At 34.2% G+C, this 144179-nt stretch overlaps 4 protein-coding genes, 1 long non-coding RNA gene and 2 pseudogenes across 5 annotated transcripts; 3 read left to right on the forward strand and 4 right to left on the reverse strand.

The window, feature by feature from the left end:
• Positions 1–33786: 33786 nt before the first annotated feature.
• Positions 33787–34471, forward strand: LOC114391705. Its single transcript, XM_028352676.1, has 2 exons — positions 33787–34080; positions 34157–34471. The coding sequence occupies exons 1-2, from the start codon at positions 33787–33789 to the stop codon at positions 34469–34471; spliced, it is 609 nt and encodes a 202-aa protein (XP_028208477.1).
• Positions 34472–63144: 28673 nt separating this feature from the next.
• Positions 63145–68079, reverse strand: LOC114391706 (annotated as a pseudogene).
• Positions 68080–73204: 5125 nt separating this feature from the next.
• On the reverse strand, positions 73205–77459 carry LOC114391707 (annotated as a pseudogene).
• A 2464-nt stretch (positions 77460–79923) lies between these two features.
• On the reverse strand, positions 79924–85848 carry LOC114393681 (calcium uptake protein, mitochondrial-like). Its single transcript, XM_028355075.1, has 7 exons — positions 85358–85848; positions 85182–85249; positions 83841–84064; positions 83241–83324; positions 82688–82901; positions 81127–81423; positions 79924–80861 (listed from the first exon to the last, which is right to left on the reverse strand). Exons 1-7 carry the CDS (start codon positions 85728–85730, stop codon positions 80658–80660), a joined length of 1464 nt encoding a protein of 487 aa, XP_028210876.1. The 5' UTR covers positions 85731–85848; the 3' UTR covers positions 79924–80657.
• A 234-nt stretch (positions 85849–86082) lies between these two features.
• LOC114391708 lies at positions 86083–90700 on the forward strand. The gene is made up of 12 exons (XM_028352677.1): positions 86083–86158; positions 88346–88488; positions 88565–88832; positions 88960–89020; positions 89137–89267; positions 89360–89411; positions 89528–89666; positions 89758–89849; positions 89955–90075; positions 90156–90218; positions 90351–90425; positions 90560–90700. Exons 1-12 carry the CDS (start codon positions 86083–86085, stop codon positions 90698–90700), a joined length of 1362 nt encoding a protein of 453 aa, XP_028208478.1.
• A 15452-nt stretch (positions 90701–106152) lies between these two features.
• Positions 106153–107635, reverse strand: LOC114393682 (putative protein TPRXL). Its single transcript, XM_028355076.1, has 2 exons — positions 106435–107635; positions 106153–106357 (listed from the first exon to the last, which is right to left on the reverse strand). Exon 1 carries the CDS (start codon positions 107510–107512, stop codon positions 106895–106897), a length of 618 nt encoding a protein of 205 aa, XP_028210877.1. The 5' UTR covers positions 107513–107635; the 3' UTR covers positions 106153–106357; positions 106435–106894.
• A 32797-nt stretch (positions 107636–140432) lies between these two features.
• Positions 140433–143415, forward strand: LOC114393683. The gene is made up of 2 exons (XR_003662575.1): positions 140433–142578; positions 143104–143415. It is a non-coding gene; the product is annotated as an uncharacterized LOC114393683 (long non-coding RNA).
• The last annotated feature ends 764 nt before the right edge of the window (positions 143416–144179 follow it).

Consider the following 144179-nt stretch of genomic DNA (forward strand, 5'->3'; position numbering starts at 1 on the left):
AGAGACATGCAGACCAGTATAACCAACTCCTGAAATATTCAAAAATTAAAAAGTCGATCACATTGACAAGCTTTGCATTCCTAGCTAATAAATACTTGTGAAATTCCAGCATGTTCCTAGCTACTGCATTGAGAGAAAGAATGGGATGTCGTCCCTGACGCCATAGGAATGTGAACAACATTACTCTTCATTGGTTTGTTGGGCCATTTTTTTTAACAAGTAGGTACCTGTGCTTTGGTCTGACAAGGACAACTACTACAAGGAATATGATAATGATTATAGGTTGATAATCAAGTGTGTTTGATGCTATACCTCACTAGTCTATTGTTAATGTTCATAGATTTGTAATGGTAAATCATTAATTTGCATAAAAGACTATGTTTTGGGTTGTATTAGCTGGAATTTGCATAATTAGGCACTTGTCCAATAAACTCTTGTCAAATGAGAGGTAATTCATAAATCTGATTATAAAGGTTACTATAAGGTAGGAAGACCTTATTTTTATTAGTTTGTCCATCAAACTTATTGAAATATGCTAAGAAGAGGTCATATGCAATATCCACAAGCCCAAATAAGCCGTTTGAAATCCATTGTGGGATAATTTTAATTTAGATTTGCTCTTATTTCTATCAAATGAAGGACAAATAACAACAAAGAGAAATAAGAAATTGCAAAAGTGATGCATTTAATTTTGTATTATTCAGATGAACAATTCATATGCAGAAGGTCAAATAACAACTTTGAAATTAACATTTTTCTTCAACTCAAACCACAATCACCATTTTCGATCTCTACACAAGTCACAAACAAAAAATACCTCCAATAGTGATGTTTGTATAGACACTTATATCTCACAGTAGAAGTGTCAAAACTCGTAACATTACAGAAATTATATGCAAGAGGACACAAACTACGAAGGTTCAGAAACAAGGAACAAAATGTACCTGGCGAAGTGCACCACCGACCATGCTGTTGTGAATTCGAAGATGTCTTTCAACTTCTGCTCCTGAAAAGAGTTGAAAGATTCCACATGAGCACACATACAACAACATAATGACCTATACAAGCACAAGGTACATAACTAACCACTTGCTATGTGAACTAACAACAGTTTTGTAGGGTCCACCCCTATGAAATCATAGCGGCCAGGTTTGATGATTTTGTCGTTCCCACTAAAGAAATTAATCCAAAGGTCCCCTTACAGGAGCACAGCAAAGCATAGCATGTCGTCTATGATTAGCTGCAACAGCATGAAGTGGAACTTAAGTTACAAGATCAACACTCACAACCTGTAGAAAATCAACACTTGAATAAAGAACAACATTTTTTAAATCACAGGATACAAGGGCAGGGGAGGGGGTGATATTCCACCAAAATGTGTTTAGCAGTTAGGTTATGCGAAATGGGCAGGTTTTGAGTGTAAACTTGGCACCAATTGTGCAGCAAACCTCTTCGGGTTCTGCATGCTCATAATCTGAAATGCTGCTAACTTGTGACAACTGGAATTGTGTCAACTTGGAACTGGAATTGGGCACCAAACTGGTTTGGTTCACCAACGTCCAACCCTCTTGCTAGTTGAATTTTTTGGTTTGCAACAAAGCTTTGGTGTATTCCTTTTAATGTGTCACAATGAGGAACACCAACAGTGAGGGAAACTCCATTCCTACCTGAAAAGCTTGGTGTTAATTGCTCAGCATCAAATCTTGGAGGGAAACTCCATTCTTACCCGAAAACATTGTAGCAAGATCTTCACCACTGTTGCTTGATTTCTCCTCAGAACCATTTAGTTCTTGCTCTTTCATCTCCTCCAAGTACATTTACTCCAGCATTGGCAGCCAAAGCCGCTAGCATTAATGAACCAATTTGAAAGCTGTTCCATTACCATGTACTAAAAATAACAATAACATATTAAAAATTTAAGTCAACTATGGCTCTAAATGGTTAGGACAGCGGAACTAACCTCAATGTTATGACGGTGATATTTGAGAGTCAATTCAAAATTTGATAAACAGATATGTATAATGTTGAACACCTCAATATCAAACAAGAGTCTTATCTATCAAACCTTGGTTCCTCAACACAAAAACCAAAGCTCGTTGGATCCTCAACTCCTGGAATATTAAAAAAATAAGGGTTTAGATTGGTTTAGCTAGACTCCAGTTGGGGAAATGCAGGTTGGTCAAATGAGGATATATATGACTATGTTGATCTGGTTGTGGTACTGCCTGTACCTTTGCTTCACCTTCAAACCCATATACAAAATTAACAAAATTATAAATGAAGAAACAAAATAATGCTACTACAAAGTAGGAACATATTATGACAAAACGGTTAATTTGTCATGAGATAGCATATAGTCAATCATGGAAGTCATAGATAGCACTTTTACTGAATTCAGAATCAGTTCACATTAGTCGGGTAAATTAGTGCATAGAAAACAAAAATCTATCTTACTAATTTGCAGAAACTTGTGGCAGGCAACATTAACAAGTTCTTAAAGGTAAATGTCATTTTTGTAGTAAGTTCAAGAGGGGGGAAAAAGTTAAAAGGAAAAAGAGAGTCATGCCTCAAGATTGGAAATAATATCTTATATAGTATAAAATAAAGAGTGGGGTTAGGAGACAGATTTCAAATGATGCCTACTGTCTTCGTCTCATGAACCTCTTGTATCATTTTCATTTGCTGGTGCTGTCAGAAAATAATCTATCTTTCTTCTAAGATGCATAAGCCTGCTGAGTTTGTGAGTTTGTAGCAGTCATAAATTTGCATAGATGGCAAAATTAGACAGTCATGTAAAGTTGAGCAGTATCTAGGTTGAGTATCCTGTTTGGTTGAGTGGTCCTGTATTTAACCTTTTTTCTTCAGATGCATCAATGAAAATAGACGAACTATTCTCCCATTTTTCTATAATTTTGAACCAGCTATTTCCTTGGTTAAGTGTTATAGTGTACTCCCTGAATTTATTAAAATCCTGGGAATTCCACCTGCCACCCATTTTTACAGTTACAATACTTAGTCCCACAACAAAGTTTTAGATAAAAATCGAGCAGGAGTCCCACCAAAACACGGTAACTAGGATATCCAATATCACAGGGTTAAACTACTAAACACGCTGGCCAAGTTAAAATGTATCTTGGCCACAGTTGATAATACAGATACATTTTAGTTCTAGCTCAAATCATCCACTTCAAATTTAAATGCCTAAAAGGTTTGTTTCATGGCTTCAATTATCAAATTTAAAATTCAAATACATTATATGCTAATGTGGCGACAGAGCTATATTGGGTCTTAAACGTGCTAATGTGTAGTTATCAAATTAAAATGCAGCACAGAAAATACATTACATGCCCAGTAGTGGTCTCCTGAGTCAACAGGTCAGCTGCGTTCAGATCTCCCATGTCAAATGAGAGCTGCCATTAGAACACCAAGGAACTTTTGAAAAATAGAAATTGGAAATTTCTAATCAACTATATGAATGATTAGGAGTTTGATGACAATTTACTCGCGCCAAACAAGATTATGATGAGCTACTTGGACTTTGGTGAGGTCGAGGCTGCAGTTCAAAAATGATATCAAAGCTCACGATTATTCATATGACAAGAAAAACTTAATGCATTTGTGCTCCACTCCTCCCCTTAATAATGTGAAGCAATTCAACTCAGATAGCACTTACTGATGAATTTGGAGATCGGGATCTTGACTTGGATCTACAAAATTTATTAATGAACAAAACTCAATTCAATATCCACAATGATCCACGAGTTATGCCGATAAGTCTATGGTACAACATTAGGCTTTATGAGAAGAACAAAGTGGAAGGCATACAATAAAAAGTTCAAAAAGTCCCCTCCAACTTGTACAAAAAGAAAAAAGAGAAATTGGTTTTAGACCATAAGGTGGGTAGTAAATCAACATACATGCTATTCTACAGTAAACTAGTTACTTAATACCTTATGGACTCTGCTATTGGTTTTAGACCATAATAAATAAAATATTTTTGCATGTGTAGTTAACAAACTAAGTTTTCATTTCTCTTTGTTTGAGAATAGGGAGAAGGAATACTTAGTGGCTGAAAGATAGTTTTAAAATACACTAAAAGATAGAGAAATGGCTGAATTTGGCAGAGATATACATGAGAAGCAAAGCAAGCAAACATTCCTGACATGGCAGGGACAAAAGTTGACTCAAGTCAATTTGTTTACATGAGCAAAGATGTACCCAACCATGAGTCAACAATAACAAATAGAATAACAAAACAACAAATCAAGCTCTTATTTTGCAACCAAAACTCAGACAAAAGAGTATAAATTGAGTAAAAGTAGTAAGAAAGATCACAGTACTCACCCAAATAAATCTTATTATTACGCAAAATGATCAAGCATTTAATTTTGATCCACCATAGATGTAAAACATTTCTACATTAAATGAGCCACATGATACTACCTATTGGGAAAGATAATAGAAACATATACTCCAAGAGAAAACACCCTAGTTACAATAACGCACGGATACTCATTCACTAATGACATTAACCAAACTTTAAAATTTCAACATTCAAAGCACAACACAAAACTGCATATGTATCAGACTTGGTAGAAACTGACCTTGAAAGAGATATTGAACGTCAAGAGTGTTTTGGTTTTGGAGACAAACTGCATAAATTAAGACTTAGTCAATTCTTTGAAGCTACCAAAAATATAAACTGAATCATAGTTCACCAAGGCAACCAAAGTGAACCTTCTGCTACTGTCACTATAGCTATGACTTCTGTGAGATATATGGACTGCGGCTGAGGCTTCTAGAATAGCTCCTCCTTGAATAACGACTAGGACTTCTAGAATAACCTTGATCATATTCCCTCACCTGGACCAATCAGAGATGTACATTAACAAAAGCAACTAAAAAAATATTGAAAGCAGAATGTAGCCAAATATAATATCCACCCACCCATATGAAAGCACGAGAAAAGGCATTGCGGAATTCTGAGTCATCAAGTTTCCTGATCTGTAACAGAATACAAAGTTATAGAAGTAGAGCAAAAGTACTAGTTAAAAAGACACCAAGGCAAGTAAAACACAGATCCTGATAACCATTACAAGAGGTTTAGTCGTTTAGAACACTCACAACATATTTCATATCATCATAATTGGTATAATCAACTATCCCAGTCATACCTGCATACAAATTATACTAAAGTTTAGAATTATGCTGTGAAATTAAAGGGAGCTGCAACAAAATATATTCGTCGTAATTTCCTAGACTTGTTGCTTCCAAGTTCCAAAATAAGTCATGCATCTACATAAATATCACCATTTGAAATTACCAGAAAAGTTAATTGATAACTACTAACATAAACATAAACATTTTAGTACATGTTTGGAATAGCTTATTTTGTGATAAAAAAAAAAGAGCTTATAATTAAAATACTGCATAGAGAACATTTGGAAAAGTAGTATTTTTGCACACAACCTCGAACCTACAGTTCCCATTATTAATAATACAAAGCAGAGTTGGGATTATATATTTATCTGATATGGTGCTTTGGAAGTAGTTCTGTTAACACAACATAAAAAGTATTGGCTTTGGTCATCACTTCCTACCAATTGGCAGTTCTATACAGAAATGAAATTTATGAGCAGAAAAAAACATGAAACATAATACAAAAGTATTGGCTTTGGTCATCTCAAAATAGTAGAGACCAAAAGAAAATACCACAAACAATTGGTCTGGACGGTGCTTGAGGGGAGACATTAGGAACAAAGGAAAGCTTGTGCTTGAGGGGAAACAATTGTTAGTCAACCTAAGCAACACCCAAGACATAAATGGATCAAGTATCCAAAGTGAAAGGTTGTGCTCCGTACCTATGGTTGTGCCCATGTGCCAATGTCTGGGTAACCACTTCAGGACCAGATGAGAACAATCCCTGCAAGTGTATACCAAATTTCAGATGACACTCACTGATAAAAAAAAAGCTTCAAACTTTTGGATGTAACAAATATACACATCAATCTCATTGTCCTCTATTGTTGCCTCCTGCTTCACACCGCATGTTTCCAAACACCTGCAAAGATGGGCCCCCATTCCACAAAAAACACATATCCTAATGAAGAAAATACAGAATGCAAATACAACGTGTATTCTCAACTGCTTTGGTGCATACCAAAATGAAATGAACACATTTATATTTTTATTGCCAGATAATAATCATTACAGCAGCAAAACTGTTTATAACACTTAAAAGAAATACATGAAAAACACAAAGTGGATGTCCGCCTCTCATCTAATTAAAGCTTTCTACATTGGATGCTTCTAAGTTTTAAAAAATAAGCTGCCCATTTTTGACGTAATGTTGTCATCGTCTCCGTGTCTAGTGGCGTGCCATCACCGAATCACTACACATTGTGAAAAAGAAACAATTAATGATTTCCACTTAAAAAGAAATAACATATGACCATTTGCCGTCAAAGTTTTGGGAATAGATAATTTACTAGACTCCAATCAGTCTTCAACTCCCCACCGATTATGTTCCACATCCAATGCATCACATAATACCTACACTCATAGCCTCCTCATTGAACGTGACTCTACATTAAATGGGAAAAATAATTTAATGTTTGTATTAACATGTTTAATAACATTTTAATTTGCAAACATTTTTTCAAGCTGGACTAACCTTTACTTCAATCTACTGGGGTGTAGTTTGAGGAACTTTGCCGTCAGCAATCGTCTTTAATGTCTTAAATGCACTGCATTGGAAGATTAATATCTTTTAAATATAATGCTCACAATTTATGTATCCATCTTTAAAATATGTTGAATGACTTAAAATATATTACTTAACTTGTTAATTGCAGTTTTTATATGAACATCAGGCTTTTTACGCAACGAACAAAACCAGACCACCACATTGTTTGTAGGACACAAAACAATCATTTGCCAATGGGCCCTGGAATTGACACAACAGTTATGAATGACTAACACAAAATTCGTTACAGCATAGCCTAAATATATTTTACTTACTGATTCAAATAAGCTCCTAAGTACACTTGTCGTGCGATTCCTTAAGCCATTTTTCAATATATTCTTCACACTGCCCATGTCTGTCCTTTGCATTGTGTATTGATTGAGGCTTAAGGAATTCATACACCGATCCATGACCCAAGCTATTATTCCACTCATCCATATACCTAATTTTCACATTTGGTAAAATAACTCAACATGAGGTATATGGCAAAGCAATATGGATTTAATAGTCACAAATGAATTTTACTTACATGGTCCACAATTGGAGTAAGGCTATGTTCAAGCATTTGTCGCCTGATGTTATTTCGTTGACATCAGCATATGTTAAGAACAAGGATGAATCTACTACTACCATCCCACACAAATTGAACAGGCTTGTCATAAATGTCAACCAGACTCTTAATCAACTCACGCAACGGGTCATGCACAACAACATCATTGACCCCTTCAACAGCTTCATTGACTTTATTTGGAGTAATGGTTGAATCCTATATGATGCAAACAAATATTAATTACACTAATGTTAAAAAGTTTTGTATATACATGTAAAAAGATATTAATTTCGAAAACATAAAGGATACTACCTCATTTGATACCAATTTTACAAGAGTTGTTGGCCATGCAATGCATGTGTTAAGGGCCCACCTGACATACTTAATTTTGGATGTTGGAAACGGGACTTCAGCTTCACAGTCAATAAGATTTTCAACGCTAACCCTTACGACATCATCTATATACGCCACACAATGTATGGTAGAGGCTCCATGATATATTTTTCCCAACACCACCAACAGCGTAGAATCTTGACGTTGGACATGTAACCCCATAGTCGGTGTGACATGACCAACTTGTTCTTCCCCAGATGGGTTCACACCAATTTCAGCAATGCTCTCCTTAGTGCTCACGCGTGCACCTAACACATTTACATCCGCGTGAGTAGGTGCTGAGACTTGTGATCCCTTTTGCGACATCTCAATAATGATGGCGTCCTTCAAATCCTTTTTCCATGTCTCTAGACTTTGCTTCTTTTCTTTTTCAATCTCATTCCTGACTTTTTCCCTAAGACTTCCTATTATTTTAGTCAACTGTTCTTGGGTGATGGAGATGGATGAGGTACTAGAGGCACGTGATGTCCTCCCATAGTATTAAGTAATCGGGACCCCAGACCCCGTTGCACGAACACGACCTCCATGATCTGGTCTCCCTATGGTCGTGTTAAGTATGTCGTCACGACCCTGGGGGACAAACGAACCCTGTGTCATTTGTTCTTCCAACGAGTTCTACATGAAGCACAAAATTGACATCCTTCAACTTAGGTATAATTGTTGACAACATAACAAGTAATAGTAATTATATGTAAAACACAAATAACAAATTAATTTAAATTATTGTAATTAAAATTGAACTAGCAACTGACAATTTTATTAAATATTTCTTGTGCCGCCTAAGATGTCATCTTCCCATATCGCTTAGTGCGTGCCATCTTCCACTTAACATGTCTTTCAATAGGAGATGGGGGGTCCTCAATTAGTGGTGGATTTTCAGTCATCATTGCGTCATTTTGCCTTTTCTTTATTTTCTCGTCTAACAGTTTCTTTTCAAGCAAATCATATCCGCCATGGGAAAGTAAATGGGACAGTCATTGTATTTTTGGATTTCCTGCATCTTCTTCCTGATTCCCTGTTGTGTAACATATAGTATTCGCATGAAAAAAATTAAATTGCCTTTATAATGAGAAATAGACATTAAAATTCAAAAACATAAACATCTAACCTGCCAGTTAGGGGTTTTGAGGGTTGCTGCAAATTCCTCCCATGTTTGTGGATCTAGGCCATATTTGATTGAAGGATCTTCTTTATGTTGCCCCTCAGAATTACTATACACAAATTTAGTGGTGAGGGATGATTTAAACTACCTCCATCTAGTGGCGACACTGGACATCACCTTTTTCTTTGCATTCAGGGATATCAAATTTCGCCTACAGAACAAATTGTTTAGGATTATATGCATAATTTAAAACATTTAAACCTTTTTTACCAGATACTTCAACATCACGACACTTACCAAAATGTCATCCCATACTAGGTCCTTTAGCGAGTCCGGTACATCCTTCCAACTGTTATGTATAATTGGAATTTTTTTCTCTAGCTACGACCCCTAGATAGCTGTGGAATTTCTCTTTATGTGGGCCCGATCCTCGCCCAGTTGCAGCGTCAATGTTGACAATTGGTCTAGGCAGATCCAAGGTTCTTAAAGTTAACCTCCTTAGCCGTGTCGATTATCTAGTATTCCTAGACATCACCTTTGACAAAATAAAACAAATATGTTAACAACAATCACGAACAAATACCATATTCTAAGGTAAATGGAAATATGAACATTAATAAATTACGCAACATAAAAGGAAAGAGCTTTTTACATTAGTTTCATAGGGTTCAATTAAGTGACATTGTTTTCCTATAGTCCTTCATCATGATCATTACGATTTGCGTGCACGTCATCAACGTAGTGTGAGTCATTAATAGAAGGCATTTTTGTGGAAAAAGGTGGTGTGTCACAAATGTCAAGTGTGCAATCATCGTGAGTCATTTAAACCACTTGGCCTGCCTTGTAGAACCACTGAATATCTTGAATCACAAGGATCTTGGATGTAAAACACTTGTCTTGCTTGTTGTGCCATAATGAAAGGTTCGTCCATATAAGCCACCTTATTTAGGTCTAGTAAGGTAAATCCAAATTCGTCTTCATGGACACCAGTATTGGCATTGACCCCTTACACATAAACACAACAGCTCTAAATTCACTATAGTCAAGCTCCCAAATTTCTTGAATAACTCCAAAGTAAGGCATGGATGCTCAAATCGGATTGTTGTCTGATGCACTACAAAAGTGTTTGGAGTCGGCATCAATAGTCACACCACTGTTCTGCATTGAGCTTTTGTCATCTTCGAACTTGGTGTAGAAGGAATAATTGTTGATATCATACCCTTTCCAAGTCGGTACATTTAGATTTGGCCCAACTAACAATCTTAATGTTTTCGAAGCACCGTCATTAGCAAATATTGTTTCCATGAACCAATTAATGAAAGCTTTATTATGCTCTTGCAAAATCCTCATCATGTTCATTTTTTGGGTTCATTTCGGTGAGTTTTTTTTTTTTTTTTGTGAGCATCTATGTATGGAATGACCTTTGCTGTATTGTTTAATACATATAGATGCACTTGTGAGACCTCGTGCCAAGTCATTGTGACAATATTGAATCCTCGTGTACCCTTACCCCCCGGTGTCTAACCATGACGACTTTCAGGAAGGCCCACGGCTTTACCACCTTCAATGTACTGGGAGCAAAACTCGATACACTCTTCAGCAACATATATACCTTTTGACAATCGAAGCTTCCGGTCGGTGTTGATTCTTGGTATACCCTTTTAACACTTTCATGTAACGCTCAATTGGATATATCCACCGTAAGAAAACAGGACCACACATTCGGATCTCCCGCACTAGATGAACAATTAAATGAACCATTATGTTGAAAAATGATGGAGGAAAATACATCTCCATTTGACAAAGGACAATAGCAGCCTCGTTCTCCAATTCATCTAATCTTGCTAGGTCAATGACTTTGCTACATATAGCATTAAAAACAAAGCACATACGTGTTATGGCAACCCAAACTTTCTCAGACAAGATTCCCCGAATCGCTACAGGTAATAGTTATTGCATTAATACATGACAATCATGAGATTTCAAGCCAACCTGTAACATCCTAATTTTTGTAAACTAAATTAAAAATGATTGTTATTTATAAATAAATAGAATTTTAAAAAATGATGAGATTTTATAAATAAATAAATAAGGAGATATAATTATTAATTAAAATAATGATTTGAGAGAAAATAAAAAAGGTATTTTATTTATTTGTTTGATAGAAAATAAAATAAAGTTTGTTTTCATAAAATAATAAATAATAAATAGACTAAATAATAGGTCGTAAATGCCCCTAACTATAAACAGCAACATGTTAGGTCAGTTTTCAGACGGTTTGGTCTCAGTAGAGTCTTTCAGTGGCATGTTTCGGTCCTCTTTCCCATTACTTAGAAAAAGTGAGCCACCGGTTCAGGTACAAGATACTATCATTACCGCCTGGACAATTAGACATCCAACCCGTAATCGCAACGACCCAATTGCAAGAGCGGAGCTCTACCAACTGAGCTATATCCCCCCAAGCCGAGTGGAGCATGCATGAAGGAGTCAAGTCAGTTTTCTATTCTTTTCCTTGACGCAGCTGGGCCATCCTGAACTTGAACCAGAGACCTCGCCCGTGAAGTAAATCATCGCACCTACAGTCCAACCAATTGGGAGAGAATCAATAGATTCCTTTTCGGGAGCGATTCATCCTTCCCGAACGCAGCATACAACTAGGACTCCTTAGCCTCCTCTACCTCACAATTTTGTTTTTTCTCTCTTCTCTCAAAACCCTTTCTTTTTCCCGCAGCCCACCAAACCTGTCTCAGAAAAACGACGATCTCGGACTCGTTCACCGTTGGATTATCGTGAAATTTAAGTACCACGTTCGCAACCCAATTTCGAACATTCTCACCGTTAGCAATTTCAAAATCATATCTGAGCTTAGAGGAAAACCCTTCGCATTGTAGCATTTTAATTTCCCGCAGAAACCCAAAACTGTCTTGGTAAAACTACGATCCTGGTTTCGTTAACCGTTGGATTTTCATGAAATTTGTATATGTTGTTAGAAATTTAATTTCTCACACTTTCACCGTTGGGATTTTGGAGATAATATTTGTGGAGGGAGAAAAAGGAATCGCATGAAGACAGTACAAGTGGAGGTTTCAATCTCTTCTCTGTCTCTCTGACGTTTCTGAATTCTATCGGAGCAGTCGGAGGAATAATTGAAGGAATCTCAGGAAACCGCTAGAGATATTACTATTGCTGGCTGAAGACACGTGAGTCCGCTCAGAGGTAAGGGATGAATTATTCGCAATTGGGGGTTAGAATGAACATCTGTAGGGATCCTTATAGAACTAAATTTGGGTTTATTTTGAGATGTTTATTGAATTATAATTTTTCCTTTATGATTATAAATACAATATTATTGTGTTCTATGTACCAATTGATGTCCTGATGAGAATTGATTGATAAACTTGAGTGCTCTTGATGTCTTTGTGTTTAACCCATGAATTCGATTAATTGATTTTGATATAATTGTGAGAAACTATTTCAGGGATTTTACATCCCATGTTGTGATCAAATCTTTTGTATAAATTGTTATGTTGAGGTTATGAAATGATGATTCAAACTGTGATTATGTGATAAATTGAACATGTGACGGATGATGAAATACATGTGTAATGAGATGAGATGTGTGTATTGAGTTGTGAACTATGAATTATGCAATTACACAATTGTAAGACCCTTTAAGGGCGACGAGTATTGTGATGGAATCCATTGTGGGAACCCGACGAGTTAAAATGATTTTGAAAACAATTGAGTAGTTGTGTATATTGCATAGTTCATAGATAAAGTGAATATGATTAATGAGATGTGATAACATGCTATTTTGAGATTATACCATTGTGATTGAGATCGAGTGTATGTGATAAATTGTGTATGTATATGATTGAGATATATATGTGCATTGAGTGTATGTGATAAATTGTGTATGTATATGAAGTGTTGTGTGCATTGAGTTATGAACTATGAATTGTACAATCACACGATCACAAGTCCCTTCAAGGGCGACGAGTTAATGCTAAGTCCCTTTTAGGGCGACGAGTTGATGTTAAGTTCCTTTAAGGGCGACTAGTTAATGATAAGACCCTTAAAGGGCAACGAGTTAAAATTATTTTGAGAACAATTGAGGAGTCATGTGTTTTGTACAATTCATAGATAGAGTCTGTGTGCTAAAATGTTTTCTGGGTTGGACCTGAATCAGGAGGGAGAGGCCCTGACGGACTCTTCGGAGTGTAGGCCTTGGGGATCACACGGTTTGAGTGCTCCTTTAAGCCTATGTTGATCCCATATGGTTGGAGCATTCTCGCAAAACACTGTGACCCTGACTGGTCTCCCTATGATATTACCTAGTGAGAGTGACTTGACTTGCTAGTGTATGGTTTGTCTTGTCATGTACTCCTAGGTGCCCGACGAGGTTTTTCACTGACATGGTACCACATTGCATATAGACTTGAATCTTAGCATAATTGTTGCATACGCTTGCTAATTGTTTATTATGAAATTGATGTGTTATTATGTCTTGATCGGAGTGTGTGATTCTTGTGTATTGTGATTGATGATTGAAAAGTGAATTTTGAATGACAAAGTGATGAAATAATGTGAGATATGCTAAGTAAATTGTATTTGGATACTATATGTTGTCTTGTTTCTCTCTAGTAGTTAGGCATATGATAACTCACTCCCGGTTTGCTGTTTGTGTTTGGATCCTGTGATGATCTTGAACTTTGTGTTCGGGGGAGCAGATGAATAGGTGGATGACTATAAAGAACCTCATACTAGAGGACACAGGAACACAACGCTCTGATAGGATGTGATATTAGGATATAGGTTCTATATTAATTACATGAAGCTTAGACGACCTTGCTTGAGCTGAGATGACTTTATTATTTATTTGGACAAGTTTGAATATGATGTAGAAGAAAGTGAATGTGAGCCTTTTATCCCTTTGAAAGGCTTGTATTTAAAAATGTTTTAAAAATACTTTTAATTAATATTTGAATTTTTATTCCTTTATTAGTATATATGTGAGGGGTAGAGGGTGTCACACAACCAATTTCAAATCGTTGACGGACACAAGGCTCTTGATATTTGAAGAGTATCCTTGTGGAACTTTGAGCATACGCAAACAATGACAAAAACTCCTCTTCTCATTTTTTGACATTGTGTGACATGCTGGGGGTAGATATGTTCTTGAACCTTGTGCGATGGGATGCAACTGCTCTCGTATATCCATTTCAACCAAGTCCTGACGACACTTCAAACCATCCTTTGTTTTGTCTTTAATGTTAAGAAGGGTGTCAATTAAATTATCACAAACATTTTTCTCCACGTGCATGACATTTATACAATGTCTAACATAAAGATCAGACCAGTATGGAAGATAAAAGAATATGGACCTTTTCTTCCACATGTTTATCTCAGTTGCAAATTTCTTTTGTGTCTTTCCAAATATAGTTATGATGTCCTTCACACGATCATAAACTTCTTTGCCATCTAATGGTTTCGGTACACTTTCATTTTCCCGAGATCCAATCGTTGATATGGATGATATTGTTTCAGAAATCTTCGATGCCTTGTGTATATGGTCTTCTTTCCATGTTTTAGTTGGAAGAAGCTAGTATTTTTCTCACATATAGGACATGCGTAATGGCCTTTCACACTATAACCACTTAAATTGTCATATGTTGGATAGTCATTTATGGTACAAAAACCCATTGCATGCAACCTAAACGTCTGCTGCAAATTACCATCCCAGACATCCCCGTCTTCCCGTAATTTTCTCAAGTCTTCGATCAACGGAGCCAGATAGACGTCAATATCATTCCCTGGCTATCTTGGACCCACTATCATCATGCAAAGCATTATGCATTTTTGCTTCATGCACATCCAAGGAGGGAGGTTGTAAATCATGAGCAAAACAGGCCATGAACTGTGATTGGTGCTTAAGTTACCAAATGGATTCATTCCATCCGAAGCAAGACCAACCCTTAGATTTCTTGGCTCATTCCCAAAATCATGTTACAGACAATTGAATTCTTTCCATTGCAGACTATCAGCTGGATGTCGGAGCAATCCATCACTTTTTCTCCCGTCTGCATGCCACGTCAAGTGTTTTGCATCATGTCCATTAGCAAACAATCACTTAAACCTTGGTATTATTGGAAGATACCAATAGACCTTTGTTGGCCGACTGTTGTTTGCAGTTGCATTATGACTGAATTCGTCATTGTTGGCCTTGTAGCGTGATACACCACATGTAGCATTTCTATACAAAATGCAATCATTTGGACATGCAATCATTTCTATACAATTGCACTCTTCTGCAAACTCACGATCTGGTACTTCATTCCCACTGGACATAAAATCTTCTTCGCCTCATATTGACTCTTTGGCAACATGCTATCTTCAGGAAGCAATCTTTTCAATAGAACAAGCAATTCAATGAAGCTTTTGTCACTCCAGCCAAACCGTGCCTTGAAGTTCACCAAAGCTAATACAACTAACAACCTTGTGAAACCTATGCACCCAGGATACAAAGGCATCTTTGAATCATTTTCTATTTTGTCATACAAAGGGGCATGTGCTTGTTGAAATCCGTCTTGTCCCAGATCGTGAATCATCTCTTCTATACGGTATCCCATGTCTACACCGACTGACTTAGTGTGAGAGACTGATGGCTTGTCTGGCAATTCCCCATGCCATATCCATTTTGTGTAACTTGGAATGATCTCGTGACATATAAGATGTGATCTTATCTCAGTTATTGACTGGTGTCTCCCATTCGCACATTTCATACATGGACAGAAATATTTACCCCGCAAAGATGGTACATTGAGTTCAGTAAATTGGAGGAATTATTCAACTCCATTCTCATACTCGTCATTGATGCATGATGCTTGCATCCAACTTCGATCCATGATTTCCCTTTGTTGTAATACTTTATCAAGTTATCTAACATACATGTAAACCTCACTTTTTTCATTAAAGGTGTGGCCCTATCCCATTCAAGAAGACTTTTTTTATAGTAGATTCAATACTACATGTTAATTGTCTTTTCTAAATTTATTGAAATTTTGGCAGCATTTCGCCTATGTCTCCAAGTACACGAGATGAAAGCGGTGGCATGTCTTCATCCACCACATTCAACTATGCACTCGGAGAACAAAGTGAAATGAACTATACCAAAATTTTAACAAATTTAAGAAAAGACAATTAACATATATGTATTGTCACAACATGCCCTTTTGCGGGCGAGCGAGGTGAGGTTTACGGGTGCGCTTTCCAAAGGAGGAAAGATGCGTGGAGTCGCCACCAACGTTTATTTGTGGGAAACGTCGGAAAAAACCGATGGAAAACCGATCAAAACGAAAATTCTAAGTTCGGGAGTTGTATTTACATTTGAGGAAGGTATTAGCGCCTCTCACATTTGTCTCAAAGGACAACAACCTATTTTTTAGAATTGTGAAATTGTGTTATCTTACCTTTTATTTCTTTTTATTTTTGAGGTCGACAAAAGCGGGGCTTTTGCTCCTACGTACCCTCCATCGAAGAGGAAATCAGACCTACGTAGTTCTTTCTTAAGAGTGAATCAAGCGATTCTTTTTACTTGAAAGGTGATCATTTTAAGGCGCTGGACCTTAAAAATGATCCATTTACTTGGTAAGGAAAACTGAGATAATAAACTTTCAAATCCCTTTTTTTTTAGTGACTTTTTGTGGACGAGCTTGACTAGGCGGGTTGATTTTAGCCTTAGTTTCTCTTTAGTTATTAGTCAATTCAATTAAGAATGAGAAGTCCCAAAGAGAAAACGTCCGATTGATTTTTTTTCGCTTCATTTTATTAAAAAGTATATTTTGATTATTATATTATTATTTTACCTCTTTTTTTATTTCCAACGTGGTTGCGGCACGACCGAACGGTCGGAATTCATTTTAACAGAAATTAACGAATATTACAAATCAAATTATCAGTGGAAATTTATTTTATTTTTTTGATTAGGCGAGAGATGACTTAAATAAATGACTGAAGCACGTCAAAAGGGGGTACGGAAAGTAAATGAAAACGAGAATAAAGTACATGAAACAAATGGGGACCACCACGGGTACATAGAATGAATTGAAAAGCTCGGTTTGGGGTACTTACCAGTTGAAGACCGAAGAAAACGAAGAACGAACGATGAATGTCAAAGAACGGTTGAAAATCTTTGCGTAATTACCCACAGAAACGTTACGGAAGCGCCTCGGCTTGAATTTTCATCACGGAAAATATTTTCCTCAGCAATTTCAAGAGTATACGAAGTGCCAAGAAGGCTGAACCCCTTTCCTCCTCACTCCTCCCCCTATTTATAGCAAAATAGGGGAGAAGCTTGCCACCCAGCTCGCCCAGGCGAGCAAGGTTGCTTCCTCCAGAAGCAACCGCCTTCTGGAGGAAGAATCTGGAAGGCCCAAGTGGGCCTGATTGCTATTTGTACCCCCATTTTTACTAAATGCACCCCCTTTTACTTTTTTTGGTGATTCTTTTTCCGTAACGTTACAAAACTTTACGAATTTCGTAATGATACTTATTTTCTTTCGGTAAGGTTACGAATCCTTACGGATCATGTATTTACTCTTTTTTAGCTTTCGAAGAAGTTATGGAAACTCACGGATTGCGCAACAACACCTCCTTTTGGTTTCCGCCACATTACGGAATTTCACGGATCGCGTAACCCTGCTTCCTTTTGATTTCCGGCGCGTCTCGGGACTTACATATTGTGCAACAAAGGGTGCCAAGTATCTTGAAGCGGCCAATCAAAGGTTGCATGTCATCAAGTAATAATCCCTGGACGAAATTAGGGTATGACACGTATTAATCTACTATAAAATATGAGTCTTCTCAAACTGTCCAAATGGACAATTCAAGATTCCATACAGCAATTAATGCAAACTATCCGTATTAATCATTGTATAGAATCTCAAACGAAAAACTAAGGTTCACTCACAAAGCACATAATTACTTATATAACACAAAATTGATATATAAATAACCATGTAATTATCATTGGTGTGAGTCAAACAAATATATACCAGACAAATATGGTCAATAACAAGACGTACGAGTGGGATCAGAGCAGTGGCAAACCAAACACAACAAAGTCAACTCCGACGCTTGTGAAACAAGAATTTACTTCGTAACTTTTTGCCTCAACATACTACCTACAACAAAAGAAAATTTTCTAAGAAATATAAATCATATACTTTTCTATACTTACAAACTGAAAGGAATATAATTCCATCATATAGAATTAAGGTGGTTAGCGGGTATAGTAAGTTGATGGTTGCTAAATTATGTAGAGTCCTGCACCTCCAAAGTTATGGGGTTGAAGTAATCTTTCCTATCAATTTTTAGAAGATCTGACTTCAGTCTTACTAAGCTTGCTGGTGGGAACTTTAACTTATATGGAGCAAGCTGATTTTTTTTTGTTGAGGTCACTGATTTTGTGATAGCAAACAAGTTTTCCCAGTTACATCACTGTCACCATCTTGGAACCATAGCTGTAAAATGTCTAGTTACCCATAAACTACTGCACCTATTGTTCCTGGTGGAGGCCAAGGGAGCAGAATGTTAGGAACATAAGCTGCAAGTGAAAGGTTACTACTTACTGGTAGAGGTAGTCGTATTTCTCAGGAGCACCTCGCTGACAAATCTAGCCTCCGAGGCTGGATGTTTTATTTGCTATTTATTTCACCTCTAGGATGCAGATTAGTACCTTTCATCTTTCCAACTTTTGTAAGCAAAGTATATCCAACCAAGGATTTAAAGATTCAAAAGTCTGTATTCGTTGTAGTGGATAATCATAATGATATTTTCCATCAAAGGAAAACCAACAGAATCAACATGCCTGCCTATGACTAATTCAACTAAAGAACGCCATGAAAGGGCATGTTTTTATTTTCAATATACAGTCAATGATATTTTCCATCAGATTGTTAGTCAACAAGGTTTGGCAAATCATGGCCCAACCTCTTGAGCAGCATTGGATTCTAGTGAAATGGGAGACTTCATGTTCTTGTTGCTCCCTCTCATTCTCTTTTTATTCTTCAAGCCTATTGTGATGTACATTCGGCCTCGGATCCTAATGACAGGAGGTCTACATTCAATGCTTTTATCTTTCTAGGACCAAGCATGGTCTCTTGGTGGTCCAAAAACCAAACTGTCATTGCTGGTTCAAGCAGTACTCAAGCTAAGTAGTGGAACCTTGCTCCAGGTACTTTAGAGGTCCAACGATTTCAGACCTTGTTGTTTAAGCTGAAAATTCCTCACACTATTCCTGAACTTTGTGGTGATAATTTGACCACTATTTCTCATGCTCATAATCATGTACTCCATGCTTGAACCAAGCATTTGGAACTCGATAAGCAACTACAATTCCTTCATCTACCTTGCAAGTGATCAATATGCAGATATGCTTATGAAGGCATTTCCCGTACTTGATTGGACAAGCTTAGAGTGGTGGACTCTGTTGTTTCTCAGCCTACCTGAACTGCTTGCACGAGTTATTAGAGTATAGACTTCTAGTCTCTGTATTTTGTCTTTGTTTTACATAAAATTTTCAGTTTAGGCTGACAGCTGTACATCTAAGTAACTGACAGTAAGTTAGACAGTTAGTTAGAGGTTAGTTAACTCATGTATATAAAGCTGACATGAACTACTCAATGTGTGTAATCATTTTTCTTTCACTTGTAATGAAATCAAGTTCTCTCAACTCTCAGAAATTCTATGAACCTTCATTCTATGAGCTTGCACGTGGGTATTAGACTATATAGACTTTTACACTGAAGTTTTACTTAGGAATTTAAATTTTAGGCTGATAGCTCTACTACATCTAACTAACTGACAGTAACTTACACAGTTAGTTAGAGGTTAGTTAACTCATCTAAAGCTGACATCAAGTACTCAATGTGTGTAATCACTTTTCTTTTAATTCCTAATTTCCCCCCTTAAGTAATTATCACAGCTTCTTTAAAAAATTTGTATAACTCTACTATGTCTCTATCAATGGTCGTTGCTATCTATCATCAGAGTAAGTGCAGTCATGCACTGTTATTTCTCTTAGTATCGTCAACAGAAATTTTGTCTTGCCCCATTTGCACTGATTTAGGTATTGGAATCCCAACCATGTTGGCAATTGGGTTGATGTTTCTCTTTGTACTCTACAAACTAAAATATTCTACCTCAGGGACAATTGCTATAACAAGACCAATGCAATGATATAACAATGCTGCTTAAATCATATACCTGCTTGTCCTAGAATAAATGGTCAACTTCTGTTTCGTTGCCTCCAGACCTTCATGCTAAAGCTGTTGAGGAATAGTAAACCACCCTCAAAGAGCACACCACTACTTAGTGTTGCAGGACTCCGTGAAAAAAGCAATCCAATAATCCCTTCAGTTAAAACAAATCCACCTACAGCAAAACATAAAGATGAGATATAACATCTTCAATAGGGAGGGGGATAGTTTCTTGATAGAATACTATATAAATTTTGTTTCTGTACTGAAATAATACGATATTTCGATATTGATGTCACAACTCTCAAACAACAGGTCAACCACAAATAATATACCCTGTTCAGCTACCAGGTAAATGTAAAAAGTTTAATAAGCCGTAATGTATATAACACTAAACTTCATAAAGCATTTTCTGCCGTCAATTGTTTGGACACTAACTTCAGGTACAGATCAGTTAGTGGAGAATAACACAGAAGGACCCAAGGTCTGGAAAGTACACTATAGGAGCAACAACACACATCAGAGGAATGCAGAAGCTGAAAAGTTACATCAACAGGAGATCCAAAAGGGTTATTGTTTTGGGAATGGTTATATGCCTTCTGGGCATCAGAAGTTCGAAGGAAGGACACTCTAGCTGTGTAGTTAGTGCGGAACATATTAGTTTCTGCTTCATTCAGAGCTCCAAACTTGCTAAACACCGAGACAAGATCAGATCTTGAAGGCATAGAGAATCCTGGCCAAAATGAAACAAAAAGAACAGCACCTGCAGCATTTTCCTCGTTCCCCTTCTTGCCGGAAGCAGTTTCCTTTCTTCTCTTCTTTGGCCCATAATTTTGCTTCAGTGATGATAAATGTTCATCAGTAGACAGATTTAGTTCTTTCAACATTCCATCTTCTTCAGATTCTAGCATCTTTCTCTTCCTTCCAGGTTGATTTTTCTTGTATAATTCGCATAATGATCCCTGGCTATATAAGGAACTTCTGAAGGCATAAGTAAAGTCAACAAATTGGTCAAGAGAAGTGCCTTCCCTACGAATTAGTGGACTAGTAGCTGCATCGAGGACTTGAGACAGGACTTCCTTCACAGGAGCCTGGATTTTCTTTGGATCAATAATCGTTTCCCCATCATCTTGTGGTTGGTAATTTGAGCTATCAAAAAAACCTCCCCTTATACATTGGAAGAGAACTCAAGCCATCGGCCCCTGCGCTTCTCTGTGATACTTTAGCTTTTCTGGAAACTTTAAGGGATTCTGGTTCTATGTATACCTCCCTTTGCCCCCTGATTGGAATAGTGAAAGGAGGGGACAAGTACTTGCTTCTCTTCCTTTCTCTTGACAAATTACCCTTCCCATTCCGTTCTTCACTCTTCCCTTCATCAAAAGCTCCTATGTTTTTCTCTATTGACTGAAGCAGTGAGCCAATGTTGCTGTTTTCCTCACCACCTTTGCCATCGTTTTTAGCACTCAACACATCTCCATCAGTCTCTACAAGCAACTCTTTTTTCTTTTGAACACGTTTCAATGCCATCCCATCATCCTCACTACCTTTTCTCTTCTTTCCAACATTTAACCCAATTGCATTCACCATTTCAACAGTTGCATCCACCTCCCTATTTGCTGCTGACATCTTTGTCCTCCCCCATAATTTCAGCAATGCTTTTCAGCTTTCTAACAGGGTTTGATATGCTCCCTGAAAGTCCTGGAGAATGACCCAGTTCATCAAATGGCCCTTGGGTAGGTGCTTCCACAGTACTTTTACCATTAACTACAGCAACTATTTCATCCATTACACTATCTTCAACTCCAATAACCGGCTGGGGATCCATATAATCAGCTAATTTATAACCCCCTTTTGACAGGTAAAATGCGGAAAGCTGAGCCTTTAATATCTCAAGCTCCAGAATACTACCAAACTCAACAAATTGCGAAATTCGTTTCACATTAGAAACTAATTCTGCGGGTTCAATTAGAAAATCAAGTCTCTCTATGTCATTTTCAGGCACAAGAACTCCTTCCTTGATGCCAGAATTTTTCGCCAAGGGGAGACTGGATTCGGGACCAGTTTTCTTAGTAACAAATGGACGACTTAACTTTATATACAGAAGCCTTCCAAACTCAGTTGCAGCTTCTTGCACAGCATTGGTTATTCAAATGAAGTCTTTTAATGCACATAATGCAACATTCCCTAGACACTACTTTGTACGTCATGTGGTACAAACACTAACTTCTGAAATAGACCAAGAGTACCTATCTACCTATAAAAGTCCATCAATGCCCAATGTCCTTTGTATAAACCACACTACCTAGAATGGTGTCCTCTAGTGGCTCAAGGGATTAACATGAGCCAACATAGCTTCTACACGAAGACACTCATTACCCCCAAGGTCCAGGCTGAACCTGTCACGACCTCCACCTTGCAATCCATGTCTATTTCGTTGCAACCTAGACTCTAAAATGTTGCTCTCTTTATGAACACAATGGTTCCACTTAACCTCACATCACACACAAGTGAACCCGTCCTTGTCTCTCACGGGCTAGGCCTCTCATGGTTAGATACCACCCAGACCCATTTCATGGCACCCAACAACACATCATATCTCATACTCATGCATTATGCATTCATAATCATAGTCATATTATACATCTCATGGTACGTCGATCATGCATTTTAAACGAATAATCTGCCTAAGGGAAACAAATATTAATCACATTCACATGAAAACTAAGTTCTGGACTAAAAGACAAGGGCTCTGCAGTCTACATATGAAGATCATTATTTTAATCTGAAATATCACAATAATTAGGAGAGTCTTGCAGGTGTTTCAGGCCCAAAATGGGTGGTGTTATTCTGCACTTCTGGATCACCATATATAGTGTCTTACTTTTAGATTAATTTGAGAGACAGAGAGACAGAGATGTTTGGCTTGTATTGAAAGCTAAGCAATCCAAGTATAGAGGCTCAAAGACAGTGGAAAAACAAACTAGTCTTACGAGTGAGGTATGAAATGAAGGTCAAGAAGCAAAATCACTTGCTTGTGAAGAACCTCACAAAATGTCTATTGTTTGCGGCCTCTCATCCTTGTTTTTAGGAAATGCAAGCTGAAGGTTTAACTTAGTACCTAGGCTTTGTCTCCCTTCTTATACATATATATATATATATATATATATATATATATATATATATATATATATATATATATATATATATATATTCCACTATTCAGCAATCAATCATCATGCCTAATTGCCTCTTGTTGTGAACATTCACATCAACATCATCATCATCATCACATATTCATCATTTGAGGTTTTGAAACACAGGAAAAAATCAAACCAAGAATCTATTTTTTTCTGCTAGCTCTACTAATACTGTTTTTTTCTGCTAGCTCTACTAATAGTCAGTTGGGAATCTGCAGTAGTAGTAGCAAGAAGGCCCTTCCCTTCAACTCATGGAATGTCCCATCCAGGTTAGTTATGAACTGCATGGCACTAATTTGGTACATTGACTTCTTAACATTACTTTTCCTTGCAATTATGTGTTCATCATATATTTTCATACCTCCTAAACTTAAAAGTTTTCTGTCAGTCCATTTCCTTACTTAAATATATTTTCAAAACATGGACTATTAAATAACCGGTCTTAAATAATTGGTGCAGTTTTTAATGTATTTAGAAGTGATTGGAACATATTTCTTAACTGCATTAATCATTTAAAATGAGATTGTTTTAACCCTATTTTTTACTTCCCCCTTTTCAACTCTTTGACAATTTTCTAATTAATTCTTCAATTTTGTCCCATGTTGGCTATGCTCTCCATCAGGCCCCAAAGCGGCACCAGGACCAGGGCCCGTGTGTTCACCTTAGTCATACTTAACAGTCAAAAAACGTCTGTCTTCCTTCTAATGGAGTATATTCTAGCTACCAACATACTGATATGACAAATTATTAGTTAGGTTAGATCAACACGTATTCAAGTTTTTTAATTTAGTTGAGACTATGATCAATTGTAAATTATCTAATAATTTCTCTGTGGTGAGAGTTACTACACCTAACATGTTTAATTTCTGCCCTTTGTCAAAAATGTTTAATTTCTGCCACCGGTCACCCTACTAAGACAGGTTTGTTACAACCGACCTTGAATGTGCATCGTAATCGTAAAAAGCACTTTCTTTAGTAGTGGTTACATAGACAAACACCGAGAATCATTGACAACCCAAAAGTTTTTTTCTGAGCATTTTTCTACACTTTAATTAGTTTTGTGTCACATATTTATGGATAAATAAGATTTTCCACTCTTTGCATTTTTGTTTCATATATTTTTTATGAATAGCTAACTCTTTTGCGATATTTTTGTGTCTTAAATTTCGGAAACAGAACCTTTTTCTGCATTTTGATTTCTGATTATTTTGTTTTTAAGTGATTCAACTATGTCCATCTCTGTCATCTTTTTTCTTCTGTGTTATGTCATAAACACTTTGATATTGATTAGTGAAACATATTGATAGTAATCACGCGATATTGGAGAACAAAACATAATATAACATGGCTCACCTCGACAAGGACCTCACTCTCTTGGTCTTGCAGTACTTTAATGAAGAAAATTTGAAGGAAGCAGCACGCTCGTATGTGTCTATTTCTTTACAAAACGTAAACTTCAGGCTTCTTGCATAGTTTTTAAAAGTTACGAATAATGATTCTTCTTTTGCAATGTTGTTTTTTCTTTCAATCATTCATTAGGCTTGGGCATGAAAGTGGATTATACTTTGACTTGAAATATTTTGAGGACATAGTGCTTGAGGGAAGGTGGGATGAGACTGAGAAATATCTTTCAGTGTTCACAAATGTAACATTCCAATTTTCGTAAATTAGATTAAAAAGGATTGTTATTTATAAATAAATAGAGTTTTAAAAAAAATGATGAGATTTTATAAATAAATAAATAAGGAGATATAATTATTAGTTAAAATAATGATTTGAGAGAAAATAAAAAGGGTATTTTATTTATTTGTTTGATAGAGAATAAAATAAAGTTTGTTTTTATAAAATAATAAATAAATAAATAAAGTAAATAATAGGTCATAAATGTCCCTAGTTATAAATAGCAACATGCTAGGTTAGTTTTCTGATTCACTCCTCAGCAGCCTCCTCTGCCTCACAATTTCGTTTATTCTCTCCTCCCAAAATTCTCTCTTTTTCCCGCATGCCACCTAACCTGTCTCAGAAAAACGACGATCTCGGACACGTTCACCGTTGGATCGTCGTGAAATTTGACCACTACGTTTGTAGCCCAATTTCGAGCATTCTCACCGTTGGGAATTCTGATATCGTGTTTGAGCTGAGAGAAATACCTTTCGCATTGTAGCATTTTCCTTTCCCGCAGAAACCCAAAATGGTCTCAGTAAAATTACGATCCCGGTTTCGTTAACCGTTGGATTTTCATGAAATTTGGATATGTTGTTAGAAATTCAATTGCCGTTGGGATTTGCGAGATAATATTCGTAGAGAGAGAAAAAGGAATCGCATGAAGACAGTACAAGTGGAGGTTTCAATCTCTCCTCCGTCTCTCTGACGTTTGGAAATTCTATCGGAGCAGTCGAAGGAATAACTGAAGGAATCTCAGGGAACCGCTAGAGATGCTGCTATCGCTGTCGGAAGACACGTGAGTCCGCTTAGAGGTAAGGGATGAGTTATTTACAATTGGGGATTAGTGAGAACATGTGTAGGGATCCTTAGAGATATCAATTGGAATGTGTTTTGGGGTGTTTTTGCAATTTTCATTTTATCCTTATAATTATTACAGTGAACTATATATGTTTGACAGACCAATTTTTGTGAAATTGATATGCTATTGTGTTGAGCGTGAACCCTATAAATCGAGTACTTTTTCTAATTAATATGAATAGATGAAATAGAGTAAGGAGAAATTTAGAGAGAGATATTGATTTTGTATTTTCTCTTTTTCTTGATGTTTAGGTTTTTATATATAATTTAAAAAATTAATATCATAATTGAAATTGACCAAAGTGTTCATATAATTATTTAGAATTTGTGATTCAATATGTTGTATGTCAGTTTATAGATATAGAGGTAGTTATTTATATTAATAATTTATGTAAATAATATTGTAGAGTGTTACAGTATGATTCCAAAAATTATTAAGTGTTGGAGTTTGAGAATATTATGGTTAAATTTCATGAACATGTGTATGTTGTACCTTATGAATATCATTGGGAATGTTATGAGATGGTTGATGTGATGTTATGAGATGTTAAAGTGTGGACATGATATTCGATTGTGAATAAGTGGATGTGTTAACACTTGATGTTACATTAATTATATCGTGAGTTATGAATTATACAATAATTCGACCAGTGTTTATGCACAGTGTTAAAGAGAAAGTGTAGGTTCCTAGTTAGGAACCAGTGTTAAATTGTAGCGCAATTGTGTTAAACATGTTTGAAATATGAGTGTGAGGTCGTGGTATTGTATAATTCATGAGCAGTGTTTATAAATGAAATATGTGATGAATTATGGAATAATATGTTGCCTTGAGATTATAATATTGTTATTGAGATTGAGTAAAAGTATAAAGTAGAACATGTGTTGAATTGTGAGATACGTGGAAACATGTGATGGTGGATTGTGACATTATGAGATGTGAAATTGTGAATGAGTTTTGGTTGTGAATAAGTGTGTGATTAACTCTTGATGTGACATTATTTGTGTTGTAAGTTGTGAATTGTACAATAACCCGACCAGTGTTATCTTGAGAAAAGTGTAAATGCGCAATGTTAAAGAGAAAGTGTAGGTTTCCTATTTAGGAACCGGTGTTAAATTGTAGCGCAATATGTTGTACGTGTTTAACACACGAGTGTGAGGTCATGGGTATTGTATAATTCACGGTCAGTGTCTGTGTGCTAAAATGATTTTAGGGGTTGGACCTGAATCAGGAGGGAGAGGCCCTGACGGACTCTTCGGAGTGTAGGCCTTGGGGGTCACCGGGTTTGAGTGCTCCTTTAAGCCTATGCTGATCCCATATGGTTGGAGCATTCTCGCAAAACATCGTGACCCTGACTGGTCTCCCTATGATCTTACTTAGTGAGAGTGACCTAACAAACCCATTGTTTGGTGTGTCTTGTTATGTACTCCTAAGCGCCCCAGAGTGGTTTTTCACTGACATGGTACCACATTGCATATAGGCTTGAGTCTTAGCATAACTGTCTCATGCGCTTGCTAATTGTTTATTATGAAATTGATGCGTTATTATGTCTTGATCAGAACGTGTGATTCTTGTGTAATGTGATTGATGATTGAAAAGTGAACTTTGAATGACAAAGTGGTGGAATTACGTGAATTACGTGTAACTAAGTTTTATTTGGTTTATATGATATGTATATCTAGTTGTCTTGTTTCTCTATTAGTTAGGAATGTGATAGATCACTCCCCGTGTGTTGTTTGTGTTTGGATCCTGTGATGATCTTGAACTTTGTGTTCGGGGGAGCAGATGACTAGGTGAATTGCTTTAAGGAACCATGTGTTGAAGGATGTCGGGACACAACGCTCTGATAGGATGTGACATTGGGGTATAGGGTTTTATAGACGGCCTTGTTTGAGCCGAAGTGAATTTATTATTTGTTTAGAAAAGTTTTATGATGATGTTAGAAAGGTGAATGTGAGTCTGTTACCCTCTTGAAAGGCTTGTATTTAAAAATGTTTAAAAAAAGATACTTTTAATTAATATTTAAATTTTTATTCCTTTGTTAGTATATATATGAGGGGTAGAGGGTGTCACAACAAAGGTCATGGTAACAAATTCACAATCAAAATATACTTTGAATCAAGGAAACAAAAATACTTTGAGGCTTTGGAAGTGTAAGTTTTTAATATATAGTCTCAGATATATTCAAGGGAGTTCTTGTTTGTCCAAGAATTTGATTATTCTCATGTTGGTGTATACATATGTATTCTTATCTGAAAATGCTTTTGTTTTCTTGTAGTAACGATCATCACAAGGCCCTAGATATCCTTCTGAAGGATCTAAAAGTCTTCGCCAATAGGAATGAAGTGTTGTTCAAGGACCTTAGTTACTTTCTGATTGTTGATAATATAAAGGTATAATTCAGTTATCTATGTTTATTCAATTAGATATTGCTTAACATGCTTACCCTTTTCTTTTTCTTTTCTTTTTCTTTTTTTCTAATTTGTTGGTCCTAAACAGGAAACTTAAACCAACATATAGAGATACAAATTCTGCAAGAAAGGATTTGATGGTTGAACTCAAGGAAATTATAACTCATCATCCTCTTTTACGTGGAAACCTAAAATTTCCAATCATTGAAAGTCATAATAGGCTACACTATCTTCTCAATCAAAGGTATTATGATTCTATTGTAAATATAGCTTTAGTTAGTTATAATTAGCTGTCAAATTGTTATGACAGATATGCAGTTAGTTAGTTACTCTTTTTCTGTTTGTATTGAATCCTTTATTTATAAACCATTTCTTGTAGCACATTCACCAATTAATTCAATTTCTTTTCATTCTTCACTTTGATATCTGATATGGTATCAGAAGTTACTCCTTCTGCGCCTATTGCTTCCTCTTGAAGCTTCTCTCTGTGTATTACCTTCTTCTTCACAATTGTATTCTTCTAAATCGTTTCTTTCCTTCTCTCCTTGGTTATGGCTGCCATTGATGATTCTAACCCCTTAATTCTTCATTCATCCAATAATCCTGGAATTTCTCTAGTTTCACACCCCTCACAAGTGAAAACTACAATTCTTGGAAGAAAGCAATGTGCATGACTCTTCATGGGAAGAACAAATATGGGTTTGTTGATGGTTCAATTCCTAAACCTGCTTTGGGTCACTTCACCCATGCTTTGTGGCATCGCAATGATAGTATTGTCTCATCCTAGCTCCTTAATTCATTATCAAAGCAGATGCAAGTGAGTATCTTACATTGTTCTTCTGCCAAAGTAATTTGGGATGATCTCAATGAACGTTTCAAACAACGTAATGGTCTTCTAATTTTTCATCTTATTAAGCATGAATTGATCACTCTACAACAAGGGTCTATGTTTGTTTCTTCCTTCTTCTCCAAGCTTTGTTCTCTTTGGAAGTCGCTATTAGAACTGAAACCATCACATAGCTACACCTGTGAAGGAATTAAACCATGGTGCGATTTTGAGCAGCTGGAGTATGCTATGCAGTTCTTGATGGGGCTGAACGAATCTTTTTCTACTATCTTAGGTCAAATTCTTTCCATGGATCCCTTTCCCCCAATTACTAAGGTTTTTGCCTTTATTGTTAAAAAAAAAGCAAAAAGAGGTTGGTGCATCCATGTCTGAAAGTTCTGCTAGTGAGGCTTCACATGCTTTTGCATTCAAGAATTCTTCCAATGCAAGAAATAATTCTAATAATTGCTCTAAAGACTCTTCCAAGAACCACCCCTTGTGTGCTCATTGTGGTATGTTGGGTCGTACTCAGGATCGTTGTTTCAAGTTGCATGGCTATCCTCCAAATTATAAGAAGAATGGATATTCCTCAGAGGTCAAGAAGCAATCTTTTTCATCCACTAAACCATCACACAAGGTTAATCACCAAGTGTTTGCTGATATGCCTCAATCACAACCCTCTTCTATTGACCTGGGTTCACAGTTTCAACTTACTGCTCAGCAATATAGCCAATTGATGAATCTTTTACAAAGTCATGCTACCAATGTTGTCATTCCTCACGATGTTTCTTCCTCAAGTAGTATGATTCTTTTTACTTCCACTTCCAATTTTTTTCATGATTGTTGGCTTTTAGATTCTGGTGCAAGCATTCATATTACTTGTTCTCTTCATAATTTTAGATCTTATCAGCTTATTTCTAATAAAATTGTAACTCTGCCTAATAGTGACATTATACCCATTCTTGCCATTGGTTTAGTTTGCTTAACCAACACCATAGTCTTGCATAATGTTGCTTACATTCCTAAATTCAAATTCAATTTAATTTCAGTTAGTGCCCTACTAACTAATCCTAATTTGTCCATTTCTTTTTCCCAAAATGAATTTGATATACAGGAGAAGCAAGCTTGCAAGAGGACTGGTAGAGGGGATCTCATCCAAGGCCTTTATGTCCTAGACCTCAAGGACACTCATGATTGTAAATTTACTTTTTCTGTTATCAATTCACACGTAAATTCCACTTTGTAAAAATGCTCATATTTGGCATTCTAGGTTTGGTCATATATCAGACAAAGTTTTCAATCATTTGAATAATAAAATTGGTTTACAATTCTCTCCTAATTTCTCTTCTTCTAATTGTTCTATTTGTTCACTTTCTAAATTTGGAAGATTATCCTTTCCTAACTCTAACAATTTATCTGATTTACCTTTTGATTGACTCCATTGTGATATATGGGGTCTATGCCCACCTTACATATGAGGGGAATAAATTTTTCCTTAAAATGGTAGATGACTGCTCAAGATTCACTTGGCTATTTCCTCTTAAACACAAATCTGAAGCTTCAATCTATGTGAAAAAAAATTTCACCATGGTTCAGACTCAATTTGGTGTTTCCATCAAGTGCCTCAAATCTAATAATGCTAAAGAGCTTGCTCTCGCTGAGTTTTTAGCTTCCATAGGCACTCTTCATCAATTTTCCTGTGTTGAGAGACCAAAACAAAATTCAGTAGCGGAAAGGAAGCATCAACACCTTCTTAATGTAGCCAGAGCTTTGTACTTTCAATCTAAAGTACCTATATCATTTTGGGGAGATTGTGTTAGCACTACATGTAACAGCCGTAACTTTTAATAAATAAATAAGAAATTAATAAATTAATAAATAAATAAGTAAAAAAAAATAGGTCATAAATTCCCACTATATAAGCCAAATGTTTACCTAGAGCAGCTTTTAGAAAACACATTATGTTCCTTTATTCTTTTCTGACACACAAGAACCCTAACAGAGCAACTAGAGGAGGAGCTCTAGAGAGCACCAGAGACGCCACAATTGCTAATGGAGAATATTTAAGCGACTACATCGAGGTAAGGGATGAGTTACTCACGCTTGGGGATTAGAATAAACATGTGTAGGGATCCCTAGAGGATCAATTTTTGGGTTATTTTGGGGTATTTATGAAGTTTAATTATGTTTTCATGTTAAATCGCAGATTGAGTGTGTTTGATGAACTAATTGGTGTTTTGATGCGAGTTTGTTGTAGAATTGATGTGTTCCTGTGTTAGGTGTGTACCTTAGGAATTAGAATTCTTTATAATTAGCATAAAATTTGTGTGATGGTGATTTTGTTTATACCAGATATTTTGGCCTTCCAATCTTGTTCATTTTATTTATTTTATTTTTATTTTTATTTTTCCACACCGCAGTGTATACGTGTACATATATATTGATACTCTTATTTCACAAACTTTATATTTTATTTCACCTCTGGGTGATTTCTCGTCATGAAATTCATATGTGTAGGGATTGTTGGATAATTGAATTGGCTAAAATCATTTAAAGAAATTAACTAAAGTTGTATTCACATCGTATTTAGGCATTTTCTTGATATTAGTAACTTAGTTGAAATATATTTAGAATACAGGTATACATGTCGTTCATATAAATCAATATGAGTATATATTTTATTCTTATATATAATTTGTATATACTTAATGATATATTTGATATTATTGTCATTATTTTATATTAATATATATTTAATACTTTTTATGTGTTATATATATATATAATATGTACGTTTACGTTAATATTTTGTTATATTATATTTATATTCATGTACATGTATGCTGAAAATTAATGTACTGCTTAAGTTAATATATATATATATATATATATATATATATATATATATATATATATATTGAATATAATATACTTATATATATGTTTTACGTGTATTTTATAGTTATTTGTTTATAAGTCTTGAAGTTAAATATTGTATGTTATTATTATTATAATACATTGTTATTTAATTGTTGAGTATATTTTGTAATTAGTTAAAGTGTGAAATGTTAAATTGTAGACATGAAATATGGTTGTGAATGAGTGTGTGATTGATATTTGTAGTGATATTACTTGTCTTATGAGTTATGAGTTATACAGTAACCCGACCAGTGTTTACCTTGAGAGAACTTTTATGCGCAGTGTTAAAGAAAATTGTAGGATTCTTGGTTAGGATCCTGAAGGGTTAAATTGTAGCGCAATTTGTTAAATATGTTTGAAATATAAGAGTGAGGTCGTGGGTATTATATAACTCATGAACAGTGTCTGTGTGCAAAATATATATATATATATATATATATATATATATATATATATATATTTTAGGGGTTGGACCTGAATCAGGAAGGTGAGGTCCAAACGGATTCTTCGGGGTCTAGGCCTTGGGGGTAAAGATACTCGGTTTGAGTACTCCTTTAAGCCCATGTTGATCCCATGTGGTTGGGGCATTCTCGCAAAACAGAGTAACCCTGACTGGTCACCTTATGATTTTACTTTGTGAGAGTGACCTAGTATACCCATTGTGTGGTGTGTCTTGTCATGTACTCCTAAGCACCCCAGTGTTGTTTTTCACTGACATGGTATCACATTGCATATAGGCTTGAGTCTTAGTATAATAGTTGCATAACACTTGTGTTTGAATTTCATTGAGTTAACAATTGTGGTTGATGTTATTTTATGGAGTGTGTAAACTTGAATGGGTGTGAATAATGTGTGCAATTTTGTGCAGTAATGTTATTTATATAAATTTAGCTTTAAGTACTATATGTTTCACATGCTCTAATGTTTTATTATATACGAATGTGATAACTCATTCCCGGTGTGTGTTTGTGTTTGGGCTGATTGCCACTTTGTTTCAGGTGAGCCTTCATATGATGAGTCACATGCTACAGATGGAGAGACTTAGTCTGTGATAGGAATATGCTCTGATAAGTGTGACATTGGGGCATAGGATTTTACTTCGCATATTATGATTTTCGCATGTTATGATTTGATGAATGATATAATTGCGGTATACTTTTCTACTTTAGTTTTTTTTATTATTTATTTAGAGTTGACGGCCTTGTTTAGAGCCAGGATAATTTTATCTTTTATTCAAAAAAAAATTCTATTATGTTTTCACTAAGTGGATATGAACCTTTATCCTTTTGAATTGATTTAAATTAAATGTGTTTAAAAGGAAAAATTATTAATTAATTTTTTTCTTCTTCTTTTATTATTATGTGTTTATAAACTTTTAAATAAATTTTGTATGATTTATTTAGTTACTTATTTATAATTGTGCGGGTAGAGGGTGTCACATTTAGTGGTATCAGAGCAGGTCAAACCTTTCGGCCATGTGTGTTATGAGCTTTCTGTGTTTCCTTGTGTACTCTGATGTGTTGTGTTTGTTTTGTTTGATTAGAGGTGTACTTTATTGTGTTGGTATATATTTTTTTTTCAAAGTTTTGTTTCTTTCCTGACATAGGAAGTAATGGCTGCGAGGAATGAGCGAGAACGACTTCTTACCGAGGCCTTGAATAACTTGGCGCAAGTTATGGCCAATCAGGGAGGCGGTGAAGGAGCAACTATGTACCATGGGTTAGATTGCTTTCAGAGGAACAACCCACCTACTTTCAAAGGGGGTTATGATCCTGAGGGTGCTGAGGCTTGACTGAGGGAGATTGAGAAGATCTTCCGGGTGATGGAGTGTTAGGACCATCAGAAGGTGTTCTTTGCTACTCACATGCTAGCAGATGAGGCGGAGTACTGGTGGGAGAACACTTGCCCACGTTTAGAGGGAGCAGGTGGTGCTGTTGTCCAATGGGAGACTTTCAGACAAACTTTTCTGGAGAAGTATTTTCCAGAAGATGTGAAGAATAGGAAGGAGATGGAGTTTCTCGAGCTGAAACAGGAAAGTATGACGGTGGCAGAGTATGCGGCGAGGTATGAGAACCTTGTAAGGTATTTTCCTCATTATCAGGGGGAAGCTGGGGAGAGGTCCAAATGCGTGAAATTTGTCAATGGCCTTCGACCAGAAGTAAAGATGATGATAAATTACCACAGTATTCACAACTTTGCACAGTTGACCAACATGTGTAGAATCTTTTATGAAGATCCGCGGGAGAAGGCTGCTTTTTACAGGAATGCCAATGCTAGTCATGGGAAAGAGAAGAAGCCTATGTATGACTCACAATCGTGCTAAGCCATATTCTTCCCCTCTTGGGAAATATGGAAACCATTCTGGAGGACAGAGGACCAGTGGAGGACTTCAACCAGTTGGTGGGAGTTCTCAGCAAATTACTAGGGTGTCTCAGTTTGCGGGTAGAGGTAGTGGTAGTAGTCGTGCTCCTGCTATTGTTACTACACCACTCAGGTGTGGGAAGTGTGGCCAGCTTAGGCATATTGCCCGTGAGTGCACAGATAGATAGGTGACTTGCTTTAACTGCCAAGGTAAGGGCCACCTCAGTACCAGTTGCCCATATCCGAGGAGGGAGAAGAGGAGTGGAAGTCTAAATAACCAGAGTGGACGACCAAGGACCACAGGGAGAATGCTTGCTCTTAGTGGTGCTGATGCCGCACAGTCTGATGAACTCATCCAAGGTATGTGTTTCATAAGTCAAGTTCCCTTGGTTTATTGTATGATTCAGTTGCGACCCATTCATTTATTTCTCGTGTCTGTGTTGAAAAACTTGCCTTGCCTGTGTCTTCCTTGAAATTTGACTTGATTGTGAATACACCTGCTAGTGGGTCTGTTTTAACTTCTAATGTGTGCTTGCAATGTCCTGTCTTAATTTCTGATAGATAGTTTCAAATTGATTTAGTTGTTTTACCTTTGAGTCAGATTGATGTTATTCTTGGTATGGACTGGTTTGCTTCCAATCATGTCTTATTAAATTGTTTTGAGAAATCTATTGTCTTTCCTGAGTCTGGTGTGAGTGAAGGTGATATGTTTTTGTCTGCTAACCAAGTTGAGGCATCTTTGAGGGAGGATGCACGGGTATACATGATCTTAGCTAGTATGAGTGTCGAGACTACAAACCCTGTGAGTGATATACCATTGGTGAAAGAGTTTCCAGAGGTGTTTGAGGAGGTGTCAGGATTACCACCAGAGAGAGAGGTCGAGTTCTCTATAGACCTAGTGCCCGGTACTGGACCCATATCCATAGCACCTTATAGGATGTCCCCTGTGGAGTTGAGTGAGCTTAAAAAACAGTTAGAGGAACTCTTAGAGAAATAGTTTGTGAGGCCTAGTGTGTCACCCTGGGGAGCACCGATGTTGTTAGTTAAGAAGAAGGATGGAACTATGAGGCTATGTATAGATTATCGTCAGTTGAATAAGGTAACAATTAAGAATAGGTAACCTTTGCCTAGGATAGATGACCTGATGAACCAATTAGTAGGGGCTTGTGTGTTTAGTAAGATAGTTCTTAGGTCAGGTTACCACCAGATTAGAGTAAAGCCTGAAGATGTTTCGAAGACTGCCTTTAGAACTCGTTATGGTCATTATGAGTACTTGGTTATGCCTTTTGGTGTGACCAATGCCCCTGGTGTGTTCATGGATTATATGAATAGGATCTTTCACCCCTACCTAGATAGTTTTGTAGTCATCTTCATAGATGATATCAAGGTGTATTCTAAGACTAGAGAAGAACATGAGGAGCATCTGAGAGTTATGTTGCAAACCCTCAAAGACAATAGACTGTATGCTAAGTTGTCCAAGTGTGATTTTTGGCTAGAGGAGGTGAGCTTCTTAGGGCACGTTATATCTAAGGGAGGGATAATAGTAGATCCTTCCAAGGTAGAGGCGGTGATGAGTTGGGAGAGTCCTAAGTCAGTGTTTGAGATTAGGAGCTTTCTTGGCTTAGCAGGATACTATCGTAGATTCATAGAGGGTTTTTCTAAGCTAGCCTTACCTTTGACTAAGCTTACTCGTAAGGGTCAAGTTTTTGTGTGGGATGCCCAGTGTGAGAGTAGTTTTCGTACCCTTAAGGAAAGGTTGACCACTGCACCAGTTTTAGTGTTACCTAACCCGAGTGAACCTTTTGTGGTGTACTGTGATGCGTCCAAGATGGGTTTGGGTGGAGTGCTTATGCAACGGGGACAGGTAGTGGCCTATGCTTCTCGACAGCTTAAGATACATGAAAGGAATTATCCCACACACGATCTTGAGTTAGCAGCCGTAGTTTTTGCTCTTAAGCTTTGGAGGCATTACCTTTATGGATCTAAATTTGAGGTGTTCAGTGATCATAAGAGCCATAGATATTTGTTTGATCAAAAAGAGCTTAACATGAGGCAGAGGAGATGGTTAGAGTTCCTTAAGGATTACGATTTTGAGCTTATCTATCACCCAGGAAAAGCCAATGTAGTAGCTGATGCCTCAAGTAAGAAATCCCTTCAAATGTCTGCTTTGATGGTTAGAGAGTTGGACCTCTTAGAGCAGTTTAGAGACATGAGTTTGGCATGTGAGATCACCTTTAGTAGCATTAAGTTGGGTATGTTGAGAGTCACCAGCGAACTCTTGAGCGAGATTCGTGAGGGTCAGAAGTCTGACCCATTCTTGTCAGCCCATTTAGAGTCCATAGTCACAGGGGGAGAGAGTAGTTTTAGAGTGGGAACTGATGGAGTCTTGAGGTTTCAAGATAGGGTGTGTGTTCCTAGTGTACCCAAGCTTAGGAGAACGATATTGGAAGAGGGTCATAGAAGTAGTCTGAATATCCACCCGGGAGCGACTAAGATGTACCAGGACCTTAGGCAGATGTTTTGGTGGCCGGGTATGAAGAAAGAAGTTAATGAGTTTGTCCTTGCATGCCTAGTGTGTCAGAATGCTAAGATAGAACACCAGAAGCCTTCAGGGAAGTTGCAACCTTTAGAGATACCTGAGTGGAAGTGGGATAGCATCTCCATGGATTTCGTGGTGGGGTTACCTAGGACCCCCAAAAGTTTAGATTCCATTTGGGTTATTGTAGACAGATTGACCAAATCTGCTCACTTCATCCCAATTAACATCATATATTCTTTAGAGAGGTTGACTAGCTTGTACATCAGTGAGATAGTTAGACTACACGGTGTTCCTTCTAGCATAGTCTCTGATAGAGATCCCAGATTTACCTCTAGATTTTCGGAGAGTCTTCATAAAGCCTTGGGGACCAAGCTTAGGTTGAGTTCTGCTTACCACCCACAGACTGACGGTCAAACCGAGCACACCATCCAATCCTTAGAGGACCTCTTGAGAGCCTGTGTGTTAGAGCAGAGGGGTAGTTGGGATAGTTTCTTACCCTTGATAGAGTTTACATACAACAATAGTGATCGAGGCCGCACCCGAATCAAATAAACATGAAAATGCAGTGACTAGGAAGTGATCCTAGGTCGTTTCCCAACGAGCAATGACAAACCAAATGTTCATAATATACTTGCGCGGTAACAGTAACGATTGGGGGGGTTTGTTTGTTTCGTGATTAAAGAGCAGAACAAGTAAACTGGAATTTTAAACTACTAATATTAAAAACGGGTTGTTTCCTCTGATTCAGAAGCCATTCTCTTATCCTGGGTTATGGAGAATTCGTCCCTAACAGTCAACCACTTAATCCAACCCTATTTCAATTTACTAAGCGAAAATCAACTTAGGATTTTCAATACGTGATTAGGCACCACATACACCAGTTAGCCCTTCGTCTATTAAGCATGAACACAAGTTAGGCTCAGAGGCAATTAGTCGAACACGAAGCGTGCACTGATTAATATTCACGAATTTGGGATAACTGGTGAAGGGAAAACTGCCAGGAAACCACATTACAAGCGAAACCTCAAAGAGAGTTGGGTTTCGTCCTCAAAAGGAAACAACACCAAAAAATCTAGCCTTCCATGGATTCAAACACAAAACGCAAATGAAACATGAAGAAGAAACGTAAATGAACAGAAACGTAAATGAAACAGAAATGTAAATGAGAGTAGAAGAAGAAGCAAGAACGAAATTGTAATTAGAAGTAGAAAACGTAAAATTGCATTACGTGAACAGTAGCATCAAAGCAGAAACCGTAAAAACCCTAAAACCAAAGCTCTGAATAATGAATAGCATGACAGAATAGCCTTCCACGAATCCCAAGGCTGCTATTTAAAAAGAGTCACTCAAAGTCACTGGGCCCTATTACAATACTCTGGCCCAAAATGAAATAAACACTGGACAACATAAAATTTCGAAATTTCCTAATTAACTAAGGTAAGCGCTGCTTTATTTGCCCTCTTCAAGTCCATAACCAAAATCCGGATTAAGCCCAATGTTTCCTTAATTCCTGAAATTAGATTAAAAACATCAAATTAGCTAAATGAGCCCAAATAATAAAACTGGCTGATTAATTGACAATTAAGACCAATCAGTAATTAAAATGGTGCAAAAAGGGTTTAGAAAATAGAAGAAAATGATGGCACATCAAATAGTTTTCACTCTAGTATAGGTATGGCGCCTTACGAGGCATTGTATGGAAGAAGATGTAGGACACCTTTATGTTGGGTAGATTCCAGTGAGAGCATTGCCTTAGGACCTGAGGTAGTTCAGCAGACCATTGAAAATGTCAAGTTGATCCAAGAAAGGATGAGAGCAGCCCAAAGTAGGCAGAAGAGCTACTATGATAAGAGAAGAAAGGATCTTGAATTTGCTATAGGTGATCATGTATTTCTGAGAGTCACTCCATGGACTGGGGTTGGTAGGGCGTTGAAGTCCCGTAAGCTCACACCTAGATTCATTGGTCCCTTTGAAATCCTAAAGCGTGTCAGCCCAGTTGCGTATCAGGTGGCTTTGCCACAATCTCTCTCAAATCTCCACAGTGTCTTCCATATCTCTCAGCTCAGGAAATATGTCCATGATCCGTCGCACGTGATCGAATTGGACAATGTCCAAGTGAAAGAGAACTTGACATATGAAACACAACCACTGAGAATCGACGATCGTATGGTTAAGCAGATAAGGGGGAAAGAGATTCCCTTGGTCAAAGTAGTATGGGGAAGTGCTTTGGGCGAGGATGCCACCTGGGAACTAGAGGGTCAGATACATGATGCATATCCTACCTTATTCGATACCGGTATGTTTCGGGGGTGAAACTTTTTTTTCAAGGGGGTGGAATTGTAATAGCCGTAACTTATAATAAATATATAAGAAATTAATAAATTAATAAAGAAATAGGTCATAAATTCCCACTATATAAGCCAAATGTTAACCTAGAGCAGCTTTTAGAAAACACATTTTGTTCCTTTCTTCTTTTCTGACACACAAGAATCCTAAGAGAGCAACCAGAGGAGGAGCTCTGGAGAGCACCAGAGACGCCACAATTGTTAACGGAGAACATTTAAGCGACTACATCGAGGTAAGGGATGAGTTACTCACGCTTGGGGATTAGAATGAACATGTGTAGGGATCCCTTGAGGATCAATTTTTGGGTTATTTTGGGGTGTTTATGAAGTTTAATTATGTTTTCATGTTAAATCGCAGATTGAGTGTGTTTGATGAACTAATTGGTGTTTTGATGCGAGTTTGTTGTAGAATTGATGTGTTCTTGTGTTAGGTGTGTACCTTAGGAATTAGAATTCTTTATAATTAGCATAAAATTTGTGTGATGGTGATTTTGTTTATACCAGATATCTTGGCCTTCCAATCTTTTTCATTTTATTTATTTTATTTTTATTTTTATTTTTCCACACCGCAGTGTATACGTGTACATATATATTGATACTCTTATTTCACAAACTTTATATTTTATTTCACCTCTAGGTGATTTCTCGTCATGAAATTCATATGTGTAGGGATTGTTGGATAATTGAATTGGCTAAAATCATTTAAAGAAATTAACTAAAGTTGTATTCACATTGTAATTAGGCATTTTCTTGATGTTAGTAACTTAGTTGAAATATATTTAGAATACAGACATACATGTCGTTCATATAAATCAATATGAGTATATATTTTATTGTTATATATAATTTGTATTTACTTAATGATATATTTGATATTATTGTCATTATTTTATATTAATATATATTTAATACTTTTTATATGTTATATATATATATATATATATATATATATATATATATATATATATATATATATATTAACGTATATGTTGTTAACATAAATAAACTTATTAATCTATATATATATATTAACTTAAGCAGTACATTAATTTTCAGCGTACATGTACATGAATATAAATATATTAATGTATTGCTTAAGTTAATATAAATATATAAGTATATTATATTCATGTACATGTACGCTGAAAATTAATGTACTGCTTAAGTTAATATATATATATATATATATAGATTAATAAGTTTATTTATGTTAACAACATATACGTTAATATATATATATATATATATATATATATATATATATATATATATATATATATATATATATATATATATATTGAATATAATATACTTATATATATGTTTTACGTGTATTTTACAGTTATTTGTTTATAAGTCTTGAAGTTAAATATTGTATGTTATTATTATTATGATACATTGTTATTTAATTGTTGAGTATATTTTGTAATTAGTTAAAGTGTGAAATGTTAAACTGTAGACATGAAATATGGTTGTGAATGAGTGTGTGATTGATTTTTGTAGTGATATTACTTGTCTTATGAGTTATACAGTAACCCGACCAGTGTTTACCTTGAGAGAAGTTTTATGCGCAGTGTTAAAGAAAATTGTAGGATTCCTGGTTAGGATCCTGAAGGGTTAAACTGTAGCGCAATTTGTTAAATATGTTTGAAATATAAGAGTGAGGTCGTGGGTATTATATAACTCATGAACAGTGTTTGTGTGCTATATATATATATATATATATATATATATATATATATATATATATATATTAGGGGTTGGATTTGAATCAGGAAGGTGAGGCCCAAACGGATTCTTCGGAGTCTAGGCCTTGGGGGTAAAGGTACTCGGTTTGAGTGCTCCTTTAAGCTCATGTTGATCTCATGTGGTTGGGTATTCTCGCAAAACAGAGTAACCTTGACTGGTCACCTAATGATTTTACTTTGTGAGAGTGACCTAGTATACCCATTGTGTGGTGTGTCTTGTCATGTACTCCTAAGCGCCCCAGTGTTGTTTTTCACTGACATGGTACCACATTGCATATAGGCTTGAGTCTTAGTATAATAGTTGCATAACACTTGTGTTTGAATTTCATTGAGTTAACAATTGTGGTTGATGTTATTTGATGGAGTGTGTAAACTTGAATGGGTGTGAATAATGTGTGCGATTTTGTGCAGTAATGTTATTTATATAAATTCAGCTTTAAGTATTATATGTTTCACATGCTCTAATGTTTTATTACATACGAATGTGATAACTCACTCCCGGTGTGTGTTTGTGTTTGGGCTTATTGTCACTTTGTTTCAGGTGAGCCTTCATATGATGAGTCACATGCTAGAGATGGAGAGACTTAGTCTGTGATAGGGATATGTTATGATAAGTGTGACATTGGGGCATAGGATTTTACTTTGCATATTATGATTTTCGCATGTTATGATTTAATGAATGATATAATTGTGATATACTTTTCTACATTAGTTTTTTTTGTTATTTATTTAGAGTAGACGGCCTTGTTTTGAGCCGGGATAATTTTATCTTTTATTCAAAAAAAAAATTCTATTATATTTTCACTAAGTGGATGTGAACCTTTATCCTTTTGAATTGATTTAAATTAAATGTGTTTAAAAAGAAAAATTATTAATTAATTTTTTTTTCTTCTTTTATTATTATGTGTTTATAAACTTTTAAATAAATTTTGTATGATTTATTTAGTTACTTATTTATAATTGTGCGGGTTGAGAGTGTCACACTACAACCTTTCTCATCAACAGAACTCCTTCACCACTACTGAAACACAACTCACCCTTCAACATTCTATTTAAGAAGGAACCAGATTATCATGCCTTAAGGAGTTTTCGTTGTTTGGCCTTTGCCTCCACTCTTCCATCATCAATGAACAAGTTCGCACCTAGAGCAGTACCGACAGTATTTTTTGGCTATCCAAGAGGTTATAAAGGATACAAATTGTATAGCTTGGACACTGAGAAGTTTTTTGTGTCTAGAGATGTTGTCTTCCATGAATCAATTTCTCCTTTTCAAACCATTTCACAAAACCAAGTCATTCATGATTCCTTACCTGATTTGGTTATCCCCATCCCTCTCACTAATACATTACCTAACCCTGATCAAAATACTAGCCAACCAACACAGACATTTGTTAGCTCTATCCAAGATCCAAGTGATATCCACCCTTAGTCCCTGTTGGACAAGTGGCCTCAATAACTTAAGAGGGGGGTGAATTAAGTTTCAAAATTTTCCTACTAACAAACTTTAACCCCCTTTAAATGATAGGCTCAGAATGCAAAACAAGAAGAAGAAGAAGCAATTAATTTAATAATGTTCTTTTAACTGTGCAAGACAAAATAATTTGCAATAAAATAACTAAGATAAGGAAAAAAGAGAAATGCAAACTCAATTTATATTAGTTCGACCACTTCCCGTGCCTACATCCAGTCCTTAAGCAACCCACTTGAGATTTTCCACTATCTCTGTAAATCCTTTACAGACTTTGAACACCCCTTGGGATCCCTCACCCTTGTGTTCAATATTCTCATAATCCAAGAGACAAAAATTATCTTGATTACAACTGAGTTTATAAGATAAACAGAAAGATTTCTCTCATTTAGAGTAGATGATACAAATTGAAGATCCTAGAAGAATACTCAATAGATTTGCAAGTGTTTGGCCAATGGTTGTTTAGAGAGCATTTGACAATTAAGTTCTCTTAGAACATCTCTCTAATACTTTTCAAAGTCAGACACACATATATATAGGCTCATTGTGCCCATTGCTTAACCTTGAATGTTTCTTGAAGCAATCTTGTTTGATTATACTTTGACATCATCAAAAACTTGTATTCATACATTTACATTCTCCCCTTTTTTTTATGATGACAATCATTATCAAGTAAATTCTTTTTGACATCATCAAAACCTACATGATTCACATTCTTCCCATTTTTTATGATGACAACCATTATCAAGTAAATTCTTTTTGACACCATCAAAACCTGCATGAGTCACAGTCCCTAGCCCAGATCAACCTGACCATTTTCCTTTTGTCACTTTAAGAAGGAGTACCCGCCACACTAAGCCTCCCTTATACTTCTCTGACTATGTCAAACCAAAATCAAAGACTGCATATCTGATCCAACATCATTGTTCCTTGTTGGCTCTTAGCTCCCCTTACAGAGCTCTCATTAACAGGATTTCAACTGTACATGAACCTTAACTTTATCATCAAGTTGCCCCATATCCTGAATGGCATCAAGCAATAAATGAGGAAATCAAAGCTCTTGAGGCAAATTCCACCTGGACACTTGTTCCCTTACCGCCTGATAAGCATTGTATAGGTTGTAGATGGGTGTATAAGGTTAAATATAAAATAGATGGCTCTATGGATGGATAAAAAGCTCGATTGGTTGCCAAAGGGTACACTCAACAAGCTAGAATCTATTTCTTTGATACTTTTTCTCCAGTGGCTAAGCTTACCACTATGAGAGTTTTGCTCTGTGTTGTTGTTGCTATAAATTTGTGTCTTCTCCAATTAGATGTTAATAATGATTTTTTGAATGGAGATTTGTTTGAAGAAGTTTATATGGAACTTCCCAAAGGTTACAAGTCAGAAAATTCTTCCTTGGTATGCAAATTGAACAAATAATTGTATGGACTTAGGCAAGCTTCTAGACAATAGTTTTATAAGTTCTCCACTACCCTTCTTAGTCATGGGTTCCATCAGTCCAAGCATGATTACTCCCTATTCACCATTGGTTCAAGGAACTCCTTAGTCATTCTACTAGTGTATGTAGATGACATCATCCTATCAGGACCAAATTCTGCCTCTCTGCAAGCTATTCAGACCCAATTGCAATCTATGTTTCAATTGAAGATCCTTGTCACTTTGAAATATTTTTTTGGCTTAGAAATAGCTAAATCCAACAGAGGTATCTCACTCTCCCAGAGAAAATACACTCTATCTCTTTTGGAAGATACACGTTTCTTGGCATGCAAACCTTTCAATCTTCCAATGGATGCCAACCTGAAGCTCAATCTTCATGATGGAGACTTACTCCCTGACCCCTCAATGTATAAAAGGTTAATTGGTAGAATGATTTATCTGACCATTTCACATCTTGATATAACATTTGCCATGAATCATTTGAGTCAATATATGAAAGAACCTAGAGTTCCTCACCTAAATGTTGTCCATCATCTTCTGCAGTATCTCAAATCTGCTCCAGGACAAGGCTTATTTTTTCCTGCTCAGAACTCTCTCAAACTCACTGCCTTTGTTGATGCTGATTGGGCCAGCTGTGTTGATACCATAAGGTCCACTTATGGCTTTTACTTGTTTTTAGGGAACAACCTTCTCTCTTGGCGTTCTAAGAAACAGCCAACTGTTTCTAAATTGTCAATTGAGGTTGAATATCGTGCTTTGTCTTCTGTTACTAGTAAACTTGTTTGGTTGAGAAGGTTACTTCTTCACTTTGAAATTGATATTCCCTCTGTGATGCTGTTTTGTGATAATAAATCTACTATAAGCCTTGCCTCCAACCCTGCGCACCACGAACAGTCCAAACACATTGACATAGACCACCATTTCATCAGGGAGTATGTTTAATCCAATGTCATCAGGCTTGTCCATGTCAAGAGCCAACACCAAGTTGCTGATGTCTTTACAAAAGCTCTTTGAGGACCATTTTTTGGTAAATTCATCGTCAAGTTGGGAATGATTAACATTTATTCACCAACTTGAGGGGGGTATTATGATTCTATTGTAAATATAGCTTTAGTTGGTTATAATTAGCTGTCAAACTATTATGACAGATTTGCTGTTAGTTAGTTACTCTTTTTCTGTTTTTATTGAATCATTTCTTGTAGTACATTCATCAATTAATTTAATCTGTTTTCATTCTTCACTTTGATATCTAATAAAAGGTTTCACTCTATTTTCTTAATTTCATAATTTGAAGTTCATATGCTACCCTTCATTCATGTTTGCCTTTAATTCCAAAGCATCTACTTCTGGTCCAAAAAATTCAGGTATAGGCTTTAATATTTTTGTTAGGCAAACAATTTGATGCTTGTTTATCATAAATTATTACATCCTACAATTTTGAAATATTTTTAATTTTTTCACCACACACACGCACGCACGCACGCACAATTAGATATACATGATATATGGATATAAAAAAATCACAACTCAATAGAATATCAATAAAATGTTTTTTAAAAAAGACTAGCTAGAATCAATAGACAAGTTTTAAAAAGGATATTTTTTTAAAACATGTCTATAAGCCTATTGATTCTAGTTAAGATTTTAGATAGATTTATCGTTCACCCAATAATTCTGAATTTTTTCTAGGCAATATACTGAATTTTTTTAGATGCTAAGCCTTCGTCTTTATTTCTTGATTTATTTATTTTTTTGGAGGGGTGTCTTATGTTAATACTTGACAACTAGAAATAACATGTCAACATTTATTCCAGAGAAAACTATTTGAGATTTGCACACCATCTCAGTGCCAGTTCTTGAATCTCCCTATGCGTCCCGAAGCAAGAAAGGTGTGGCATTTATATGATTTATTGGGATTATTTGTTTCTAACAGGCTAAAGTATTACAACCATGAACAAACATGCTATGTCCCTTAATACCTTCACATGTTAATTGTAGATTGTTTTAGTAACATATAGATAATAAACAACATGCTAGCATATTACAACCACATCAACTACTTATACCAATATTATGAAGAAAAAATTTGTGTGCGAACTATAAGATGAGACATACTAATTCGACTATTAGATTCATACAACAATGAATTGATCATTAACTAACTGTACATGAAGAAGATATTAAGATTCGCTAACAGCAGTATGGGAGATTCCATTTTGGCATTAGCATCCAATGGTATCCATCTAGTTTGGCGCTGGGCAGGCCACGTAATGGCTTTAACTTGGATGGCAAGGTAATGTTGTATTCACTTTCTTTTGATATGGTTTTCTTTTCTTCCTTTTTTTATTCCCCTAACCTCTCTTTTGTTTTGTCATTATTAACCATTCAAGTTTAATTTTAGAGATTGATTGTCATAATAATGTAATTATTGATTGAAGGCTAGTGCACAATTTTTCTCTCAATTGTGGCAACCAAAGGACGGCCCGCAATTCATGATCAATGAACTTTTAAGTATCAAATGTGTAAACCCAATTTCCTGTTTTGCTTATTCAAATGGATATACCATTTCAACATCAGGGGGATGGTTTCCTTGTTTAATACGGTGACATTTAAGGTAATCTTAAAAGCTACATTTATGCTTTACTAAACATTCCAGATTTCATTGCCGTGAAATTGTTTAATGCTGATATATTCAATGATTTCAAGCGGTTGGAGTTCCTTTCATCTAAACATTCATAAAAATTAATATTAGCCTTACTGAAATCAACCATATGATGTCATTTATAGCACGCTAGTTGGAGAATATTTATTTTTCATTTTGTTTCTATGTCGTATGTTTTTCTTTCTTTGATATTTTTATTGAGATCAGGCTTGTTGCTTTTATTTTGCTACTTACAATGATATTTTTGTTATTATATTTAACCTAATGTTATTGTTAAAATATGATGTTATTTTTATATTTAACCTAATGTTATTGTTAAAAAATGATGTACTTTTTATATTTAACTTAATGTATGTCACACATTTGCCTTACCCAAACTCTTACAACTATAATGTCTCCACCACCTATGGTAACATCTCTTGCCTACTATCCCAAAGATAACAACATATTTGGTATTGGCTTTGATGACTCCACTATACTTATATACCATGTCCGTCAAGCTAGGGTATGTCTTTTCATTCCTTCTAGAAAGGCATGTACCATCACATATTTAAATTAAGGGTACTAAAGCTAGTTTTTATTTCTATATTATACATTTATGTCAGGTTCTATTCATGCTTGAGGTTCACTCTACAAGAGTTACTGCTACGTGACTTCCTTTTACATGGATTGCCCTGCACTCAGCTGGTTTCAATGGATGTTTCGCAACAACTTAATCAGCTCATGGTCCACAATGTTGCAAGCTCTGGAATCGTGTTTTGCTCCAACCTTTTATGATGATCATAAGGGGACGTTATTCAAGCTTACTCAGAAAGGCGTTGTTAATGAGTACCTCGATGAGTTTGGAAAGCCAGCAAACCACATTGTCGATTTACCACCCTCATTCCTCCTTAGCTGCTTCATTTCAGGTCTGATGTTGAAGCTTCACCGGGAGGTACAGGCCTTCCAACCTATATCACTACCTCAAGCTATTTTACTAGCTAAATTACAGGAAGATAAATTGGAAGATCGTCGATGTAGTTACTGTCCTCGTCCAGGTACCACCACCACCCCACTACCAAACACCCCTCCACTTTTACCCTCCCCCACACCCAACCCTACACTACACCCAAACCCAGGTTAAGCGTCTCAATCCGGAGGAAATGACTCATAAACGTGAGAGGGACCTCTATTACAACTGTGATGAAAAATGGGGGCCCAACCACCCGTGTAAGGTTCGTTTATTCATGTTGATAGCTGAAGACGATGACGTTGCTCCTAACCCTCCTCCTTTATCACCTGATACCTTACCCGATACAACCTCACCAGACTCAACCCATGCCCAAATCAATTTTCAATGCCCTTTCAAGGACATCGACACCAGAAGCCCTTCATCTCTATGGTTTTGTTCATCATTCTCTTGTGACGGTGCTCATCAATGGGAATACCACCCACAAATTCATCCAATCCAGGGTAGCCAAATATCTACAACTTCACACCATAACCACCACGCTATTACAATTGACAGTGGGAAACGGTTTCATACTCCCTTGTGACCAAATCTTCCCTCACACACCATTACTCCTCCAGGAGCATGTCTTTTCCGTCGACCTCCATGTATTACCCATAAGTGGTGCCGACATTGTTCTTGGTATTCAATGGCTCAAGCAACTTGGGCCCACCATCACTTGTTATGACACCCTTACCATGCAATTCCGGTACGATGGTGCATTTGTCACTCTTCAGGTGGATGCTCCTACGATACCGAAGGACACATCTTCTCTTCAACTTTGACGATTGATCCAAACCCACTCCGCCTCTACCTTCTCTCACATCTCCATTTCCCCTAATCCTGCACCTTCTTCAACCACTACCTTACATCACCCAATCCTTACCATAACCACCCTTCTCCACAAATATTGCCACCTTTTTCAAACTCCCAACACATTACCACCTCCAAGAAACATCACCCACCAAATCCACCTCCTTCCAAACATCGAACACGTCAACATCAGACCATATCGGTATCCATACTTTCAAAAGGTTGAGATAGAGAAACAGGTCACAGAAATGTTGTCTGCAAGTGTTATTCAGCTTAGTCATAGCCCGTTCTCGTCACAGATGCTTTTGGTGAAGAAGAGAGATGGGAACTGGCGCTTCTATGTTGACTACAGAGCCTTGAATGTGTTAATGGTTAAGGACCATTTTCCTATGTCGATGATTGATGAGCTACTAGATTGATTAGGCACGACTTCATGGTTCTCGAAGTTAGATTTAAAGCAAGGATTCCACTAGATCCTCATGGCAGAGCAAGATACTGCAAAAACTGCCTTTCACACTCATCAGGGACACTACGAATATAAGGTCATGTCATTTGGCCTCTCCAATGCTTCTTCAAATGTCCAAGCTACCATGTACAAGCTACTCTAGTCGTTGCTTCGTAAATTTGTGTCTGTCTTCTTCGACGAAATCTTGGTGTATAGCCCGGCATTTGAGGATCACCTTCGACACTTAGCATGTGTGTTCGACAGTCTTATGACAGGGCAATTCCTCCTTAAGGAATCAAAATGTCTGTTTGCACAACAGAAGCTCGAGTACTTGGGTCACATAGTCTCTGCTAACGAAGTAGCTCCAGATCCATCTAAGAGGTTTATTGGGCCTCACATGTTTCTATAGAAAGTTTATCATGGGATATGCTTCCATAGCTTCCCCATTGACGTCCTTGCTTCAGAAGGATGACCTCAAACATGCTATGACTCAAGCCTCGATATTGGCCTTGTCGAACTTTTCGACACCCTTCACACTTGAGACTAATGCTTCCAGGTCCGCTATGGGTGCAATTCTTATGCAACACGATCACCCAATGGCCTTCTTCAGCAAGGTCTTTTGTCCTCAACTACAGCGTGCTTCTATATATGTTAGAGAGTTACACACCATAGCCTCCGCAATCCACAAATGGCGACAATATTTGTTAGGGAATTCATTTGTCAGCCTTACTGACCATGAGAGTCATAAAGACCTCATGGGTTAGGTCATTTAGACACTGGAGCAACAGGTCTATTTGTCGAAGCTCTTAGGATACAACTATTTGATCCAATATAAGTCAGGAAAGCCAAACGTTGTTGCTGATGCATTATCCAGACTTCCACCACCTGCCAATGGCCAATTCCTCGTGCTATCAATGCCTAATTTCATCTTCCTCGATGATTTGCAAGAACACTTACAGGCCAGTGCCTCATTCCAAGCATGAGTTCAATAGATACTCTCAAACCCAGCTTCTCACCCTAACTTCAGGTTCCACAATGGGTTATTATTCTTTTGCGACAAAGTATGGATTGACAAGGATAATCTATTTGCCCAATCTCTAATTGAGGACTTTCACTCAACTCCTATCGGTGGCCACATGGGTTTTGCAAAAACCTTACATCATCTCTAGGCTAACTTTTACTGGCCCAACATGTGCAATGAGGTAAACTTGTTCGTACGACAATGCTCTACTTGCCAACAAGCCAAGTATGAACCTCAGAAATCGGCAAGTCTGCTCTAGCCTTTTCCAGTGTTGTCGTCACCATGGGAAGATCTCTCGTTAGACTTTATTATTGGCCTTCCCCCATCGCATGGGTACACCACCATTCTGTTGGTTGTCGATCTCTTGACAAAGGGTGCTCACTTCGATGCTTTAACCCCCCATCACATAACTCACAAGGTTACTTCCCTTTTCTTCGACATGGTATGCAAGCTTCACGATTTTCCTAGCAATTTAGTTTCAGACAGGGATCCCATTTTTGTAGGACTTTTTTGGCGCAAATTGTTCACCATGTGTGGCATAAAGCTATGTATGAGCACTTCACATCACCCAGAAATGAACGAGCAAACCAAAGTTCTGAACCATACTTTAGAGCAATATCTCAAATGCTTTGTCAGTGACACACCAACTCGCTGGTTCAACTTTCTCTCACTGGCAGAATGGTGTTATAATACATCCATTCATTCTGCTACAGGAATTACTCCCTTTGAAGCAACTTACGGCAAGGTCCCTTCTTCTATTCCTCGTTACTTGTTGGGATCGTCCAGCGTATAGGCCGTAGACCACCTGTTATCCTCTAGGCAAGACCTTTGGGCTTCTCTGCAAGCCTGTCTTCTAAAGACACAACTGGCCATGAAGACTCAAGTTGACACCAAGCGTCGGGATGTATCATATCAGGTGGGTGACTGGGTATATCTGAAGCTTCATCTATATCGCCAAATTTGTATCTCTCGCACCAACTTCCACAAGCTGTCCAAGCGATATAACGACCCTTTTCAAATTTTTGAGAGGATTGGCGCAATCGCTTTTCGTCTTGGCTCATCCTCCAAGCTCCAAAATTCATAATGTTTTCCACTGCTCGTTACTCAAGTTGCACCAAGGTCTGTTATTTCAGGTTACGGACCCACTCCCACCGCATGCTACGGATAACCACCCCTTCGTCAAACCACTTCACATTTTGAGCAGCAAATGGAACGAAGAGCCTCTCCTCTGACACTATCAGTCTTAGTGCAATGGAATGGATTACCTTCAGAAGAAACGTCATGGGAGAAGTGGGACGAGTTACGTGAGATTCCACCTTGAGGACAAGGTGACTTTTCCGGGAGGAGGTGTTGATTGGGTGCACCAACTTCCACCCAAGAGGGCTACCCAAAGACCCACTTACCTGCAAGATTACGTGAATAATTAAGGAAAAACTGTTAGTTGTTAGTAGTGCTGAAGCTAGTGTTGTAGTGCCTTTGTTTTTAACGCTTATATAAGTTTGCTAGAAAAGCTGCTGCTGCATGCTTGTCTGTTTGTCGTTTTATGCGCATAGTGAAACATTCTAGGGGCAGCCAATGATTGGCTCTTTAAATACCACTAATGAAATAAAGGAAAGGCAGAAAAAGTTATCTTCAACCTTCGTTCCTTCTTTCTTTGCTGGAGATTACCATTGATCTCGAACCCAAAGCCTACCAAACACAACTACTATGTAGAATTAGCTTACCTTTTATATTGGTCGATATGAAACCATTTTAGCTACATTTAATAATAACTTGCTATATCACAATATATATATATATATATATATATATATATATATATATATATATATATATATATATATATATATATATATATATATATATATATATTCCGTTTGTTCAGCTATTATTACTTTTTGAGTAAAACATGTTTTTTTTAAAATATATCAAAATTCAATTTTAGTTCTGGTAAAAGTTTAATTAATACGCTTTTAGTCGATCTGTATATATATTTTATCAAAAACACATTTTTTTAGTATTTGATGAAATACTAAATACACATCACTCTCAATGTAATGACTAAAAATATATTAAATTTTTATAGGAATTAAAATCAAATTTCTAGAGACTTTTTAGGGATAAAACACATTTTATCCAATTTTCTTTCTTTTGTATAAATTGCTTTGTAACAATTCTGATTTCTCTGGCAGATTATTCTATGGAAAACAGGTGGTGGAAAAAGATGAAAAATAAGCAATTACGAATACAAGGAAACCAGGTGTCAGTATGTGAAACTCAAATTCAATTTCACCCTGATCAGATAAACTTCCTTGTACACCGTAGTCATCTTGCAATTTATGAAACAACAGAACTAAAATGTGTCAACCAGGTTCTCTATTTTCACTCTCACATATACCATGCAATCAAATCCCTTTTTCTTATTCTTTTCAAATTAGTGAATTTTTTTATTTTTTTTTTTGCCTTCATGCCAGTGAGTTCCAGAAGTACCATATGCTTCTCCTTCAAGAGGATCTCAACTTAGTAAGGGAAATTATATCCTATACTCTATTTGCGTTGTAATATTGAATTATTGATTTGTTGTCTTCCCCTTTTTTACGTACTAGCCTTGGAGATATTGGGATTTTGATTATTATGCATCGTTGAGGATTTTTTAGGTATTGGGATTTTTTATTATTATGCATCGTTGGGGATTTTTTAGGTATTGGGATTTTGATTATTATGCATCGTTGAGGATTAAATGGTCCTAAGTGATGCCAATAATAAATAATAATAATTTATACGTTAACATTATATTATTTTAATAAAAAATAAAACCTATAATTTATAAAATAAATATTTAAGTTCGACCAATATATTCTTTTAATAATTTTGGTTTTAGGACATGTTTAGGGCTCCCTAAGCCCTTCCTAACACAAACACAAACAAATTAACCAACAAAATCACAAATTTTTAGCAATATTAAATAACAATTAAATTATCTTTATTTTTTTTACTATATAGTTCTTATCTCATTTCATTATGAATCAAAATGTTTGTTAGGTCAAAAGGCATTTACGTGTTAAAGACGAATCAAGACTCCTAATTGTTTTGATTAAATATCAATAAATATAAATGATAAAAGTTGTATCAGATATGCTATTAGATTATAATTTGTATTTGCGCGTCTAAAGTTTGAGAGAATAGACTTATAAGATGATCTAGTATAACATTTAAGACATTTATTTAATACTTTGTATATGAGATTTTTTCATACAAAAAACATTCTCTTAGGATCCGTCAAACTCCTACGAAAAATAAATGAAGTCCATATGTTGGTCCCATTAAAAGGTGTGCTTTGTTGCAAACTTACTATGATAAAAGAAGTGACTTATTTGCTAAATTTCAAAACAGATTAACCTATCAGCATGAGCTTTGCATAAAGAAGGAATTTGCATTTAATGCAAGCATTAAATTTTTCAACAGACTCATGACTTCATACGAAGAACAGAGTGAAGAATCCAATCATTGTGAGATAATAGACACTTAGAGATGAATTTTATATATAAAAGAATTTCTGAAGAAACAAGACACAAATCATATGTGCAATTTTATTCTTTAATTTTTTCTTATAAATTCTTGTAAAGATACTGAGCTCACAAAACACATTGTATACCTTGAGAGAAAAAACTAAAAGTGTTGAGTGATACATCCATATGTAAGACGATCACATATTTGGGTGGTGTGTAAACAAATCTTGTTTATTTGTTTAGAGTCAGCAATGGCTTGGTATGACAAAGAATACTATGTTTATATCAATTCGAGTTTAGGGTAGAGCTTGCAAGCGTAAGAAGTGGCAATGAGTAATATTTGTAACTTTCATAAGTTAGTGAAACCTTGGTAGTTGCCCGGAACTGAAAGCAGTCTCGAGTTTGAGATGAACCAGTATAATTCTTTGTGTGTTTCTCTCTTTTTCTTTAATTGACAAAGGGTTTGAATTTGTTTTTAAATTTTATATCTTGTTTTGTTTTACAAAGAAAACTACTTTTATCATCGTCTAACTCAATCTGATCTCCGAGTGTTTTAGGTATATTTACATCAAACAGTAAACGTGTTATCAGTCTTAGAAAAGTTTTTAAATTTTCAAAAACATAATTCAACTTCTCTTCTTGTTTTGTTTGCTTCTACAATGCTCAATACAAGGAATTACATGATTAATAGAGTATAGGCTAGGGAACAACGAAGTCATCCTTGCTAACTCACGAGCAACTCCATTAGCAGCTTGCTTCTTAACAAATCCTATTGCATAGGATGAATGAGCAACTAAAATATTTCTACATTCAGCAACAATATTTCTCAATTTTGTTTGTCCCCACATGCAGTATTTATCTTGCCAACTATCATTTTATAGTCCAATTTAAACACTACATGATTCAAATTCATTGTAGCTACAAAATGAAGTCATTAATAAATCCCATGTTTCACTTTCTTGAACGTCCATGCATAGTTGTCTCCACAATGTCATTGCTTAAACCAATCCCCCATGCTCATCACGAACACACAAACCAATTCTAGTGGTATCACAAATCATATGGAAACTAGAATCCATGTTGAATTTGAGTCATTCATGTTCTGATTTTCACTAACTTTCAATGATGGGGTTTCGAGTGTCAATTCTCCCCCGCTAATCTTTCATCTATGCACACTTCCAACTCTACTAAAGCTCCTCCCCTCTCCTAACCACAAATTCACTTGGGACATCTTATTTTTTCAAACCTTGTCATTCCTCCTCCTCCATATGCTTCATCGCAAGATGGTCATTTGATATTTCCTTTCTTTATATAGTTTCAAAAATAAGGTGAAGAACTCCTTACATGATTTGATCTGTAACAAGTCAATCAACTCAACTTTTAACTATTAAGATTAGTTTTTAATTATTAGAATATATGTAAAAGATACAACAGTTGAAGAATGTTTTTACATATTTGAAATACTCCAAATCTCCACCCTTGATTTTGGAGTTCAAGAAATGATTTACATATTAGAATATATATAGTCGTCGGTGAATGATGGGTTAATGAAACATTTAAAGATTGCTAATAATTAATATAGAGAAAAAATATGATCAATCCTTGCATAAATTATTCATAATTGAAATTTTTTGGCATTTCAACTGAGTGACTATTTTTAATTATTTATCTACAATCTTAACAACTAATTGTTTTTTTATAAGGCAAATAGTATTATTAATATAACGAAAAGGGTACCAGAATCAGTTATCAAAAGAGAATGGTGATTTTCGAGACATCATTCTCCATATAACTAACTCTCGCCATATTAATCAAGCAAGAAGAAACTTACTTTAAAAAACTACCCCTGTACTATTATATTTCAGCAACCACTACTAAAAATTATACATTTAGCCGCGCTCGTCGAAAACTCTTTCCCTCTCTCGACTGTGCTTCCCTGTGTCCGCCAATGGTGTCCCTACGTTACCTGCGTTACCTGACATTGGTCTCCGCCATCGTCCTCACTGTTTGTGGCACAGTGCAACCCTAAGGTAAAGTCTTTCCTTCTTGTTAAGTTGTTCTCAAATTTTCGTACTTTGTCTTCTTCGTTTCCCTTATTGCAAAAGGGTAGATGTGGTACCATGGTAGGGCAAAAGGGTACCCTTCTTCTAATTTGATAGGGTTGGCTGTTTCAAAGAATGGGGTTCATTGGAAGTGTGGTGGAGGCCCTGCTAGGTCAAGTTCTAATGTGGGGCATTAGGCCTTCTGAGATGGTGATCATGTCCAGTTCTAGGGTTAGAGGCTCTAGTGTTGTTTACTGGCTTTACTACACTAGCTTTGTTTCTAAGAAGGAGGGGGACTATATTCTCATACTTAAATGTTTTTGGACCAGGTCTCATTTCTTCCTCGGAGACATGACTTGGCTACATTCTCATACTTAAATGTTTTTGGACCAGTAGTTTCCCTTTCTTTAACCTGATGTTTTCTTTGTTTTTTTTTATAATTGATAAGTCCAGACGCAAGTACATTCTATGTATATTCTTATAAGCTTTATCTATGACTTGTGTCTATGTTAGACTTCAACACTGGAGGTAGAGGCTTACCCAGCTTTAGAAGAATTGATCTCTCAACTTAGCACACTTAATCTTGAACGTGTTAGACAAATCAAGAGTCGTTTGGTTGCACTCTCCAGTCGTGTGCAGAAGGTATATAATATTCATCATCCAACACCTGTCACCATGCATCACGATTTGTAACTACTTTACATAAGAATTTTGGAAAATGAAATTAATACACCCTCTGATAATATTTTATAGTACATAATCAGCAGTGTGCAAATTGATTTGAGCATTAGCAACTAACCATAACATTTCATTCTTCTTTCATAGATGCCAACATGTAGTAACACTAAGTAAGTCATAAAGAACTTGTAACATTTTGTTTTCACCGTGGCTATGTGCAACTTCTGCAAATGCTGGTCGTTTTGTATTGCATTTTGCAAACGCACTTGTGAGGTTATTATTTCATTGCCTTCTGAGATGGTGATCATGTTGTAACAATAATTCTGTTTGGTTTATGTTGGAACCATATATGAGTTTGTTCCTTACCAGTTGTATCAACTTTTATTGGTTGAAGTTAAATTTTAGATTTGATAATATTTTTCAAAGAAGTTATTGGACTCCTCAAGGATATGGATGGGCCTATTAACCAGTACATTATGCCAAGAGTACCACACAAAATATGCATGTAGCAAACTTGTATCTTTCTTCATCTATGTGTCTGCATTAAAGTGGCTGAGATCTGTTGATCTTTATCACTGAAGCAAGCTTCACTTGAGTGGAAAGGGTTTGGCTATTCAAAGTAACGACATAATTGAACAAAGTACTACTTCCAAGTAAAAATTGGACACTCACACTACATGTGTGCCCCTCTGTACACCATAGCATATATAATTACTATAAGATGTGTCTTCCTTAAGGTATATGCTAGGTCAAGCACAACCAACCCAAGTATTACCCTTGCTCATGTGATCAAGTCCTAGAAACAATATCGGTGGAACAATGGGGTTTAAATTTTAATTAAACTCATATTTTAGACACAACTTTTGGCTTTTCTTTGCCTCATGTTCTAGCCTTAGATTTTGTTCTCATAAGTCTATATTGATTTTTATTAATATCCTATTCTTAATTCTTTAACCACTCTAATTTTTTATATAAAAATATTGATATTAGGAGAAGGGTTGTTCCCATATAAGGTACGAGGTGAGAAACACAAAAGTTGCTTTTATGTCTCAACCTCCTTGCTAGAAATGCACTATTAAAAAAAGATTACCCCTCTCACAGATAAATTAAAAATGATAGGATGGCTGATGAAGAGAGAGAGAGAGGAGACTGGAAAATGAAACTAGTTTTGTAAAATGGTAGCAGCCTCTCTTTGCTTAATTTTTTTTTTCTTTCTTTTCCATCATCATATATATAAAATGTGTAGGTAAAAGGTACATGTGTTGCTTCATTTTAGCAATAAATTAAAGGTGTGCATGTGTCAGGCAGCAATTCTATATTGCAAAACTGATATGATTGGTTTCGTATGCACTGCTCATTGCAAAAGTGATATGTTTGTTATGTTAAGATGTTTCCTTCATGAATGATGATCAGGTGTTGTGGCCTGAATGTGGTTGGCTTTCAGTTTGTTTGACTGATTTGATTACTGCTTGCTGTTAGAAAGGTTTATAGGAAAGCTACATTGTGCACTCATCCTGATAAAGTACAACAAAAGGTACATTTGCTTCATCTTTTCTGTTGTTGTTAAACCCAATGAGTGTCACTCAATTAAGCCCAAAATTAATGTTGTTGTTAAACCCAATGAGAAATTTATTACTGCTGCTGTTAAACCCAATGAGTGTCGGTCAATTAAGCTTCATCTTTTCTTTCCCAGGAACTCTATAGGTAGAAGATACATTTCTTTGGGTTTTAGTGGTCAGCTGATCGAGGTACGAGGTTTGTTTGCTACGTCATCAGTCTCTTGGCTGGACTTGCTAGACGTAATCTTGCAGATACAGAGGTACAAGCTGATCGAGGTACGAGCTGATCAAGATACATTTCCTTGATATTTTTGTATGCTTTGCTCTGCTGATGATTTTGTTGGTGAGAATTGCAATTGTGATGTCATGCTATCTTGAAACACAAGCTGACAATTAAAAAGATATTGATTAGTATAAATAATAGGGAATTTAGGCCTTAATTATCATGTTGTTTTGAGAAAGAGCTCATAAAATCTCCGAACCTTGTTCATATATTCGTCCGAACTGTGAGTGTTTTAGTGAAAATAAAGAAATCCCCTACTAAAGGATCTCGATAAGCAATTCACAAAGTAAAGAAGGCTGATAGAGTATGTTATTTCTTAAATATCTAGTGCATATCTTATTCTTCTGTAGTTGCTTTTGAAGGATATTTCTCTTCCTAATCTGTAACAAGATCCTACAAAACCTACAGTACTCCATTGTCATCTTGAGAAGTACCTAAAAGACTCAAGCAAAGAACGGATACCATGTGGTGGAAGATGAAACATATAAGAGTACATGATAACCTGGAAAGATATATGTCAATCATAGAATACTCTAGACTGTAGTAGTTACCTTTGTATGAATGAAGTTTTCAACATTGGTTCAGACTATCTGATTCATAGCTATAGTGGTAGCATATATATATATACATACATAGCTTCATTGCTTCACCAATATCCCATTCCCATACCAATGTATTGTCTTTAAAGAAGCTAGTGTTTGGAAACTTAAACAAGTCTTAGCTTAGCTGGCTTTAAATGTAATGTCATCCACTACACTAATAGTGTATGGCAGCTAGCTGCAAATAATTGAAAGCAGTGCTAGCGTGTGCATGTGGCTACTATAGGGTCAAACACTTGCGCACTTCTATATAATTGAAAGCAATTGGATTCAACTGTAAAAGGAAACTGAAAGTACAAGCACTGATCAGCCAAATTTATCAAATTCATCCAATGAGAGTTCCACAGATAAGACTGAATTGAGCAGCAGGAAGGAAGAACAAAGTTCAAATGATGCACAATAGTTACTAGGTGTAAATGTAGTGAAGTTTAAATCAAGGTCAGCAAATTTTATCCACATGTAAAATTAACATATATCCTTTTTCTTTTGGGAGTAATGTAGGTGGCAAGTTCAATGCAGTTACTAGTCTTAATGTTCAATATTTTGAAAGGTTTATGGAAGCTATATACTCTTGTCCCCTCCTTTACCCTTTCTGTTTACCAAAATTTTTTCAGTTTTGTTTTGATAGGAAGAAGCTGAGGATTTGCGGTTACTCAATCCATTCAATGAAACATCAATTAAGTTTACAAATTCCACTTGCTGCATTTACATTTTTGTGGCCTTCACCAAAAACTTGTGTTTTATTGGCATCACTTATTTGAGATGAAGAACAAGGTGCATACCCCTAGGCCGTGGTCTATCCTTTGCCACTACTGGTATTTTTGCCAATTAGTGTGTGCCCGGAAAATATAATGGCGAACTGTGCATTGTATTGATTTTGCTGATTCTTCTTTGCCACCAATTCAAGTTACACAAATCCTTCTAATTGGAAGCTTAAAATTAAAACCATCCCCTGCAATGCAATTTTGCAGTCTTAGTCCTTAGATATTTGGATTTGGGTCTAGTTTAACCCCAAAAGCTAACTAAAAATGTAAAAATTGTCTTTTACTTATATACTTTATTTTGGTCATATCATTAATCGATATAGGATTTTCAACATGCAGTGCATACACACGACAAACCATTGTGTTCAGATTTAAGGCATGTCTTGACCCCTAAGTTGTATGGTAATATCTTAATTAGACTAAGAACTCAATCACCCTTGTCTGTACCTTGAATCTCTAATAACTGGCCACTAAGGCCAGCTTGTAGTGAACTTGGAAGATCAACTTTGAGTACATTTAGTTAGAGATGCATGTGTGTTTGTGACATTCATAATTGTGGACAATCATACATATGACTTAAGTTCTAATGGGGAGTGTCAAATGAATAATGATTCGTGTAGGTTGTGACACCCTTTACCCCACACATATATGTACTAATAATAAAAGAAATAATTAAAAAAAATTAAAATTAATTCAAGTTTTTAAAACATATTTAAACACAAGCCTTTCAAGAGGGTAGCAGATTCACATTCACCTTTCTAACATCATCATAAAACTTTTCTAAATAAATAATAAATTCACTTCGGCTCAAACAAGGCCGTCTATAAAACCCTATACCCCAATGCCACATCCTATCAGAGCGTTGTGTCTCGACGTCCTTCAGCACATGGTTCCTTAAAGCAATTCACCTAGTCATCTGCTCCCCCGAACACAAAGTTCAAGATCATCACAGGATCCAAACACAAACAACACACGGGGAGTGAGTTATCACATTCCTAACTAATAGAGAAACAAGACAACTAGATATACATATCATATAAACCAAATAAAACTTAGTTACACATAATTCAAGTAATTCCACTACCTTGTCATTCAAAGTTCACTTTTCAATCATCAATCACATTACACAAGAATCACACGCTCTGATCAAGACATAATAACACATCAATTTCATAATAAACAATTAGCAAGCGCATGAGACAGTTATGCTAAGACTCAAGCCTACACTCTGAAGAGTCCATCAGGGCCTCTCCCTCCTGATTCAGGTCCAACCCCTAAAATCATTTTAGCACACAGACACTGCTCGTGAATTATACAATACTCATGACCTCACACTCGTGTGTTAAACACGTACAACATATTGCGCTACAATTTAACATTGGTTCCTAAATAGGAAACCTACACTTTCTCTTTAACACTGTGCATTTACACTTTTCTCAAGATAACACTGGTCGGGTTATTGTACAATTCACAGCTTACAACATAAATAATGTCACATCAAGAGTTAATCACACACTTATTTACAACCAAAACTCATTCACAATTTCACATCTCATAATGTCACAATCCATCATCACATGTTTTCACGTATCTCACAATTCAACACATGTTCTACTTTACACTTTTACTCAATCTCAATAACAATATTATAATCTCAAGACAACATATTATTCCATAATTCATCACATATTTCATTTATAAACACTGCTAATGAATTATACAATACCACGACCTCACACTCATGTTTCAAACATGTTTAACACAATTGCGCTACAATTTAACACTAGTTTCTAACTAGGAACATACACTTTCTCTTTAACACTGCGCATAAACACTGGTCGAATTATTGTATAATTCATAGCTCACAATATAATTAATGTAACATCAAGTGTTAAACACATCCACTTATTCACAATCGAATGTCATGCCCACACTTTAACATCTCATAACATCACATCAACCATCTCATAACATTCCTAATGATATTCATAAGGTACAACCTACACATGTTCATCATATTTAACCATAATATTCTCAAACTCCAACACTTAATAATTTTTGGAATCATACTATAACACTCTACAATATTATTTACATAAATTATCAATATAAATAACTACCTCTATATATATAAACTAGCATACATCATATTGAATCACAAATTACAAAGTAAGCTTTCAATGCACAAATTCTAAATAATTATATGAACACTTTGGTCAATTTCAATTATGATATTAATTTTTTAAATTATATATAAAAACCTAAAAAAACAAGAAAAAGAGAAAATACAAAATCAATATCTCTCTCTAAATTTTTCCTTACTTTATTTCATCAATTCATATTAATTAGAAAAATGTTCGATTTATAGGGTTCACGCTCAACACAATAACATATCAATTTCACAACAATTGGTCTGTCAAACATATATAATTCACTGTAATAATTATAAGGATAAAATGAAAATTGCAAAAGCACCCCAAAATTCATTCCAATTGATATCTCTAAGGATCCCTACACATGTTGTCACTAATTTCCAATTGTGAATAACTCATCCCTTACCTCTGAGCGGACTCACATGTCTTCAGCCAACAACAGCAGCATCTCTAGCGATTCCTTGAGATTCCTTCAGTTATTCCTCCGATTGCTCCGATAAAATTCCCAAACGTGAGAGACATAGAAGAGATTGAAACCTCCACTTGTACTGTCTTCATGCGATTCCTTTTTCTCCCTCTACGAATATTATCTCGCAAATCCCAATGGTGGAAGTGTGCACAATTAAATTTCGAACAATAAATTTAAATTTCATGAAAATCCAACAGTTAACGAAACCGGGATTATAGTTTTACCGAGACAGTTTTGGGTTTCTGCGGGAAATTAAAAGGCTACAATGCGAAGGGTTTTCCTACATGCGCCGACATGATTTTGAAATTTCCAACGGTGAGAGTTCTCGGAATTGGGTTGTGAACCTGGTGTTTAAATTTCATGACGATCCAACGGTGAATGAGTCCGAGATCGTCGTTTTTCTGAGACAGGTTTAGTGAGCTACGGGAAAAAGAAAGGTTTTTGAGAGGAGAAGGGGAAAAACGAAAATGAGAGGCAGAGGAGGCTGAGGAGTCAGTCTCTAAAACTTAGCATGTTGCTATTTATAGCTAGGGGTATTTACGACCTATTATTTACTCTATTTATTTATTTTTTTTACTTTTACTAAAAAACTTTTTAAATTTATTTATGAAAAAAATGGGATGTTACATAGGTTACCTTAAAGGAGGTAATATCTACTGTAAACAAATAGAGAAAATTATATAGAAGTGCGCAAGTGTCTGAGATAATAATTGAAAATTATATAGCTCAAAATAATTGAAAGCAATTGGTGTTGTTGCCCTTAAATAAAGAATGAATAAATTAAACTAGTTAATTCTAAGATTTTGTGAAATTACTTTTTGTTTTAACTTTTTTAACGTTGAAATTTACCTTGTTTGTAGACTGCTTTTGAGTTGGGAAAAAGGAACCATACCCACCAAATTTTGCACCAGACAACAAATACTGCTCTTTGATTTCTCAGTACAAGGTTAGAGTTTTATTATTCCAGTCATGTTTAATCGTATTATAAAATCTACAATTAATTATTAGACAAAAGTAAGTACCTAGTTTTTAGCTCCCACAAAACCATGATTTATCAATAAAATCATTAGTTTATGATAATAAATTTGAAATTTGACTATCCCTTCTGCTCGCAACCATGATTTTGGTTTATGATCATTTGGCATGACATTCACTGCTTATCCTGAGTTTTACCATTATTTTGAGAGGTTGATTCTGTATGATTAAGCGAGGGTTTCACATGATCTAATAACGTTCTATTACTACAAACCACGTGGTCTCTTGTTCTATTCGCCCCTCTCTATCTCTCTTTATTATAACTCTCTCACTCTTATGTGTTTATCTCATGGGTAATTCAATCGTATTCTAGATAGGGCATGTAATCATAGACAATGACACATACACCCTTGAGCCACTCCACCACCTCTTGCATGCTAGGCCTCTTCTCTGGGCTATTATTTGTGCACCTCATAGATATCATGACCACAAATTTCAATTGCTCTAAATCAAAATGCCCCTTCAACTTTGGATGAGCAATATGAATGAAGTTACCCTTTTGGACATGTGGTGTGACCCATTGAACTATGTCCCTTTTCACTCCACCAGGGAGTTTCTCAATTGGTTTCTTGGCACTCACAATCTCCAAAAGCAAAATCCCAAAACTGTAAACATCACAGCACCCAGAAACCTTCCCCTACATAGCATACTCTAGCGCCAAATATCGAAGGGAGCCTTTAACCCTTGTTGTGAGATGGCTTACACCTTCTGGTATCAACTTAGCAAAACCGAAATCAGCAACCTTGGCTTCAAATTCAGTGTCTAAAAGAACATTGCTTACCTTTATGTCTCTATGAATGATGTGAGGATTTGCTTCATGGTGCAAATACCTTAAGCAAACAGAAACACCTCATATATAGATGACAAAGTTAAATAAGTTGAATAACACATATATGTAAAAGCTTTTTACATGATTAACCAACTAGAACTTGTCAGGTCTAATAACTTTATTAACTTTATAGAATAGATGAACAAATTAATATCGAAACTTCAATATATGATGTTTATTAATTTTGATTTCATATATAACTATATACTAGCATGGTAAGATATATTGATGTAAATAATGAGAGTTGAAAGGTAAAAGGAGCACATACATTAAGCCTTCTGCAACTTCAATTGCTACACACACACACACACTTTACAACAGTTGATACACCCTGGGTTGGCTGGTGTACTCACAACCTAATCCTTCTTGGTTGTCACATATTCCATCCACCTCTGTTAGACCACCTTCTCATTACCAGTGGGAGGGATTTCTCTTTTACTACCCACACTAGAATCCCATACTCTTGTATGTCAAGAATGTAATATGCTATACAAACAACTGTTGATGTCAATATTTGTCTGTAATCAAAATTTAGATTTTGTATGTTCTTGTACGTCATCAATGTAATTTGCTATATAAACAATTGTTGTTCATGCTGAGTGAACCTTAGATTCTCTTTTGAGACTGAATGCAATGATTCTTGCGGACAGTTTGCATTAGTCATTGTATTTAGTCTTGAATTATCCGTTTGGACAGTTTGGGGAGACTCGTATTTTTATGTTAGGTTCATTCGTTAAGGTTATTATTATTTTGATTAATTTGATGAAATTTCGGTACAATGCATTTCAAGTTGTTCTCTGAGTGCATACTTGATTATCGGGAAATTAATTTCACTGATGTCATGTCGTGTACTTGGAGACCAATGCGAAATGCTGCCAAAATTTAGTCAAATTTTTCAAAATAATGCTAACCCTGACATATGAAGCTAACATAAAAGACAGTCTTCCTAAATGGGATAGGGCCACACCTATAAATAAAAAAGTGAGATTTTCATGCATGAAATTGCTTAAATGGATCGAAGTTGGATGAATGAAAGTCGCATGAGCCCAGAATATGAGGATGGCATCGAGTAGTTCTTGCAATTTGCTTCAAAAAGAGGTCGACCAAATGAAGAAGGAAAATATTATTGTCCTTGCATCAACTGTTTGAACGGATGATGACAACTACTGGACGACATACGGGAGCATCTATTGTGTGATGGGATTAAGAAGAATTACACGACGTGGATATGGCATGGTGAAGTGATAGACATGTAGAGTGGGTCCCAATCTGAACTATTTGATATAGAAATGGGAGATCGCTTAGAGGACATGATTCGTGACCTTGGACAAGAATTTTTTCAACTAGCACGCGCCCCTGTGCATGAAGGATTGCAGAGTGATTCAAAAAAGCCTTTGTATACGGGGTGCAAGAATTCCTTAACTCTGTTTTTTGTGGTGTTAAGTCCGGTTAATGTGAAGGCCAAGTATGGGTGGAGTGACAAAAGTTTTACCTCACTGCTTGAGGTAGTGCACAATCTGCTTCCAGAGGACAACACACTGCCTAAAAATTACTATAAGGCGAAAAAGATATTGTGTCCAATGGGTATGGAGTGTTAGAAGATTCATGTTTGCCCCAATGATTGCATACTATACAGGCATGACTTCTAAGAAATGTCCAAATGCCCTATCTGTGGAACTTCACGGTACAAAGTGAAGGATGAAGAGGAAAGCAGTTATGATGAAAACTCAAAGAAGGGCCCTCCAGCAAAGGTTTTGTGGTATCTTCCAATCATTCCAAGGTTTAAGCGTCTTTTTGCTAATTAGGACAACGCAAAAGACCTTACATGGCATGCAAATGGAAGGATTTTTTATGGAATGGTCCGTCATCCGGCTGATTGCTCGTAGTGGAAGAAGATTGATCATTTGTATCCGGATTTCAGGAAAGAGCCAAGAAATCTTAGACTTGGACTAGCCAGTGATGGAATGAATCCATATGGCACCTTAAGCACTCAACACAGTTCATGGCCAGTTCTGCTAGTAATTTACAATTTTCTTCCTTGGTTGTGCATGAAGCAAAAATACATGATGTTGTCTATGATGATATCGGGCCTAAGACAGCCAGGAAATGACATTGATGTTTATCTAAGTTCGTTGATTGAAGACCTGAGAAAGTTGTGGGATGAGGGGGTTTTAGTGTTTGATGTGTTTCGCAAGGACACATTTGAAATACGTGCAATACTTTTTTGTACCATTAATGACTTTCCAGCATATGGGAATCTCAGCGGTTACAGTGTTAAGGGTCATCATGCATGCCCTATCTGTGAAGAAAACACAAGCTACATACAACTAAAACATGGAAGAAAAACAGCCTACAGTAAGCATCGCCGTTTTCTAACACCCAATCATCCTTACAGACGACTAAAAAAAGCTTTTAATAGAAGTCAAGAGCACGATATTGCACCGATACCGTTGACTGGTGAGCCGGTATACCAGTGGGTTCAACACCTGAATATTGTATTTGGAAAGACTCAAAAGAAGAATAAAAGTAAGACTTGCATATGGAAGAAGAGGTCCATTTTCTTTGATCTTCCATACTGGTCTGATCTAGACGTTAGACATTGTATTAATGTTATGCATGTGGAGAAAAATGCATGTGACGGTGTGATTGGGACGCTCCTTAACATTCAAGGCAAGACAAAGGATGGCTTGAATACCCGTCAAGATCTAGTTGAGATGGGGATACAATCACAGTTGCATCCAAGGTCTGATGGTAAGAAAATTTACTTGCCCCCAACTTGTCATACTTTGTCTAAAAAGGAGAAGATAAGTTTTTGTCAGTATCTTCATCAGGTGAAGGTTCCACATGGATACTCTTCAAATATTAAGAGCCTTGTGTAGTTAAAGAAGCTTAAGCTTGTAGGGTTAAAGTCTCAAGATTGTCACATGTTGATGCAACAATTGTTAGCAGTGGTTATACGAGACATCTTGCCAAACAAAGTCAGGTTAGCCATAACTCGCCTATGCTTTTTCTTCCATGCCATATGTAGCAAAGTCATTGATGCTGTCTAGTTTGATGAGCTGGAAAATGAGGCTGCAATTATATTGTGCCAGTTGGAGATGTATTTTCCCCCTACTTTCTTTGACATCATGATTCACTTGATTGTGCATCTGGTCAGAGAAATCAAATATTGTGGTCCTGTTTATTTGCGGTGGATGTACCCGGTTGAGCAACAAATGAAGATATTAAAAGGGTATACAAAGAATCTATATCATCCAAAAGCATCTATTGTTGAGAGGTACATTGCAGAAGAAGCCGTTGAATTTTGTTCATAATACATTGAAAAGGCTAAACCTGTTGGCCTTCCTGAGTCTCGGCATGATGACAGAGTGGGGGTAAGGGTTCAAGAGGACTGCATGTGATCACTTCAAGTCTAGAAGATTTGTTACAAGCTCACTTGTATGTCTTGAACAATAGTAATGAAGTTTTTCCATACATACTTAAGCATGAAGCTTTAGTCAAACAGAATAATCCAAAAATGTAAAAGAATTGGGTGTTGAAAAAGCATAACAAGACTTTTTGTGATTGGTTTAAAGATACAATCTTTGCAGATGAAAATGCTTCAAAAACATTAAGAAAGCTAGCAGATGGGCCTAAAAGAAATGTTATAACTTGGCAAGGATACGACATAAACAAGTATTCATTTTACACAAAAGCACAAGACGACAAAAGTACAATGCAGAACAACGGGGTCACCCTAAGGGCTGAATCTCAACACTTCGCAAGTGTGCATGATGTCAATCCCTGTGTAGCTTCCATCCCTTACCTTGGGTTCATTGATGAAATTTGGGAGCTTAATTATGTGAAATTTACTATTTGTGTTTTCAAATGTAAATGGGTTGACAGCAACACCGGTGTGTGCACCGATGATATAGGATTTACGCTAGTAGACCTAAAGAAACTTGGTTACCACAATGACCTTTTCATCATAGCAGAACAAGCAAGACAAGTATTTTATGTGCAAGACATTTGTGATGAAAGGTGGTGCGTGGTTCTACATGGCAAAAAAATTGGTGTTAATGTAGAAGATGATGATTCATACATGGACACCTATGTTAGTCCTTTGTCCACACAAATCACTCCTAACGTTGTCAGAGAAGAAGAAGCTGATGACGTTCATGCTAATCGTAATGATCATGATGAAGGAGAATTAATTAACATCGTCTAATGTAATTTTTTATTTATATATTTGATTTTGCTAGATTTATTTACATAAGTCATACAGTTATTTTTTGTAATGTTTATTAACCCTGGTTTTTTTCTATAAAGGATCATGGCTTCTCCACCTGGCTCGCCTCCTCCTCCTCTTCCTCCTTCAGATGCATCAGCTTCACCGTCTACTGTGAAGTGGGCACGCAAAGCCATACATCTACGATCCTTGTCTACTAGACCACCTGGTGGTCAGAGACCAGTGGTCCACATTGATCCTGCTACCAGCAAGGCCAACGATCCCCACAAGAAGAAATTAAGAACATATTTGGGGGTTATGGCGCGTGATAAGGTGGACGTCACGTACGAGAACTGGAAGGAGATCCCTACTGCTCAGAAGGACTTGATTTGGGAGGATATTTAGGTATTTTTCTTTTCTTATTTGATGTTCTTTAATTAATAGCCAAAAAATACATTATTGTAACAAATAAACCTTATTTGTTATTGTCAGATGGAATTTGAAATCCCAGAGGCTTCTGACAGTAGGACGAAAAAGAAATTACTTCAGACTGTCGACGAGAGATGGAGGCAGTTTAAATCAGACCTCACGAGGAAATGGGCCCTTGCAGTCGATCAGGACAGTGTGGATGTCACTGTCTATGAGAAATACGGCAAAAGCAAGGAAAAATGGGCCCAGTTTTGCTAGACTCGCAGATACCCTTCTTGAGAGGTATGTACCTTGCCATTTAAGTTGTTTTTCAAAAAACATTAACTTGTTATAATTCATTCTAGCAATTTGAAAGATTATTGTTTTATTTTTGCAGGATGTGCAGAAAAAGAAAAAGGTCATCCAGAAACAGAACACTGTCCCCACGTTTTGTCTCGTGGGGGTTATGAATATTTGGAGCAGAAGCTCCCGGTTGAGAAGACCAAGAAGAAGCTGGAGGAAGCTGCACAGTCAGGAAGTGTGGATGGCGTCATTGACCCTCCATCCCTCGTCAGACGCCACGTGAAGTGGAAAATGGCCCGCACCAAGAAAACAGGGGAGATGACGACTAAGGCCGTAAAGGAAATCACTGAGAAGATCGTAAGTCATTTTCAACTAACCATTGGAATTATATTTCTTTATTTTGTGAATGTCATGTACAAATGTGTCTTTTTTGTTCAGGATTCCTCTGAGGAGCAGGCGTCACAGGGATCCTTCGTCCCCCATGGACGTCAGGATGTTCTCACCGCTGCTATTGGACGTCCAGAGCACCTTGGATGTGTCCGTGCTGCTAGAGCCGGTGTCACCATCAAGCAATACTTCGGATCGGCTCCACGGACGTCCCGCATCTCTTCCTCGCTGCCTCCTGAAGAATTACAGCAACTAACCCAGCAAATCAGGGACCAGCTAGAGGAGTCGATCACAGAAAAAGTGACTCAGCAGCTCATGGCATCGTTTAGCCAGATGCAGTCCCAGTTTTAGTCCCAGATGCAATCTCAGGGACTTGCACTACCTCCGGAGCCTCTGGTTGGTCTCTCAGGTCCTCGAGTAAGAACAAAGGAGATTTGTGTGGATCCCTCAGGAAACGATCCTGAGACGGGTGACTCAGACAGGTGCGGCTTGTACATCGAAGCAAATCTTGCCCGCCTGGTTGCCCTAGGAAGAGTTTATGAGGGATCCACTGTTGTTCATAACACTTCTTTGTTGTCTGGCCAAGTAAAGATGGGTGTGGAGGAGGTTAAAGATCCAGATGCTCCCGTTCATGTACCCACTGATGAGGTTTCCTTAGTGGGGTAGGCAATTCACACCTTCCCTGCTTGGCCGACACATCTGGTCAAGCCTTTATCACAGCAGGTACTTTATTCTTACTATATGTTTCTTCTTTTTGAATTAATTCATTCAATGTGCCTTAAATTAGGTCATTTAACTTTGTTTCATGAACAGGCAGTTGTGTCTCCAGCAAAACCACCTGAAAAGCCGGATTTGAAGGTTGATGATCCGCTTTATTTGATGGCATTGACCATCCCAGAGCTTTTCTTGAGGCCTTACTAGGTTACATGGGATGCCACCATGTTCGGGGTCTTTAATCCAGGCTTCCCACTCTACATAAAGCACGAAGACCTCTCCGAAATCGCACACAGTGGTCAATGTCTCAACATATCAGTGTTACAGTTGTGGATTTTGTAAGTCATTTTAGATTACTTTTAATTACCTATGTTATTGCTTTCAATTCATAAATATTTAACTTTGACTTAACATAAACAGGCATCTGACTGAAACAAGTATGCGAGCGGGGAATTCTGATCTGTATGGATTCCTCGAGCCACAGTCCATTCAGAGGTTTGGGCAATCGCAATTTGAGGCTAAACGTTACATAAAGAGTTGGATGCAGAGTTCAAAACGTGATGTCTACCTTGGAGCCTACCTGAATGGGTAAGTCACACAAAATGACTGAATTTAATTAATGTTTACTAATATACTAACCCATATTCGTCTCCACTGCAGCAGACACTAGCAGATGGTGGTCATCCTGCCCAAGGAACACCTAGTTGTCTGGTTTTATTCATTGCATAACAGGCCAGACAACTACCTTAAGGGGATAATTAACAGGTCAGTGTTCTTTTCAATACATTTGCATTCAAATACCTCAACAACACCAGTTTTTAATTGTTACTCATCTGGAACAGTGCTTTAAAAGGTCTTGATGATGCTCCACAACCTAAATCAAAGGCTCCTGCTAGGTGGATTATCGTCAAGGTACATCATTTACATAAAACTTCCACTTATATATACTTTTTATGTGTTTGTACACTAATTGTTTAATTAATATCCAAATTTCATTATGTATTTAGTGTAATAGACAAAAAGGAAGAACTGAGTACGGCTATTATGTCATGCACTGGATGTCCACCATCATTTTAGGAAGTTTCAAGAATAACTAGGAAGCGGTACGTTTATTTCAAACAAATTCGATTTTTTTATAATTTGTATTACATTATTAACTTATTATCATTTATTTCATCATGCAGTATTTTAACAATCCTAGACCATTGGAGCCAGAGAGATTAAAGGCGTTGCGGATTCAGTAGGCACAATATTATCTCTGAGTTAGAGCTTAGAGCTAGGATTTAGGGACATTAAGTTTAGCTTAGTTTACTTTGGTTTAACATTTTTGTCATTTCCTATGTTATTTGAACATTGAATTCATTTGTTGATAGTTGTTAATAATAAATCAATTATTCATTGTTTATTGTGATTAAAACTGCTTGAAAGCATAATAAAATGTTTATTTGTTGTGAATTGAGTATGAAATTGCATTTTATAGGTACAATTTTGGATTTATTGTAAAAATAGAAAGTTTATATAAAAAAAACTTGAAAACAACATCGGTTATTAGTAAAAATCGATGTTAATATAGTAAACAACATCGGTTATTTAGAAAAATCAATGTCAACATACACCTTAACATCGGTTTTTAAATAAACCGATGTCGGTTATTTCTAATAACATCGGTTATTTATACTTAACCGATGTTAATATACAAACGTTAACATCAGTTATTTATAAATAACCGATGTTATATATAACTAACTACAGCAAAATAAATGTATAGATGATGGACGTTCACATCGTTTATACACAAAAAAAAAACTGATGTTAATCTATTAGTTAACATTGGTTTTCTATAGAAAATTGATGTTAATCTATTAGTTAACATCGGTTTTTCTAGAAAACCAATGTTAATTTATTAGTTAACATCGATTGTATAACAAAACCGATGTTGGCGTTCATCATGTGTACACTTATTTTGCTGTAGTGCTTTATATATAACATCGGTTATTTAGAAAACCGATGTTAGCATTTTTTTCTTAACATCGGTTTTTAAAAACCAATGTTAACAATAATACATTCAACATTGATACTTTCAACATCGGTTTTAAAATCGATGTAGAATGTCATAAATAACCGATGTTAAAAGTGTATTTTTTAATAGTGAACTTCCCTAATCCCACCTCCAACAGATGTTTCATTCATCCTTTCATGTTCAGAACAGATTTTCTGGCGAGCACCACTAAGGATTGTTGAATAATTAATTTTTGTATGATATTGATATATTTTTTACAACCAAAACTGATTTAAAAAATAAAATGAAAATGCAAGGAGATAATGAGGAAAAACAACTCGAATAAATATTATTTTAAATTTAAATTCAAACTAGACTAAATTCCCACTTATGAGCTTGATGTGGATGTGATTATTAATATTTGCTTCACATTTTTCTAAAAAAAATCAATTGATACATCTATTATAAAGATTTAATTTAAGTTTTATATAAAGATAAATATGACAATTAAAAATACTCTTATAAGATAATTTGTATAAAGAGGTGACAAATAAAGTTCTATAAAAAATTAAAGAAGTTATTAAATACTATACAAGCATAAAAAATATAAGATAATTCATATATATATATATATATATATATATATATATATATATATATATATATATATATATATATATATATATATATATATATATATATATAGATAAAAGTAAAATTATATTTTTGGTCCCCTTGTTGTCTCTAATTTTGATTTTGGTCCCCCTTTAAAATTATAGACGCATTTAGTCCTCCAACTATGTTCAATCCCATAAATGTGATCCTCAAGTTCAGATTTAGACGTTTGTTATAAAGGAATGTTGACTACCATATATTACATTCTGATTAGACGATGACTGTCACGTGTCCTAAAATATAAAATATGGAGATCAAAATCAAAATTGCGTGTAAGAAAGCATTTAGGCAAGGGTAATTTAGAAATTTAAAATTCTGAATTGTGAACAGAGTTTGAAGAAGCAATGTGATGTACCAACGACAACATCATTAATTTAATTGATCAATGTAATTTTAGACATCGATTTTACCCCTAAATTGATGTTTAATTTACACGATGAAGGACTAAATGAAATCTAAGATATTGGATATGCCACCTTTATGTCATATGTACCTTTAAAAGAATATTTTCAATCATTATTCTATATATTATATAAAATTGCAAAGGAGTAATTATCTTGTGTATTTATTTAAAATAAATTCACAATTAGATATCTATTTAATATAAAAAAAATCCTAGTATAATAGATATTACATCAATTTCACCTTATTTGAGATTTTTTGTTAAATATTCATTCTACAATGTAAAACTAAATCAACAAATCTCAATCAACAAAATGAAACTTAAAATATTCAACTTGAATAACCAAGGAAACAAAAGATGTACACACATGAGAACACTTGTTATTACACTTGTTATTCAAACATGAATTGGGAAAATATATGTGTCACTCAAGAGAATATTAGATTAAAAAAATGCACAACGTACTTTACAGTATACAGCACTCGTATAATGTTACAAATGACAACTTGACAACTAAAAATAATCATCAAACCCCAACCAACAACCTTCAGGCTGATTTTTTTTTTCTTTATTGCTTTTGTAAGGCCAATAAATCAAAATCCAAATACTCACTACCTCAAACCACCAAAAAGAATCATATACTGATATCACAACTGTAAAGAATGACACACTAACGGCACATCCCCTCTAAAAGATGACATCAAATCATATAACTAGGCTTTCTAGCCTAAGATATCAAACTCATACAAAACTGCAACAGAAAAGAATAATCCAATCGTAGCACCAATCATTAAGTTAACAGTATGGAGAAAAAATACCTGCAACCAAAAGGCAAATGAATCCATCAGGTCAATCACATAGATGTCATCATTGATAAATTAAAACTTTAAAAGTAGAACAAAAACATAAGATCAGTTAGAAGTTGAAGATGAAAATATTGATCATACCAAAGGAAGATAAATGAAAAATTTGTTCTCTAGAGTTACTAGTTAGTCGATCCACTAATCTTATTTACCCAACAATGAACATCTCTCAAATTATCATATGATTTATTTCATCTTAAGCCAACTCAACAGGAGAAAAACTGGTTTTGAAAAATATTTGCAGGAGCCGTGGCCATCATTGAAATGAATAATCATACCCATAATAGTAATTCAAATCAGCAAATTTCATCAATCCCACTAAAAATTGAAAGCCTTATCACACAAAATTCACTAGGGTTTTTTTTCCTGCTTTTTCTTTTTGGTCTCTGCTGTACTCTTTCCGTTTGTGATTGATATTCTCCATTTTTATTTCATACGGGGGCAACATATCAAAGGCTATTGACAATGTCATTAATTCCCCAAAACATTTTGAGTAGGGAAGATGATACCTGTCCCCAGAGACCAGAAATCTTTCATTATAATATGCTTCAAATTTTACACAAGGCCTATTTCTTATGCAATGTCACCAGAAAATCAATGCAAATTTTAACATGATAATCCTTTTCCCAGAAATATAACTGATATTACCTTAGCAACCTTACTAGTATATTGCCTCATCAATAACTTGTTGCATCTGTCAAACCACAGAAGCATCTCAGAGAGTACTAAAGACATCAGCATCAAATTGTGATTCCAAGCAGCTATCATTTGTCAATTAATTATAGTATTCTAGGTCATAGGTCAACCACATACACCCATAGGTCTATAACTTGTATAAAGAAAAGTTTTCAGAATTTTTACTATCTTTTTTTAACATGAGTAGAAATATATTTGCTATTTGTATTGAGGGCAAGCCTTGGCGCAACAGTAAAATTGCTGCATTGTGGCCTAGAGTTTAGGGGGTTCAAATCTGGGAAACAGCCTCTCTGCTTGTGAGGGTAAGATTGTGTTAGTGTGCATCTACCTCTCTAGATCCCACTGAGTGGGAGCCTCATGCACTAGTTGCCCCTTTAATCTCTCTACTAGTATTCTGAACACAGAAATCAGTATATTGAGCTCTCAACTGAGAGCCTTAAAACAGAAAAGATAATTCCTATCATGAGCCAGCACAGAAAGATACCCTAAATATTTTTAACAATAGAAAACACTTGTATAGCATTATGTTGTTCGTGAAATTGCAATTTCGGTTAACAGAAAAAGCTTGTAACACTTTCAGATTCTACCAAATCTCCCTAAAGTTTCAAGAAAATTTAAAAGATATTCTGAAACAGGAACATGCAAAAGAAACTATAGTTGAAGCATGATCTTACTTACCTGTCTTGAAATCAAATGAAGAAGCCTTCAAAAACTTATAAAGAAAATAGAAGCACTGATATCGCCTCTATAAAGAATAACAAACAAAAGAAGAAAACTCAAAATTGCTCCAGGATGTAATGGAGTGTAGGAACACGCCGACGGAACAATGGTTCAAGTCGAATTGATGGAACATCAAACTGCCACCCATCATACATCTCATTCAACGCTTGCACTATCTCATCAATTTTGAACCCTGCCATTATGAGAATCAGTTAGTTAGTTCCCTGAAATATATGAAACTTCAAAAAGGAATTTGAGAAATACACACGATGGATCACATTTTCCCATTTCATACCTTCCATTGTTGTTTCGTTAGAACAGTGGTTCTTTATCATGACCCCAATGTCAGTTGTAGAAGCTCCAGCCAGTTCAAATTTTTCAACAGCAACCTCTAAACATTCCTCCCATGTTGGCAGGCCTAGCTTATACTCTACAACAGAACGCTCGTACAACAAGGTACCCCATAAAAGATATATTTGCAACCTCATCCTTGCAGCCTGATCATCAGCTTCATCAGAAGAAACATCCCTGAAAAGGCCATGCAACCCATTTTTTCTAACTGCTCTTTATACTTATCCGATTTGGAAAGTTCATTCAAACGCCGCTCCTCAATCTCCTCCCACATCAGCATGCCTTTCTCCATGCTATCCTCTGCCTTGTTATAGAACTGCAGAACCTCATCGGAAGAGCTAGTTTCCAAACCCTTATTTTTTGCAATCAAATAAGACCAGCAGAGCCTTGCTTGCTCAAACTGCTGATGCCCAAGAGCAAGCAGCCCTTCATAAAAATCCGGTTTAATCTTCACAGCCTCTTCAAACCTCTTCTCTGCATTCATGTACTCCTTCAGAGCCCACTCATACCCCACCTTAACAAACTCAAACGATGACTCCCTCGATCCATCGTCTGGAATACTCACCATCTTCCTCGCCCTTGACATATGCACACTCCCCCAATTAAACAACGCCAAAGCGGCCATCTCCTGAAACCTATCCGCCACAATGTCAAACAGCTCCTGGGCATTCTCACTCGTCACCGCATCCTCCATTGCCTCTGAATACAACTTCATCCCAATCCCATGAATATCTAAATACGCATCCGAATCAAACCCAACATGATTCTTAAACAGCCTCGCAAACTGCACAAGCCAATCCTCCATAGTACTCAACCCTTTCCCCACACCCTTCCCTCCATCCCCAGCCCCACCCCCACCCCCACCCCCATTCTCAACCACCTTCATCCCCATCCTCCCACCATCCTCCACCCCTGCCACACCATCATCATAGCGCAACTCCTGATCCGGCTCAATCTCCGTAACATAAAGCCGAATCGATCCAAGCACATGACAAGTCTCCGCCAACCTCAACTCAGCAATATTAGTGATAGTAACCAAATCACCCTCCCTATCCCTATACTTCACAAGAACACCCTTCAACCCGGGAAACCTATCTCTTATCACATCCCTCACCAGCCTCATCCCACAATTCACCGGCAATTGCGCCCATCTAATATCCTCTCCATGTATCAACTTCACAGTCCTAGTAACAACCCCCTTTTCCTTGTCTTTCTCCCCCAATTTCTCGTTCTCTTTCACTTTCTTCACCACCTTCTTCTCCTTATCCTTATGATCCTTATGAAACTTATGATCCTTATCCTTATAATTATCCTTCTTTTCAACATTCTCAACCTTAACCTTCTCCTCAATTATAACCTTTTTTGCTTTCCCTTCATCCTCTCCTCCCGTGTGTTCCTTCTTATTCTTAATCTTCTCCCTCACAATCTTCCTCAGTCGCGCTGAGGCCGTATCAGGATGGTGCTGCAGGGCGGCGAGGGCGATCTCCGTCTCATCGACGAAAATCCCCTTCTCCTCCATCGTCATCCTCAAGCTATCCAAAACCTCCAACGCCATCGAATTGTTCGGCTCCAAGTTCAAAACCACGCGCACGTCCCGCATCGCCAAATCCACGCGGTTCAGCGCCTCGTAGCATTTCACACGCTTTAAAAGCGCTTTGGTGTACCTCGGCGAGACCTGCAGCGCCATGTTGCACTCGCTGATGGCGCGTGGGTACTCGCCGACCCCCAGCTGCATGTAACGCACGGCCATGCTGGTGTGAAGATGCGCCACGTCGATGTGGCTCTTCGGTAAGAGCTTGAGGGCTTTTCGTACTTTAACATGGCGCCTTCGTGGTCCTTCTTCTGGAAGAGCCTGTTCCCTTCCTCACGAAGCTCCTGCGACATGTTTATGAACATCGCCGTGTCGTCGTCCAGCGCCGAGGACGACACCGCCACCACCGCCACGCGTTTGTTGTTGTTGTTGTCCTCCCATGATTTCGACGGGCGGTGGTGGTGGTGGTGGTCGTTGGCCTTCGGAGGAGTCGAAGGACATTTCTTTTTCCTTGTCGACTTCCCCATGTAACTCTGAATCAATCAAGGTAAAAAAAAATATATCAAATTAAATTAAATTAAACTAAACTAAACTAAATTAGTGAATAGTAATGAAAAATGAAATTTGGATTGGATTGGATCTTACACTGATTATATTATACACTGATTATATTATGATTAAGATTTGGTTATGGTTATTCCTTCCTTACAACTTTGGCTTAGGGTTTTCTTTTGCCTGAAGTCAACCTTGGGAGGAGGAAGAGAAAGAAAGAATTGGTGTGGTTTGGAATGAATGAAATGATTGTGAGATGAAATAAAGGGTGGGTGCTTTATTAGGGGGAAATGAAATAAAACAAACATAGCATTAGCATGTGGAATGAGGCAAGGGTGGGGTTGAGATGATTTATAATTGTTGCACCTAAAATAGATGAAACGACATAGTTTGAGCCCACATCTTGTTTGGGTGGAGAAATTCGGCGAGGGAAGAAAGAAGCAAACCAAGATACTTTTGTGGCTTTCATTTTTTAATGTAAATTTGGGTGTATTTAATTTTCACGTGTGGACCTTTTCCTTCCCAATACGCAGTATTTATTATTTGATTTTTTTATATCACATATATTTTTCTATTAGAAATAATTTATTGGAGTAGAAAAGTAAAATATAACTCTCTCTTTAAGTATAATGCAATAACATATTTAATATTATAATTAAATTAAAATAATTTCGCCAATTAATCTACACCTTAGATGATATATATGCAGTATTTATTTTGTTCTTTCTTTAATTACCACTTTCTTTAACATTTAAGGCTGTAACGACTTCTTAATGAGACCACAGGACACACGGGACAATAGAGATACTACTCGACCGTTTTTATTGTTGTCCTTTTCTTGGCGGTTATACTAGTTGTGATACTGTATATTTGTTGGCCAATTCTAATGACAGCCAAAGATTGGTAGGGGTATATTCTTTGTTATGTTTTGTTATTATTTGCTGAGATTTATGTAAAATTATTAAATCATAGATAAATTATTTTAAATGTTGATAATATATATATATATATATATATATATATATATATATATATATATATATATATATATATATATATATATATATATATATATATATCATACTAACTTAAGAAAATTAATTAATCACATTTAATTACATCAATTTTAATTAAAAAAATTTCTAACTTATTTTTCATTTAAATTTGATATTAAAAATAAAAAAGAATTATTAAAACTAACATATGGGTTACATAAATAATATTTTAAAAATAATAACATTAAATAAAATAAAATTAATAAAATATTTCTTATATTTAAAATTAAAAAATATATTTTTTTCTTATATTTAAGATCAGAATGAATATACGATCTATGTGTTTATAAATATTTAATAACAATAAATAGTATTATATTTGAAAGAATATGGCAATAAATGTTTGATTAATAGTATTTTTTTAGTTTATAAATATGCACATGTAAATTTACAGTGTATTAATTATTTTTAAAAAATTATTTTATTTCTTTTCTCAACAGTATCTTTCGGTCAACATCCATACACTAATTTTTTTTAAAGCAGAAATTACTATATTGAGTTTGTCTTTTCTAAATACTTTTATGTAATCAGGAACATTAAATAGTCACATGTTTAGAGAGTAGAAATGGCAGAAAAATTGAAAAAACGATACCGAAATCTATAAAAGCTGTTTATGATTTTTGGTTAAAAAAGAGAATTCAACAAGGATGTTAATTTTTTTTGTCATAAGGTTAAAATAGTTTTTTCCTTCCTCTTATTACTAAAACTTATTTTCATTTTTTATTTTAAAAAATATTCTCTAACTCCCAAATTTAAGTTAATGTTGTCGTTTTGGATTTTAGAAACAACTTTGAACCATTATTTTTTATTAATAATAATTATGTGATACTTATCTGATTGATTCACTGCATAAAAACTATAAAACCTATTTAATGATAGGAAAAAAAAGTCAATAACCTAGTAAAGAAATACTTGAAAAGTGAATTTTCCGAGTAACCAAACAAAATGCATTAGATTTTTTAGTCTCTGTTTTTTTTTGTTACATCTCTTTGTTTTTTGTTACAAGTGTCTTTGTTTTTTGTTACAAGTCTCTCAGTTACTCAATGGACTCTGTTTTCACACCATTTTTTTTATTATCTTTACGGTTTTTGTTTTATTAATTAGTTTTTTTTAAGACCAGGGCTAATGCCCTTAAAAATTATATTAAAAACCACGAGGAAAGTGAACAATTGTTACATCACTTAAAATAGCCGAACTTAAAAGGAAGGAACAAAATGAAAAGCATGACCATGAGTGTCAATATTTAGACCATGCTTCCATAGGAGATCTACTACTTGGTTTATTAGGTAGGTTTCATAGTTTTTATGTAAGTGAATTTTAATAACCCACGATTTTTCAATGAATTTGGGATATCCTTCGGTTCAAAAATCATAATCAACAGATATGGATCGAAGGGAATACAAAGATTTTGTAATATATTCGATGATGCCTTGTAATTTACTCCCCCGCTTTTCTCCTCAAGGCTAACAATCTCACTGTACAGTGTACTCTCTCTGAATTGTGCACTAATAAAGAGCTAGAGTATTTGTTATAGCTGCATGCCCATACCTATGTACTACATTACATCAACATAAACCGCAAAGCATTCATAAATAGTATCACCATTCATGGCAAAATAGTTCCAGGTGTTGGGTATCACCATTCAACCCAAAATCAAAAGCACAAAGGGGGAAAAACAGGTGACCACCTCAGTGGTACATATTGACTTTACAATATATGAGTGTGTTTGGTTTGCAGTTGGCAAACCTCAGACGTCGGCGATTGTTACTTCTCATTTTTGTGCATGGGAAAGTGGGTATTTCCGTTTGCATTGCAAGTATGCAAACGGGTTCCCAAACACACATACTTGTTTGATTTCTAAGCTATTACGAAGTAGATTATTTATGTGCCCATCTTTTCTTTAAGGGTACTGCAAAGTGAGGTGATATAAGGAAGACCTGTGTTTGACCCACAAATGTATTTTACGGGAAACTTCTCCAGTCCCAGACCAACCATCACTACCCATCTCTTCCTTTGTTTTTCTTTCGTTTTTCTCTTCCCATCAAGGGTTCCAATCCATTCTGTTATGTCTGTTCTTGAAATGTTTGTGGCATTAAATCTTCTATATCAGGAAAACAATCATGAAGATGAGAAGTTATGCGTACAGTTCCAACCGCAAGACAACCAACCCCGTATTCCTGTCTCCACGGGTTGTGCAATGTCCCTTTCGCGCTTGTGTAGCACTCTGACAAACTCGTCAAAACTTAGGTTTCCATCCCGATTTGCATCAAACAAATGGAAAACAATTTCAACCACAGTGTCCGAGAGAGATATGCCACATACCTGAAATTATTACAATCAGACAAAATAAGAATTTACTGTCATCGCCGTATAATCTAGAAAAACCCACCAAGGAAAGAAAATTAGAAAAACACTTTGTTTAATCTAAAGTCCACACTCGAGATCATATAATAGAAAAAATTGATAGCAGAAAAAAAGATTTGCCGTATCAGTTAGATGATATGAAAATCTTATCCTCTATAAAAAAAATGTCCATTCATAACTATTACTACTATGTTGAGCAAAAAATCAAAGATAAACGTCATACATGTGATGCTGCTCTCTGAAAATCATCTCTTGTCAACAGGCCATTTACTTCTCCAAAACTGAAAAGGGCCAATGAAAATGGCAGTAACTTTTTCCGTAGCTCTGCAAAGTTTTTGAAGTCCTCAAATGTGATTCGTGCATCCTTAAGGCGTGGATCATCATTCAGTCCATCAACCCTTTCAAGCAACCTGCCTAGATGACTCATGTCGGCAGAAGCAACCATGGAGAGCGCAAAGTCCTTGGCTGATATGGTTTGGCAAGATTGGTAGTCATAATGAGCAAACTCCAGCCTCAGAATCTGCATAAAATATTGCAACTGTCACGCATAATCACTTCTAAGGTCACTATAGAAAAGAATCTACATTAATGAAACTTTTCCAGCAAATGGAAAAGAATAATCTAGTGTATATAAATTTATGGCAGGGATTCAAATCCACACAATCGTTTATGTAGAAGCATAAGTGTCAAGTTATCTCATTAAATCACAACCACATGTCACATACTGGTAGATAAACCCCCATTAGTAGTTAGTTACAATAGGTTAATTAGTTAGCATTTGTTAGTTATGTGAGATTGTTTGAGTAAGGCCTGTCCCTATAAATAAATAAAAAAGGGTTGAGGGAGGGGGATCTTATCAAGTTGGAAAGGTTTGGACTCTTGGAGAGTGGGAGGATGTCAGCCTCTCAAAAATACCCTAGCATTAGTGTAATTCATCTCTGGCTCTGTTACCAGAGTACAGAGTGGTACTAAAGAATAAAGCACATTTTGTCACTTTTCTTCCTCTATTTTCTTCTCTATCCTGATCCATACCAAGCAGAATAAGTATTTTCACTATCCTTGTGCTTGCTTTTCCCTTTCTTAGATCAAAATAGATCTAAAAGATAGCATGCCAAATCCACAAGTACAATCACCATATCTGGCATAGTTCTAAAGAATTATTGGCTGCCAAACAGCTAGTCTTCATGCTTCCTAATTCCTATAGTGTTTAACATGACTAAAACTTAAATTTGCAAACATTAAAATTTCTTAAAACTATCTCTAATTACGCATACAAGCAAAAACAGTTTTTTGCAGTTCTTAATGCTATTATCACAAGTCTCAAGTACATCCACATTAATGATATTAAAAACATAAAAGTATAAAGATCTTTTTCCACATGCATAACTATGCAATATATCACAAATATTCAGCCAACTTATAATACATGGTTTCCGAAATATGTGGACCAGAAGTAACAAGCATACCCTTTATCACTATCCTTCAAGCCAAAATACCAGAAACCAAAAATCAAACTTATGATTTTACCTTTCCCTGCATTTGGGAGGGGGTGTTTAAAGAAGAAATTTACCAAGACAAAAGACAAGAGCTTACAGTGCATTTAAAGGATAAGGAATCCTCTCTAACATAAGAGCAAAACACCGAATGAAAAGATATAGAGAGGGTTAAGAAGAAAACTTCAGTGGAGTACAGCTGCTTAATCCCTCAACATACCATTCCCTACAAAATAAAAGTAAATCAAACCCCATAATGACAGGGTGTGATTGAAACAACTAGAAATTTACCTCATCATGCAAGCCTCTCAAAAAATTTACAAATTTATCATGTTGGAGGCATCCATTTCCATCTTTATCAAAAAAGTATTCCACCAGCCCTCCATCTTCCACAGAATCACTCGCCTTTAGGCCAGTTCGCAGTCCATCCCTGTGGTGAACACCCTGTCGATGACGAGATCGCATCAATGCCATCACTTTCTTGAATTCTTCCTTATTTATCTCCCTGTAAATGGGGAAAACAAATTAATGTCATCACAAGAGAGGTATAATTGTAATAGTGGAAAAGCAAGCGCCCACAGGGATGCAAATCCAATTCAAATGTAGCTAGAATTACAACGCAACATTTTGTGTAGCCTTGAAATTGATGCCATCACAAGTTCACAACAAACTAATTGCAATATCCTTATGAAAATGACTGATTAATATAATGGTTAAAATGAGTAAAGTGAAGAATATACTGTAAAAGAAAGAATCACATTTTACAAAATATTAACTCGGGCTATATATACATTGAGACTACCAAGTGATACTTCACTTTCAAAGGAGTAGCACAAACACTAACCCATTATTGTTGACATCAAACATTTTAAATGTCACTGAAAAGCTTGATTCTGGGATGCTGAGTAGTGTTACAAAAAAGATATACCTGCTCCAGAGAAAAATAACAGTATTTAGACACACATACAAACATATAGATCACGAGGAGACCGTTTGAAAAGAAAGTGCAAAATAGAAGAAAAATAGCCAAATAACTTAAAGTGGCAGCAAGCCCCTTTGAGGACTGCTTCATCCTCAAATCATATCCTACATAGGCTTCCTTGCCTCCACTTTACCTTATCCCCCCCTTCCCATAACAGGTCGTAGATGTCCTTTGCAACTAAAAAGGAAAGAGAAGAAAGCAAAGGACATGTTTAGTTTGAGAAAACATTTTCTCTTTTCATTTTGTATTTTCACATACAACTACAAAATCATCACCTCATTTTTACTTTGTTTCATTTTTTCAAAACGCTGCACAAAAAATGTGAAAACAACACGTTTTGTGAAACCAAACATGCGAAAACTGCATACACAATAGTAATACACCCTACCCCCGCAATCACCAAAAAAAAAAAAAAAAATACTTGACAGAGAACACAACATTAAGACAAAGGAGATAACTCACTCTTTAAAAGATATCAGCCCATCATTGTTTACATCAAAAAGCATAAAAAATTCTGAAGAAGGGCAGCATAAATGGCCCGGCCTCCTTTCACCTTCCAAGTATCCATCTCTAACAAGGTGGGATTCAGAAGGAGGGAAAACAGGAACCACTGCTCGCATTAGGTCTGCTGGTTTCATCAAAACTTCTCCTTCTGAACTACGATCAGATGCAAAGTACTCAAAAACCTTAATCAAAAGAGTAGTAGACATTGTCAATGCAGTGATCATTCAAAAGCATATTACTTTGTGTAACATTAATTGAGTAATGCTACATTCAATTAATAATTCTCCTAATTCCCTACAAGATAATAATTAAATGAAAAGGGACAGCCATCTAATATCTTTAAAAAAAATGAAATGCATTCAATACTTTCATGCATTTCAGAATGCAGGAGGATTTGCGAGAAGATGTTACAGAGAGGTTTAGAATTATCTTTTTAAGTAGAAATTTAGCCCAACTTTTTTCTGGACTTCTCTTCTCCTTTAAAGGAAGAGCTAAGCCAAACACATTTTCTGAAAAATTATTAAAACATCATCCAGCTTAATTTTATAAAAGGAAAGGAAAAAATAACGTTCTTAAAAAGTTGAGTTTTTTAGAAAAAAGAAAAATTAGAAATATACACCCACTTTCTCTTTCTATCTATATTCCTTTTCCCATTACATCACTTATAAGTTATAACAACTATCATTTTTTTCTCTTTATCTTTTCTTTTTCTTCCTGTCTCCTCTTTCCACCTCTATCTCTATCTTTTGCTCCCCACTCTCTCCTCAGTCCTTCCCCTTCATGTTCTAATTTCTATCTCTCTCCTCCCTTTCTTTCAAGTCAGTTTTTAAGGGGAAAAAAGTTACATGATCCTGGATTACAACATGTTTATGGTCCCAATCAGTCTCCACACAACACAACTAAAATTCATAATGCACTCTCATATGTTTTCCAATAAAAAATTTCCTCTTTTAATACCGTAAAGGCAATGGTTAGCAAGAGCCACAAAATAAATCTCAATTATGTTTTACGTGAAAATTGGTCTAATTCTAAACCATAGTAGTCTAGAGTCTAGACCATGTAATAATTTCTCTCTCTTTAAGCTTAAGAGAAATGAATTTTGTCATACAACTTTTACTTTAGTTCTTAAGTTCTGAGATTTAACTTTAAAGTAACTTTCTAGTAAAAAAATATCCAGACTAATAAACCACTATTAAATACATGGATTGAACTTTGTGCACGTAGAAAGATACTATTATGTTACAAATTAATTAAATCACTAAATATTTACAGTGATACATATGCCATTATTAAAATCACCTTTTCCGGAGGGCTTCGCAACCGTATGCGCTTCTCATAGTTGAAGAAAACCTTTCTCCTGAACGAATCTGCACCACAGAAAAATAAATAAAACGCATTATTATTATTTTAAAAAAAAAAACCTAGAATTTTAGAACCACCGAATGGACCTTAAAAAAATGATGAGAGAAACTTGCCTCCAAATAGCAAGGCACCGGAACATTCAGGGAGCGAAATTTTCGAAAGGAACGAACGACGCCGTTCTTGGTCCTCGGAAATCGGCGTTGACCGGTCAACGAGAGAAGAAATTGAGCTCTTCAGCAGAGACGAGTCGAACTCGGAATTGTGCGAAGAAGAGTAGCCGTAGAGAAGAAGCCCTGATACGCTCGCGCCGGCGAGGACGGTCGAGAGTGCGTTTCGACCGAACCAGGTTCGAACCGGGTTCGCGGTGTTGTGGAGTGAGGAGGAGGAGGAGGAGGAGGTTGACGCGTGGCGGATCTGGGACCGTTGGGTTGAGAAGCGTCGGGCGAGGAAGGGTGAGGATCTTCTGAGAGTGGAAAACGAAAGCATGATGATGATAACTGGAAAGTGGCGTGTTTGGGTGAGTGGGTGAACTCGAACGGGGAAGTAGTAATTAAAGAAATGAGGGGAACAGCAAAACCAGGTGCGGAACTGGAGAAGCCAAATGAAACTAATGAAAGGACGTTTTAGTAATTTTGTTGTTCAAAAATCGGTGGGTGAAACCATTTTTTAGGGGATCGCTATTTGCTATTCTCACCCCACACTTTTTGAAAAAACCTTTTACACCCCTGACCTAGATTCCCCAATAGGAGGGTGTTGGAGAGGAGTTTCTCCGAGGCTGAAACCGAAATAGGTTTTGTGCTTGGAAGCTTTATGAGGAACTTGGCTTGGGGTTTCTACGATGTCGAACGGTCTTGAATGGGTTAATTTTGTGAGTGCTGTTGTGCAATGGTGCTGTGAAAACCTTTTATCACCAGGTTTTGACAATACCTGAGTGTGAGGTCGAATTCGGGGTTGTCTATGTCTTGTGTTGTTCTATGTATAATATGGCACCTTTTTTTTTTTTAATTGATATTAGTATACAAGGATATGTAATAGAAATTTGATTTGATGATTCCGTGGAAACTAGGCAACGAAAATTCGGATTGAAATATAAATTGCTGAAAAATTGTTAGGCAACGAAAAATTTGATTCTGTTACGTAATTTAAGCAACAGAATCGAGTTTTGCTGGAATGGGTGGTGAATAATAGCAACGGAATTACGATCTTATTGTTAACTTTACAACCAAAAAAAATATGATTTTGTTGCATAGTTTTTTCTTTTATGCAACAAAATCATATTTTCATTTTTTTTTCACCTTTATATCTTATAAAGAAAATATGATCTTGGTTTAAAGTTCGTAAGGATTAAGGAATCATGTTTCTGTTGGAAAAATATGATTTTAGTTTTTATATTTTCATTTACTATTGGCTCCCAATTCCATGCTTTTCTAACCTTAATCATCTATCATGATACAAACAAGTCCCTGACAATGCCTACGTGGCATTGTCAGTGCCAACGTGTCGCAATGTCAGCGCTTCTCATTCCCGCCCAAAAATGTCTTATCGGTTGCCATTAATTGTTTTTGTCGTTTTGTACATAACCCTTCAGTTACCGATGCGCCTTTTCAAATTATGCACTATTTTCGATGTCCCACGCTTTCCATTGTTACACGCCTTTCCATTTTCCATTTTCGTCGTGGCTTTTGGTTTTTGGGTTTTGAATGCTCTCCCGTTTCGATTAGCTCTCCTTTGCATTTATCGTTCGACTCACCGTAGGTGCTCTTTTTTCCTCATTTTTGTTTTTGCTATTCAGTTTGGTTTGCCATGAATACACGCCTTTCCATTTTCCATTTCCGTTGTGGCTTTTGGTTTTTGGGTTTTGAATGCTCTCCCGTTTCGATTAGTTGTCCTTTGCATTTATCGTTGGACTCACCTTAGGTATATCGGTGTATATTACGTGTTTTTGTTATGCTACATGAGTTTTCGCAGGCTAACAAGACAAAAGGTTCGACCTTTGTTCATTTTGTCATTCGTTTATGTTTTCCTATACCAAGGTTTTCCATTTTTGGCTGTGAACCCTTTTTTATTATGCATGTGCATTCTTTATAAGGTTTTCTTCCTCATTTTTGTTTTTCCTATTCAGCTTGGGTTGGACTGCATGATGAGGTTTGAATATCGGTGTATATCGGTTTAGGTCTTTTTGATGATGCATGTCTATCAGTGAATACGTTTTTGTTTTATTCTTAAGTTTTTGCAGGACAACGATACAAAAGGTTAGACCTTTGGGCATGTCTACCAGATTTGTTGTGTTTGGTCTTCGTTTTAGGTATTTTTGATTATGCATGTCTATCAGTGAATACGTTTTTGTTTTATTCTTAAGTTTTTGCAGGACAACGATACAAAAGGTTAGACCTTTTGCCATTTTATCATTATGTTATCGTTTCCTAAAGGTTCGATCTTTGTTCATTTTGTGATTCGTTTCTGTTTTCCTATACCAAGGTTTTCCATTTTTAGTCGATTATTTGTGTTTGTGAACGATTTTTGACTGTGAACCCTTTTTTAGGATGCATGTGCATTCTTTATAAGGTTTTCTTCCTCATTTTTGTTTTTCCTATTCAGCTTGGGTTGGAATGTATGATGAGGTTTGAATATCGGTGTATATCGGTTTAGGTCTTTTTGATGATGCATGTCTATCAATGAATACGTTTTTGTTTTATTCTTAAGTTTTTGCAGAACAACGATACAAAAGGTTAGACCTTTGGGCATATCTACCAGATTTGTTGTGTTTGGTCTTTGTTTTTGTTTGGGTTGGTTTTGTATGTTTGGTTTTTTCACTTCTTTATCGTTTCTTAAACCCAGATTTGTTGTGTTTTGGTGTATGCCATGAAGCCAAAAGGTTCGACCTTTGTTGATGTTGCATGTGCATTTTTAGTACTTTTTGTTGTTGTTTTCATTTACTTTGGCTACCCTCATTTTTGTTCAATACTCTTTAATTTGGTTGTCTGTTGGCGGAGAATAACCAAGTAGCCGAAGAGAAGACCTGCAGGTTTGTTCTTTCCTCATTTATTTTTTTCAATCCTCTTTTATTTGTTCAATGGTTCACATAAATTTTTTCTTTGTAGTCATGTCTCGCAAACAAAACCTCCTATGTGAACTGCATACAAAGAAAGGTACTTGGAAGATTGTCGTGCGAATAACTGATATGTGGCGTCTTAACAAACATAATGGTCGACAATCCATTGAGATGGTGTTGATGGACCATATGGTAATTTAAATGTTATTCAGTTTAACAAGTTTATCATCTTTAGTTAACTAACAAGTGTCATTTGTATTTGTTGTAGGGTACAAAGATTGGGGCAACTCTATGGCAAGAATTGTTCCCTGAATTTGAACCCAAGTTGCGTTGTGGTGGTGCATATGTTATTCAGAACATGAAGGTTGTTGATACTCATTCTGACTACAAAGTGAATGCAATTAAATATTTGGTTTATTTTGTGAAGACAACGTCTGTCAAAGAGGTGGACAGACCTGAGATTCCTCCTAATGTTCATGCCATTACTTCATTTGCTGATATAATTTCAGGCGTTGCAAAACCTGATACTTTAGTTGGTATGCAATTTATTTTTTTGGTATACATCATTGTTGTACGCATCATTAGTTGGTATGAATATATTTAACATAATTAGCATTACTCTGTCTGCAATGTAAATAAATATTGTGGGTGTTATTGCTGAAGTGATTGAACGCAAAACAGTTAATTCAGCATATAGAGTGACTGTCAAGTTGAGAGACAACAGGTTTGTTTAATTTTAATCCACCTCTGTAGTATTCTGTGATCTGTAATCAAATTTCACTTTGTCATTCTACCCCAATTGAGACCCAACATGTATGTATATGTTTTGTTATGTTATAGTCATGTTGAGATCTTCATGACTATGTGGGAGGAATATGCTCTTCAGCTGGATGATGCTATTGAGAAAAACCATTTTGTGCAAAAGCCATTGGTTGTTATACTAACTCTTGCTAAGATCAAAGAACCCAAGGGTCAGTATTAAGTCATTCTCCATTTATTAAATGTTTCATTGTTAACTTCAATTTATGAATGCATTATATGTGTTATATTTTTTGCAAACAAGTATCCCCTCAGTGTACAGAATATAAAGCATGGTTTGAAGTTGTATGTGAATGGTGACAAAAACGAAATTTAACAGTTCCATGATAGGTACAATGAATGATTTGAATTTGTTTGATGGGTTATTAAGCAGTTTGGTACAGGTATACATTTAAATTGTTAATTGATGCAGTTTACGTGTGCCATTTTATATTGGCGGTCTAGATGATGAGGGTGGTGTTTCTCAGTCACAGTCTACCCAGAATTGCCAAGATAAGTTTTTGCATAATGCTCAAATAGTGAGCTTTGGTGAAATAAAGACTCTGCAACAGGTAAGTCTATTAACTGTTGTTAATTTAAAATTATGAGAGTCGTTATCATTTTCAAGTATTACCACTTAAAGGCATTGTTTTTAGATTATAGGTAAGTCCATACTGTACAACCACTTTTGATCCATTAAAAATAGGTGCAGCCTGCCATTCATGCCAGAATCATGTTACTCACACTATTCCAAGGTAACATTTATTTTTTGTCGAATACGAATTGAATAGTTATTCGAATTTATGTTCTTTAAGTCATCCAGATTCACTGTTTTCTGTAACAATGTTTTGTTGATCTAGGTATAAGTTAGTTGTCAAGATGGAACAGAATGGAGAGAAGGCGAACTTCCATTTTTGGGATGCAGTATGTATCAAAATATTTGGTAAAACTGCAGAGGAATGTCGTCAAGAGTTGATTGCGGTAAGTTATTTATATTACAATTATATTACAAAATGATCAATGATCACAAATGTGTATTTAAAATGGTTTTTTATTTGTAGAGTGGTGATGAGATCAAGGTGTTCCCTGCGTGTGTTGATCAATTGTTGGGTAAAACTTGGGTTGTGAGATTCAAACACCGTATACAAATGCACCCATCATCCATGTTGGATTTTTGTGAACAGGAACATTATATACAGTCAGTGTAATTCGTAGATGTTAAAAAAAAAATCTTATCAATCTATTCTTACTTGCAGGATGAACAATGTATAAGCAACAAGTCAGCCGATGTTGGTGTTGCATCTTCATCACAACAAGATTATCATCCTACAGTAGACATTTTATTTATTTGTTTACATTATTTGTTTTTACCGGGAATCACTTTAATTATTATTGTATTGTTATTTACTAATAATTGTTATTTACTAATAATATATGTATTGTTACACAACCTTCATTGTCACAGTCATCTGAATATGATCCTGGAAATGCTGCCTTTGTAACTCCTGCAAAAAGAACGTCCGATCAGCAAGGAAGTAGTCAGTTTGATAGTGACGACTTCACAACATATGAGCTATCGACCAACAAGCATATAAAAGATGAGTAATTAGTTGTTATTTTGATTTAAAAAATTGTAACTTTTTAAGTGATGTATGTATTTTATGTTTCACATGTCATACCTTTTGGTTTGAACAATGTGTGTATGTTATGCTTGAAATGTCATACCTTTTGGTTTGAACAATTAGGTCATCTTTATGATGTATTTTGTGATGTGGAACAAGTTTAATTACCGATGTATGAAGAATGAATTGTATGAATGTTACAACTTATGCCAGCATCAACCTTGAGTTATTTTATAAAATAGTTAATGTAGAATATGATAATAACAAAATAATAACTTTAAAATTGTTCATAATGAAATACGGATATAAGATTCATATTAAAATACCAAACATTAATGTATTTTAATTGTTGTTGAAATTTTACTGAAATTATTTAACGTTTTGTGTTGTGTTTTAATCGTTTTATGCATTGTATTAAAATGAAATTAACATTGTTGTCAAATTCAAATTTGTGTTATGAATTTGTTCAATAAATTTAATGTATTTCATTTTCGTAAACAAAAGTTCAGTTTTATTATTTTAGTATATAATTTTAATAATATGGAATGTCATACTTTTATTTACACATGCAGGTGTTTGAAGGGTTTTATGCATTGTAATACAAAATTGTTGAGTATTATTATCTTAATATATAATTTTAATATGGAATACAAAATGTGATTCTTTATTTACTTGCAGGTTTTCAAGTACAAACGTAGGATTTAAAACTTCACATATCATGCTGACGTACTTATGAAGGTAACGTATACTCATTTACAAAATCCGGCCAAAGGATCATCTTGGAAATAGTACATATACACAGGTATGCTCGATGCCATCAAAAGGATCATGGGGTTATAGCTATAATAAGTCTTATGGGTACAAACGTAGGATATATATCAGTACATGTAATTAATTGGCCAGTTATAAAGTACAAATGTCAGCAGGTGCAAATTCCCAATGCACAATATATGTGTCGAAAGTTGTAGTGGTCTAATCATTATTGGGGGGGTGAGAAAGGTACTCATTATTATTACGGGGAAGTGTAAAAGCCTCCCAACTAATACACATCACCAGTATTAAATATATTAATTTAGTTTATATAATTAAGAAAACATTTATTATTATGAACTGTTAATTAACTGTTGATAGTCGCGCTATTAAATTAAATAGTATTAAAATAGTAGTATATTTGAAGAGACGTCGCTTAAAAACCCATGAGAATAAGCAATAACTGCTACGCCAAGTAGGTTATGCATTTATTAAACTCCATTCATTTTCATTCAATAATAATAATTACAAAACGTGAAGTATATCAAACCACCACCAACAATTATCCACATTTTTTATATCATTTCTCAAACAACGTCATACAACCCTTAACAGCATGAGTACACAGTCATCAACCGCCTCCAATGTCGAAAGTTCTTTAACTTTTCCATCCTTCGTCTTTACTTTGTATATGTTTTTCCATCTTCCTCTTTTGCTTCTCATTTGTATATGTTCAACATTCGTTCATCACTAATCGTTGCAATGTTGTTAGTGAATTTTACTTTTCCCTCCTTTTTGTATGGTTATTATATGTTATATGCCCTTTATAGACTACATGATGTTGATGTTTGTAACACTGTTGACTACGATATTCGTCATGTTCAGTCCGCAGATTTACAAAATATGTTGTTAGATTTATGTCTTTTCCTATTATTTGTGTGATACTTCTTATATGTTTTTGGTCGATCTTTGGTTACATTTTTTAAAAAAATGTCTTCCAAACACAAACCCAAGTACATATATTTTGTTGTGCCTTCGTATAGCGTATTTTTCTATTCTGATTTGCAGGTTTGTTGTAATGACCCATTATTTTTGTTTGTATTGCCTTATAATCCCCCCTGTGCAAGATTCACTACATTTTTTTGCAACCATTATTTAATATTAAGGATTGTATTCGGAACATTAACGGTATTTATTGATCATTTTCGTTAGTACCTTCGTATACCTGTTGTTATGTTTCATTATTTGTTTGTATTAAATTATTTTATTTGCTTTCATTTTGGTTATGTCATTCAGGACCCACCTATGTTATTCGCATTCGGTATGACATACCAATTTAAGGTCGTATTTCATGTTGATAGGGTTAGTATTTGTCATCCTTTATGATATTTATCCATTTGTTTTAATCCCACAAAAAAATAATATATGTTTAAATATTTACATGATCCCTTATAAATCAGTAACACGTTTAGGTTTTTACTTCCAGAATATCATTGAGGTACCCTCTGTTTATCATAAACAATGGGCTCCAGATTACCTGGATTATGTGGTGTTGGACTACAATGGAAAGAAGCACCATATAAGAGTTAGAAAATTTAGTAACCGAGTCTACATTGCTGATGGCCTCAAACACTTCAGGAGGGATATGAGAATATATGAAGGTGTGATGATCACATTTGTTGCGCCGAACAAGAATTGGAAGTTTGATATCCACTTCTCACCGCCACTGCATGCATAGACATGTGGCAGGCTTGTCTATTCTGCCAGAGAATATGTGTTTACTGTGGATGTCGACAATCGGATGATTGTTAGACTTTATCCATTGGTAACAGTTTGGTCATATGAAGTTTGTTTTTGTTTTCTAATATCATACTTTTTAAATATTTACTGATTAGCTTCGTTCCAATGTAGGTACTGCCACTCGATGTTGTGGGTTATGTTAATGCAGGAGACGACTATGTTACTGTCCTTGGTGTTCGTGGGCATCATCACTTTTGGAAGTTGAGTATGCATAATGGGCTTAAATGTTTTGCTGAGCCATGGTTCCAATTCTTAACAGAAAACGATTTGATGGCCAGTGACGAAGTTGTCTTTTATTTCAAGCCAAATCAACTTCTTTGGGAGGTCATTGCCAGAAAGCAAACTGTGTGGGACGAGGACGAGGACGATTCCCCATGATTATTTATGTTAAGAATTCACTAGCTTTTAATATTTTGGTTTAAAATATTTGTAACTTTGTTTGATATTTTATTTAGTAATCATGTAATATTTATAAGCATTTTAATATTCCCTTGGGGAACCAGACAATTTATTATTTGGTATGTAAGTTTTATGAACAACATACTCGCTTAAGATTTGGATGCTATTGATTATGAATTTACTTAGTTGCTATATTTATGCCTTTACCTGTTTGAATAAAGTGTTTGATGTTAGTTGATTAATATCATATTTATTCCTGATTGCTTAACATTACCAATGTTTGTTAATTAAGTGAATTTTTAGTCCTGAAACAATGTAATGGGTACCATGAATTTAGTTTTTAGTCTTATTAATCATTTTGTTTGAATACCAACAGATTTTTAATATTACCTACTTACATTAAATACGATGAATAATATATACCACTTTAACTACTATGGATAGTTATAAAATATATTTTATGAAGAAAAAAAATATATTCTAGATTTTTTTAAGAAATATCGATGCATATTAATAAATTAAATATTTAAAAAGATATCACAAATGCAACAACTTTTCCCGTTTGTCAAATCAAAAGAGCAAATTTGCAGGATTAATTAGACATTTGTTTGCATATCAATAAAGGCTACAACCACATTTAATGGAGCAATTAATAACCAGTACTGTTGTTTACTGTTGGTCTGATTGACACAAGTGTGAGGGCCACACAATCTTTGATTTCAGGCTTGGAGGAAAAGAAAACTCCACAAATTAGTGGCAATGGACCGAAACCTCTTCTTCTTTTTTGTTTAACAGCTTTAGTGCAGAATACTAATGGAGAATAATTCATAACCTTAGTCTCCCATCTTCAACAACATTCGCTCACATTCATCACCATCTAAAACTCATCTATTGATAAATGAAGAACCAAAAGTGAAGCTGCTAAACAACAACACCACATCACTTACTTCTACTACTAACTGCCAAGTAAGCTTTTTATGTTAATGCAATAAATTATATTTTACATTAATTATTGTCCAGTAATTGATGTACATGTAGGGCATGCATATTACATAATGGTGTTTGAGTATGTTTATCTGACATTTGTATTATGAAGCTCTGACACAATATTGTAGAACTTATTCATTACGAAAAGGTTAAATGGAAAATTTTGCTCAACGGAGGAAACATAGAAAACACATTTTGCAACAAAGAAGACAAAGCTTTGCCACTCCAAATCCAGATTTACATAGTGGTAACAATACATTCAAATATTCTTTTAATTTGTACTTAGTTTATAAATTCTTATGCATGTATCACAATTATTGGTGCAAAAAAGCGTAGACGTACCTCATCATGTGAAACACACCCTTTTGTAGACAGTGCGTTACCACATACACAGTCTACACCATTATCAGAAAGCACTTTGACTATGAATCAGAAACAACAAGATTTTACAAGACAATTTGAAACTCGACCAAAAATTTTTGTGAATTCACGTACCATCAATGCATCTTCAATACAGAGGAATTTGTTGTCCAAGTTTGGGAAAGAGAATATAACTATGTCAACCCTTAATTCATCACCATGTATTCATCACTTGCTTGACACACATACATTTGAGGCTTCCTACCTCTTCTCCCTCTTCCTGGTTTGGGCCTCCCATGTCACTTTAACTCATCACACCACTAGTTCTCAATCTCCTTAAAGTCATCATGTGCAACTGAGTTGCCCATCCAAAATCATCATCGGCAAATTAACCCTAGATAATGGAGATGAGAAACCAATCTTGTATGAAGAGAGTGTGTGATCTAAATCAAGAGAGAACGGAGGTTGTAGCCATCGTGAGAGTATGCAATCTGAACGAGGTAATAGCCACCGAGAGTGTACGATTTGAATGAAGGTTTTCGTGACCGTGAGGGAGTGAGAACGAGGGTCGCAAGGGAGAGTGTGTGAGTGAAGAGGAATGAGTGAAAGCAAGTGAGGTGTAGGTGCAAAGTGATCGAGACCAATCGTAGAAAGGAATGGCAAAGAAATTGAAATTCTCTCATTTTTGCAAAGAATTTCAATTCATGCATTCTCTGTTGAATAAAATTCTTTATTAAAATGACTGAATTCAATTTCTCTTTAAATGATTTATCCAAACGTGTAATTTCACCTTAAAATATTTTAATTACAGGATTAAAATGAATTATCCAGTTAAAAGTCATCATCATGTTATGTAACTAAATCCATATACAAAACGAAAACACAAATTCATTATTTATGAGGGTAAGGGCTATTTGTGTTACTTCACTTATCCTGTCTACAAAGCTTTTGCTTAGGAGTCGACTTTCATCTCCTGCACATCCTTGGCTTATTGATATTTGATTTTTTAATGGTTGTTACTTCATGTATGTATAGATTTTCTAATTACTCTATTATTTAGTATTGTTTGTATGTCAATTTGTTCACTAATTTATTTGTTTGTTTACTCTTATAGGTTTATTCAAAGGATGAATCTCCCCTACCTCCTATTGCACCACAATGGAATACATTTTGAAATTGAGAAGCTTGTTCATGGCAAATATCATATATGCAACACATACAACAAGTAAATTCATTTCAATTCAACCAGAGGAGATGGATATGTAGTAGATATCATTAGAGACTCACTATAATCATTTGTTCATTTTTATTTACTTCTTTCATGGTACACGATTTAATTATTGTTAGACTAATTTGGAATTAGAATTATGATGGTATTGATTTTTATTTGATATTATGGACACTACTTTTGGTCAAGTTATACCATTTGGTCTGTTTGCTAAATAGCTTTTTCTATTTGTGAAAAACACTCACAATTGTTGTCCATAAAACACGACGAAAAATGCATTTTCATGATGCATCTTTCTCGATTTATGCTATGCAACTAGGATGCACATCTTAATGTGACTGAAGCACATTTCCATTGAACAAAATACATAATGGAAATATGTTTTTGTTGCATATATAGGGGTGTAAAGTGAAGCATAATAAATCCATTTTGGTTGTATATTTTGTTCAATGAAAATGCTTGGTTGTGCATTCAGTTACACCTTCATTTAGACAACAAAAATATTTTTTTGTTGTGTATTTTGTCCAACGAAAACACATTTTCGTCAGGAAAATATTCAAAATGTAGAATTATCAAACAAGTAATGGGTGGAAAGAACAAAAAGTGGGATGAGAATAGCAAAGCCCATTTTCACTCCAACCTACTTAAAGTGTCTATATTCTCATATAGATTAATTTAGTCTTTAACTTTAAAAAACAAAGATTTAGTCTCCCTATCTAACAATTCATCATGCTTTTAAAGTTGAGAAAGACTAAATCAATATATATATATATATATATATATATATATATATATATATATATATATATATATATATATATATATATATATATATATATATTTAATTTTAAGAGTTAATTTTATCATTATGAAATTATAGGAATCTAGATTATTTTTTATCAAAGGTATAAGAACTAAAAATCTATATTTTTTTCTAAATATATATTGAGAAAACAACAATATTATTTTACTATCATTATTAATTGCATGTTTAAATTCACATGAAATCATTTAAAATTACATTGAAATAACAACTAATATGTTTTTAGGTAAATTATGTTCACATCTTAAACAATTTAGATAGAGTCCAAAATTAATAAATTGATTTTGAATTGAAATAATTTTAAATAATTTTTTAATTGATAGTGACTTTTACTTTTTAGAATAAAAATATTTAATTATAAATTAATTTAATTCAAAATTAATTTTAATTAAATAATGAAGTTTAAAAAATTAATTTAATTCAAAAACAATTTTACAATTACTCACCCAAACACAGGCTAAGTGTGTATGTTTCTATATCATTTTAAAGTCATGTTGAAATACTAGTTAATATAATTTTAGATAAATATTTACATATTTAATCTGACATTTTAGTGACTCTTAGTATAAAATTAATTTCAAATTAAAGAAATTTTAGTGACTCTTGTGTTGAATAAAAAAAATATACTATACTTTACTGCTTTATTTTTTTTATCAAATACAAATTATTCCACTTTTAAATCATCAATTATGAAAAGTTAATTTTATTTAAAACCAATTTTGCAAAACCTAATTAAAACCCACCCCTAAACTCTTTGGTCCATTATTTGCGATAAATACAAATTGAATTTAATTTCAATACATGGTTAGTGCCAAAAATTTACATTATGAATCAATAAAAAAATGATAAATGTTACTTTTAAAGTAGTCATCATAAGTTCATAAACTAATTATACATTATAATTTATAGTTAGAAGGCACTATAAAATTTATTTATATTATTAGTACATATACTACTTATTCATTTAAGTTTACATGTATTATTATTAATATATTTCCTATATAAATAATTTATTTATTTTTTTTAATTTTTAAACTTATCAATATTTTATCAAGCATAGAAAAATCAATCTTTTACATTGTGCTGGGAAACAATGGTAGACTTTACATATGTTTGAGACTATGCAATTATACCACCTGAATTTGATAATGTTACAAGTAAATGTGTTAACATTTTATATTTGTCTTTTTTTGTTTTTATATCTTTTTTAACCCACTACTTCTTCTATATAAAAAAAACATTGCTTCTCAATTTTTTTTATTTTTAATTATAAAATATGTAATTTATTTGATTAGTTATATTAAAATTTTATGGTTTTAATATTTATGTCATTATTTGTATATATAATAAATATTATCATTAAAAAAAATTAAAATGCATTGGGAAAGATTGTAAAAAAAATTGATGAATGAGAAAAAAGAAATGCAAAACAAAATTACAGCTTCAAATGCAACACCCCTATGGTATCAGACAACATTAAAGAAGCCGACTGAGGGGGCATTGTGTCCAATCTTGAAATGAAACATCATGACTGACACCATATTTAGCAAGCTAGTTAGTACATGAATTAGCTTCATGCAATGTATGCTACAAGTTGACGCTCCAAGGTAACTGCAGTAGCTTCCTAATTGCATTAATCAAAGGAAAAAATGGAAGAAAGTGATCCAAGCTACTCTTAATCAATTCCAAGGCCATCATAGAGTTTGTATCACATAAAATAACACAAAATCCTTCCCTTTAAGCTTTGTTAAGAGCATGAAAAAGAGCGAATAGCTCAACCCAAATACTAGTTGAAGTGCCACACGACCCATAGAAGCCAGTGATCTAGTTTCCCATATGATCCCTAAACAAGCCTCCAAAATTCATTCTTCTTGGATTTCCAAATGAGTTTCCATCAATGTTAATTTTGGTGGCAAGAAAGGTTGGTGTTTCCCATCTGACTTGTTGACATTGTTGGTGTTGTCTTGGATGGTTAAACGCCTTCATGATGTCAGCAAAAAAAGATTGGATTTGACTAACAATCTGCCAAAGGTCCCATAGCTGATCATGAAAAATAGTTGCATTCCTAGATTTCCACAAAATCCAAATGGTGATTGCAAAAAGAATACCATTTGGTCCTTTAAGATTGTTGACCAGCCAATCAAAAACATTAGATGTATAGAAATTTGAGGGCTTGTCTAGCTTCAAGTGTTGCCAAACTTGGGTTGAATGATCACAGTCACGAAGAAGATGGTAAATGGTCTCATGTGCGTTGCCACACCTATTACAAAAAGCATGAATAGACATATGTCTATAGACACGAAACACGTTAGTAGGGAGGCTACCATGCAAGGTAAGCCATAAAAGGTGTATAATATTCTGCGGTAATTTTAATTTCGAGACCCAAGTCCAGTTCACTCAATGAGGAAAAGGCAATGGACTCTTGGAAATAAGCCAATGAAAGACGAATTTAGAGGAATGAACACCATTAGCAAACGGTCCCCAAATTACCACATCATCAACAATGACATGACTTTTGAGCCCCTCTTTCACCTCTTCGAGTAGAACCATAGCAAGCATATAAAAATGCCAAGTACCACCATGGAAAATATCACATAATCGTAGAGTGGTGTCTTAGATATTAACAAAAGGGACCAAGTGGCAAAAATAATAATCTTGTAACCATTTGTCATACCAAATAGATATTTCTCTCTTTCCAATTCAAACTTGAAACCCCATTCTGAGGTTATCAATAGCTTTAACAATTGAGTTCCAAGTATAAGAAGCTCCTTTGATAATAGATGCATGAAGGATGGCACCTTGCCTCAAGTATTTGACTTCTAGGATTTGCACCCACTGTTTATGTCTCGCATGCAGCATATCCCAAGCATGTTTTCTCAAAAGAGAGATGTTGATGTGTCTAGCAGGGCGTATGCCCAAACAACCACTAGATGTAGGAAGAGTGATGGTTTTCCAATCCACCCCATGGCAATGATTATTTCCCAAATGAACTGGCGGATAGTAGAGTCAATCTTGTAACAAACACCTTCAAGTATCCGTAAATTTTGCATAGTATAAATGGGCATAAAAGTCAAAATATTGATTTAGCTAATGTAACTCTACCAACTCTATTTAGAAGCTTCACATTCCAACCTACTAATCTCAAATTAGTCTTCTCAAGGATTTAGTTGAAATCACTATTTCAAACTCTACTAGACAACATCAAAAATCCCAGATATTTCCCAATTTGGTGGGTATGTTGGAACTGAGCTATAGTCACAAACTTGTCTACCTTGATATTAGAAATATTTTTAGAAGTCATAATTTTGGGCTTGTGAACATTAACTTCAATCTATAAGCCAAGCAAAAAGCATCAAGGACTTCCTTGACAAGTTTTATTTAGGAAGATTTGGCCTTAGTGAACAACAAGCAATCATCTACATAGAAAAGATGAGAAATACTAGGACCATGGTGAAAAATTTTAATGGGCAACCAACTTTTCTCCTGCACTTTCATTGAATAAGCAATGACAGCTTTTCCATGCAAAGAACAAACAAATAAGGAAACACGGGGTCCCCCTATCTAAGACACCTCTAAGGCTTAAAAATATTAAGCTTTTCTCCATTCCATTTCATAGACAAAGTCGTGGAGAAGGTGCAATTCATGATAATGTCAATAATCTTTTGGGGGAGTCCAAAATCACTAAAGGTGATTCTCAGACATTTTCAATCTACTTTATCATAAGCTTTTTCAAAATCAATTTTGAACATGACAAACCCTTTTTTCCCTTTCTTCTTCTTATGCATTTGATGAACTATTTCTTGAGTTATTAACACCTTGGGTATAGCTTTGAAGAGGACGTTACACAAGCTTATGTGTCTAAAATCTTTAAAAGTCATAGGAACATATACTTTAAGGATAGAAACAATTATAGTTTTTGTCAAGCTAGTGTCAAAAGTCCCTGTAGCAAAGGCAATAGCTACCATACTCAAAACATTATTAGCAACAACACCCCAATAAGATTTGAAGAAGATTGGTTGGAAGCCACTTACTCCAGGAGCTTTGTATGAACTCAGAAAAGATAACATGTCTAACATCTTCCATGGATACCTGTTTAATGAGAACATCAAAAAAACTCTTGATCTACTTGAGGAACATGGAAAAGATGAAGGCTTCATGGATAACACTAGTCTCTAGATTGAAAGAGATTCTTGAGGAAACATAAAGCCTTCTTTTTTAGCACCTCATCGCCAGTACACCAAACACCTCCAATATCAAGGCTTGATATCCTGTTTCTTCTTCTCCAGATGATTGTTTATGTAAGGAAAAATTTGGTATTCTTGTTACCAAACTTAATCCATTGTTCCCTTGATTTTTGATACCACAACATCTCCTCTTCATGGAGTACCTGATCATACTGGACCTGAAGTTGTTTCTCCAAAATAATAAAATGAGAATAAGGGAAAGTATCAAGTTGCTTATGCATTCCCTTAACCCTAGCCTCAATCTGACGCTTCTTTTGAAAATGTTGCCAGAAACTCTCTTATTAAACTCAATTTGTTCTGAATATAGCCAAGTCTTTTATGAACATTACCAGCAATAGAAACCCATGTGTGTTGAACAAGAGGTGTATAATTTGGATGAGACATCCAAGCTGTTTGAAAATGAAAATATTTAATCCACTTACTCCTAGCTTTCACATAACTAAGAAGAAGAGGGTTATGATCTGAGTTATGCATCGAAAGAAGTTCAAGTAAAGCTTAGGGAAACATTAAGCACCAATCAGAATTAACTAGACACTTATCAAGCTTTTTCCTTACATGACCATCGGCCTGAATATTTTTCTGCCAAGTAAACCAGCCCCTTATCTTTTCCAAATCCATAACACCACAAGCATTCATCATATCCGCCATGAGACAAGCACGAGAAGAGTTGAATTGCCCTCCTGAAACTTTTGAGGGGAGAATAATATCATCAAAATCCCTAATCAGTAGCCACGAACCTCTAATTTGATTCCTTATATCTCCCAAGTGATCCCATAAGTGATGACGGTTGGAAGGTACAAGTGAAACATAACTGTAGTGCAATACCAAACAATATATTCCTTCTTTTGATTGAAAAGGTTATTGCTTGGTTCATGGAATGAATCAACGAACATGTAATATTCACTGTAAAGGACAAGACCCAAATGCCCAGAGTGGCCCACAACTTCTTGAACAAACAAAGGAATGTATCCTAACCTGTTCCAAAAATCTTCAACCCTAGAAAAGAGGCCATGAGATTCAAAGACTAAGAAGAGGGAAGGATAATGCAAATTAACAATATCGCAGACTTGACGCATAGAGCTTTGACCCCAGGCACCCCTAATATTCCACGTTATAATTGAAAAGTCCCGAAACAAATCCATAAACACACAAATAGTAAGCATGGTAATAAAACTGAAGGTCTACATTGGTGCGGTTTGTCCTTCCAAGGGTGCCTCCTAAGCCATATCATCCTAATTGATCACATGAGTCTCCTCCTTATTGGTTGTGTCCATTGGTTGACTTTGACTATCTTCCTCATTGCTTAAAATAATAAACATGTTTGGAGAAGTTGTCTTCATAGGCATGGTTGACTTTGCATTGAATCCCATGTCATAAATGGTGGTACCATCATTTGTTGTCAATGGTCCCACATGGTTAACGTGTTGATTGTCAGCATGCTTGTCCCTTGTAGTTTCAAATTTTTTAACTACACTATTCTTCCACACCACCTCATGATTTGGCTTTGCAATGGTCAGTACATCATGTCGTGGTTTTTTTTATTTTTTTTCTTAATAAATGAACCCTTGTCTTTGGTAGGCGTTGCAACATACCCCTAGGCCCCATTATTAATTTATGGATTCTCATGATGCATAGAATTATTGTATCTATTTCTATCATGAAAAATTTGTTGATGCTAATTTATAGGCCTACTTCCCTTATTCCCCTTTTCTTGCTTTTTATTTTTCCTGTTATGAGATCTCTTCTTCACCACCAACCAATCGCCATGTAATTGATCAATCTCATGATTGGTTTTGTCCTCCCCATTAATAGCATCATTATTGGATATAAATATTTAAATTAGTAACTGCATGAGATGTGGAGCCCACGCGAACCATCGTTGAAGTAGTTGCAAATTGTTTCTCCTTCCCTTTATTGATCGGAACATGTGACTGAGCAATATTATGATCATCTACAAGGACAACCTTAGGATAATTATGAGCCAGGTGACCATAAAACCTGCAACAAGAACAAATCCTATGTAAGCCTTCATATTCCACTTTGTACCAGTGCCCCTTCAACCAAACCTTACCCACTACAGGCTTGTCCAAGTCAATTTGCACACAAACTCTTGCAAATTTCCCACTCTGACATCTAGTGTATTCGAGTCCACCCTAATAGGTTTGCTTATGGTTGTAGCAAGAGAGAAGGATGCTATTATCATAATAAACAAGGTTCAAACATGAAAACCTAACCCAAACAAGGGTTTTTATCAATTTTTGCCAATGGAGATATGAATTCCGGGGGACCATGTCGGGACTGTTAGGTAGTGATAAAAAATCATCCATGGACCATCTTCCATAACCTTTGCTTTGTCAGCCTCCATATCAAATTTGACCATATAAAAATTATTCTCAATGTCTAAGATATCAAAACCTACAGTTAGTCTCTATACTCTTGATAGCCTATCCTTCATGACAGGATAAGCAATATTTTTTCACCACCAGAGCGTCTTGCCAATTAAGGAGCACACAAACCCATCAAAAATTGAATCTACAATGTGCACCATCGATTTCAACGGATTATCATCTTCAAAAACTATCATTGTCAACTTCTGTTGAATCAAGTCTATTTTTTTTTGCCTTGGTGGCACAATCACCTTGTTCTCCAACATGAGATCTTAGAAAGAAATCTATTTATTTTCTCATTCGTCATTCGGAGCCTCTTTGTCGGAATCCCCATTACCCAACCCTAATACAGAGAAAAACAAAACCTTAAATCATTGTATGCATGATAGTTTGTAATTAGATTGTAAAATGAAAATGTAAAGAGTAAAATCAAGTTTTCCTAAGACTGTTTTAATTTTCAGTAACTTTAATATCAAGTTAATAGTTAATTAATTTTATTCCTTCCTATTAATAAATATTAATGGCTTGTCAATTATGGATCATATTCAAAAAGTTAGAGAGGACTACTTCTAGTTTCCACGCGTTGCGCGTGCGTTACAAGACCAAATTGTCAAATTGCTGAAAATTAACGTTTGGTCCAAAATGTGTAGCCTGTAGCGTAGAAGTAACATATTTAATTTGGGATAAAAAGTTAAAAGAAAGACATAAAAAAAATGAGATAATATTCAAAGTTGTTTGTTAGAAAATAAAATAAAATATCAAAATTTAACAATTTTCTTTTTATTTGATTATGTAGAAAATAAGAAAAACATGTATATAAAACAACTTAGGCATTCCTAAAAAAGGAAAAAAAGTAGAAGAAAATAAGGACATTTTTTTATTATTATGGTTAAAAAATAGTTGATACAAGTTGTAATATGAAAAAATAATTCTAAATTCTCTTATAGTATCCTCTTGCTTCCTTTGTATGATAAATATTGAATGCATTTTATATTTTTAAGAAATTAAATACAATATTTTTTATTTAAAATTCCTTTATAAAATAGTAAAAAAAATTAATAGGAAATGTGGTATTACTCATATGCAAAAGTCTTATAAAAAAAGAAACAAATTTATAAATAAAAAACTTGTATAAAAGAAGGAAAATGCTGATTGGTACGAAATCATTTTCGTAAGATATGTACGAACGTCTTTGTTAATTAATATTTATTTTAAGAGAGAAGATTATCCCGTATAACTGATTCTTGTAATTCCAGCAAGGAAACGTTGGTACGAAATACCATTTTTTATAGAAGAATCACGTTGTAGTTGTCTATTGCATTTTTCAAGTATAAATGTCATCTATTTTTTCATAAAAAAAGGAAAAATATCATCTATTTGCTTTTTTACTACCTCACTTTTGTTTTTTAGAATTCAATAATGTTGTACTTTTCATGTGAACTGTCACATTATTGTTTTCTAGAATTCAATGACATTGCTCATTTCACATGAACTGGAAAAAGTCCTGCCGCAAAATTGAGAAATTCTTAAGGCAACATTTTCAACATAACTTGTAATAAATAATTTAATTTAATTAACATAAATTCGATTAAGTGTGCTTCCCAATGTTCCCATATTACCATCTGGTGAAATTTTCACATAATCACCAACTGCCACTTTTTTTTTTAACTTTGAGTCGTATTGCACAATAATTACAATAAATGCAACTTTAATTATAACGAATCACATCATAAGGCAGCTAGCTGTCTTCATCTCATGAAAATATTATTGCAATATTCAATATAGCTAACTTTATCTCATGAAAAGATTTTTGTGATATTCAACATATGATTATCAGTGCATTTCAACTCAATCTACCTTTTTCCAACTTTTTAAGAATTTTTTGGCCAAAATTAATCACTTTATTTAAAGTGTTCTAATTAGAATTTTAGGTTCTCAAATGTCAAGAACTTCTCGAAAATTTTAATTGTTGATTATGAGATTAATTTTTTATTCTGAACTTCGTTCTTTCTCCCTCTTAATCACTTTAGAGGAACACTCTTAATCACTTCACACGAACAGTTAGGTGCTTCTTTTTCTTTTTTCATTTTCTTTTCACTTTTCAGAATATTGTTAAAATCTTTTTTTATTTAATTACTAATTTAATTTTTATAATTTTTAAATTTATTTATTTTAATCCCTATAATTAATATATAAATTTTTTAATCTAAAAATTTACATTTTAATTCTCAAAAAATATTCACAGTTAAAATTCTTCAATTAAAATTCTTTAATTAATAAAATTAAAGAAATTTAATAAGAATTTTTGGGAAATTAAAATATAAATTTCATAGATTAAAAAATTTCCTTATTAAATATCAATAACTAAAATATCTACTGATTAACTATATCCTTATTAAATATCAATAACTAAAATATCTACTGGTCAACTATAAGACATAAATTTAAAGATTAAATATCAATAACTAAAATATCTACTGGTCAACTATAAGACATAAATTTAAAGATATAATAGGATTAAATGAGTATTTAAACTATATTTTATTTTATCTATTTCTTCTTTATTTCCACTTTTTTCTTAAAATATTTTAAAGACGTCAATTCCACCTTCCTTATTTTAAAGACGAAATCCGTCCATCTAGGATAGCTCCGGCACCAAACATCTGCACAACCAAACTAGCAATTAATCAAATTAAATAAAATAAAAACATAAAAAACCATTAAGAGAAAAAAAAAATACCTTGCACCAAACGCAAAGCAATGAACGAAAGATAACGGAGGTTCAACGGCGGCGACAAAACCACCACACAACGTGACGAACGAATGACGGAACGCTAACGGCAAGAAAAACAAACTCATGAATGCATACTCGCTAACTCGAATTCTGAAGATAAAAATTTCACAAAATCAAATTGTGAATAAAGATTATACTTTAATTTTCTAGGGTTTTATTTTTTTTTAATTGAATTTTAATTAAAAACTAAAATTGTCCAAAAAATTTTCCTTCCATAGCAAATGTTATGTACAAAAAGAATTCTCCGAGTCCAGGGTCCAGCCTCTTAGGTCTACGCCAACAAAATCTTCCAAATTCTCCGGCGACGCAATCGGAGAGAATCCGTCACCGGCGGCGGAGATCCGAATATTCCGGCGATTCAAAAACAACCTGTGAGAGAGAAACAAATAATAATAATTCATAGATCTTATTTTTCTTCTTCTTCATCATCAGCTTTTGACATGATTGAAAGACGACTCTGTCGCGGTTCAAACGCCGTTCTTCTCCGCTGTTGATGCGATGAAGGACGAATCAGCGCGGTGAGAGCACGTTTCACCCACTCGCCTTCGACGCCACCGATTCTCACGAGCGAGTTCTTCATTGCGGACCGGCGCATGTTGAGCCGGTTCGACGGAAACGAACCGGTTTGCGCGCTGTGGCTGTTTTTGTGGAGGCTGCATCGGAACGAACCGGGATGCGTCGTAGGGGAACACATGCACGATTTCTTCTGAGCCGTGACGTGGCGGTGCTTCGCGATGACGTGGCTCGAGACGGTCCGGTTCGGGGAGATGGACCGGTCGAGAGCGAACCGGACCGAGTGCGAGGGAAGCGGCGCGGCGCTGAATAGGTTCACACGTGTCGGGGAAGTGGAGCGGGGAGGCACGTGCGAGTGAGGTTTTCTGAAGAAACTCGACGAAGGTGAGTTAAACGGTGCGTTTGATGTTGAGTACGAACAGAAGCTGTTAGAATGTGAGAGAGAAGAAGAAGAAGAAGAAGAAGAACGAAGCACTGGTCCACTAGATTTCGTTCTTGAAGAACTCGCCATTACGAAGAGGAAAATTGAGAGAGAGAGAGAGAGAGAGAGAGAGAGAAGGAAAGGGCAAAAAGGACTTTTTGTATTCTTCTTCTTGTTGTAAAGTCCCCTTTGGGGAGTTGGTTCGGCAAACCTAGCGAGTCTCGGAGGCTGGTCTTATACTGCGTAACAGATGGTTCATGGTTGTAATTAAGTTCAAGGTCAAGGGTATATTCGGAAGATGCTAACTAACCATGGTTGAGTGAGGTTGGTTAAGTGTGGTTTAGGATCTGATCAAACGGCTTGTTAAAAAGGATGCAGAATCTGAACCGTTGATCTCTGTGTAGGATGTTTCCTCGGCCACTTCAATGGCTGCCACGTGGGATTATTTATTAACTAAAGTTAAATGCGCTTAATTGTCGGTTAAATGCAAATTAATTAACCACGGTCCACGGTGTCCCTACTACCTTTTGAATAATCTTTCCACGGGGCGTTAAGGCTTGACCAAGTTGCTAGGACGCATAATTAATGGGCTAACTACTTTCATTATTTTTGTATATATATACGAATATACGTATACGATACCAGTACATTACGGACATTTTTTGGATTTTTTTTTCCTTAAAATCACATTTGTTTTCTCGGATTTGATTCCGAATGCTGTATAACTCAAACTTTTGAAATCTCTAAGGTTTGAAATATGAAATATGAATGGTGTGACATATCTCTCGTGACATGTTGTAGTGTTAGGTGAACGTTTCAGTATATTGCGTATTTACTTTTTTTTTTTTGTGAATGACATTATTGTGATCTATGAAGGTTTTGTAAGCAGATAATTAACCTATCTATTTATTCTAGCCTCCAAAAAATATATTTGTATATACAGTATATATAAAACTTAAGTGAGTTATTAGGGTGGATATTATTTTTAAATTAGTTAATATAAAACTTTAAAATTTATTATTGACGATAATTTATGATTAAATAATAATATATAATACTAAAACTATTTTGTGTTGTTAATTCATAACTCATTTTTCCTACTTTTCTTTCATGGTTATATTTTTATGAATCATATTAAATGCTATTAAATTAAAGAAAATAAATCGTTATTCTTTTTTTGGTACATAAAACAAATCGTTATTCTGGAGTACACTTGAATTTAGCCAATGAATATTCCCTTAAAAGAAATTTACCCATGATTATGAATAAGCTTTTAGTTAAGTCTTTAAGATGAAAAAAAAAAAACGAAATAGTATGGCAGCGTGTTAATACTCGTAGCTTTTAAGTGGGAAAGCGGTAGTTAAGAATCCTTTTTTCTTCTTTCAAACAAATAAAAGGCTTAAAAATAATAATAAAAATATTAATAACATCCTTGTTGTTAATACTAATAAAAAAGTCATTAATTGTAAACTAGTAATAACATTTAATAAAATAAAATTTTCACAACTCAAACTGGATTTGATTGAAGTTTGTCCCCTAAATTTGAGATTAATTCGATTTTATCATTAATTTTTTATTCAATTTAACATTCTAATTTTTATGTTTCTATAATCTGACTCCAAATTTGATCTTTTATTTTAGCCAGTGAAATGATGAAATTTTTTATATGTTAATCGTAATTTATCATTTAAAAAATCTCCTCGGCCATCTCTAATAATCGATGAAAGAAAAAATGAAACATAAAAAAAATAAAGAACAAAAATGTGTTCATAAGCATGGTTCAATTATTATCAAACTAACTGATTATGAATGAGTATATTTTAAAAAATTCATTGATTTAATTTTTAAAACGTTGGTCCAAGATATTATTTAAAAATTAAATAAAATAATAATTATAAGCAAGGTGATGTTTAAGGGTGCATTTGATTTATTAAAAGGATATGGTAAATAGGACAACACTAGACAAGTAGCTAAGTTACAATACAACTTTTTGTATTATACATTGTTTGGTGATCAATACATAATACATAATAGAAGTAATTTTATATTGTATTTTATTTGATATACTTATGTTGTGAACACAATAATGTAAATTTTATTATAAATTCTACGTATATTAGCACACCTTGATAACGTAACTAAGGAGAGACACTTCCATGAAGGAAGCACAATCCTTGACACCACAAGGTCATGACGATGGTAGTGGTGACATAACGGCGCAACGTGACATCGTAGAGTTGGCCAAAAGAAAAGAGTATAGCGGGAAGGAGAAAGATAACGATTGAAACATTTGGATAAATTAATAATAAATAAAAAAAAAGAAATAATGAGTAAAAAAGAAACAACACCCATTTATACGACCCTCATGAGGGACTAAGGTACAACGTTTTGAAGAGGGAGGTTTAGAGAAGGAGATGCATATGAAAAAAAAAGATAATGAAAAGTCAGAAAATAAGATTTTTACTCTTGTTAGACACTTGACAAAAAGTTATACGATTTAGTGAGTTACAAGTTTTTGGGTATTTGTCAAGTCCATTATTTAGTTATTTTTTTAAATCAAATGTTGGACAAATATTTTTGTGTTGTTCATTCCCTTTTTTTTTTATCGAATCAAATACAACCTAAAATTGATTAATTTGTGCTTGAATAAATATTTATAAGTTTTATTTTATATAATTTTAAAACAATTAATTTTACTTAACATGAAATTTATATAAAACTTGTAGTTTTTAAAATAGTTGACTTCAGATGTATATTTATAATAAAATTTAATATAAAAATAATTAAATTAATATACGCTCAAGCAAAAGAAAGAAATTCTCTCAAAGACTAATTTTAAAGGAATATCTTTATAATAGTTTCAATAATCGACAAACTATAAAGATTTGAGAGTTTCTAGTAGACATGACAAGAAAACTCGTACTCATGAGTATCCGACAAAATTCGTTCCAACTTTGACGGGTAATATCCGAGTTAATCGGGTATGGATTCAGGTTTAGATTTTTCTCGATAACCAAAAGTCGGGGACGGGTATGAGATTACTACATCCGCCCCAACCCCGAACCCGGACCCGTCACGCCACTTAAAATTTATAATTTTTGCATAATTTGATCAAAATGCCTTGAATTTTTATTACTAGTTAATTTTATTTTAGAATTTTTACATAATTTAATATTCTTTTCTTAACCATTTTTGTAGACACATGCGCTATAATAAATTTATTGATATATAAGTAGTTAAAATTAAATGTTTAACAATCAATTTATTTATTCTAAAATCAAATTTTTAATATTTTCTTTACAAAAAAAATATTTTTCTAATTTGAATCGAGTAGGGTAGGAGATACTCAATACCCGACGAGTATGAGGATGAGATAATAAATTTTATCTTATCGAATATAAGATACGATTGGAGACATATTGAAAAGTGAGGGTCAAAAATTTGGGAGACAATACCCATTCATGTCCGGCCCATTATCATATCTAGTTTCTAAAAACAAGACTTTGAGAGTTTGCATTTATTTGGTAAGGTTAAGAGAAAGGAGATTTGTATCCAAGTTGTTCTATATTATCGTTTTTTTCTTTATCTCTATAATTTATGTTTTGACTAACATTTTTTTTATTCTCGTTCTTTGGTTTTTAAATAATTCAAATTGCTAGTAATTATTTTTTATCTCAAGTTCTCATGGGATCCATTCTCTACTCTTTATATTAAGGATGACAAAAGGTGGGTTTGACTATTCTCAGTCTGACTTTCATTAAGAATAAGTATGAAAATTAATTTACTTCTATACAATTTTATTCTCGTTCTTTGGTTTCTTTATCTCCGATGACTGTCAGCTTTTTCCTAAAATTAATTTAGTTCTATTCAATTTTAAATAAATCATATACTAAATCATTTATTACATTTTAATTTAAAGAATATATAAAAATGAATAAATATTGAATCAGAAAAATAAAAATTCAATACGTAATTATTTTAATAAATTGTAATTTTATATTTTACTCCCTCCATTCTTTTTTAATTATGAGATTTTGAAAAAATATGTATTCATATTTATTTGTCACTTGCAAAATTCAAAATTATATTAATTACTCTTTTATCAATTATACTCTTATTAGTTTTTTATTTTTAATTAATTTACACATGTATTTTATTGTAAAGTAGAAAGAGAAAGGAATGAAATAGGAAATTTCACAATTATTTTATTGAAATAAAAAATTAATGTATTTTTTTATTTCTACAAAACAACCTTAAAAGATAAAAAAAAATGAATGTTGTATTATTTAATCATTATTATATTTTAAATGATTTACTATCTTTGTGTTTAAAAAACAAGTATTTGTCATTATGTATCATATTTTTTTAATTTATTTTTTTAATCAAGTGATTAATAGGTTAAAATTAAAGTTAAATTATTTTATATAGTACCTGAATTTGATCTGTAATGAAAAAAAATCTTGAGTAAGTTTTATCGGCGGGTTAAAACAAAAAAAAAAATCCTTTTGAAAAGCATGTTTCACCTTTTTTTATAAAATCCATTTCAAATTAATTATTTTTCTTTTACCTAAACATTCTTACATAATGTTCAATATTTTAGTCAATAAATAATAGATGTTGTAAACTAAAAAGATAAGCTTTTCCTCTCCTATAAGAATTGGAAAAGACGACTAATTAGTTATAACCAAAAAGTAATAAATAAAAAGCACAACTATTATTTTTTCTCAAAAATATTAATTAATTAAGATGAAAACAATTAAATACAAAGTGATATAACGAATCTAATTAATATTAAAGGTTTAGAAGAATAATAAAAACTATTATCATTTAAATTGCTCTAAAAAATATTTATCATTTAAATTAATCAACTTTCTTAGTTTTCTTAAATTAGTTAAAAGGTTTTATGGAAAGTTTTGACACAAGTATTAAGAAATATAATCAATATTTTAAATTTCATAAAATATACTCTTTATTTAATTACTTTTACCTTATTAATGATATTATCCCCGAAATATATTTCAATTAATTGACACTGATTTTCAATGACTTCTTTTAAGTTTTGATATCAAGCCTTAATAAAAAAACATTTTAGAAAAAAAAATTAAATGTGATCGATGGGTAAATTTCAATCACATTAACTAACCTTTTTAATTATTTTTTTTAAACAAACTTTTTTGATTGACCCAAATGTTATTAGTTAATTTTGTTTATATTTGAGTATGAGGATGTACCTTTTTTTGTCATCATCATATTTATTTAAAGTATCTATTAATTTTATTAAATTTTGTCAATTTTTAATCTTTTATGATAAATTTGACTAACTAATTGAAACATGTCAAGAAGAAAAGAGTAACTTAATCTTTTGTCAACCATGTTTATGAATGAATGGATAATTGTTTTGAAATCGTCTGCCGTGTCCCCTCTCTGAGGAGTATATGATTCAACAAAAATCACATAAGGATAGATTTGATATAATCAAAACCTCTCATAAAATATGTACCCGTAACTAGCGGACGAATAAAGTACATTAAATAGTCATTTTAGGGATTGACGACTTATCCATTCAATGACTTTGACACGGGACGTCCATTGGTTTTATAAAATCGCAACTAATTGAAACGTTTTTTCTTTTTCTATCTAAAACATCATATAAAATGAAATGAAAAGAGTAATTATTATCAATATTTTTAAAATCAGATTGCATTGATTCAACATTTAATGTTTCAACTATGGTCAAATCGTTAATAATAATAATAATAATAATAAATTCTAAATATTACATTAAATAATATCAAATAAATATAATATAATATAATAATTTTATGACAAAAAGAAAAAACTAAAAAAGGCATCATTTTATAAACATAAGTAACTAACATAATACAACAAGAGAAAAACTAGAATACGTTATAGTGTAAAATAATTTTGTACTATCTTCTAATTATAAAATATTATTTACGATAAATTTTTTGACTTTTGTTAAATTATCTTAAAAATTACACCAACCTTAATTTTATGATTGGATGACAATTAGTATATCATAATTAAACTCATAACAACATCCATTAATGCTAACAAGTTTACATTTAGAAAAAAAAATGAAAAATTAATATAATTTAAACTTGTAAAAAATGAATCAAGATATAAAAGTTATAGATTAACATAAATAATTAAGTTATATGATTTATAAGATAAACAATAACAATAATTTATAAAATAACTTGTAATTATGTGTAATCCTTATTAAATATCTAGTATTATTCATGTTAAAAATATTTTAGATTATTTTTTAAAAAAATTACCCATTCAAATCATTTTTTACATTAATTTTGACCTATTCTTTCCAAAAAATGATCTAGTTTTTTTTAAGAATTAATGAATTAGTCACCAAACTCAGACCGACAAAACTGTTTAATCTGATTTTAAAAATCATGGTTACTATAATAATTAATGTATATTTTTAATAATTCTAAATTATATTCTACAAATATATTATTAACTATAATATCTCTATACATAGATAGATAATTAAATAGATACATAGATGGAGTTCATATCTTTGATCTTGAAAACTACATAGCCCAAAAATTCGAACCTGACCCTATCCTAGTCAGAATAGATTTTTACTTTAACTTGTTAATTATTATATATTGAGGGTTACTCACTTACACTTATAATTGAGAGTGGATAATTTATTATTACTCCATCCTTTTTAAAACTAGTGATGTTTAAGATGAATGTTCAGTTTTTAAAGAAAATGTACATGTGTTAAGAAGTATTTAATAATTGTAAGATATTAATATATTTGGTTGAAAATTTAATGTAAGATGCAAATGCGATGTAATTGTTTGTTGAAGTGTTTTTTTTTAATTAATTGTTTGTGATTTTTTTTTATCCGTGAGTATTGTAAGTGTTATTCTTCATAAAGATTAAATCTAGTTATTTTAAAAAGGGACACATGCCTAGAAACATAATCATTGAGACTTAAAATTTGTAAAAATCAATAATTTCAAAATAAAAATAAGGATAAATATGATTTTAATTTTTATATTTTTCGCTTTTTCATGTTTGGGAAGCTTCATATACTTTAATTTAATTCATGTACTTTATTAAAAATATGCTTTTAGTCCATTCACACATATTCTTTACAAATGGCCTTAGTTCTTGGGAAATGAATTATTGTTAGTATTTACTTTCAACAACATCAATTTTTCTCACATACACATTCCTTTTGTTTCGTTATGAAGAATAAGTTATGAATTTCAAATCACAACTATCACATACAAATATCGATGAAAAATCATGTGATTTCATTGATCTACATCACCAACTGTCGAAGAATATAATGAAGGTGGAAATAAAGACAAAAATAAAGTGGTTGAAAATTAGAATTTGATATGTCTAAGGAGACATTTTAATAACTTCTTTTTTTTAAAAAGAATAATTTAAAAAAAATAAAAAAAAACCTAACCATCAATTCTAATAGACAAAATTAATGTCCCATGTGAAGAATAAAAACACGTTTTTAATAAAATATATAAACTAAATTTGACTATATCAAACTTCAAGAAATTAAAATCAGGAAAAAGTGAAAATATAATGAATAAAAGTATATTTTTCCCATAAAAATAATCCTATACCGCCGCCAAACTTTCATTGTCCTTCAAACAAACTTTCATTGTCCTTCAAACAACTCACCTTTACTTACGTAGGCAGCTCTACATGCCACATTAACCATCAAAGAGTAAATGGATGGTTGGATTAAAATTTATAAATATAAGTTTAAATTCAAAGTATGTTGTAAACTTTTTTTTTTTGATAGAAATATGTTGTAAACTTAAGTTTAATAATTAAGAAAAAGTTTACTATAATGCATGTGAATACATAAATCAGAAGTACTTTTATTTTAAAAGCAACCCATTTAATATTGCTTCTCATCTAAACCCAAATTTACCCCAAACATTAGTTACAAAATTAATTTTAAGAGAATACAAATATGACACAAAACTGAATTCGAGATTCTAAAAGTATGTTTAATGTATGTAGGCTATTTTTAATAAGATATTTTAGTTAATTTTTAATTTTTTTATTGGATTAATAATTTATTTGATTGTTTGATAAATAACTTTTTGAATAGTTTTTTAAATGCTAATTGAACTAATTTTTTTTAAAATTTAATTTATAATTTTTTATATTTTATTCATTTTTATCTTTAAAATATATATTAATTTGATTTATTATCGTTTTTTAAAATAAAACAATATTTTATTATTTATTTGTTTTTATTCACTCATTCGAACTACACATTTTTATATTTCACTATTTGTTTAATCATTGTACTATTTATAATATTTAATTTATTATTCCAACATTAACTTTACAAATTTGACAATGATAAAAGTCAGATTTATTTTATTTTTCTAGTATTTTATGAATTTATTTAACTGGTAAGTCAAAAGTTAAATTATAACTTAAGACAAATTATGATTTTTAATTGTTTTGATTATATGCAAATAAATATAAATGGTAAAAGCAATGTCCAATGCATATAATCAAAACAATTAGACCATAATTTAGAAGATAATTTAAGAGAAATAATTAAGAAGATGATTTATTTCTCTATGTTTGATATTCTACTTGCAGAGATATTCCTCTAGGATTCAACAAAATCCTATGAAATGAAGTCCAAGATTTGAAAGTGATGATGATAATCAAAAGACACACTCTACTATATAGACCTGCTCTGACGGGGTGAAGTGACTTTCTGCTGAAGTACTCAACCCGATAACCTATAAGAGTGGACTCTTTACATGAAGTACTCAACAACCATTATCATCAAATGAAAATCAAGTGAAAAATTTAATTGTTAAGAGACAACAAACACTTGAAGATGAAGACTATAAATACCATAAACTTTGAAGAAGAAGACACCCTACATGAAAAAAAGATGTGTATTTAATGCAAGCATTAAATACTCCCAACAACCATTATCATTAGATGAAGATCAAGTGAAAAATTCAACCATTGAGAGACAACGAACACTAGAAGATAAAAACTATAAATACTAGAAACTTTGAAGAAGAAGACACATGAATCTCATATGTGTTCATTCTTTCAATCTTTATTTAAAAAGTTTTATGTTTATCATTGTAAAGTTCAAAAGCTCTCAAAAAACCTTTTACATATTGAGAGAAAAGACTAAAAACCCGAGTGTATATTCGTCTATAAAATGATCATAACTTAGTTAGTGAGCAATTTCAAACAAAAAATCCTTTGATTTTTTTGGAGACAACATTTGCTTGGTAGGACAAAGAATACTGAGTTTTTGTCAAACTTGGAGTAGAACTTGATTGTGTAAGAGTTAGAAGTGACAGTGAACGATATTTGTAATTCATGTGAAGTTAGTGAAACTTGGTGGTTTGCTAAGAATTTGACGTAATTGTGAATGTATAAATACATGATTTTGATGATGTCAAAAAATAATCACACAAGGTTGCTTTCAAGATTACTTCAACAAACATTCAAAGGTTACACATTGCTTCAAGATTAATACAAGGTTGATTTAACAAACAAGCATTATTTCAAGATTAATTCAAGATCAAGCTTTTTCCTCAAAACAAGTATTTCCAAGAGATCAAGGCTCTGGTAATTGATTACCAGGCAGTGTAATCGATTACCAGAAGATAATTTTAAAAATTAGCTTTTAAAAAGGGTTTTGAATTTGAATTTTGAATCATGCAATCGATTACCAAATGTTTGTAATTGATTACCAGCAATGACACTTCAGAAAACACTTTGAAAAGTCATGACCCTTCAAAATATAACCGTGCAATCGATTACCTCGATTACCAGTGAAGAATTTCAGAAAAAGTTTTTTGAAAAGACACATATTTTCAAACTATTTTGAAAATGCACAAATGGCCTATATATGTGTGTGTCTGACTTCGAAAAACAAGAGAGAGATTCTAAGAGAACTCAATTTCCAAATGCTCTTCCAACAACTCTTGGACAAACACTTGCAAATCTATTGAGAATTCATCTAGGAACTTCAAATTGTATTATCATCTCTAAAAGAGAGAAATTCCTCTAGGATCTTCAATTTGTATCATCCACTCTAAAGGAGAGAAATCTTTCTGTTCATATCAGAAAGTCAGTTGTAATCAACAAACTGGTTGTCTCTTGGATTGTGAGAATTGTAATCAAGAGACAGGTTATCTCTTGGATAATCTTGAATACAAGGGTGAGGATCGCAAGGTGTGTTCAAAGTTTGTAAAGGATTTAGTGGAAAATCTCAAGTGGGTTGCTTGAGGATTGAATGTAAGCACGAGAAGTGGTCGAACCAGTATAAATTGAGTTTGCATTTCTCTCTTCCCTTATCTTATTTATTTTATTGCAATCAATTTTGTCTTTCACATTTAAAGAACATTATTAAATTGATTATTGCTTCTTCTTCTGCATTATGAGCCTATCATTTAAAAAGAGGGTAGTTAAAAGTTTGTTAGTGGAAAATTTTGTAAGACTTAATTCACCCCTCTCTTAAGTTATTGAGGTCACTTGTCCAACAGGAATCTTAATGGTAGAGATGAACCATTATAGAACTTCTTGTGTCTAAAAATCTTTCTTGCTTTTCTTTGAAGTTTTAAACTAACCCAAGGATGTGAATTTGTTTTTAGATTTAAAAACAAATGTCTTGTGTTTTCTAAAAATTTGTTTACATTGTCTGATAGGTTTTGAGAAAAATATTCTATATGCTTTCTAAAAAGTGTTTTATACAAACTTTCTTATAAGTTAAAAAGGTTTTAAAAATTTCTGAAATCATAATTGAACCCCCTTCTTATGATATTTGTCTTTACGTTAACTATTATACTAATTAACATAATAAAAATATAATGTCTACTAATTGTATATTTTTTAAGTTTATTTAAAACTTGATTAAAAACACTTTAAAATATAATATAAGATTAATAGTAGAATAAATAATACGAAAAAAATGCAATGATTGTAACTAAAAATGAAATAAAAATACTTCATCTATAAATAAAAATTACATTATAAAATTAATTAATTAAAAACTAAAATTATAACACCTCAAAAATATTTTTATTCATAAAAAAATTAAAATTTATATATTCATTTTTTATCATTTTACATTTTTACCTATTTCAACAAATAATTTTACTAAACACTTATGATTTAATAAGTCATGCATTTGGATGAGGAATTTTAAAACATCATAGAATTCGAAATACTCATCAATTCAATTAATAGCGATGAAATGCCATTCAATTTTAAATTAATTTATTTGGATTATTAATTTTGAAATTTTCATAGTAACTAATTATAAATAACTACAATTTTTGTTTTAAAATTGTCTTCTCTCTCCTCACTTTCTCTCTCTGTCGCACATAACTACCAAAACTCAGCAATGTTTCTCCTCACTTTCAATAATCAAAGATGATGTATCGTCATATGACACCTCCTTCGTGGTATCGTCATATGACACCTCCTTCGTGGTGATCTCCGACCAACAGTTTGGTTTTTTGGTAATTTTCAACTCTTTTCGTAAACATATTTGTCTTTGATTCTCTTTGTCAGGGGTTTGGTTCAACGTTGTTTGTTGGCAATTTGGATCTCCAAGCGAGAATATGGAGATGATCGCTAGAGATCAAAAATTTGGTGGGAAAGGTTCGCTGAAGAGAAGCAAGTGTCAAATGAACAGTGGAGGGTTAGGATTTTGTTTAGGTGAAGATGGAGAGATGAAGAATGTGGAATTTCACAAATTCCACCTATTTTAGTGGAATTTCAAATTCTGAATTTTACAAAGAATTGAAATGCTGAGGAATTCTTTAAATTCTAGTTTTATAGTATCCCAATGAAGCATTTTAGTGAGTAGTAATTAAAATATCTTAAAAATCACATTACCCACTTAGATTGCATCATCCAAAACACAGGGTTAGGATCTATTTGGTAGAGTGATGGAAATAAATGAAATGAAAGTGAATTATGATGAAATTTGAAATTAAAATAAAATATAAAAACATCATTTTACTATTTATTCTTCTTTTTTATTTTCTTTCTAATCAAATGAACCAACCTTTAATTACCAACTAATTTTCTTAAACTCTTAAACGGGTATTTAAACATACCCTCAGGATTTCCTCAGTTTTTACTTTGGTTCCTCTAGAAGTATCTCAGGTTAATTCTCTAATGAGTTAGTTGTGAGGCATTTGTAGTTGTAGCTAGGTTGATTGGATGGCTGGCTTCTCAATCTAACTACAACCTGTCCAGATATTAGCTATGCCACCCAACAAATAAGTTATAGTTCCTTGACCTACTATGCAACATTTCAAGACTGTTCATCATGTCCTGCTTAATTTACCTTAAAGGTTGTCTCGCGGAAGGTCTTTTGTTCCATCATTCTTTCTTCCATATTCAACTTCTTGATGAGAAGTCAATAGTTAATTTTATTTTGTTTCTAGCTAGTTTGTCGTTAGCCTTCTTCTAAAGAATATATTGCTCGAACCTTCACTTTTATAATCATTTTTTTTTTCATTTCAATTTCTATGAATCAATCTTTCTTCAGTTTTCCTTTTATTTGGTACGAGTGTTATCAATCTAACGTTAATGAAGAATCAACTCATGACTCTTAGAGTGCGTTTACTTCACGGACTAAAAATTCATTTATGGGAATATGAACTTGGAAATATAAGGGATTGTTTTGGTTAGAGAAAATATTTTTTATTTTTATTTCTTGTTTTCATTTCTTGAAAACTAATTTCATTTTCAAATTTTTAAGTTTTAAAAATGTGTTTTTAAGTTCATATTTATTTATGGAAATATGAACTTGGAAATATTAATATTCCCAGTTTTAAAAAAGATTTGAGTATGTTCATTTCCGAAAAAGTGATTATAACATATGATTTTTTTTCCATTTTTATTCCCATGGTGAGGGTCGGTAAATTGCATGTATTTCCATGAGAATGTGGACAATTATTTTTTTAAACCCACTTATAACTTCCATTTTAACTCATTTTTTATTTCAATTATTTTTAATTTAAAAAATATTTCTAGAAATATTAAAATTTAACCAAACAATTTTTTAAAATATTTTCTGAAATATCATTCTAACTAATATTCTTAAATATATGATTCCTGCAGAAAATACAGTATTATACCTTAAAACAAATGTCCCCTTACAACACAAACTAAATACACGTTCTACTTTTAATTCTCTTGTCTTTTTTATAACTACAATTGAATATAATCTTGATTCGAGCTGCTAGAACTAGTTTGAAGAACAAAATTCTTCCTTTGAACACTAATGTAGTTACATATTAAAGATTTAAACTTGTGATTAGTAATTAAGATGAAATAATTGTGAGAGCTAGTTAATCTACACTCTCAAGGGTTCCTATAATTTCTTGGGAGCTTTTATTTCAATGTCAAAATTCTTGCAAGTGTCCACACTTGGACGTGACCTAAGAAGATTTTTGAAAACCCCTTCTTGGAGCCCATCTCTTCTAGTGAGTATTCCATTCCGTTGGATCAGTGTAGAACACGAATGATCTTTTTTTAAAAAAGATAAATTAAAAGGATAAATATAAAGAAGTAAATGGAAAGAAGTAGGTCAGTGTACTGCAAGAATACTGAAAGTTTACTCGTTGCATATATGCAGTTTGTGGACTTATTAGCACTATATGTGTTACCAACCAATGCAAATATGTTAAATGCATTTAAATAAATAGTCATTTTATAGGTTTTTGCCTTGAAAGAGTAGTTGAACAGAAATGAATGTTTCTACGCAACAGTTGGAAGCTTTATACAATTTCCAACCATAATTTGGTCTTTTTATAAGCTTCATTTGACTCTGTAGCTCTGTTGCAATTTTTTATACAGAAGCAGGAGAACATCTTGCGAATAGCTGGTGGTGGGATTTTAGAATAATTGAAGTCTTTAGACTATGATAGGTCAAAGTTTTTATAGCGAACTTTCGTTGTCAAACTTATATTATATATTGAAGTTCATAAAAATTGATAGGCAAAATAGTCAATTTGATCCTTGAGAGTGTTTAGGGATTTCAAGTTAGGCTCTAAATTCAGGGACTAATTAACTTGAAATTATCATATATTTTAATAATGGGAATGTCTAATTAAGAGATTGAGGAGAGTTTTGGTCTTCAAGCTAAAATAAAACTTATTTTGAAACTTATTTTTTCGTTTTACATGACAGTTAATTATGAGACAGATTGGGTCTAGGGCTACTCTGTATATAATGTCGACCCTTTTGGCCCAAACAATCTAATCACTGAATTAGTTAAAGCAACAAGTGTTGATCGAGGTAAACATTAGGTATAAGATTTCTAACATATTTTTATGAAACTTCGACTTAAAACAAAGTTAATTTGTTGTGATCCACCCCATGACAAAAAATTATTGTTCAAGTTAGGCATTAGACCTCATGCTTGGAAATTCAACCAATCTTAATTAAACCTCTATAAATAAAATTAACTCATTATACTATATAAACATTTAATATATATAGATACTTTGGTGGAATAATTTCTATTGACTTGAGCACAAAAGTATTTTTTTAATAGGTATTTAGTCATTTTTTCATAGTCTGAACTTTACTAGAGAAGCAATCAAATTCAAAAGATCTGAAACCTCAATCTACTCAGAAGCCTCATTCATCCAATATACACTAGGGTTCTTTTGTAGTCAATATATAGTCCACTATAGACATGTTTGTTTACTCCATATCGGGGTGTATAACAACTTATTTTTTTTAAACCACAAATATCTTTTATAGGAGCCAAATAGATAATCTTATTTGATTAGACCAGAGTGCTTAGTAGTAAAATTCTTGCCCTAAGTATTCAATGTATTCGATGTAATTATATATCCAAGATTCAAACTAGGTCAGATGGTGTATAAAAACTTAATTAGAATGTACTAATAGTGTAAAAAGTTCTTTATATATATATATATATATATATATATATATATATATATATATATTTCTCTTTAATTATAAGTTATCATGTAAGATATAATTATTATATTTTTTTAATATTTAGTTTAAAATTTACTTACAAATTAATTAATTTTATCGTGTAAATTTTTTTTTATCGACGATAGTCAAATACTGCAAATAAGATTAGTTTATGATTCAGTGGATTGAAAACACTGATAATTTTTTACCTAGGATAAAAAAGAAGTAATTTTAACACGTTAATAATTGAAAAATCTTTATACTAACGTTCTATTAAAATTCAACTCTTAAACTATTCATATTTTAACCTAACATAATACCTTTATCACAAACTTGCGGAGTAAATGAAACCCCAATATAATAAACTTGGGCGGTCACCTGTGTGTGATTGTGAGCGAGCGAGACAAGATTGTGGAATATAACAATGTATATTGTTGAAGAAAGACAGTTGTCATTATCATCACGAAAGAGACTGGAATTTCATATATAACAAATTTGGTTGATTTAAAATTGAAGGGACAACAATTGACAATGATTGGTTATGTTCATCTTATCATTCAACCATTATTTAGCTGTCTCAATTTGATTGTTAATTTGTTTTGGGGGCCATTAAATATTTACGACTTACCTCCAAGTATTTTGTATATCAATTTATCATTAGACTTAAATTCCTGTACCAAAAAAAGAAAATCATTAGACTTAAATTTCTTTGACAATGTTGGAGGATATAGCAGGCGGCGACCTTATCCGAAAAAATTAAAGACATGGAAGAAAAATTGTCTTGCCCTTTATCATAGCTTTTGAGCAGATTCAAAGGCCATTTTAAGGACAGTAATACATAGACGTATAGGTATATATAGGCGGGGACACAAAGTGTGTTTGGAAAATTTCTCACTATGATTGTTGTTTTTGAAGTACTTTCACTGTTTCTAGTTTTGTTCTTGGAGCTTTAACGTTATATAAATATCTTTTGGTGGCATTAATTTATTGTTGAATACGATATCTTGTACCCGAAGTTAATGAGATAAGGATTGATCACCTATAATGATGGAGATTAATTATCAAAGACGGTAATTTATCATAGTTAGCTAAGGGAAAGGGACTATGGTTATGAACCACCTACATTTGGATGGCAGTTTGGATTTGTGGAGTGTCGAAGGGTTGCTAGAAAGGGTGTTGGTTAATTTTGAAAATCGAGATAATCCTGGATAAATCTGAAGTCGTGTATAAACACTTTCAGATTGAATCAAATTTCGGGGTTCAACCAAAATTGTTCAATCGGATAAAATCAGAAGATTATAATTCCAGAGTTTTGTTTTGGTCTTGTGAGTTTTTCACATGTTATGCTTTCTGAACCAGGATGATTATTTATAATCAAAGAACAGGTGGTTATTGGCGGTTGATGGAAGTTATTTAAAAATTGCCGTTGATGGAAGTTTTAGTAACTTCCATGTAACTTCCAACCGTTGATGGAAGTTTTAGTAACTTCCATGTAACTTCCAACCTTTGCCTAAACCGAACATCTCGTTATTACATTAAAACAAGCGTGCACTCTTATTTTAACACAATAAAGAGATCAATTACACTAAAATGTCCAACAAACCTCCCCCATTTTAGTGTAATTACCGATCAAATCACCAAAGTCATAACATACCACAAACTACTGCATAGATGAAATATCGTGACGATTGAATTTCATCTTAGCAAATTACACGTTTCAAATATTCGAATATCAGGGTGTCACTAAGGATTGAACCCTTTCTATTCATAATGAATACATGAAGATAATCTGCACAATAGTTTATAACATTACTCTTGCTCGACACTAGTTTTACTAGCCTGTGTCCCTATCCTTCATAAGCATATCAAAGCCAAGTCCCAGCTTCTTGAAGCGGCTAAACTTCATGCTTATATAGGTAGTCCTTTTCTTTCTTGCACCTGCAAATGCAATTTTTCAAAAGAACCATTGAGAAGTTATACTTCAACCTCCTTAACTTGCAGAACCGAACACATACCTTTTGGGATACTTTCGATGATGTGTTCCAATCTCTACATGTTAAGCTTTCCACATTGAATTCAGCACCTAATGTCATATTAGATGGGAATTGGGTATCTTAACATAAGAGATTTCAGATGGACTTTAATCCTAATCCCACAGCCGACCTTTTTACGAGATCTCTACTTAACCCTTTGGTTAAATGATCGGCCAAATTATGCTGAGTTCTCACAAACTCCACTGATATCACACCATGCATGATTAACTCCCGAACCATGTAGTGTCTAACACCCAAGTGTCTAGACTTCCCATTATACACTTGACTATATGCCTTAGCCAAAGTTGCCTGACTATCACACCTGATAGACATGGGAGGTATAGGTTTGGGCCACAATGGAATCTCATAGATTAGATTTCTTAGCCACTCAGCTTCTTTACCAGCTGCTGCTAAAGCTACAAATTCAGATTCCATTGTTGAATTTGTAATGCAGGTCTGTTTCTTGGATGCCCAAGAGATAGCACCTCCTCCAAGGAGGAATACCCAACCACTTGTGGATGAATAATCCTCCATATTGGTTATCCAACTTGCATCAGAGTAACCTTCAATAACCGAAGGAAATCCAGTATATGTCAAACCATAATCAATGGTTCCCTTTAAGTATTTGAATACTCTATTCATAGCTTGCCAATGATGAGAACTAGGATTACTTGTAAACCTACTGAGTTTAGCAACAGCATAAGCTATATCAGGCCTAGTACTAATCATTGCATACATGAGTGATCCTATCGCCCTTGAGTATTCAAGTTGAGACACTGCTACACCTTTATTAGGTAATAGCTTCAGGTTAGGATCAATGGGAGTACTTACCGGAGAACAATCTTTAAAATTAAATTTCTCCAATATCTTCTCAATATAATGTGATTGAGAGATGGAAATACCATTGTTTCCACGTTTGATCTTTATTCCTAAGATCACATCCGCCTCCCCCATATCTTTCATATCAAACTTAGAAGACAAAAATGCCTTAGTTTCATCAACTTGATCTTGGTCGGTACCAAAGATCAACATGTCGTCTACATACAGACAAATGATAACTCCTTTGCCATGAGTATCAAACTTGCTGTATAGACATTTATCTGCTTGGTTTATAACAAAACCACTAGACAACACAACCTCATCAAATTTTTGATGCCATTGCTTAGGCGCTTGTTTCAAGCCATAAAGAGATTTCATCAGTTTACACACCTTATTTTCATTTCCTGGCATAACAAACCCTTCAGGTTGTTTCATGTATATCTCTTCATCCAATTCACCATTTAAGAATGCAGTTTTCACATCCATTTGGTGAATCATCAGATTGTGGATAGCAGCAAGTGCTAACAACAGTCTAATAGTGGATATCCTAGCAACAGGAGCATATGTATCGAAAAAATCAATACCCTCCTTTTGCCTAAAGCCTTGGATAACCAATCTGGCTTTGTACTTGTCAACAGTACCATCCACTTTCATCTTTCTCCTAAAGATCATCTTACATCCTAATGGCTTACATCCAGGAGGTAAGTCAACCAATTTCCAGGTATTATTTTGCATGATGGAATCCATCTCACTTTGGATTGCTTCTTTCCAGAATACAGCATCCCTTGAAGCCATTGCTTCACTAAAAGTCTTTGGGTCTTCCTCAACATTAAGGCAATATTGATATTGAAATTCAATATCATTCCTTGACCCTTCAACCAAATAGAGTTGAAAGTCATCACCAAATGACTTAGCCTTTCTTACTCTCGTACTCTTTCTAGTTTCAGTACTAGTTGAAGGTATATCCTCAATATTAACTGAGACTTTCGACATGGAATTCATGTCCTTTGGCCTAGGTATAGATGTAAACCTTTGTTCATCAAAGATAGCATCTCGTGACTCTATAACCGAGTTCACAGCAACATAATCATTAGATTCTAGCACATAGAATCTATATGCTTTAGAATGTTCAGCATATCCAATAAATATGCAATCTATACCTCTTTCACCTATGGTTTTCCTTTTAGGTTCTGTAAGCCTGACTACAGCCCTACATCCCCAAATTTTGAGATAACTCAAATTTGGTGTCTTTTTGTGCCAAAGTTCATATGGGGTAACCTTATTCCTTTTGTTAGGAATTCGGTTCAACAAGTAACAGGCTGTCAACATAGCCTCACCCCAAAATCCTTCACTTAAACCCGAATAGGATAACATGGAATTCACCATTTCTTTCAAGGTTCTATTCTTCCTTTCGGCTACACCATTTTGTTGTGGTGTATAGGGAGCTGTAGTTTGATGTATTATTCCAGTAGATTGAAAATAAACCGGATCATAATACTCACCTCCCCTATCCGTACGAAGAGTTTTGATTAGCCCATTTTGATGAAGTTCTACCTCTTTCTTATAAATTTTAAATTTATCAAGAGCTTCATCTTTTGTATTTAATAAATATACATAACAATACCTTGATGCATCATCAATAAAAGTAACAAGATATTTTTTATGACCTAATGATGGAGTAGCATGCAAATCACACAAATCACTATGAATAAGGTCTAAGACTTTAGTCTCACTTTTAACATCCTTAAAAGGTTTCCTAGTGATCTTGGTCAACATGCAAGTTTTGCATTTTTCAATGTTCATATCAAAAGGAGGAATCATACTTGTTTTTGACATATCTTTTAATCTTTTGTAATGAACATGTCCTAATCTAGCATGCCAAATTTCTGATTTTGTCATATTAGTTATAGAACTACACGAGGCCATACAAACAGATTCATGAACAAAAGGAACATCAATGTTTAATTTAAACATTCCATTACAACGATAACCAAATCCAACAAACGAACCATGTCTTGACAAGATGTACTTGTCACTTTCAAGTACTTGCTTGAAACCACAATTATTTAAAACCATACCAGACAATAAGTTCTTACGAATACCAGGTACAAATAAGACATTATCCAAATACAAACTTTTTCCGGAAGTAAAAACTAAATTAACACAACCTAATCCTAGGATTGGTTCAGTTGCAACATTGCCCATCTTCACAATAGAGCCATCATCGATTGGTCTAAATTCCTTGAACCAACGACGATCTTTGCACACATGGCTTGTTGCTCCCGAATCAAACCACCAAGCAACGTCATCATCCTGCACATAGAATGCATCAGATATTAGTGATACATAATTCGAATTCGTATTCGAATTAAAATTATTCACTACAATCTGACCTTGTTGCTTTTCAGGATCATTAGACCCACTTGGACCAGCCTTGTTCTTTCCTTTGAACACCCGGCAATCCCTCTTTAAATGACCAGGTTTCCCACACTTCCAACATGATAATTTTGTCTGTTTGTTTGGACCTTTGTTCTTATTTCCTTGAAATTTTCGTTTGTTACCTTTAGCATTGTAATTTTGCTTAACTGTTCCACTTTCCTCTACCATATTAACGGAAGAGGAACCTGCTACGGTTTTATCATTGACTTTGTCAATTTCCTGAGCCCTCAGCGACTCCTCAATCATGAAATGACTACCGAGTTGAACCAGAGTCAACTCTTCCTTCATATGTTTCAAGGTATGCTTGAAGTCTTTCCAAGAAGAAGGTAGTTTATCAATTATAGATGAAACTGCAATGGATTCATCCATTTTCAAATCATGTTGAGTAAACTGACCCAAAATCCGCAGCAGTTCATTATATTGCTCCATAACAGGCCTCGAATCAATCATTTTGTAATTAAAGAAATTACTAACTAAGAATTTGTTACTTGAGGCATCTTCTGCCATATACTTGGATTCAAGAGAGTCCCATAATTCCTTAGCAGACTCAACATTTTGATAAATATCAAAGAGAGAGTCAGACATACCGTTCAGAATGTGTCCACGACAAATGTAATCGTCGTTCTCCCATTTCGAACGCTTCCTTGTTTGATCCAGAGTTTCGCCTTCCATATACACCGGCATCGGTGTACTCAGCACATACACCACATTCAATGTTGTCAAGAGAAAGTGCATCTTCTTCTGCCATCTTCTGAAATCCTGCCCTTCAAACTTGTCCAACTTTGCAAACTTGCTTGTCATCTTCGAACTATCGTTCGTCATCTCGAAAGATTTGATTCAATCTTTTGTTGGTTAATTTTGAAAATCGAGATAATCCTGGATAAATCTGAAGTCGTGTATAAACACTTTCAGATTGAATCAAATTTCGGGGTTCAACCAAAATTGTTCAATCGGATAAAATCAGAAGATTATAATTCCAGAGTTTTGTTTTGGTCTTGTGAGTTTTTCACATGTTATGCTTTCTGAACCAGGATGATTATTTATAATCAAAGAACAGGTGGTTATTGGCGGTTGATGGAAGTTATTTAAAAATTGCCGTTGATGGAAGTTTTAGTAACTTCCATGTAACTTCCAACCGTTGATGGAAGTTTTAGTAACTTCCATGTAACTTCCAACCTTTGCCTAAACCGAACATCTCGTTATTACATTAAAACAAGCGTGCACTCTTATTTTAACACAATAAAGAGATCAATTACACTAAAATGTCCAACAAAGGGAAACATAAAGAATTAAAGATACTTTGATAGGTGAGGTTGTGGATGACTCAAGTGTTGGGTGTTGCAAATGTAAACACATGCAAATAAACTAAATGGTAAATAACGGGAAAAAAGAAGGTGAACTTATTTATTTTTTACTCACCCTATCGATATGCTTTCGTGATAACATATGTATGAATGTCCATATATATTGGTGCGTCCATACTAAAATTTTATGGGTTTTTATTGGGGAGAAGGAAAACAAGAATAAATAGAGCATTTGATAGCAATTACTGCAGATGAAAAAACTATACGAACAAATTATCATTTGTATCGAGATATCACTGCAAATTCCCTATTTAAAAAAATTATTTTGATCTTCTCAATCATAAATTCTTGATTTGATCTTTCTTATTTTGATGTGTGACTTCTCTATCAAGGACCGATAAAAAAATATATGATTGAGTGTAGATACTTACGCAAGCACTTGTTAAAAGGATTACAAAAATAAATTAATAATTGAATCACCATTGAGATCTTGTGTTTTGGCCCTGCAGTTTACTGACACTATTGTATTTTACGACAGACTTATTATGACGGTTAAATAAAAAATGTCGTTGAAGGTAACACGATGGTAGTCTTGTAATTTTAAAAATTACATACACGCCGGTTATTGAATGACCGTCTTAGAAGGCGAGTTTAATAATTATTGCGATGGGTAGAAAAGACCCTCATAGTTGTATTAGTGTACAACAATGACCTTTTCCTTTTGACCGTCTTTGAATGATTTACTTATTTTTATTCCCGAAATGACTAATAATAACGTTAACCTAGCTATCTTTGTCCTCGAGAGCTCTCAGTCGCGCGTAACCTTGCTTCTTCTCCTCGAGAGCTATGTTTGAATGATTTACTTGTTTTCCCTCTAATCAGATGTTTTCTGGCCCTAGTAATCCCTCCATTAATAACTTTGTTTGAAAAATTGTGTGCCACATTTGAGGTATTGGTAGGATTTGCATGGTAGTAGTACTTGGTGACCAGGTGTATGTTCTTGTCACTGGTGGCAGAATCTAGCTGAAAACTGAAATGGAGAACTGGTCTTGCATTGTAGAAACAAATAGAAAAATTTAAAGATAAAATATTTAAAGATAAAATTTTATCACTCATAATAATATTACGTATTAAATTTAAATAAGATTGTCTTTCTCCATTACAATTTCTCCATTACAATATCTGTTGTAGAAGAAAAATTGGTTGGAAAAAGGAAATCCAAAAATCAATTTGTTGTCACTTTACCTAATATGTCCTTTTTTCAGCTTGGTGGAGGTTATCTTTTTGGGCTTCTAGTGGGATTCCTTGCTGACTCTATAGGTGCAATTGTTGGTGCTGGAGCTGCATTTCTTCTTGGTATAACAATAAGTTTTTCAAATTTTACATTTTTAAGTACTTGTCAAAGTTATACAAGTTTTTGTCCGGTATTTGCTACTCAAGAGTTGATTTATGCTAGTTTTTCCTTGATTAATACAAGGTGCTCTCTCTTCATGTGCATGATTTTTGCAACGTCATTAACATTTCTATTGGGCGTAACTTCAATCCGTGTTTCCATATGATGATATAATTATTTCTATCCTATTACTTTACTTACCCATATCTTTGTCAATTTGGACAGATTGGGAGATCATTTGTCATTTCTAGTTTGAAGGATTATCCACAATTCAGATAAGGGGAAATTGCAATTCGAAGATTTGCTTTTAAGGTTTGTAGGTTAATTTTTAACACTGGTGTGAGATTCTTGATTCTATTGTTGTTAACTTTCTAATGTTCCTCTCCTCTTTTTAACCTTTTTTCTAGGTTTCTTATTTCTGAACTCTCAACTCTTTGTGGTGTGGGTCATGAAATTAAGAAAACTTTAAAATATCAATGGATATATTAAAGTGGTATTGTGTTTGATTATCTGTTATTGTTAATACAAAGAACTATCAAGTACCAAGCCTATCCCACTAGGCAAGGTCAGCTTTTCATGGATCATTTAGTAAAACACTATAAAAAACTGTGATTGCCTGTTAAAATGAGCAAGTATACTTTCTTATTTATTGTGAAGGTCATATTGGTATGTTGGTTAATGTTAATGAGGTCCATCATACCAGAGATCATCTTTAGTAGTAGCAACTAGTTGTATATCAGTTCTAGATGTATATTATGTCCTTGTCTTGATAACATCAACATCAAGACAGAATCTACAAAATCTAGTCAAATTCCATTTTGGTCTTTATCTGCATATAACAGTTTACGACACTGAAAAATTAGTTTGTATGCTCTGTATATTTGATTGGCCAGAAAAGGAGGAAGAGGAGCAATTTTAATTAAGCTGCTAAACTTATATGTCTTGTCATATTAATGAAACTATACCTCCGATTTTGGGCCGACCTATGTGCATTATAGATTTGTGGTTTGCAGAACTATATCTTGTTTAATTTTCAGCTGAACCTGATTTAAAACTAAGTTTTATTGTAATTATATTTCGAAACTTAGTTTGAAATAGAAGCAAGAGTAGAGTTTTTATCCAAACTTTAGTTCCAAACTGTAGTCCAAACATAGCCTTACCAAGGGAGTGGCCATGCTTCTCAGTTCTGACAACAAGGACTGCAAATTGCAATGCAATAACCATAACCAGGCTGTATAGCAAAGCACATTTGAAGTTCGTTTCTAGGAACTGAATATCATGGCAGACATAGGGCACACAAATCACATCAAATGTCAACATGTCAAAAAATATATATATATATATATAGTCAGACTAGAGAAGGAATTTTTCTAATTTATGTAAGAAATAACTATAATTAGGTTGTCCGGTTGATATGATTTTTCTCTTCATCAACTTGTTAGTATTTTCTTAATGAAAAAAAAATCATCCAGAAATCAATCTTATATTTCTAATATATTTACAAGTATCTCATTCACTTTTATAAAAAAATAAGTACAATCATTAATATGTGTTACAAGTAATTAGAAATAAAAGAAAAATTTAATAAGAAAATAATAATTCTATATTTTTTATAATTAACAAAAAATATATATTTTTTTTACTTTTTTATAGACCGGGGTAATATGAGGTACAATAAAATCTTTGACTGAGAGGATCAAATTTCTTCCATTAGTAGTTCTAGAAATTGGCAATGTTACAAAGGAGTTTGCTAACACATGTAGAGTTGTGACAAAACTTCCTACAATCTTTAACATTTGGCCTCGAAATTTGTTCTTCTTCGTCAAAGATTGCTTCCTTACAATCTTTTCAAAACTTCCTTTTGTATACTAGGGACCTCGAAACATTTGTACTTCTACAAATCTCCTTAGAATCTTTAACAAATGCCCTCTATCCATCCACATTTCTACAAGGACTGATCTTTCTAGAGATAGGTGGATTGATACTTGGGTGATTTGATTAGCGATGCATATAACTATGATGTTTATTGCTTTAGAGTTCAGAATGATGATGAATGACAATGCATATAAATGTTTGTGTTCGAGTATGTCACCCTCATGGATTGAATGCTTATTTGTGCCTTTGTGTTTACAGTGACCCTTGAACTCACCCGCACTGTGTCACTCATGCTTTGACTGGGTCCTCTGTGTCTTCAATCTCTGGGAACCAACGCCCGAGAAGATCATCAGTGAAGTCTCCATCAAAGGTAAGTACCCCTGTTTTATGTTTTTTCCTTTCATGAAAGTTTGGTGGTTTCTTTATTTACTAAAGCCAGTAATTGGATATTGATTAGCGTTATCCTCCTTTTAATTATGTTGCGAGCATTTCTTACTTATTTGTGGATTATGATGTAATACAAAAACACGTTTTCTAGAGAAATTATGCACAAAGAAAATTAGGAGAAGATAGACTGTTTTTGTTTAGAAAATGTAACAAGATACATAGAATAGTAAGAGCAAAATATCCAAGCCAAAGCAAAACCTTTGGTCACAAAGACAATGCCAAATACAAACTGTAAGGCTTTTGGTGCCCTCTCCCATTGCAAAAATTCCTATTGAAACAAATCTCGTTAGACCTTCTTTTCTCTGTCCCCTAACTCTCTTTCCTAAATCCTCTTGCCCCTTTTAGATTATGCTTGTGAGGGCTTTTAGTAACAAACCCAGCCTTAGTAGTTGCTGGGTTGGTTGGACTGTTGGCTGCTGAGTTAATTGGATATGAGTTTCCTATCAGTATCTTAATGTTTCAGAACTAAGGAAGAGTCAACAATGACATCTTTAGTAGCATAAGCAATATTCAGATAATTGGGAAAAACGGCAGACATGCCATCAATTGTCCTATCTTCAGGAGTCTCGACCTAAAACATCTAGGAAACTTTTAAATGCCACTTCAAAACTTTCTGCATCAACGAAGACTATGAATATGATTATACCAGGTCATCCAATTGATCCAATGGCTCATATTAAGTGGTGCAACAGTGCACCCAGGGGTGTGCCATCATAGACTTGTCCAAACAATATGATAATCTAATCCTTTCTTTATGTTCAGGAAAAGGAAACATATCCAAAGGTTCCAATGACCCTAGTTGATACATGGGTATTGGCAGCATAAGCTAACCTCGCAAGTCCGAAGTCAGCAACCTGTGCTAAAACAAGGGTGAATTACCATCCAGACTTCGTATTTAGAGAAAACTAATGTTTCTAGATTGAAAAACAAATTTCAGCATAGTACATGACCAAAACAAAATGTATGCATACCTGTGCCTCATAAGCATTATCCAAAAGTATGTTTGCGGACTTTATATCTCTGTGAATAATCTTTTGGCTGCCTAGAGATAGATAAAATACTTTAGTTATTCATAGAAATGAAAAATTAACATTGACATAAGAAATTTTGAAATGAAATATGAAATATAAAAATCCAGAAGTTTTTTGCAGGCAGTTGTCTTCCTATTAAATAAAAAAATCATGCGCTATGTAATTCCTTAGTTAGGTCCTCAAAAAGGTTGAAAATATGCCACACTCTTGTAAATGTCTACTTTGTATTTGTAATAGTTGGAATAGTTGCTAAGCTCTACCCAAAATTTACTTCTGTTTGTAGTTACAAACACAGTGGTGTTCGGAGAAATGTTCAGAAGAGTGAAGCATAGTCAATAATTATGTGATCTCCTTAAGATACAATGAAACATAAACAAATAAAGTGACTCAAAAGTAACAACAATCTTTCTTAAAGCGTGAAATGAACTTCATAACACTATTGACATCTAAGAGGTATTCATATTGTAACTTGTAAGATCTTATAGGCTTTAGGATAGTTCTCTGCTTCAGAAATTTTTTATACATCAGTACATAATCTTCTCGTAACATCCATCAAACATCAAGCAAAGTTAAGGGATGAGAGGATAACAAATTAAGAATTATTAAATTGTTGGCCCATAATTCATGGAGAAAGGGTAGCTAGGAGTGTCTTCAGATAACAGAAAATTATGACTCACTCGACAAGGATAAAAGGAGTATTTCAACACATAACTTGAAAACCTATACACATCATATAATGAGTTTAACTGAACCCCCTTAAACCATCCGGGTTCCACCTAAAATTTGTCAGAAATTAAAATTAAATTGTGCAGTTCAGATTTTCTACACAACATTTGCACAATCATTTTGTTGGTAAATATTTGTGTTTTAATTTAAAATTTATAAATATATATTAATTCTATTTTATAAAATAATATTTATTTTAGATTCTCTTAAGATTTTGTTTTAATGAGTCAAACTAGTTTGTTATATTTGTTGTGACAACTGTAGGTTGGTTTTCCAACAGTCATATTTCTAATGGTCATATTTTGTTATTGCAAAATGCCTATATATATCTCTTTCCTCTTTTCTAGAAATGACAGATTGAGAGCTCTGGTTTCTTTCTGCAAAAAATTTATCTCTTTCTTTTCCTATACAAAACTTAATTTTTGTGAGAGCAAGAGCATTGGTGTTCATAAGGTTCGGGGATCCTTTCGCTGCACACGATCGGAACCAATGGGTTGTCGTATCTTGGGAGAGGAGCGTAATCAGAATTTGTTACCCGTGCAGTGGGGGCATTTTCTCTCTAAGGATAGCGTTTACGTGCTTCAACCCAGGCTATATCTTTCTTCCCTTATTTTTTTTTTCTTGTGCTTATTGTATGTTATAATGCATTATTCATGTGCTACCAATTAAATTTAATTTGCTACTGCTATTTTGTTATTTAATTCAAGACTGTGCATCTTCTTCATATTTATTTTCTTTCATTTTTTATTTTATTTTCCATCAGTCTTAGAGAGAAAAATTTTATTTTTTCACTTTCTTCTTGCATAGTCTTTTTGCAGTAGCATCCTATTTTATCAAAATGTCCGCCATGGATATGATTAAGTCCCTTTCCAGTAAGCCTGAAAAATTTACGGGTGAAAATTTTTTCTGTTGGCAACAACATGAAATTCTGGCTTACTGAATTGGATTTATACTCTGTGATTTCTAAAAGAGAAATAAAAACTTCAACTTCCTCTACTGATATAGTTCAAACTGATGCAACCATTAAGCATGATGTTTCTGATAAAGATATTTTATGTCATGGACGCATTTTAAGTGCTTTGGCTGATAACATATATAAGATTTTTTGCCATACCAAAACTTCTGTTGAGTTATGGGAAGCACTTGAATTGAAATATGGATCTGCTGAAAAAGGTTTAAGTCGTTACTCTTGTGAAAAAATGATTGAGTTTCAAATGATTGATGGAAAATCTATTTCAGATCAGATCCATGAATTTGAAAACATTGTTTATGACATGAAATTGAAAGGAATCGTTTTGCCTGACATTATGCTTGTGGCTTTCATGATATCAAAATTGCCTCCTTCGTGGACTGATTTTGCTCGAAGCTTGAAACATAAACATGAAAGTTTTACCTTTGATGATTTGCTAGTCTGTCTCCGCATTGAGGATAAACATCGTTCATCTCAAAAACACTTGCAAAAATCTGATTCTCACTCTAAGGCCTATCTTGTTGAGAGCTCTAGCAAACCTTTCTCTAAGTCCTTCAAAAGGCATGGGTTTAACAAAAATAAATTTGGTAGAAAGCCTTCATTTTCTAAAAATAAGAACAATGCTTTTAATAACAACAATAAGCCTAAGGATAAAAATTCGGGGAATGAAATTTTTTGCTTTGTTGTGGGCGAGCTAATCATTTGGCTAAGAATTGTTTTCAACGTCATCGCCAGCCCACGTCTTTCCCTAAACCGTAGGCTAATGTTGTTACCACCAGTGCTGCCTCTGATTCCCCATCTGACAGGAATCAAGCACACGTACTGTGAGCATGGGGAATGGGAGTATGGCACATGTGTTAGGAGAAGGTCAAGTGAAGCTAGAGCTATCTTCGGGAAACTTTATTGTTTTAGATGGTGTCTATCATATTTCTGATATTAGGAAAAATTTAATAAGTACTTCTTTGTTAGTCCAACAAGGGTACAAGGTTGTCTTTGAATCCAATAGAGTTGTTATTACGAGACATGGTAATTTTATTGGTAAAGGCTACATTTGTGATGGTTTGTTTAAGTTAAATCTTATGTCTCATTCTATTAATAAAATATCCAATATTTCTTCTTTTGTTGCAAATGTTGAATGTTCTAATATGTGGCATGCTAGACTTGGACATGTGAATTTGAATTCTATCAAAAGAATGACGTCTCTTAATCTTATTCCTAAGGCTTCCATTGATTTAAAACAAAAATGTGAAACATGTATTCAAGCAAAACAACCTAGAAAGAGTTTTACTACATGTATTGAAAAAGAAACTAACTTGCTTGAATTGGTTCATAGTGATGTATGTGATAGTAATGATGTGTTAACACGTGGTGGTAAGAGATATTTTATTACTTTTATTGATGATTTCTCCAAATATTGTTATGTGTATTTAGTTAATCACAAAAGTGAATTGTTTGATAAGTTCAAAGTATATAAAACAGAAGTAGAAAATCAATTAGAAAGAAAAATTAAAATTTTACGTTCCGATAGAGGTGGAGAATACACATCTTTAGACATGAGTAATTTTTGTGAAATGCATGGTATTATTCATGAAGTGACACCTCCGTATGCTCCTCAATCTAATGGTATTGCAGAAAGAAAGAATCGTACATTGCTTGATATGGTGAATGCTATGCTTGTAAGTTCTGGTTTACCAAGTAATATGTGGGGTGAAGCTTTGTATTCTGCATGTCATATTCTTAATAGAGTGCCTTATAAAAATTTTGAAAAAATCCCTTATGAGCTACGGAGAAAAAGAGAACCAAACCTGAAATATCTTAAAGTGTGGGGGTGTCTAGCAAAGGTAAACATTCCCATTAATAAGAAAAGGAAAATTGGACCAAAAACTGTTGATTGTGTTTTTGTTGGATACTCTATGCATAGTACTACTTATAGATTTTTGGTAGTTAATTCAGAAGTGTCTGAAATTTCTAATGGTACTATTATGGAATCTAGAGATGCTACTTTCTTTGAAAATATTTTTCCTTTGAAAAATAAATTGTCTAAATCTGTTTGTGATACTTCTTGTTCTAATTTGTCTACTTGTAGTAATACTAATAAGGACATTGTGTTTGAACCTAGGAGGAGTAAAAGATCTAAAAAAGTTAAGGATTTTGGTTCTAAATTTTGCTCTTTTTTGCCTGAAGATGATCCTAAAACTTATGGTGAGGCCATGAGGTCTATTGATGCACCTTTTTGGAAAGAAGCTATTATTGATGAAATGAGTTCTCTTAAAAATAATAAAACTTGGTTTCTTACTGATCTTCCCCCTGGTTGTAAAAGTATAGGTTGTAAGTGGGTTTTTCGAAAGAAATTAAGAACTGATGGATCTATAGAAAAATTTAAGGCAAGGCTTGTTGTGATTGGGTGTAAACAAATAGAAGGTGTAGATTTCTTTGATACATATTCTCCTGTTTCTAAAGTTACTACCATTAGGGTCTTAATTGCACTTGCTTGTGTTTTTAATTTAGAAATTCATCAAATGGATGTAAAAACTGCCTTTTTAAATGGTGAATTAGAAGAAGAAATTTATATGAGCCAACCTGAAGGCTTTGTAGAACAGGGGAAGGAAAAGAAAGTTTGCAAACTTGTTAAATCTTTATATGGTTTGAAACAAGCTCCAAAACAATGGCACGAAAAATTTGACCAAGTTGTTCTTTCATATGGTTTTCAAATCAATAATACTGATAAATGTGTGTATGTGAAACAATTTGATGATAATGGATGTGTCATTTTATGTTTGTATGTGGATGACATATTGATATTTGGTAGTAATATGCAATTCATAAATGATGTGAAGTCTTTCTTGTCTAGAAATTTTGATATGAAGGACCTTGGTCCTATAGATGTGATTTTGGGTATTAAGCTTATAAAGAAAAATGATGGCATGATTTTAACCCAATCACACTATGTTGAAAAGCTGTTGAAGAAGTTTAATTATTTTGATGTGAAACCTGTTTCTACTCCTTATGACTCATCCATCAAGCTAAAGAAAAATTTGGGTAAAGGAATTTCTTCACATAAATATTCTCAAATTATCGGTTCTTTGTTGCATTTGACAAACTTCTCTAGGCCTGACATTGCATATGCAGTTGGTAGATTAGGAAGGTGTACTAATAATCCTGATCATTCTCATTGGATTGCATTAGAAAGAGTTTTTAGATACTTAAAAGGAACCATCAATTATGACATTCATTATACATGTTTTCCTGCAGTAATTGAGGGGTTTAGTGATGCAAATTGGATTTCTGATTCTGATGAAACAAAATCAACAAGTGGTTATGTTTTTACTTTAGCTAGTGGTGCAGTATCATGGAAATCTGCTAAACAAGCTATTATTTCACGTTCTACTATGGAAGCAGGAATTATTGCTTTAGATACTGCTACTAGTGAGGCTGAGTTTCTTAAAAATTTGTTATGTGATCTACCATTGTTGAATAAGCCTATACCTCCAATTCCAATGCATTGTGATAGTCAAGTTGCTATATCTAAAGTTACTAGCAAAAATTTTAATGAAAAAAGAAGACACTTAAGAGTGAGACATAAGTCTATCAGAAATTTGATTTCTCATGGTGTCATTTCTCTTGACTTTGTCAGGTCAACAAATAATATTGCGGATCCGCTTACAAAAGGGTTGACGCGTCAACAAGTACTTGAGTCGTCGAGGGGAATGAAATTAAAGCCCATTATTTAGTTACAACAATGGACACCCGTCTCCGTGTGATTGGTGATCCCATGAATGGAATTCAACGGGTAACAACGAAATTGTTTGTTGACTAAAGTACACCAAAATGAAATTTGACGGAGCTGTTCCGTTTCTCATTCCTATGACGAGGTGTATTATAAATTGTGGCAATATTAAGGTTGAGGTATTTATATATGTGTATTTTTGGTAAAAAAAACAAAATACCTCTTAATGAATCCGATGACAATTATTGTAGGGGTGAGGGTCACAACTCACTCTTTGAGGATTCACCTAGTGAGTGTGGTGGTGGGGCCGTCACGGTGAGATATGGGCTAATCTCTAAAGGACACTCACGAAACAAGATACAAGCGCAAGGCCGTGTAACGCGCTACCACTGATTAGAACCTAATTGAACGCCAATATTGTAGGGGTTGTGTACTAAAGTCCGGTTAAAGAATATGTAGTTCAAGACAATCAAGTCACTACATTTTTCTCGGATGGAAGTTCATAAACACTAGGTATAAGGCTCAAACCCGGAAGGTTCCTTATACCGAAATACAATATCACATGCTCTTACTCTTATGTTTTTATACAAATTATCTTTTAGAAAATATATTTTAAAATTTTAAATTATGTGGGGGAATGTTGGTAAATATTTGTGTTTTAATTTAAAATTTATAAATATATATTAATTCTATTTTATAAAATAATATTTATTTTAGATTCTCTTAAGATTTTGTTTTAATGAGTCAAACTAGTTTGTTATATTTGTTGTGACAACTGTAGGTTGGTTTTCCAACGGTCATATTTCTAACGGTCATATTTTGTTGTTGCAAAATGCCTATATATATCTCTTTCCTCTTTTCTAGAAATGACAGACTGAGAGCTCTGGTTTCTTTCTGCCAAAAATTTATCTCTTTCTTTTCCTATACAAAACTTAATTTTTGTGAGAGCAAGAGCATTGGTGTTCATAAGGTTCGGGGATCCTTTCGCTGCACACGATCGGAACCAATGGGTTGTCGTATCTTGGGAGAGGAGCGCAATCAGAATTTCTTACCCGTGCAGTGGGGGCGTTTTCTCTCTAAGGATAGCGTTTACGTGCTTCAACCCAGGCTATATATTTCTTCCCTTAATTTTTTTTCTTGTGCTTATTGTATGTTATAATGCATTATTCATGTGCTGTCAATTAAATTTAATTTGCTACTGCTATTTTGTTATTTAATTCAAGACTGTGCATCTTCTTCATATTTATTTTCTTTCATTTTTTATTTTATTTTCCAACACACAATCATTTCCCCAGCAATCAAAAGATTTTTAAAATGTTGCATTCCACTTGAACAATATAGAGGTTCTGTTTAGATAAACTTTTTTTATAAACACTTATGGGAGACGAAAATAAATACAGATATGCTTACAGTCCTCAAGCAGATATGCTAGGCCCTTTGCAGCACCTATTGCAATCTTTAGCCTCTTGGCCCAATGTAACACTGCCATTCCACTTTCTGTAATAATACACATATGATGATGAGAAGCAAATGAAATACAGAGAAAACACGAACTCCATTATCATTTTCGAAGAAAAAATCAAGGGAAACTCACGTTACCATGCAAGTGATGATGAAGTGTTCCATTAGGAACATACTCATAGATAACAGTTCTTTGCCGCTCATATATGCAATAACCAACTAATGCCACCAAATGTCGATGATGAACACAGCTGATGATCTCCACTTAAGCCTTCAATTCCCTTTCTCCCTGTCCACTGCCAGCCTTAAGCTGCTTTACTACAACTGTTTTTCCATTTGGCACCCAACCTTTGTAAACACACCCAAACCCTCCTTCCCCAATAAGCTTTTGATTAGAAAATGCATTGGTCATTTCCATAACCATTTCATAGGTAAAAATTATTTGAACACTTTTGAACTGAGCCGAGTCGTAAGAAGCGCCTAAATGTTGCATGCTCATATTCCCATTTCCATAATTGTTTGCAAGGGGAGGCGATGGGATAGGCTGCTGAACATAGTAATGCCCATTAGCACCTGGTGGCCATCACAATTAGACAAGAAAATCAAATGTAGCAAGGCAATGAATAAGTAAAGAGAAATGCTGATTGGTATGAAAACTTAGTGAAAGACATGTATGAAAGTGAAATTTCTCTCCCAGGATAAAAAATTATTTGTTACAAATTTCCGGAAAAAATTATTTGTTACAAATTATTTATTGGGAGGTTACACAATTATTTTTTTTAATCCCCAAAATATCTTTTTATCCTTATTCTGGATTTTACCATGTTATTAATGTAGTTAGGACATTTATGTTTAGTTACTAAATCTGTTGATTATTTAAGTTAGTTACAAAAGTTAAACTTTGTATAAGCATGGCATTTACCTAATAATAATAGTTTGTTGTACAATGAAGCATATCAATACAAATCCATCTTTCATCTTTAAGCTCTCTAAGACTGATATCTTATACATATAATTATTATTACTCCAATGAATGAATCCTACTAGTAAGCAAGGTTGTAAGTGAGCTAAACTGCTCATGAATTAGTCAGAAATCAATTCGTTAAATATTTCAGTCAAACTCAATTCTCAACCAAATTTCTTGCATATCATCTATTACTTCCTCCTATTTCTTTTGTGATCATATGATCCACTACCTTCTCCACTCCTAACATACCCTCCACCCTCACTTGTGCTACCACCACTAACAAAGCCTTCACAACCTCCACCATCACTAGTGTAACTACCACCATCGAAGCCTTCACAAACTCCTCCATTAGGAACTGCTCCTCCTCTAACTTTGAAATCCAACAACCCTTCTTCATCAGGTCTATGATATAAGTAATTACTATAGAAGTTAGGAGAAATCCTTTGTAAATTGTGTCAAAATAAAGTTTATTATTGATTGATTGATTTTTTTTTTCAATGTTATACATAGAATCTTGTATTTTATATTTGTTTTTATCCAACAAATGAGAGTTACGTACAGAAAGTAAAAGCCTAATTAATGTTAAGATTATTTTACTAATGTGGTTGCATGTCTTTGTAGGCTGATAGAGTTATTTTGTCTTTAAAACATGAGAAACCTCATTGAACATACCAAAACTGTCCCTATTGATGAAGAGTACTTCATGTTGCATCGGACATGACAAACCTCATTGAACCTATATAATTGCTTTAGATATAAATATATCAACATAGTTGCCTTGCATGGTTTTCAATCATTTGAATAAGGCTTAATAGCTTCAATTTTGCCCGCCTTTGTATTGTTTTACTTCTTGTTTTGATTGTTTCCCCCATTCATGGTACAAATTATATCAAGGACTTCAGAAATACATATTTTCTGTACCATTTTACTACATCCCTGCACTCATTGTGGTTGTTAGTCAGCATCTTTCGAGGTATGTATGTATTTATGAAAGTACTGTGCTTATTGTACGTCCTTGTTGAAATATAAGTATTCTTTTATATTCGTAGTTACGTGCAATATGAGTGAAACCTAGTTTCCCGTTTGAGATTCAATACACTGATTAATACGAATAGTTTGGATTAATCGATGCATTGAGTCTTGAATTGTCCATTTGGACAGTTTGGGAAGACATTTTTTTATAGTTGATTCATACGTAGAGGTAAATTCTCTTTTGAATGATTTGTTGAAATTTTGGTATACTGCATCTGACATTGTTCTTTGAGTGCATATTTGACTATGGTGATTATGCAGCATGTCATCGCTTTCTTTTTGTGTACCTGAAGACCAATGCCAAATGCTGCCAAAATTTCGTCAAATCACTCGAAAGAGATTTTACCTGTACGTTTGAATCAACTATAAAAATGTTTTCCTGAATGGGATAGGGCCACACCTTTAATGAAAAAAGTGAGTTTAGCATACATGATAGATAACTTAATGATTTTGATCAATAGCACAGACGAAAGATGGATCAAAGTTGAATGAAAGCATCACGCATTAGTGACGAGTATAGGAATGGGGTCGAACAATTTCTACAATTTACACAACTTAATGCTGAAAGTTTGAGGGGAGATTTTTTTTGCCCATATGTTCAATGTTTGAATGGGAGACGACAGTCAATAAATGAAATCAGATCACATCTTATATGTCACGACATCATTCCGAATTACACAAAATGGATATGGCATGGGGAATTGCCCGACATTCCAACTGTTTCTCGTACTCAACCGGTACATGAAGACACCGAAGATCGTATAGAGGACATGATCCGTGATCTTGGACAAGACACTTTTGAACAAACATGTGACACCCTCTACCCCTCACATATATATTAATAAAGGAATAAAAATTCAAATATTAATTAAAAGTATTTTTTTAAATTTTTTAAATACAAGCCTTTCAAATGGTTAAAAGGCTCACATTCACTTTCTTCTACATCATATTCAAACTTGTCCAAATAAATAATAAAGTCATCTCGGCTCAAACAAGACCATCTAAGTTTCATACAATTAATATAGAACCTATATCCTAATGTCACATCCTATCAGAGCGTGGTGTTCTCGTGTCCTCTAGCATGAGGTTCTTCACAGTCATCCACCTATTCATCTGCTGTCCCGAACACAAAGTTCAAGATCATCACAGGATCCAAACACAAACAGCAAACCGGGAGTGAGTTATCACATTCGTAACTGCTAGAGAGAAACAAGATAACATATAGTAGCCAAATACAATTTACTTAACATATCTCACATTATTTCATCACTTTGTCATTCAAAATTTACTTTTCAATCATCAATCACACCTTTCAATCATCAATCACAATACACAAGAATCACACACTCCGATCAAGACATAATAACACATCAATTTGATATTAAACAATTAACAAGCGTATGCAATAGTTATGCTAAGACTCAAGCCTATATGCAATGTGGCACCATGTCAGTGAAAAACCTCGTCAGGCGCCTAGGAGTACATGACAAGACAAACCACACACTAGCAAGTCAAGTCACTCTAACTAGGTAATATCATAGG

This window comes from Glycine soja, chromosome 17, assembly GCF_004193775.1.
Source record: "Glycine soja cultivar W05 chromosome 17, ASM419377v2, whole genome shotgun sequence".
Taxonomy (NCBI): Eukaryota; Viridiplantae; Streptophyta; class Magnoliopsida; order Fabales; family Fabaceae; genus Glycine; species Glycine soja.

Excerpts from the sequence above, each read along its gene's own strand:
- LOC114391705 (XM_028352676.1), top strand. The coding sequence starts at position 33,787 with ATGCTAGCAGATGAGGCGGAGTACTGGTGGGAGAACACTTGCCCACGT. Across the intron at positions 34,081-34,156 it reads TCAATGGCCTTCGACCAGAA|ATCCGCGGGAGAAGGCTGCT; the intron begins GTAAAGATGATG and ends TCTTTTATGAAG.
- LOC114393681 (XM_028355075.1), bottom strand. The coding sequence starts at position 85,730 with ATGCTTTCGTTTTCCACTCTCAGAAGATCCTCACCCTTCCTCGCCCGA. Across the intron at positions 83,325-83,840 it reads GGGCTGATATCTTTTAAAGA|GTATATCTTTTTTGTAACAC; the intron begins GTGAGTTATCTC and ends TCTCTGGAGCAG. Across the intron at positions 81,424-82,687 it reads TGAGAGGCTTGCATGATGAG|ATTCTGAGGCTGGAGTTTGC; the intron begins GTAAATTTCTAG and ends TATTTTATGCAG.
- LOC114391708 (XM_028352677.1), top strand. The coding sequence starts at position 86,083 with ATGTCGAACGGTCTTGAATGGGTTAATTTTGTGAGTGCTGTTGTGCAA. Across the intron at positions 89,268-89,359 it reads TAAGATCAAAGAACCCAAGG|TATCCCCTCAGTGTACAGAA; the intron begins GTCAGTATTAAG and ends TTTGCAAACAAG. Across the intron at positions 90,076-90,155 it reads GTCGTCAAGAGTTGATTGCG|AGTGGTGATGAGATCAAGGT; the intron begins GTAAGTTATTTA and ends TTTTATTTGTAG.
- LOC114393682 (XM_028355076.1), bottom strand. The coding sequence starts at position 107,512 with ATGGCGAGTTCTTCAAGAACGAAATCTAGTGGACCAGTGCTTCGTTCT.